General features: G+C 41.2%; 8 protein-coding genes across 12 annotated transcripts; 2 read left to right on the forward strand and 6 right to left on the reverse strand.

Annotated features, from left to right (window-relative positions):
• Positions 1 to 20,387: 20,387 nt before the first annotated feature.
• On the reverse strand, positions 20,388 to 29,910 carry LOC146968983 (uncharacterized). The gene is made up of 12 exons (XM_085759334.1): positions 29,800 to 29,910; positions 26,216 to 26,231; positions 23,611 to 24,605; positions 23,138 to 23,329; positions 22,899 to 22,994; positions 22,507 to 22,639; positions 22,197 to 22,375; positions 21,733 to 21,924; positions 21,503 to 21,598; positions 21,140 to 21,260; positions 20,859 to 21,017; positions 20,388 to 20,509 (listed from the first exon to the last, which is right to left on the reverse strand). Exons 1-12 carry the CDS (start codon positions 29,908 to 29,910, stop codon positions 20,466 to 20,468), a joined length of 2,334 nt encoding a protein of 777 aa, XP_085615460.1. The 3' UTR covers positions 20,388 to 20,465.
• A 4,519-nt stretch (positions 29,911 to 34,429) lies between these two features.
• Positions 34,430 to 42,876, reverse strand: apold1b (apolipoprotein L domain containing 1b). Of its 2 annotated transcripts, none has more exons than XM_085759653.1 (21): positions 42,752 to 42,876; positions 42,602 to 42,667; positions 42,253 to 42,309; positions 42,105 to 42,170; positions 41,898 to 41,957; positions 41,736 to 41,795; positions 41,356 to 41,415; positions 41,076 to 41,147; positions 40,889 to 40,951; positions 40,720 to 40,797; positions 39,918 to 39,977; positions 39,677 to 39,724; positions 39,304 to 39,375; positions 38,748 to 38,825; positions 38,497 to 38,550; positions 38,362 to 38,397; positions 36,661 to 36,735; positions 36,515 to 36,554; positions 36,383 to 36,428; positions 35,864 to 36,278; positions 34,430 to 34,924 (listed from the first exon to the last, which is right to left on the reverse strand). In XM_085759653.1, exons 1-21 carry the CDS (start codon positions 42,821 to 42,823, stop codon positions 34,445 to 34,447), a joined length of 2,058 nt encoding a protein of 685 aa, XP_085615779.1. In that variant the 5' UTR covers positions 42,824 to 42,876; the 3' UTR covers positions 34,430 to 34,444. The 2 variants fall into 2 exon arrangements, with proteins under 2 accessions (XP_085615779.1, XP_085615778.1); XM_085759652.1 differs by having other exon boundaries at positions 36,661 to 36,738.
• Positions 42,877 to 45,104: 2,228 nt separating this feature from the next.
• LOC146968985 (uncharacterized) lies at positions 45,105 to 57,085 on the reverse strand. The gene is made up of 34 exons (XM_085759650.1): positions 56,912 to 57,085; positions 56,673 to 56,747; positions 55,975 to 56,040; positions 55,814 to 55,876; positions 55,387 to 55,461; positions 54,344 to 54,397; positions 53,123 to 54,253; positions 52,845 to 52,946; positions 52,658 to 52,750; positions 52,425 to 52,487; positions 51,718 to 51,777; positions 51,521 to 51,556; positions 51,358 to 51,420; positions 51,220 to 51,270; positions 51,061 to 51,120; positions 50,893 to 50,964; positions 50,656 to 50,763; positions 49,999 to 50,061; positions 49,803 to 49,871; positions 49,514 to 49,585; positions 49,374 to 49,427; positions 49,009 to 49,062; positions 48,768 to 48,866; positions 48,623 to 48,673; positions 48,418 to 48,519; positions 48,260 to 48,331; positions 48,086 to 48,172; positions 47,950 to 47,994; positions 47,769 to 47,843; positions 46,739 to 46,807; positions 46,612 to 46,651; positions 46,448 to 46,505; positions 45,762 to 46,107; positions 45,105 to 45,652 (listed from the first exon to the last, which is right to left on the reverse strand). Exons 1-34 carry the CDS (start codon positions 56,930 to 56,932, stop codon positions 45,248 to 45,250), a joined length of 3,954 nt encoding a protein of 1,317 aa, XP_085615776.1. The 5' UTR covers positions 56,933 to 57,085; the 3' UTR covers positions 45,105 to 45,247.
• Positions 57,086 to 59,046: 1,961 nt separating this feature from the next.
• LOC146968986 (uncharacterized) lies at positions 59,047 to 62,907 on the forward strand. Its single transcript, XM_085759651.1, has 2 exons — positions 59,047 to 59,109; positions 59,283 to 62,907. The coding sequence occupies exon 2, from the start codon at positions 59,300 to 59,302 to the stop codon at positions 62,882 to 62,884; it is 3,585 nt and encodes a 1,194-aa protein (XP_085615777.1). The 5' UTR covers positions 59,047 to 59,109; positions 59,283 to 59,299; the 3' UTR covers positions 62,885 to 62,907.
• A 2,483-nt stretch (positions 62,908 to 65,390) lies between these two features.
• On the reverse strand, positions 65,391 to 96,507 carry ndrg2 (NDRG family member 2). Its single transcript, XM_085759659.1, has 16 exons — positions 95,958 to 96,507; positions 76,599 to 76,684; positions 74,419 to 74,460; positions 73,837 to 73,942; positions 73,616 to 73,736; positions 73,053 to 73,115; positions 72,448 to 72,508; positions 72,168 to 72,254; positions 71,408 to 71,464; positions 71,164 to 71,267; positions 71,027 to 71,065; positions 70,869 to 70,920; positions 70,732 to 70,779; positions 70,614 to 70,649; positions 68,993 to 69,044; positions 65,391 to 68,406 (listed from the first exon to the last, which is right to left on the reverse strand). Exons 2-16 carry the CDS (start codon positions 76,671 to 76,673, stop codon positions 68,243 to 68,245), a joined length of 1,107 nt encoding a protein of 368 aa, XP_085615785.1. The 5' UTR covers positions 76,674 to 76,684; positions 95,958 to 96,507; the 3' UTR covers positions 65,391 to 68,242.
• Positions 96,508 to 113,693: 17,186 nt separating this feature from the next.
• hnrnpcb (heterogeneous nuclear ribonucleoprotein C b) lies at positions 113,694 to 120,704 on the reverse strand. 3 transcript variants are annotated; one of them, XM_085759658.1, is made up of 9 exons: positions 120,670 to 120,704; positions 117,733 to 117,782; positions 116,845 to 117,113; positions 116,038 to 116,110; positions 115,903 to 115,950; positions 115,516 to 115,679; positions 115,291 to 115,404; positions 114,766 to 114,917; positions 113,694 to 114,657 (listed from the first exon to the last, which is right to left on the reverse strand). In XM_085759658.1, the coding sequence occupies exons 2-9, from the start codon at positions 117,735 to 117,737 to the stop codon at positions 114,562 to 114,564; spliced, it is 921 nt and encodes a 306-aa protein (XP_085615784.1). In that variant the 5' UTR covers positions 117,738 to 117,782; positions 120,670 to 120,704; the 3' UTR covers positions 113,694 to 114,561. The 3 variants fall into 3 exon arrangements, with proteins under 3 accessions (XP_085615784.1, XP_085615783.1, XP_085615782.1); XM_085759657.1 differs by lacking the exon at positions 120,670 to 120,704 and having other exon boundaries at positions 117,733 to 117,805; XM_085759656.1 differs by lacking the exons at positions 117,733 to 117,782; positions 120,670 to 120,704 and having other exon boundaries at positions 115,903 to 116,110; positions 116,845 to 117,107.
• Positions 120,705 to 120,945: 241 nt separating this feature from the next.
• On the reverse strand, positions 120,946 to 128,692 carry LOC146968989 (FH1/FH2 domain-containing protein 1). Of its 2 annotated transcripts, XR_015034252.1 has the most exons (10): positions 127,151 to 128,692; positions 126,804 to 126,944; positions 126,479 to 126,661; positions 125,101 to 125,220; positions 124,853 to 125,014; positions 124,518 to 124,762; positions 124,183 to 124,405; positions 123,979 to 124,096; positions 122,665 to 123,882; positions 120,946 to 122,158 (listed from the first exon to the last, which is right to left on the reverse strand). XR_015034252.1 is itself a non-coding variant. In XM_085759655.1 (9 exons), the coding sequence occupies exons 1-9, from the start codon at positions 127,619 to 127,621 to the stop codon at positions 123,854 to 123,856; spliced, it is 1,692 nt and encodes a 563-aa protein (XP_085615781.1). In that variant the 5' UTR covers positions 127,622 to 128,692; the 3' UTR covers positions 122,241 to 123,853. The 2 variants fall into 2 exon arrangements, 1 of the variants encoding a protein (XP_085615781.1); XM_085759655.1 differs by lacking the exon at positions 120,946 to 122,158 and having other exon boundaries at positions 122,241 to 123,882.
• Positions 128,693 to 131,204: 2,512 nt separating this feature from the next.
• LOC146968990 (uncharacterized) lies at positions 131,205 to 137,262 on the forward strand. The gene is made up of 7 exons (XM_085759649.1): positions 131,205 to 131,505; positions 132,539 to 132,641; positions 133,148 to 133,237; positions 133,406 to 133,480; positions 134,524 to 134,594; positions 134,702 to 134,873; positions 135,665 to 137,262. Exons 2-7 carry the CDS (start codon positions 132,573 to 132,575, stop codon positions 135,872 to 135,874), a joined length of 687 nt encoding a protein of 228 aa, XP_085615775.1. The 5' UTR covers positions 131,205 to 131,505; positions 132,539 to 132,572; the 3' UTR covers positions 135,875 to 137,262.
• Positions 137,263 to 142,394: the final 5,132 nt, after the last annotated feature.

Genomic DNA, 142,394 nt, shown 5'->3' on the forward strand with positions numbered 1-142,394 from the left:
TTGGTCGTTGTTGGCGCTGCAGTAGTTGTGGTTGCCGTGTTGGTCGTTGTTGGCGCTGCAGTCGTTGTGGTGGCCGTGTTTGTCGTTGTTGGCGCTGCGGTCGTTGTGGTGGCCGTGTTTGTCGTTGTTGGCGCTGCGGTCGTTGTGGTGGCCGTGTTTGTCGTTGTTGGCGCTGCGGTCGTTGTGGTGGCCGTGTTGGTCGTTGTTGGCGCTGCAGTAGTTGTGGTTGCCGTGTTGGTCGTTGTTGGCGCTGCGGTCGTTGTGGTGGCCGTGTTTGTCGTTGTTGGCGCTGCGGTCGTTGTGGTTGCTGTGTTTGTCGTGGTTGGCGCTGCAGTAGTGGTGGTGGCCGTGTTGGTCGTTGTTGGCGCTGCGGTCGTTGTGGTGGCCGTGTTGGTCGTTGTTGGCGCTGCAGTAGTTGTGGTTGCCGTGTTGGTCGTTGTTGGCGCTGCGGTCGTTGTGGTTGCCGTGTTGGTCGTTGTTGGCGCTGCGGTCGTTGTGGTGGCCGTGTTTGTGGTGGTTGGCGCTGCGGTAGTTGTGGTGGCATTGTTGGTCGTGGTTGGCGCTGCAGTCGTGGTGGTGGCCGAGTTGGTCGTGGTTGGCGCTGCGGTCGTTGTGGTGGCATTGTTGGTCGTGGTTGGCGCTGCGGTCGTTGTGGTGGCATTGTTGGTCGTGGTTGGCGCTGCGGTCGTTGTGGTGGCATTGTTGGTCGTGGTTGGCGCTGCGGTCGTTGTGGTGGCATTGTTGGTCGTGGTTGGCGCTGTAGTCGTGGTGGTGGCATTGTTGGTCGTGGTTGGCGCTGTTGTCGTGGTGGTGGCATTGTTGGTCGTGGTTGGCGCTGCGGTCGTTGTGGTGGCATTGTTGGTCGTGGTTGGCGCTGCAGTCGTGGTGGTGGCATTGTTGGTCGTGGTTGGCGCTGTAGTCGTGGTGGTGGCATTGTTGGTCGTGGTTGGCGCTGTAGTCGTTGTGGTGGCATTGTTGGTCGTGGTTGGCGCTGCAGTCGTGGTGGTGGCATTGTTGGTCGTGGTTGGCGCTGTAGTCGTGGTGGTGGCATTGTTGGTCGTGGTTGGCGCTGTAGTCGTTGTGGTGGCATTGTTGGTCGTGGTTGGCGCTGCGGTCGTTGTGGTGGCATTGTTGGTCGTGGTTGGCGCTGCAGTCGTGGTGGTGGCCGAGTTGGTCGTGGTTGACGCTGCAGTCGTTGTGTTGGTTTGAGCACAGGTTTTCATAAACATGCAGCACATCATCACAAACAGACCGGCAAGGAGCAGTCTCTTGTCCATGTCTAGAGTAGATAGAGTAAGTTCAACAATATTATGAGACATTTTAGCTGCAGTTAGTTACAGGGTAACAGAGAGTGAAGTCAGAACAGAGAAGCAGTTTTAATTTTAGGTGCAGGGACAATATTTCAAAGAATAACCATATTTATTGTCACACCTTAAACTAAAGTTGCTTAAGATATACCATAGTATACCATTTGGAACTTTAGATACACTTTCATGTTATTATCCAGGGATAGGCAGTATTCTTGATTTGTCACTGTGTCACACAATTTGGTTTTAGCACTCAAGGGAAAGCTACCTCTTACACAACCAAATTACCTACCAATGCCATCACTATTGCCGTTCATAATAGGCATCCCGAAATTCAATCAAGGCACATCTATCGACTTCCAGCACTTTTTTTTATGTGCTACTAACTCTGAGAATGAATCAAATTACATTTAATAATTACCCTTCATTATTACCCTTAAGTATTTTTTTCTGCCTGAGGATGTAAGAAAAGAGGCAGGGTTGTGTTTTTATTCCATGATATCTAATTATGTAATTGTTGTCTTTGTGTCATACAATTTACCTACTACCTCTTAAAGCTACCTCTTAAACAACCAAATAAACTACTATGCCACACCCATAGGCGGCCTTACCTATGTTTCAACCGTTTCAATTGAAACGGGCCCCAGCCACCAGGGGGGCCCCCAGCTGCCAGCCACCAAGTAAAAGACAGTACAATAATTCATAGGTTTCACCAGTATTATTCCTTTTCTCTTAGTGTTTGTTTTTCCTGCTTTCCTCCTGACGTGCGCCCAGTTGCGTAACCTGATGATTGACGTCTGTCAATCACTTTCCTCCTCTTTCCTTTTTTTCCTCGGGTTAAAATGCCTCCAAACAGGCGATCTATGAGTACGTCCTAACTTAACAGAGAAATAAAACACAGCGAGAGCACAACTAAAATGTGACATTATTGGCAGCCCTGATAGTGATTGTAACACTTAATGTGTTGTGCGTACCTGTGATGCATGGATAGTGCGTTTACTGCGTCCTTTCAGGGTTTAAAGCATCAGCGACACATGGGCACATAGCTGGCAAATAATTTTATGTTTAACAGGGTAGGGCCTCATATGAAATATTGAAACGGGCCCCCAGATGTCTAAGGCCGCCACTGGCCACACCCACTATTGCCGGTCATAATAGGCATCCTGCAATTGAATCAAGGGCTTATCGATCGATTTCCAGCATGTCCCCAAGAATGAATCATATTAAATATACTAATTACCCTTCATTATTACCCTTCACTACCCCTTTTTTCTGCCTGAAGATGTAAGAAAAGAGGTAGGGTTGTGTTGTTAAAATGTTCAACATGTAAACCAATAATTTAACAAATCAGGAATACAATTCCATTTACACATAAAGCACATGATAGCTTACTGTGTTTTCTGTGCATCCCATTCATTGAAAAAGATTGAAATTATGATTTAGGATATAAGATATATTATAAATATAAAATCATAATAACCATAATTTACGTAATGTTCTGAAAATAAATACATCCTTAGTTATTGCTTGCTTTTAATAATGATTTCAAATAACATTTAATATTTAATGACTCTTTGCAATGAATAGAGAAAAACACAAGAACAAATATTTATAAATGGATATTAATAAACCTAAATGGGATTAAAAAACAACAACAATCCATTTATTATTGTCAACCATGTGGAGTTCCTATAGAAGGAAGGCAATACATATAATACAGCTATTCCTACCTGTAGATCTCCTTGTCTTCAGTTCAAAAGAAGAAGAAGGCAGTTATGTGTATCTTTATCCTCAGGTGTGGTTACGCTGTGATGTTCTCAGGAAGTGGTGGAGGTTGAGATAAGACACCTGTTCACTGTGTTTCACTATTTAAACTCAAAGGGTGGGGAGAGTCAAGGTGTGATGGGTGCTGAAGCACCTGCCCCTTTGCTCCTTGATGCCCAAAGAGCCCTTTTGTCTGTGCGATTCTTTTTTTTTTTTTTTTTTTGCGTGTGTGTTTGTGTGAAGGCCTGTCAGTAACCCTTCAAGAATAACATTTAACAAATAATAGCCTAATAATAATTTATGTAGCCTAAATGAAATGACCTGGCTCCCATTGGTAACAACATCCACCAAGACGTGCCCCAACGTGCCGCAGCGAGAGACGGGCTCGGCCCAAAATCCGACAGATCACACGTTATAGCAACAATATTGCATTTGTAATTTGTAATTTGTAATTTATTTATTTAGAAGTCAGGACAATGCACATTAATAAAACATGTACCGTAGTACCTGTAAATGTGCCAGATTGTAGCCCGTGGGCTAATTTCCATCTGGAGTCCTCTAGGCAGGTACGCTATGAAACGGGAGTAGTGATGTGGGCAAATACCACAACGGTCGGACAGAGGTGACTGCGACCGCTGCGTGAAGATGCAGTCCTGCTGATGTGATCAAGATAAAAGTCGGTTGGGGCCAGCTGTTTTATCGCTGGCCAACTCTTGAAGAGGTAGACACATTATAGCATTATGACTGATGTATAGCTCATCTGGTAGAGCAGCCCCCTCAGTAAGTAGAATCATCCTCTTCTATGGGCTCGAATCTCAGCATATATAGGTATTACTTTTAGTTAATGTGCTTTCTTTTCTCATCATCATTATGATCACTGCTATATACTATAGCCTATATAGCAGATCTGGTATTATATCAAACATCATGAAGGAAAGAAACTAAAAACATAGTCCTTTTTAAAAAAAAATCTAAGTAGATAATGCTAATTGTGGTAATGCTGGTAATTCTGGTAAGGAAAGGAGATTAACCTTAAATTTTCAATTGTTTTTTCTGCCACAGGTGTTTTCTGTGAGCCCCAGTATTGATTTGTCTTGAACATATGATGTTACTGTTGCATTTGATTACCATTGTCAGTAGTTGGCAAGGTACGCTTGAGTTTTAATTAATTCCATATCTCTCAAACTAAATGCCTGAGTTTTATGGATTTTTGTTGTGTTTTTACAACATCTGAGGAAGAATTTAATTTTCCTGTTAGGATACGGCTTAATCTCCTGTCCTTTGGAAAAGCTCAGTGCTGTATGTGCTTTTTGAATGATTTAGCTATTTGTCAGGTGATTAAGGCTGATTTGGTTAAGGTAGAAATTTGTGCTGCCCACAGTCAGAGAGAGTGGATGGCTGAGGGTTTTTCCAGTTTTAAGAACATATGAGGGAAAAACAGATGACCTGTTGTTATTTCTATATTTAGCGATTTCCAAAACATAAAACATAAATTTTGTTTGTTTTTTTAAAGAGCACATATTTTTGAATTTATCTTATGTTTCATCTCACTCACTCACTCGGCATCGTAACACATGGCGTAGAGGTGTTTGTTTCCGTGGTGACTAATAGGTCAATGACCTGGCTGCTGGGAAGAGATTGTTCTCAGATAGTTTTTCTGTGAAAGTATTGTTCATATCATCAGTTGCCTGTATTTTTCTCATCAGCTCATTAGCTTTACTGCACTTTAGCTCAGAATTCACTCACTTTCTACACATTTCAAGCACTGTCTGTAGTCCCATTTCTTCTGTTCCACTGATCCATTTTTTAATCAGTAATGAAATTGATTATACTAATAATCCACAAACAGGCAATGTGCACATAGAGGACGTTCAGTGCAGATTCTTAGTTTTTCCATAAACCCTGGGAGGGAGACTAGGTAGATTGTAGCACTTTATCAACACTGACTTGACAAAGACATTAAGAGAGCTGTCTGTTTACAATGCACTTACTAGAATCCATAAGTCTAAGATACATGCAACAAATAACTTATACCTAATATTTGCCTTCACCAAACAGTGCTTCTGCAGTCTATGACGAATGGTTGTTCATCAGTCACAGTCCTTCATGGTAAAGACTCAGTAAGAACTCTGTGAGGGTTGCCTGCACTCATGCAACTATCAAGTTAGCTATGGACATGGCAGCGTTGCATTACAAAAAATCATGCAGATACAGATCAGGAGCTTCAGTTTGTGCTCTCATCAGTAACTAAGATATTTTATAACTGCAGTGTATAGAAAAATACAGCACATCCAAACTTGAGGCAGTGTGAAGATGAGAGATCAATCTGTTAACTCCCTAGAAGTAGAAAGCTTCAGCACATCTGACTAGCAGAGTTAAGTTCTGTTAGCTGCCAAACTCAATGGAGACTGGTTTGCTGCTTCTTCTTCAGCCTAACAGTAATGGGCACAAGGTATTAAAACAGTTTTAATTGCTACCTTTGTACTGCCAAGTTACAGTAGGTGGAAAATAAGAGTGTTTACATGGTTGTCATTGTCATTTTTTTTTTTTTACATTCATTCAATTCATACATTCAAAAGATGCGCAATGTTCAGCTGTCAGAAATTAAAAGTGTTGCTTTTGGCTGTGATCACTTTTTTGTATTTCACAGGAAAAAGGAATGTCTGCACACCAGCAACAGCTCCAGAATAATTTGTTACCCTTCCTCAGACAAGGGTTTCTGACCCGAAAGTCATGCTGCCATCTATGTTTACAGGACACATTTGCATCGTGGATGCCATCACTAAAAAAAGGGAGTGTAACGTTTCGGGTCAGAAACCCTTCCTTCAAGTCTGAGGAAGGGTTTCTGACCTGAAACGTTACACTCCCTTTTTTTTCCCTTCTAGGAACAAGACCTTCCTCAATATGATTTAGGAAGGTTGGGATGTAATGCTGCACATTGTCATCATCTCACAGATCATCACTGATTACTGTATGTAACCAATGTACCTTACTTTCTTCACCACCACCATGACTTGTGCATACTTTTTGAGCAGTATCTGCAAACCAGAAGTTGGAGGATACAGCATGACTCTATTATCAGTGTGCATGCTTAATGAAAGTATATGGTAATATAAAACTTGTGCAGCTATAACAGGATTAAAGCAAGCTGAATTTGTGCTACACCAACGTGTGTAAGTTAATTAATAGTTCCTCCAAACATTGTGACAGGTTGCTTTTCACCACAACTCATCCAGGAACATGTTGGCAACTGTTTTTTGTTTGCTCAAGGCTGTTTTTAGGTACATGAGACTCAACACAAAAATCCAGATCTGCAACTTTTTGTGATTGACAGGTTTACAACACATCAAAAGATAGACTTCTGGCATCTTCTGTAGTGTTTATCTTCGATCTTGTCTTGCTCCATCCAGTTTCTCCTCCCCTTTAGAAGTTCTGTCAACATCTTTAATGTCTAACCACATTTCAACCTGAGAGTCACTCATTGACATCAACAAGTATGAAATAGTTGGCAGGTTTATATGAACAATTATAAATCATCCTTCATGAAGGTTGTAATGTTGAGTTTTATTGAAAACATTTTTGGAGGATGTAGTTTGTACTGTTGTTTAACTGAATCACATTATACAGTGTGTCTGTTGTTTAGCCAACATTCATTGATATAAATGCAATGGACACAAATAATTCACTTTATATTGCATTACTTCAGGATCCATGCAAACATAGTGGTCTTTTTCATCCAAGCCTTCTGTGAGACCTAATTGTAGGGCAAAGTAAGGATAATACAGAAGCAACTGAGGATCAGTGATTGTAAACCACACCATGGCCATAAAGCATAATTTAAGTAAGAAATGATACATAAAATACAAAACCAAAAATAATAACAACAAAAAAGTCAGTTTTCTGCATGGTCCTCAGATCCCTTTATAAAAAAATACATAGGCTACAAGAGAACAAAAACATTAATAACATTATACAAATGATGGATGCAAGGATGTGACGTACACAATTATGAAATACTTGTCTGCACCATGTGCATTTCAACAACAACATTTCAACTGCCTCTATGATCTACTGTTTATGGTAAAATTATATGGTAAATAGACGGCATGCATTTTAGTTCTCAACTACAACTATTGCAACTAATACTTGGACAACATTTTGAACACAGTTTCAAAAAATATATAGTGATAACTATAAAATACACAAATCACAGTAAATTAGAGGGGGGAAATAGCAATTAAAACCTGGGTTTCTCAATGAGTAAAAACTCCCCAAAAGGAGGAAATAATCAGGTGGCAAACAGGGTTGATGACACAAATTCTTACCATGTCATTTGTTTTATTTGTTTTGCTGGCCATCCGTTTACCATCTCCTGTAAAGTAGGGGGAGAAAAATCTTGATGGTGTTGTAGCATTACCCCAGTTAAGGAAGTATGATTAGTGACGTAGACTCACATTTTTTTTTAGATTGTGTAGATTATGGACATGCACAAACTGTGAAACCCCCAAATGTTATTTTCTTAAATGTGTGTAGAAGATGCCCATAGATGATAACATTATTCTCACTGTTAAGTAGCCTACTGTATGTAGCAGATTTAAAACATAACAAAGCACAACAATGAATATAAATGGCACTGGGTCAAATGAGTCAGTGTAATACAGGAGAATAGTTTTTTTTTATTGAATGTTTGTCATCTCTATGTCTATTGATTGCATTTGCATTAATAAATCATGCCTCTTTTTTCAAACTGCATAAGAAAAAGTGATTAAAGCAATACGTTTATGGAATTAATATACCAGTAGTGTGTTTTACTGTGGTCCAGTAGGGTGCATCATACTTTGTCTCATCTATTACTGTTACTAAACACTTTCTTTCAGTTCCAAGAAGAACAGAAGAACATGCATGATGTTAAAGCAAAAAGTTCAGGTGGAAGTGAAGACGTGTCGGCGGTGATCCCTTCTTTTCATCAACACATCAATATAGCACAATAACCATTTAAATCATTTTACAACTAATTTGGACTGGTAAAAACAAAAACACCTTATAAATATTAAATATGAGGGGATTTCTATACTTTTATTTAAAGCAGAAGTAAGCGGAATGTTTGTGTTAATATAAGTCTTAAATAGTTATATCTTCCGACAGCAATCACTTACATAGAGTGTTTGGTCCGAAACACGGGTCTGTCAGTCACTCTGCTCTGCTGTATGCCGAGGAGAAAACGTCTTGTATACTTCCTCATCCAATGAGGAGAGAGAACGGCATGAAGGGCTGTGTGTGCAGCCAAGGGATGCGCGTGAAAGTGGTGACTAGGGGTTGCATGACTTCAGATTTTTTAAAGTCGACTTTAATGTTATGAAAGTCGAGTCGACGTCGACTAGTCGCTGATGACGTCATTCATATTTTTCCCATCATAACTACAATCACAGGAGGAGGGAAATGCTTTGCAACAATCTGTATTCACTGACAGACAGCTCACGCACAGAAATTAGTCCACAGAACAGCAGCTTTATAAACAACAAACTGTAAATCAGTTTGTTTTTGTAATAGGCCTATACACTCCTATACAAGTGCAAAAGATAGTACTGTAGCTACCCACATAGCAGTGACATTTGGCCCAGATCTGGCATGAAGCTGGCACAGGTGGCATTCAGTCGGCAATGGCATAAGGCATATGAACCGAACATGGCCCAGGTGTGGCAAAGGTGGCACTGTCTTGACTCTGGCAGACAAGATATGGGCCAGTTGTTGAGTGTAGTAGGCTATCTGGCCCATTGTCCGTTAAACAATTAGGGAGGAAAACGACTACAGGCCTCATCAACATCACAGTCCTGCTCAGTCACAGTTTAACTCACAGTTTTTGTTTTTCCTGGTTGGTTGTTGCTGTTATTGGTTGTTATTGTGTGCAACGTAAAGCTGTCGCAGCTTCTCCTGCTCTCTCCGCGCCGGTCAAACATCGACCCGTCTGTAGGCTACTCGGTTTTCCACACACACAGGTCTGTATGTATGGATGTGTGTCTTGTGTGCAGATGCAACTGACAAATATTTATAGATGGACAAGCAAACTTAATCATAATTTATTTTATTTTGACCGGATTCTCTCACCTTTTCTGTCCCCGACTTCCTGTCTGGTACGATCTCGTTCTATTCAGCTTGACGGCGCTCGTATTTTTTTCGTTCAGCGCACTCAGCTGTTGTTTCAAGCCGCTCTTCTCTCGTACTGTCACATGTTCAGCGACTAGTCGACGTCAAGCTCAAAACGTCATTGTGGAGCAGTAAAGTCAACTAGTCTGTGCAACCCCTAGTGGTGACGTAGGGACGAGGACCAATAGATTCATGACGAGGGCGGGGGCTGCTACTACATCGGCTGACAAGAAGATAGCCAAAACGACTGGATCGCTAACTTCTGCTTTAATTTAAGAGCATGCTTTTTCTCATCTTAAATTTAATTCACTGTATAAACTGTACATATTTCCTGCAATTATAGATAATTCCTTATAATTATATGTTTCAAATTTCTTTATTAGGATTAACCCCTTGAGGTGTATCCCCTCGTTTTCGAGTATGTAGGGTCATTTTCCGGTTATTTATTTCCTGATTACATAATAATAATAATAATAATAATAATAATAATTCTTTATTTATATAGCACTTTTCGCAGCACAAAGTCACAAAGTGCTTCACAAAACATAATAAAACAACACAACAAGAGCAGCAGAGTCCTTCATGAAACATAATAAGACAATGCAGTATATACATAGATGAAGAGCAACAAAGAATAAAGCAACAACAGTAATTAAGTGCCATGCAGTTCAAAAGCCTGTCGAAACAGGTACGTTTTTAACTGCGCCTTGAAGGCTTCAATCGACGCAGAGGCTCTTAAGTGTGGGGGAAGAGCGTTCCAGAGTCTGGGGGCCACCGAACGAAAGGCTCGGCCCCCTTTTGTTTTGAGGTTGGTCCGGGGAAGAGCGAGGAGCCCCTGGTCGGAGGACCTTAGGGGCCGACTAGTGGAGTAGGGCTGGAGGAGGTCGGAGATGTAGGCCGGGGCAGACCCATGTAGGGCATTGAAGGTGGTGACCAGTATTTTAAATTGAAGTCTAAAAGCTATGGGGAGCCAATGAAGGGCGCGGAGGATAGGTGTGATATGGCAAGACTTCTGTGAGCGAGTTAGTAACCTGGCGGCAGCGTTCTGTATTAGTTGTAGACGGTCCAGAGATGATTTATTGAGGCAGGTAAACAGTGAGTTACAGTAATCTAGTCTTGATGAGATGAAAGCGTGGACGGCCAGTTAGAGTTCTGAGTGTGATACCATGGTTCTGAGTTTAGCAATATTTCTGAGGTGGAAGAAGCAGGTGCGGGATAGGGTTTTGATGTGTTTGTCTAGGAGCATGTTTTGATCAAATAAAACGCCGAGGTTTCTCAGGCTGGAGCGGATGTTGCAGCTTAAAGGGATAGTTCACCCTAGAATGATATTTTGCTCATTATCTACTCACCCTCATGTGGACTAAGGGCTGGAAGAAGTTTCAGAGTCCTCCGTCCCTTCTCTGAGTTACAGGGGGTCTTGGTGTAGCAGTGCATGTCCATATAACGGTTGTAAAGGGACACCAGAGCTCTTCCTAAAAAAACACACGCAAAAAAACATCCAAATACCTCCATGCTGCTCGTATGTAATGTCCGTCTTGTGCTGAAGCCCCAAATTGCGTAATTGTCCCGAAAAAATTAAATAAGTCTATATTTTAAGCTTGTTTGTAGCGGAAGCTTCTCAAAGCTCCTCTTCCTGGTCCGTCCAAATCTCGCGTGATTTGCGCCGGCGTCAGTGCGGTTACTGCGAATCACGCGAGATTTGGACGGACCAGGAAGAGGAGCTTTGAGAAGCTTCCGCTACAAACAAGCTTAAAATATAGACTTTTTTTTTTTTTTCGGGACAATTACGCAATTTGGGGCTTCAGCACAAGACGGACATTACATACGAGCATCATGGAGGTATTTGGATGTTTTTTTGTGTGTGTTTTTTTACGAAGAGCTCTGGTGTCCCTTTACAACCGTTATATGGACATGCACTGCTACACCAAGACCCCCTGTAACTCAGAGAAGGGACGGTGGACTCTGAAACTTCTTCCAGCCCTTAGTCCACATGAGGGTGAGTAGATAATGAGCGAAATATCATTCTAGGGTGAACTATCCCTTTAAGGCCCCCATGTGGGCAGTCACCTTGGCTACGATGGGGTCAGCAGCAACAATGAGAACCTCAGTTTTATCTGGGTTTAGCTGGAGGGAGTTGCCTGCCATCCAGTTCTTAATAGCAGCTAGGCATTCTAAGAGAACATTTATTTTTTCTAAGTTATCTGGTTTAAAAGATAGGTATAGCTGGATATCGTCCGCGTAGCAATGATAGGAAATACATTTGAAACTATTGATTAGAGGGCCTAAGGGGAGCAGGTAGAGAGCCCAAAGGATTGGAGCCAACACAGAGCCTTGGGGCAGGCCACAGTGTAATGCTGCGGGAACAGATGTGTGAGGGCCGGCAGCAACAGTAAAGCTTCTCTCAGATAGGTATGAGACAAACCATTTCAGGGCGTTCCCGGGGACACCTACCCAGTCTTTAAGCCTGTCTAACATGATATGGTGGTCCACGGTGTCAAAGGCTGAGCTCAGATCCAGCAATACCAAAATGGAGCATTCCCCAGCATCGGATGCCATCATGATGTCGTTGGAGACTCTGAGGAGGGCTGTCTCAGTGGAGTGCTTCTGACGGAAACCGGATTGAAATTTATCTAGGATGTCATGATTGGCCAGGAAGGAGGAGAGTTGGTTGGCAACAGCTTTTTCAAGAATTTTGGAGATGAATGGCAATTTGGAGATGGGCCTGTAGTTTTTGGGCAGTGATGGGTCTAGGTTGGGTTTTTTGAGAAGTGGGTTGACGACAGCTTGTTTGAAGGAGGAGGGAACACAACCTGATTGCAGTGAGGTGTTGATGATAGAGACCAGGCTGGGGCCAACAGAGCCGATGACCTCCTTCAGCAGGGAGGTGGGGATGGGGTCTAGGGGGCTGGAGGAGGATTTCATTGAGCTGACTAACTTGATGAGGTTTTGCAGAGTAATGCAGGCAAAGTTGTTGAGAGAAACCTGCCTAGCAGGGCAGGAGAGGCGGGGGACTGTAGAGGCGGTGATACTGGCCCTCACATCAGAGACTTTATTTACAAAAAATGCGAGGAAATCATTGCAGTCCTGGTTGGATGCAATTGGGACTACAGGGAGAGGGGGGCTGACAATTGTACTTATGGTTTGGAAAAGGACCCTTGGGTTTCGCCTACTAGATTTGATAAGGGTTGCAAAGTAGGCGGCCCTTGCCTTCTTTACGCTATTGTTGAGTTCCCTTAATAGCTCCTGTAGAAACAAACGGTGCACCTGCAGGTTCGTGGACTTCCACCGTCGCTCAGATTGGCGGCATTTGCGTCTGAGGCAGCGTATCTCATCTGTTAGCCAGGGGATGGGTTTTACAGATGGGAGGTTACGCGTTGTAAGGGGGGCAATATCATCTAGAATAGCAGAGCAGTGCGAGTTGAAAGCATGGACCATGCAGTCAATACTTTTGTGGGGGGGTTGCAGGGATTGCAGAGAGGATACATTGCTGTTAAAAGCGGCTGTAAAATTTTCAGCTGAGAGACTATTTAAAATTCGCAAGGTTTTTACCTGCCGCACTGGAGCAGGGTCAGCCTCAAAAGAGAGATTGAATAAGACACACGAGTGATCAGTTACAGAGGGTTGTTCAATGGTGACAGACTCGACATTTAAAGCCAGAGTGAAAACAAGGTCTAACGTGTTTCCCTTTGCATGGGTTGGACCAGAAATGTGTTGAATCAGGTTAAAAGCTTCGGTAACATTTAGAAAGTTGGAGGCAAGGCAATTACTGCTGTCATTTACATGGATATTAAAATCCCCGGCTAAGAGGATCTTCTCATGGTGGATAATAGACGCTAAGAAATCACTAAAGTCAGACAGAAAAACACTATTTACTCCTGGGGAGCGATAGACTAAGGCACAATGAAAAGGGTTCGAACGACCGACTTTACACAGCAATACTTCAAAGGAGGCAAGAGAGCTGAGGCTTACTCTGCGAATTTTGAGGCAGTCTTTATGCACAATTGCAAGACCCCCACCCCTGCCTATGGTCCGGGGTGCACAGATAAAAGAGCAGTCAGGGGGGCAGAGTTCATTTAGAGAGACAGTGGCGGCAGTGGCTCGGGTGGTAGAGCGGGTTGTCCAATGATCAGAGGGTTGGCGGTTCGAATCCCGCTCTATCCTGGTTGCTGCCGTAGTGTCCTTGGGCAAGACACCTTACCCACCTTGCTCCTGATGGGTCGTGGTTCGCGCCTTGCATGGCAGCTTCCGCCGTCAGTGTGTGAATGTGTGTGTGAATGGGTGAATGTGATGTACTGTAAAGCGCTTTGGGTATCGTTCAGGTATAGTAAAAGCGCTATATAAATACAGACCTTTTACCATTTACATAATCATCACCTTTTTGCCAGGTCTCTGTCAAGAGGAGGAGATCCAGGCCTTTAGAGGTAAATAAGTCATTTAGGATAAAGGCTTTATTGTTAATTGAACGGGCGTTTAACAGGGCTATCTTGAGGGGGCGGGAGGGGCCACTGCTGTCAGCTGCCAAGACCTGTGGGAGGGAGCGCAGGTAACGGGGGTCAGGTCCCCTGTGCCTCTTCCGTTTCACTAGTGAGGGTCTAGCACTGGAAACAGCATTGTTGATGGAAGCAGGCCTTGTGGAGATGAGGACAGGAATGACAGGTGGGAGGATAGGTTGAGAACTAGGGGGGGGGGGGGGGGTTGTCAAAGCAGGCTGATTTGAGCTGCTTGCAAATTCGTTCGTGTTTATGTTAACAACATGTGAGGCTGGAGGAGAGACTGCAGAAAAACTTTTCCTGTAGTTGTTAGGAGCAGGAGGAATTGCAGATGCTGCGGCAGCAGGGGCTGTGCTGTCTGGGGGGGAGATGTGTAGTAGCGGCAGGGGCCTGTAGGGGGAGTGGTTGCGGGAGGCAGTGCACACATGAGTCTCAGAGGGCGCCATAGAGGAAGAGTAAGAGGGAAGCACTGCCGAGGGGGTGTGGCACGTAAATAGTCAACACGTGTGGGCCAGGACGTGAACGGTGTGCTGGATGTTTATCCATACATAATATGGATAATATCCATACAGTCCTCTTAAAACTTCACCTTTTGACTTTGCTCTCTTGGCAGGAAGTCTGTAGCAGTCAGTAGGTATCATTCAGTCAAAACACAAGAATAATACCCAACCAGCTGTTCTTGCTGGACAAAATTCTTCCATCTTAATAAACTCATTATTAGTCATAGTTCAAGGAACATGAAGGCCATGAAATCTCTCTGCTGTATAGATGAGGTAGTGGATGGACAAGGTAGAAAACTTGATCTTCTCAATGACAAGGCCATGTGACTCAAATACCCCTTTTCCACTGGCCAAAAAACCCGTTTAAACCCGCTAACAATCGGCTTTTGGTGGCAGTGGGAAAGGCGCACCGACCTGCGTCAAACGACTCGGCAAGCGACACGGGTTAAAATCGGCTTCAATCGGCTCAGCTCCGATCGGCTTGCAGTAGGAACGCCAGACGTGGGTCAACCCGCTAATTTACGTGATGACGCTGAGCGTTACGTGACGCCACGTCATCGCGCCGGTCGCATCTCATATCACGTACCAAAACAAAGCTCTGCTCTCATTCGAGACTGGGATGAAAAGATCAAAGAACACTGACCAAAAACTATTGAAAAAAAGAAGCGACAGTCTGTTTAACTGACGTGTTGTGCCTCGGACGTCCGTCATACAGCCATGGCAGATTCACTGTCCTCCGCGGTCCTGGTGCTCCGCAGTCTGCCTCGGCCGATGGACCTCACACTCCGCGGCGGCGGCTGTTGCATGACACGGTGTTTCTCGCATCGCGACTGGTTTATGCTCTGTCTGATCCCCCATAGTCCACAGTAGAGATAGACAGGAAAGGGGGAGGCAGAGGGAGGGGTAATGACATGCAGGAAAGGGCTGCCCGACGCGGGATTTGAACCAGGGCCACCTGCGGTGAGGATTTTAGCCTCTACATGGGGCGCGGCCGCTCTACCCACTGCGCCACGGGGGACGACCCCCATTCTGCAGGACCGCCATTCCGACGGTCCTGCAGAATGACGGTGCCAGTCCAAAAATTCCTTCTGAGGGGCTGCTGTTACGAATGTGTTTTATTTTGAAAATTGACCGGATTCTCTCGTGGTTTGACTTGATCGCGCCGCGGGGACAGCCCCCCCCCCCAAAGTTTCACCCAGATCTGATGCAGCCATGGCACTCCTGCTGAAAAATAAATGTCCTTGCTCTGTGCTTTGGTTGAGTTTAGGCAATGTAGAAAGGAGTTGGTTAAGTTTAGTAAAAAAAATTAGGTGGAAGCCAAGAAAGTCTCTGATAATATGGAGCTCCTCCAGGAGTTGAACCCTAATCTCCCACACAGGAGGCGGATGCTCTAACCACTGTGCTACCAAAGCATTCACTGTAATGTGTGTACCCAGTGCCTTAAACCTTTTAATGGTGGACTTTTTTCATGTTCGGAAAAGCATCCCTTTTCCATAATTAAGTAAACGTTCGAAATGGCGGCCCTTCAGAATGGCACCCTGGAACCCTGCGCCACGCACCGCCCCAACCCGCTAATTTTAGTGAGAAAACGGCTAAAGTGAAGCATGACACAGCAGTACAAAATAGTCACCATTGTCTCAGAGGAGCCATTTGTGTTCTAGCAAGTAATGTTTGTCAATCCAACAAGTAATGCATAACAAGGTACAGATAAGAACCAACAGCCTTCTTTAGAAACACCTCTACGTGTTGATGATGACAAACCTAAAAAACAAACTCATCCCGTAGCTATTGTAACACATTGCTTCAGCCATCCAGTTATGTGCATGACTAATTCATTTGAAAAGCCTGAGTGACGTGACTGAATGCTATCAAGGGAAGACATGAGTAAACTGGTGTTGTAATGGAACATGATATATTTTTTTAAAGAAAGAATAATAAACTATATTTTCTCACTTTTGGTCAATTTGAATTAAAGTGTCTGCCAGATGACTAAATGTAAATACTTTAACGCCACTTTGTGTACAGTAGTTAATTTAAGGCCACCATCATGTCATGTGGTGTATTTTCTGTATTGTGGCCAGCAACTTGAGTTTAACTCTTTTGAAGACTACGTATATCTCTGAATCAGTACCTCTCTAACTTTCCTCCTTTTTTTTTAAAAGGACTTGAAAGAGCAGTAATATTTTTCAATCATTCAAAGTCACACCTGTGTTTCTCTCACTTGATTCCAGTGAAGGTGGGATCTGTGTGACGTGCATTAGTCACCAGAATGTCATTGTGTTTTGTCAGTCAGGTTTGTTTTTGTTTTTTTTAAATAGTACTAATAGGGGGTTGTTTATTGTTGGACAGCGGTCACGGCTTCTATTTTAATAATGTGCGATAATGTTCATCTGAAATGGTTGAGGACAAAGACTGGGTTCACAGGAATTCATGCAATGGAACTTTGAAACCCAGATAAGATCGTGTAGCCAACTCGGGAAGTGATAAATGAAACATTGTTGAAAGACAACCTGTCAATGATCAAATGTCTTTAACCTCTGTTGTTGAGTATTTTCTCAACTTTCTTCTTAAGTTTCTTCTTAAGAAAAAACTCAAGAACAAATGGTATTCTTGAAATCAAAGTTCTCAAATTTGTTCTTTACTTTTTTCTTAACTTTAAGACAACCTTGACCTGTCTTAAAATTCCTACGGTGAATAGGTAAGCCTCTAAAATCACCCTTTTCAACAAATTTTAGACAAGTTTAGACTAGTAGGCTAGGTCATAGATTTGTGCCCAAAAATAAATGTTAGACTTATACAAATGAAATCAGTCTTAATCATCACCTATATGAGCTTCTAGTCCTGTGTGGTGGTTGCTTTGTTTTGTTGTGCACGTGGATGTTTCTGGGTGGAGAGCGAGAGAGTTGATGACGGAGCTCAGGTGAAGCTACGTGCAGCAAAGTAGGAGACACAGACCTGACGATATACTCGTAGGCTCAGGGCTGCTAGCCACTACAGTAGCTGTCTCTGATGCTGCTGAGTGCTATCACGTCTCTCTCTCTCAGCAGCAGCAGTCAGGGCTGCAAAGAAAAAGACATACAGTCTGAGTGAAGCGCTGGAGCCGCGGACCGATTCCCCACCGTCACCGACAACTAAATGTAGTGAACCCAAGAATGTGTCACCACATTATTTTGAATTTAATGGAAATTAATCCTTCTGTTAATTTTTGCCGATCGGAGGTGATTCTCTGGTAATATCTGCTATACACACATTTTATTTTTCATGTACATTGTGGAGTAAAAGAGAAAATTATTAAGTGGAACCTTTGAGGCCGGAACTGTTGCCATTCGGGTGGTCTCAGGTGTGGACTTCCGCCCACTCTCCAGGTGCAACTTGGACGGCACATGCACCACTCGTGTCTCGTGTCTTCATTGCTCTTCCACTCTGTCTGTTTCCACAGGTCAGTACTTGACAAAGGTTGATAATTTTAAGTTGTTTATGTTTTTGGGTGTGCATACATATACTAAGAGTGAGTTTTATGGTCATTTGCGTATGTTTATTGTTGTTAAAGGTGTACAGAAAAGAAAACTGAATTTGAGCCCACTCTGGATCATAAAATTCATGTGATAACTCGTCTATCAGACGATGTAGGCCAAACTTTGTGCAAAATTCTATTTTTGAGTAAATCCGGAATGAAAGTGTGTATTTTTTTTTCGCATTGGATAATGCAGGCGCACGGATTATACGTCAGCCTGTACACGATTCATCAGCCACTGATATTGGATCCATCATCCGTCATTCAAACGTCTGAGACACACACACACACACACACACACACACACACACACACACACGGAGCTCGGTCTCGCCCCAAGCTTTGAATATCCCGCCCGCTCGATAACGACCAATCAAATTCGTTTTCCTTACTCGGGTAAACTCCTTCTCAGCCTTCTCAAAATATTTGGTCCACTTCTGGTGCACTTGCAGGCCACTGAACTCCTCATCATGGTTGCACCTTTTTGTGAATTTCCTCAGATTGGTGACCTGGTCAAAACACTTGACATCATCAACAGGCACCCCCTTCTCTCCTAGGTACATGATGCAGGCCTCCACATCATTCCAGTTTGGTGTTTATTTTCATAATGGTTAATTGCTATGTTTGATTATTTTTAATAAGCTGTACTCAGTTAACCTAAACACCTTAACTTACAGGGCCTATAAAAGACTGACTCAAGGTTAGTCAGGCAATTATGTGTAACTGTATCACACTTGCTGTTTAACTGCTAACCTGATTACTTTTAATGAAGTGAACATTGCTGCTGATTATTGTTCAGTTGTGCATTTCACATCTTCAGGTTCAGGGTCATTTCGCACATTACAGAGCAAGCTAAATATGAAGTCTTTAAACAGTAATGTATGTATTTCATATGAAATTACCAAATGAAGAACATATAATATTGAGGGATACATAAAGCACCACAGGTCCATACTTTTGCACTGCAGGAATAAAAAAAATACGAATAAGAATTTATACATTTTAAGACGAGTCAAAATCAAGACGAAGAAACTAGTGTGGTTAAGGTCTTGCGTTTAAATCACTTGTGAGAGTAGATAAACGTATAGTACCACAACAGAAATGCAAAATCCATATTTTGAGCTAATATGTTAAGTTGTGCTTGAATGATATACTGGACCTGTAGGCTACCACCTGATCATGCAACATCTCCAAAAAATAGTGTCAATCCTGGCCAGTGCACAATCCCAGCCAGGCTCGTTGTGCTCCTCAAAGGCTAGAAGCAGATCCTGGAGGTGATATAACAGAGCAGGGCATTGCCACTTACTAGCACTAGGAGGAGGTAAAAACAATTTTGTCAGTTTTCCTGTTGGCCTCATTTACACTCAGTGAAATGGACAAAACATATTTCTGAAACGGGCTCCCCTGAAACATAAGTTGTCAGGGGAGTTTTTTTTTCTAAAGTGAAAACAAAACAATTATTTGTTGGCACCTGTACACCCGATACAGCTAATGTGTCTCTGGAATCTACAAACATCTAATTAAGACATACCTTAATATGGTATGTGTTGCTTTTAGTGCATGTAGTTGCACATAACAAGTGTTTCAGAGTTCCTTTCTGGAAAATGGGTGCCAGTGTATCATTGAGTGATGAGTTGCCACAACTGAGGAAGACATCATGTGGAAATGGAACTGTTTTGTTATATCAATAAGAATTTGGACACCTCCTTGTTGTAAACAGATCTTGACTCTGTTTTGTACAACAGTGCTATCTTCAAGACATTTGTATTTTGTATTAAAACAATGAATACAGGATTTATTGCAGGACTGTGTCATTCCTTGTAAATTGCCAACTGAATGTATGAAAATGGGAAAAAAATTGAAACTGTGCAGTGTTTTTTCTGTCCATCAACAACAACAACAACAACAACAACAACAACAACAATAACAGTACAACTGGATAATAAGTTAAAGTAAAATCTTTATTTTAAACATTTTAATAAAAACTAAACTGTTACATAATGCAATGTGCAAAATAAGTTTGTCTGTATGAGAAGATCAGCCAGGGAAGGCTTCATTTTAAAAGCTTTTCTGAATAATCAACACTACATAAACATCAAAGAGTAAAACACAATGATAAAATATTAAAAAATTATAATAACGTAAGTACACATCTGACATTTGCAGGCATCGTTATGAGAGACATTGTTGTTTTACTTGTGCTGGTTGGTTGTCATAAGAAAAGTAACAAAATAATTTTATGGCTTCATCTGTTATCAAGTTCGAACTTTTTTCTTTTACTGCTTTTGACAGTAGTGACGTGTGCCTATCAGGTAACCAGACCCCAAACTCCAAATTTGTATAAAGCATGACGCCTGTTGTTAAAAAGCCACTTGTTAACTTGATTTGGGTGTTTAATTTAAAGTTAATTTAAAGTTCTAACTAACTAACAAGTCCAATTTTAATGGTACTTAACATGCAATTAAATAACGAATAGGGCAGAAATCCAGCAGTCCTACTCTTATAAAAGAAACATTCAGTTAAAATCTTAAAAATTGTTTGTTTCAGATTTTTAACAGACATGAACAGAGACAGAGTGTAGTAGAAGAGTGATCCCCCTTCCCGGTACTGTAACATCCTCTGCATTCATGTCCAGTGAGTTGATACAAAAATTCTTATTATTATGTATAGTGTCGTGAGATGCTGGTATTGAATAGCACACACGTGGATAGAAAAGATATGAGTTTCTTGTCTTGACTCATTTCTCTCATGGCATGGCCAGGCTCAGCACACCCACAGTGATCAGCAGAACTGTAGGGGAAGACAGGAGAACAGAAAAACAATTAATACTGTATGAACTTCCAAAGAAGTCACTAGTGTTTCAGATATCCATTTATAAAGATTAGACCAAAATCTGGCTGGACAGTGTCTGAGGTCAACAAAGTTTTGAATCCATTTGCTTTTCTCCTATCATCTGTGTTCACATACAGTATTTTAATTCAGCTCATTTCCCACTAGAGCCGTTTTCATCTATCCTATTTCTGTTGCTGGCTACTGATGTAGCTTGATCTTTCAGTCAGTCAGCGACATTTGCACTCCACAATGGGCTATCCCCCACTGTGGTGGTCCAGCCAAAAAACATCTTTTCTATTACACGTACCCTGGGTTATCGATTGCTGGAATGTGATGCCATGAGCAGTAGTGGGGGCAGCGGTGGTGGCGCCAGTGGCAAGTTGATTGGTGACAGTTTGGTTAGGATTTGTCAGATCTACAACAGCAGTCCTCAACTGGCGCATTGGGGTTCCCAGAGCACTAGATGCTGTAAGAACAAGCACAAGACAGAAAAATGGCTGATGAGTTTTTATCCCTTGATAAAATATCGATACATTCTCTGTGAAAAGAGTGCGGTGAGAATGTTTATCTTTTAATATGATGACTTACTGCTGGTGAAAGTTCCAGTGATGATGGCGAGTGCAAAATTTGTTTGTTGTACAGTTGCAGAAAATGTGCACTGGATTGTTGCCCCATCGACCCTACCCCTCACATTGTTCACATTCAGTTGCTGAGAAAAGACACATAATGAGAAGGTAGTCAGTATTACTGTAAGATTAATATACCACACAAAAGGTGATGTTGAATTAATGTGTACCTCGATATTCCATGAGTAGCAGTTTTAATGTGTTCAGTTTGTGGTCAGTATTTGGCTTGAGGAATCAAAGAACTACTGCATGTCATCTCTATTTTGTACACAGGTTTGGACATTATACTTAAATATTTATGACTTTAGGTGACTGTAGAACTCACCTCGGTTGTAGTCAGGACATTATTGTCAAGGAGAGCGCCAAAGAAGCTGATAGCACTATTGTTGTTTGCACAGACGTAGGTTGTGTCATTGCCCCCCTATGGAGCAAAAATATACACAGTGCAGTTCAGACAAGAAGTTTAGACAAATGCGATTGGCAAGTCCAACCATGAGCCTATGGTTATACTTGCTGGTACTTTTATATCTGAGATAGTGCAGGAAATTCACATACCAGTGTGGTATCACGTGACAGGGTGACAGCAATGTAACCCTCTGACTGTCCTGAGAGGCTGAAGTCAAAGTTTGTAGTTCTTTGCTGTCTGGCAGCGATAAGGAAACATGAACTGTTTGTGGAGGGGTCGCAGTCGGAGGGCTCAGATGCACAGAGCTGTAGGGATCCACACCCATCTCTAGAAACTGGCGTCTACAAGGAAGAAGGGAGACATTTAAGAGGGAAAAGGTGTAATTTGGCACAGACAATACAATATACAGTAAGATAGGCTTATCTGAGCACTGCTGTGGTGTTAAATATGTCATATTTTTCTGATTATATTGGTAACAGTGCATGTTTCCACCAAAGTGTGGCTGCATGGACCACTGTTCAGGTACTGTTTTTACAGCTGATGTAGTCCTCCACTTCTGTTCCCTTATATTCACTTTAATTATGCTCTGTTTTTGTTTTATTTCATCACTCACTGCAAGAGGTTCCACTGTAGTATTAGAAGGCAGGGGAGCAGCTGTGTTGCCTGCAGTGGTTGTGTTTGGTGCTGCAGTTGTGGTGTTGGCAAGTTCATTGGTGACAGTCTGGTTAGCTACTGCCAGATCTACAACAGGGGTCCTCAATTGGGACTCTGGGGCTCCCAGAGCACCAGATGCTGTGAGAACAAGCACAAGGCAGAAAAATCATCAATACGTTAAAATGTTGATACATTATCTGTGATAGTGTCTGTGAAAAAGATGACTGAAACAGCAGTGTGAATGTTGATCTTTTAATATGTTAACTTACAGCTGTTGAAATCTCCAGTGGCGACGGAGAGTGAGAAACCTGTTGTTCTGGTTCTTGGGCTCGGTACAGTTGCAGAAAAAGTGCACTGGATTGTTGCCTCACTGACCCTGCCCCTCACAGAGTTCACATTCAGCTACAGAGAAGACACATGACACATGATGAGAAGGCAGTGAGTATTCAGGTGTATTACTGTAGATTTATATACTACACAAAAGGGGACGTTGAATTAATGAGCACCTTGATATTCCATGAGTAGCAGTTTTAATGTGTTCAGTTTGTGATTAGTATTTGACTTGAGGAATCAAAGAACTACTGCATGTCATCTCTATTTTGTATGCAGATTTGGACATTATACTTAAATATTCATGACTTTAGGTGACTGTAGAACTCACCTCGGTTGTAGTCAGGACACCATTGTCAAGGAGTGCGCTGAAGAACCTGACAACACCATTGTCGTTTGCACAGATGTAGGTTGTGTCATTGCCCCCCTATGGTGCGAAACCAGAAACAGTGAAAGGTTTAGACAAATGGCGTCAAACAAACTCAGCGATTGCCAAGTCCAACCATGACCCTATGGTTACACTTGATGGTACTTTTATATCTGAGAAACAAGTGCAGGAATTTGACGTACCGCTGTTGTATCCTCTGACAGGGTGGCAGCAATGTAACCCCCTGACTGTCCTGAGAGGTTGAACTCAAAGTTTGAACCACCTTGTGATCTGGCACCAACAAAAAAACATGAACTGTCTGTGGAGGGGTCGCAGTCAGAGGGCTCAGCTCCACAGAGCTGTTCGGATCCACACCCATCTCTAGAAACTGTCTCCTACAAGGAAGAAGGGAGAGATTTAAGAGGGTGGAATAATGTGTAAGTTGGCACAGACAATACAATATTTTAGACAGTAAGATAGGCTTATCTTAGTACTGCTGTGGTGTTAAATATGTACTATTTTTCTGATTATATTGGTAACAGTGCATGTGTCCACCAAAGTGTGGCTGCATGGACCACTGTTCAGGGACTGTTTTTACAGCTGATGTAGTCCTCCACTTCTGTTCCCTTATATTCACTTGAATTAAGCTCTGTTTTTGTTTTATTTCATCACTCACATTAAGAGGTACCACTGTATCGTTAAAAACCAGTGGGGGTGGGGCAGCTGGGGCAGCTGCAGTCGTTGTGTTGGCCGTGTTGGTCGTTGTTGGCGCTGCGGTCATTGTGGTTGCCGTGTTTGTGGTGGTTGGCGCTGCAGTAGTGGTGGTGGCCGTGTTGGTCGTTGTTGGCGCTGCGGTCGTTGTGGTGGCCGTGTTGGTCGTTGTTGGCGCTGCAGTAGTTGTGGTGGCCGTGTTGGTCGTTGTTGGCGCTGCGGTCATTGTGGTGGCCGTGTTGGTCGTTGTTGGCGCTGCGGTCGTTGTGGTTGCCGTGTTTGTGGTGGTTGGCGCTGCAGTAGTTGTGGTGGCCGTGTTGGTCGTTGTTGGCGCTGCAGTAGTTGTGGTGGCCGTGTTGGTCGTTGTTGGCGCTGCGGTCGTTGTGGTGGCCGTGTTGGTCGTTGTTGGCGATGCGGTCGTTGTGGTTGCCGTGTTTGTGGTGGTTGGCGCTGCAGTAGTTGTGGTGGCCGTGTTGGTCGTTGTTGGCGCTGCGGTCGTTGTGGTGGCCGTGTTGGTCGTTGTTGGCGCTGCGGTCGTTGTGGTGGCCGTGTTGGTCGTTGTTGGCGCTGCGGTCGTTGTGGTGGCCGTGTTTGTCGTGGTTGGCGCTGCAGTAGTTGTGGTGGCCGTGTTGGTCGTTGTTGGCGCTGCAGTCGTTGTTGCCGTGTTGGTCGTTGTTGGCGCTGCGGTCGTTGTGGTGGCCGTGTTTGTGGTGGTTGGCGCTGCAGTAGTTGTGGTTGCCGTGTTAGTCGTTGTTGGCGCTGCGGTCGTTGTGGTGGCCGTGTTGGTCGTTGTTGGCGCTGCGGTCATTGTGGTGGCCGTGTTTGTGGTGGTTGGCGCTGCAGTCGTTGTTGCCATGTTTGTCGTGGTTGGCGCTACAGTCGTTGATTGAGCACACGTTTTCATAAACATGCAGGACATCGTCACAAATAGGACGGCAAGGAGCAGTCTCTTGTCCATGCCTAGAGTAGGTAGAGTAAGATCAACAAAATTATGAGACATTTTAGCTGCAGTTATAGTTACAGGGTAACAGAGAGTGAAGTGAGAGATTTTTCTGAACGGAGAAACAGCTGTTTTAATTTTAGGTGCAGGGACAATATATCAAAGAAGAACCATATTTATTGTCACATCTTAACCTAAAGTTGCCTATGGTATGCCATAGTATACCATTTGGAACTTAAGATACACTTTCATGAAATTATGTGTCATTATCCAGGGATAGGCAGTATTCTTGTTTTGTCACTGTGTCACACAATTTGGTTTTAGCACTCAAGGGAAAACTACCTCTTACACAACCAAATTACCTACTATGCCACACCCACTATTGCCATTCATAATAGGCATCCCGGAATTGAATCAAGGCACATCTATCGACTTCCAGCACTTTTACTTTACTTTTACTACTAACTCTGAGAATGAATCAAATTACATTTAATAATTACCCTTCATTATTACCCTTCAGTATTTTTTTTTTGCCTGAAGATGCAAGAAAATAGGTAGGGTTGTGTTTTTATTCTATGATATCTAATAATGTAATATTTCAGTTCTAATGAAATAACAAACACAAATGCTTATAGATCACATCACCCATACCTATTGATAAAAATTAAGATGAAGAATTAATAAAATGTTTAACATTTTATTACAAGATTAACCTAATGTTGCTTTAGATCGTATACCATTTGGTACTTTAGATACACTTTCATGAAATTACGAATCATTATCTAGGGATAGACAGTATTCTTGTTTTGTCACTGTGTCACACAATTTGGTTTTAGCCCTCAAGGGAAAGCTACCTCTTAAACAACCAAATAAACTATTATGCCACACCCACTATTGCCGTTCATATTAGGCATCCCGCAATTGAATCTAGGGCTTATCTATCGATTTCCAGCATGTCCCCAAGAATGAATGACATTACATATACTAATCACCCTTCATTATTACCCTTCAGTCATTTTTTCTGCCTGAAGGTGTAAGAAAATAGGTAGGGTTGTGTTTTTATTCTATGATATCTAATAATGTAATATTTCAGTTATAATGAAATAACAAACACAAAAATACTTTTCTAAATTTTAGATCACATCACCCATACCTATTGATAAAAAAATAAGATGAAGATTTAATAAAATGTTCAACATGTAAACCAGTACTAATTTAACAATAATTATCAGGAATTCCATTTACACATAAAGCACATGATAGTTTACTGTGTTTTCTGTGTATCCCATTCATTGAAAAAGATTGAAATTATGATTTAGGATATAAAATAGGCCTATAAATATAAAATCATAATAACCATAATTTACGTAATGTTCCGAAAATAAATACATTCTTAGTTATTGCTTGCTTCTAATAATGATTTAAAATAAAATTTTAGATTTAATAAAATTATTGACTCTTTGCAATGAATAGAGAAAAACACAAGAACAAGAGCAAATATTTATAAATGGATATTAATAAACCTAAGTGGGATTTGAAAAAAACATGTAATCCATTTATTATTGTCAACCATATGGTATTCCTATAGAAGGAATGTAATATTACATATTAATAATAAAGCTGTTCCTACCTGTAGATCTCCTTGTCTTCAGTTCAAAAGAAGAAAGCAGTTATGTGTATCTTTATCCTCAGTTGTGGTTTACAGGTAGACCACTGTGATGTTCTTAGGAAGTGGTGGAGGTTGAGATGTGACACCTGTTCACTCTGTTTCACTATTTAAGCTCAAAGGGTGGGGAGAGTCAAGGTGTGATGGCCAAAAACACTGACATCATGGATGATGTTTCCAGGGGGTGGGGTCAAGGAACAGGTGCTGAGGGGCATGTGTGACGGAGACCACACACATGTCTTTTGCTGTGTCACTGTACATTGGATTTTTTTTTTTCCCGAAGAACTTTACTTCCTTGAGGCCACACAATGCCTGTAACCGATCTCTTTCACATGATGAGGAAACACTGTGTTTAAAATCTTTCTGAATGGTTGTCTTATCTCATGTAGAAATAATAATAATAATAATAAAACATAATTTCTATAGCACGTATTGAGATTAAAATTAAGGTGCTTTACATATAAAACACATAATTATTTAAAATAAGAACAAACTATAACAATAACAAAAAACTATAACAAAAGTAAAAAAACCCAGACTGACTAACTGTTTAGATTTTTGTTGTAATATAGATGTACAATTTCTGATGTGAAGTCTGCGATTCATAACTTTAATTGTTGAACTGTATGAAACACCTTCACAACCTCTGCACCAGCCTCCACTAGTTCACTAGCCTTGTAAAGATGCCTCTGTTGTTGTGAGGGGTAACAAACCTGAAGGCTGGACAACATACAATCGTGTGAGAGTGTGTATGTGTAAAGTGGGCACAGGTCATGAGACCGTTTAACACAATGGCAAGAACTGGTTTGAAAGTGGCAGTACAAGATTTTCTGTTTGCTTCTATGTCCCCATTGTGTTCAGTGGTTTCTTATGAACACTGACCCTCCCTAATTAATAAAGGCAAGTCCGGGCAACTCGGAAATATTAGTCCATAATTTGAGCAGTAGTTATTCACGTAGGAGTGATTGCTATGATCACAGCAGAAGATCTGGTATTATATCAAACATCATGAAGGAAAGAAACTAAAAACTTTTTGCTTTTTTATCTAAGTACATAATGCTAATTGTGGTAATTCTGGTAATTGTGTGTAAACAGTAAAAACATGATAATAAAAGGTGATTAACCTTAAATTTTCAATTGGTTTCTGCCACAGGTGTTTTCTGTGAGCCCCAGTATTGATTTCCCTTGAACATATGAAGTTACTGTTGCATTGTCAGTAGTTGGCAAGGTACGCTTGAGTTTTAATTAATTCCATATCTCTCAAACTAAATGCCTTGAGTTTTATGGATTTTTGTTGTGTTTTTACAACATCTGAGGAAGAATTTAATTTTCCTGTTAGGATACGGCTTAACCTCCTGTCCTTTGGAAAACCTGAATAAATGGTAAACACTGGGATATATATGTGCTACTTGAAATAACATAACATAAATAACATAAATAGAAATAACATAAACAGTGACAAAATTAGATTTCAAGGCTTAACGCTAATGAATAGTGAACTTTCACTGACCAGAGGAATAACAAGAAAGAGGATTCATGAATAAACAATGGTGTGGACTGGGAGTCACATTGTGGCATGAAAGTCTCGGCCGTGGCGTTTCCGTGTTAAACCTGTTTTGTTGTCATGGGACCAGATGATTTCTGTGCATATCAAACCAGTCTTGGGATGTGTTATAGCACGTATTCATGGGGTGTATCAGAGAAGCGACTCAGCGCTGTATGTGCTTTTTGAGTGATTCATTTGTCAGGTGATTAAGGCTGATTTGATTAAGGTAGAAATTTGTGCTGCCCACAGTCAGTGAGTGGATGGCTGAGGGTTTTTCCAGCTTTAAGAATGAGGGAAAACAGATCACTTGTTATTTCTATATTTAGGGATTTCCAAAACATAAAACATAGATCTTTTTTTTTAAGAGCACATATTTTTGAATTTATCTTATGTTCCTTCTCACTCACTCATAACGCATGCCGTAGAGGTGTTTCCGTGGTGACGAGTAGGTCAATGACCTGGCTGCTGGGAAGAGATTGTTCTCAGATAGTTTTTCTGTGAATGTATTGTTCATATCATCAGTTGCCTGTATTTTTCTCATCAGCTCAATAGGCTGGCTTTACTGCACTTTAGCTCAGAATTCACTCACTTTCTACACATTTCAAGCACTGTCTGTAGTCCTATTTCTTCTGTTCATTCCTGCGCTACTGCTCCATTTTATAATCAGTAATAATCCACAACCGGGCAATGCGCACATGGAGGAAGTTCAGTGCAGATTTTGTTAGTTTTCCCATAAACCCCAGGACATGCACTTACTAGAATCCATAAGTCTAAGTTACATGCAACAAATAACTTATACCTAATATTTGCCTTCACCAAACAGTGCTTCTGCAGTCTATGACGAAGGGTTGTTAATCAGTCAAAGTCCTTCATGGTAAAGACTCAGTAAGAACTCTGTGAGGGTTGCCTGCACTCATGCAACTATCCAGTTAGCTATGGACATGGCAGCGTTGCATTACTAAAATTCATGCAGATACAGATCAGGAGCTTCAGTTTGTGCTCTCATAAGATATTTTATAGTGTATAGAAAAATACAGCACATCCAAACTTGAGGCAGTTTGAAGATGAGAGATCAATCAGACAACTCCCTAGAAGTAGAAAGCTTCAGCACATCTGACTAGCAGAGTTAAGTTCTGTTAGCTGCCAAACTCAATGGAGACTGGTTTGCAGTAATGGGAACAAGGTATTAAAATATGTTTAATTGCTACCTTACCTTTGTACTGCCAAGTAACAGTAGTTTAATTACATGCAATGGTTGTCATTGTCATTTTTTACATTCGTTCATACATTCAAAAGATGCACAATGTTCAGAAATTAAAAACAAGCCGTCCTCTCTTGCTATATTTGCAGCAACAGTGCTGCTTTTGGCTTCTTTTGTATTTCATAGGAAAAAGGAATGTCTGCACACCAGCAACAGCTCCAGAGCAATATTTTTTTAATAACAAAAAAAGGGAGTGTAACGTTTCAGGTCACAAACGCTTCCTCAGACTTGAAGGAAGGGTTTCTGACCTGAAACGTTACACTCCCTTTTTTTGGTGATAGCATCCACGATGCAAACGTGTCCCGTAAACACAGATGGCAGTTGCATGATTTGGCAGTTGGACTGACAGACAGGCCATCCAACCAGTTTTCTGAGACTAATTTGATTGGTAGGCCAACTTTTGGCCACTTCTCCTTACACAGATGACCAAATTTCATCATTAACATGTCAAATCACTTATGTCATCGATTACTGTGTTAATACTTACCAGATATACTGATTTTTTTTTATAATTTTGCCAAAATGTTGCCAAAAATGAGCCACCTTGGGTGGTACCTTTAATTTTACACTCACATCGGTGCATATCATGCAACATTAATTAGATAAAACAAGAACAAAAACAAAATCAGTGCATATATTCCTTCCAGGAATAAGACCTTCCTCAATATGATTGAGGAAGGTTGATAATGCTGCACATTGTCATCATCTCACATATCATCACTGATTATGTAACCAATTTACCTTACTTTCTTCAGTCCGTTCCACCACCACGATGACTTGTGCATACTTTTTGAGCAGTATCTGCAAGCCAGAAGTTGGAGGACACAGCATGACTAGATGATCAGCGTGCATGCTTAATGAAAGTATATGCCTAATATAAAACTGTTCATATCGGAGATGAGTTATGTATGAACATAACTTGTGCAGCTTTAACAGGATTGAATTGTTTTAGAGGAAGCTGAATTTGTGCTACACCGACATGTGTAAGATAATTAATAGTTCCTCCAAACATTGTGACAGATTGCTTTTCACCACAACTATTCCAGGAACATGTTGGCAATGGTTTTTTGTTTGCTCAAGGCTGTTTTTAGGTAAATGAGACTCAACACAAAAATCCAGATCTGCAACTTTTTGTCATCGACAGGTTTCTAGAAACTACAACAAATCAAAAGATAGACTTCTGGCATCTTCTGTAGTGTTTATCTTCGATCTTGTCTCACTCCGTCCATGTTTCTCCTCCCCTTTAGAAGTTCTGTCAACATCTTTAATGTCTAACCACATTTCAACCTGAGAGTCACTCATTGACGTCAACAAGTATGAAATAGTTGGCAGGTTTATATAAACAATTATTAATCATCCTTCATGAAGGTTGTAATGTTGAGTTTTATTGAAAACATTTTAGAGAGTTGTTCATTCAGCGGCCATTCGCTTTGGAGGATGTAGTTTGTACTGTTGTTTAACTGAATCACATTATACAGAAAAGTGTGTCTGTTGTTTAGCCAACATTCATTGATATAAATGCAATGGACACAAATAATTCACTTTATATTGCATTACTTCAGGATCCATGCAAACATAGTGGTCTTTTTCATCCAAGCCTACTGTGAGACCTAATTGTAGGGCAAAGTAAGGATAATACAGAAGCAACTGAGGATCAGTGATGTAAACCACACCATGGCCATAAAGCATAATTTAAATAAGAAATGATACATAAAATACAAAACCAAAAATAACAACAACAAAAAAGTCAGTTTTCTGCATGGTCCTCAGATCCTCAGATCCCTTTATAAAAAAATACATACAAGAGAACAAAAACATTAATTATACAAATGATGGATGCAAGGATGTGACGTACACAATTGTTTGCACCATGTGCATTTCAACAGCACCACAAGTTGCATCAACACTCAAACTTATAATCTTCATGAAGTCGTAAAAGACCTGCATGATACTTATTAACCTGCCTGCTGAGTGCAGTGCTAAACATTAGCTCATCCATGCAGACACTTTTTTATTCTCCTTAAGCACATATCACACCACAGTTGTTGACTTTTGTGAAGAGTAAATAAATTATTTCAGCACATCCGTGTTGTCAAGGACCAGGGAGGTGTTTACTAATGTCCAGTGAGGCATGAGAGAAGTCACCATCAAATGTGAGGACAAAAGACAGGGCGAAATCTCATGGTGGTTATAACTGAAAGAACAGAACTGACAGAGCTTTTGTTTCCTAAAATGACTTCATCAAAGCACTTTCGACCCATTTGATAAGTGAAAACATGTGTTGACTTTTTGATTTTTGTTTTTTGAATGGTAAGTTCATGCTGCACACAGCTTTTGTGCTTAAAATAAATCCACACTTATCTATGAACAGTGCTCAATGCATTACTTCTAAATAGATAGGCAGAAACAATTTATATGTTTTTTTTTTGTTTTTTTTACCAATCCAGACTAATATTCAAATAGATTAATATTAGATTAGATACATTTTCCCCATTACACCAAAGCTCATCCATGAAATGCAAAAGTTACGGCAGTTTGTCCTGAACTCACAGTTTGTCCTTAGGGTTTCTGTCTTTGAGTCAGGTTTTGTCACCTGTGCTGAGAAATAGTTCTGCTCTGCTCTTTTCTGGTCTTGTTTATCATATGGTAAATAGACAGCATGAAATTTAGTCCTCAACTACAACTATTGCAACTAATACTTGGACAACATTTTGAACACAGTTTCAAAACATATAAACTGACAACTATAAAATACACAAATTACAGTAAATTAGAAAAAAAAAGCAATTAAAACAAGGGGTTTCTCAATGAGTAAATGCTCCCCAAAAGGAGGAAATAATCAGGTGGCAAACGGGTTTGATGACACAAATTCTTACCATGTCATTCGTTTTGCTGGCCATCTGTTTACCATCTCCTAAAAATCTAGAGAAACTGGTGTTGTAGCATTACCCCAGTTAAGGAAGTATGGTTAGTGACGTAGACTTACATTAGAGATTAGATTGCGTAGATTATGGACATGCACAAACTGCAAAACTCACAAATGTTATTTTCTTAAATTTGTGTAGAAGATGCCCATAGAAGATAACATTATTCTCACTGTTTACAGTAGCCTATGTAGCAGATTGTTTAGACTAAGTATTTAAAACATAACAAAGCACAACAATGAATATAAATAGCACTGGGTCAAATGAGTCAGTGTAATACAGGAGAATAGTTTTTTTTTGTCATCTCTATGTCTATTGATTGCATTTGCATTAATAAATCTTGCCTCTTTTTTCAAACTGCATAAGAAAAAGTGATTAATGCAATACGTTTATGGCATTAATATACCAGTACTGTACTGTGGTCCAGTTATAGTTCATAACCATTTAAATTATTTTACTAAACTAACTAATTCGGACTGGTAAAAACAAAAAAACACCTTATAAATATTAAATATAGGGGAATTTTTATACTTTTATTTAATTTAAGCATGCCTTTTCTCATCTTAAATTCCATTCACTGTATAAACTGTACATATTTCCTGCAATTATAGATAATTCCTTGTAATTATATGTAAGGTGATTTTCCAGTTGTTTATTTCCTGATTATAATATCCATACAGTCCTCTTAAAACTTCACCTTTTGACTTTGCTCTCTTGGCAGGAAGCCTATAGCAGTCAGTCATTTATACAAGATTAATACCCAACCAGCTGTTCTTGTTGGACAAAATTCTTCCATCTTAATAAACTCATCATTAGTTCAAGGAACATGAAGGCCATGAAGTCGTAGGTAGGTAGGTAGTGGATGGACACGGTAGAAAACTTGATCATCTCAATGACAAGGCCATGTGACTCAAAGTAAAACATGACACAGTGGTACAAAATAGTCACCATTGTCTCAGAGGAGCCATTTGTGTTCTAGCAAGTATTGTTTGTCAATCCAACAAGTAATGCATAACAAGGTACAGATAAGAAACAACAGCCTTCTTTAGAAACACCTCTACGTGTTGATGATGACAAACCTAAAAAAACAAACTCATCCCGTAGCTATTGTAACACATGCTTCAGCCATTCATCCATGTGCATGACTAATTCATTTAAAAAGCCTGAATGACGTGACTGAATGCTATCAAGGGAAGACATGAGTAAACTGGTGTTGTAATGGACATGATATATTTTTTCAAAAGATTAATGAAAGAATAATAAACTATATTTTCTCACTTTTGGTCAATTTGAATTTAAGTATCTGCCAGATGACTAAATGTAAATACTTTAATGCCACTTTGTGTACAGTAGTTAATTTAAGGCCACCATCATGTCATGTGGTGTATTTTTTGTATTGTGGCCAGCAGCTTGAGTTTGACTCTTCTCAAGACTACGTATATCTCTGAATCAGTGCCTCTCTAACTTTCTTCTTTTCTTTTTAAAAAGGACTTGAAAGATATTATGAAAGTTCATTATGTCCGTATGAAATAATTTGTTTTCTTTTTTTCTTTTCCAAGACAAGAAACACCAGCTGATAAAGCACGTAACCATCTGACATCACGGTGACAGTTCTGAGGACGGAAGAAAACGCCCAAAACGCCCAAACCAAAACAAAAAGGTGTGAGAAAATTTCTTGTCTTGGAAAAGAAAACTAAGGACTTGAAAGAGTTGCAGCTTTCAGTCCCTTTAAATAGCAGTGATATTTTCAATCATTCAAAGCCACACCTGTGTCTCTCTCACTTGATTCCAGTAAAGGTTGTGTGACGTGCATTAGATAGAAGAAACAGTCACCAGAAAGTCATTGTTGTTTTGTGTTATTGGACAGCGGTCACAGCTTCTAATTTTAATAATGTGCAATAATGTTCATCTGACATGGTTGAGGACAGACTGGATTCACAGGAATTCATGCAATGGAACTTTGAAACCCAGATAAGGTCGTGCATTCGGGAAGTGATAAATGAAACAATGTTGAAAGACAACCTGTCAATGATCAGATGTCTTCAACCTCTGAAAAATAAAGTGTTTTCTTCCTCCTCATCTACATATTGTATGTTTCACAACAAAGAGTGTAATACAGAATGGACAAATAAAATGAGAGAGAAATACGTTTATTGCAAAGAAAGTAACAATCCCAAAGACAATACAACAAATTTTAATTTAACACATAATTAAAATTACTACTTTAAATAATATAAATATGTAAAATATATTACTACAAAACAGATGAAAGTACAGTTGCAACAAAGGAGTTATGGTCCAGGACTTCTACTACTGTAACTACCAAAACTACCTCATCCGCTAAAAATATCATTTTAAGTGGACACAAACCGTTTGCCTGTTCACAGCATGTGGTCTCTTGGTTTTAGTGGTGTTAGGATTAAGTCAGTGTGGCTTTGGTTTGAGTGTTGACCACTGTTTCTTCATTCTTCAAGCTCAACAAGTTTCTTCAGGTCAGACTTCCAATGTTCTTCATTTTCTCCCTCCTCTACCTCCACCTCTATCCCATCCATGGTTTTCTGCAGCTCTTCCTTGATGCGGTTCAGCTCCAGCAGCCCATCCTGCAGGTCCTTGCACACTTCTCGGATTTTAGCAGCAAACTCTGTCTTTGCACCCTTCCTCAGCTCCATGGAGTCTTTCGCCAGAAAAAAGACATCGAGAGCCAGGAACAGACCAGACATGACTCCAGTGGTGACGGACATCACCTGGGCGGCTTTAGCTGCTCCACCCGCGACACTGAGGACCTGGACGGTGTTAATCAGGCTCTCTGTGTTGATCAGTAAAGCCTTGCCCGCCCGCCCGCCCTCCTTCATTACATGTTTGACATTCTGGTTTAGGTGCTTCTTTGAGATGCTTTCAGCATACTCCTCAAAGTTCCACTCCTCAAGTGTCTCCATCCCTTGCTGTTAGGTAGAAGATACAGGACAGGAGATTTTACATCAAGGGTTGAAATCCAATTTCCTTAAAGGTTATAGCTACAACTTTTTCATCAAAATCACTGCGTTGTCTGTAGGTGAGTCAGTGTGAAATGATTCAGATGTGTTTCCAGTCCGCTGTCAACACCGGAGCTGCTATTCGTTAAATACAGTTAGCGTTAGCTTAGCCTTAGCTACTAGCTGCTCCCTATAGGCGTACCTGGCAACCAGTACAATTGAAGGTTGGAGCGAGAGTGGGTATGAGTATGAATGCGACACCTATTGGCCGGACGGAATTAAACTTGTAGCTAACACCTTTAATTTAAACTGAAGATTCTCTACTAAAGCTGTTTGAGTATGTAGAATATATTTTTTTATATTTAAGTATATTTTTTTGGCTTTTTTGCCTTTACTTGACGGCACATAGTAGAGAGAGAGAGAGAGAGAGAGAGAGAAAAAACTTTATTGATCCCAATGGGCAATTCAGTTTGCAGTTGCACCTAGCCATAGTGAATAAATAGACAAGAAAGGGGGAGGCAGAGAGAGGGGGAATGACATGCAGGAAAGGGCTGCCCGATGCGGCATTCGAACCAGGGCCGCCTGCGGTGAGGACTGTAGCCTCTACATGGGGCGGCCGCTTTAACCACTGCGCCACGCACCACCCCGAGTATGCAGAATATTAACTCAAATTTCTACTCAACACAACTCCGCCCACACCAGTACATCTTTCCCAGAATGAGGGAATAAATTAGCTCCATAAAATGCTTCTTTATAGAAGAAAAATAGATATTTGTATAACCTGTAAAGCCCTTTGAGATAAACTGTTTAAAATAAAACTGCCTTGCCTTGTATGATTTCTAATCCTCTGAGATAAAACATGAGCATGAGGAAAAATGATTGCTCTGACAAACTGAAAAGAGATCTCACCTGCACAAACTCCAGGCATTCCTTGATGTCGTTCATCTCCTCCTGGTAGTCCTGGATCATCTTCTCCACCTTCTTGCGGTCCGTCTTTGAATGGACTGTGTCTGTGATGTTGGCTGAAGCAGACGCCACCCCACCCGCTGTTGCTACACCGATGCCTACAGCTGTGACGATGAGGGAGGTTCCTGCTGTGAAGGGTGCCAGAATGAGGCCGGTGATAGTGGTGACGGACCCAGCTACACTGGCCAGCCCGCCGCCAACACTGGCCGTGACCGTTTTCTTATGAAAGGTGTCGGCTGCATCGGCCAAAGCCAGGAGCTCCAGGATGCGCTGCTGGAGTGAGGCGCCACGCTGGTTAAAAAAGCGAACAAAAAGACGCGCCGCCATGAAGACACGATCAGCTGCTTGTTCCACCACTCTAAGGAAAAGAAACAAGACAAAGATGACAAAAGCAAAACATTTACACTTTAGTCTGGTATTCTCAACACTATGCTCAAGTCTAAAGGCCAGCTGATAACTTACTCTTCAGCTTCATCATTCTGTGTTGACTCATTCCACTCATCCCATCCTAATGCACACAAAACAATGACATGTTTCAACTGCAATTAAAAGCATCACCAATAAACCAACAAAACATGTCAATATCAAGCATACCCTCGACTGTTCTCCACCAGGTCATAAGGCCTTCCTCGTCCTGGAAGTGAACAATTGGAATAATTCAGTATGTGCAGTGCAGGTTAGTTAGATTACAAACCAAGCATCATGTGATCCTGTACTAGAAGTCATCAAAATGAGCATACGTCCAGAGGATCCGGGACTGTTCCTTCACTGGGCACTGGTACTTCGGCCATTTGGAGTGTCTGAACTTCAACAGTCTCCTACAGTACAACAAAGACGCACCACACTGTTCACATTTTGCTGGACTGAATTTCTAAAAAGCTGTTAAAAAGTTAAATGGTCCGACAATTTTTACCTTGCTGCAGCTTGTGTTCACAGTTAAAGATGCAACAATTTGTTTACTGTATACTACGAAAAATTAACAAAAAACAAACAAACTCCTAACTGGCTCAGAAGGAAATATGAAATGTTAATGTGCTGTCATCTGTATCACCAAATGGTGTAAGAAGTACTGGGGGAATGCATTCTTATTCTCAAAATGTTTTTTGAAATTCTATTTTTATTCTTGTACATGAAAGTAGTATTTTCAATTAGTGCTTATTTTGGAAATCTAAACCTGATGGATTAGTCATTCATTGGTAAATTCTTCCCATTTTGAATGTCTTTTCACATTTGAAAGAAGTAAAAGTAAATGCTTCTGTACTTCCTGTGAAATCTCTAATACTCAATACAATTGTGATAGTTAAGAGTAATGACTGTCTTAATATCAAAGAGATGAAAAAATATACCAACATGTGGCGCACACAACCTAGTTCCAGTATGAAGCTAGTCCAAAGATTCTGGCACAGGCCATAGGTGTATATCTAGAAAATACATCCCCGTAGCTGTTTCCACCTGAATCAGGGAGTAAGCCTTAATATTTTTTGATGTTTTAAGGATTTGTGCTCCATTTATACAAGGACAAATGTGTGGCCCATTTTCTTTAACTATTTTCCAAATAATACACCTACACTTTTGTGTTGCTCAAGTTGAAGGCGATAGTGGCAACTCGCTAGATTGTTATGGCGTATATTTAATTTTTCTTAATTTCATGATTTCCATTTGCTCTGGCAATCCCAGAGTTGTCATGTGATAGGAACACGCATGCACCAATAGCAAATGAAGACAGAAAAGAGGAAACTGGCAAGAGAATTCACAGGCTGTGCGTTATGTTTGCGTTAAGTTGTACTCTAAATATATTCCAATGAAATAACTGAAATTGTAGCTTTATGGGCACAGGCTATCCTCTAAACACACATTGTCAAAAATATCAACCCGTCAGCTTTAAGCAGCTGTATATCAAGTTTGGTTAGTTAGATAATACCACTTTGCAAACAGATTTGCATGTGATATCGCTTGTGCTGGATAAGCACACACAGAAATGAAAAATAAACACTTTCCGGAGATCACCTGACTACGGATAAATACAAAATAAAATTCTGCATGCAATGCGGAGGAAAGCTGTACTGAATCTATGCATCTTTCTCCGTGTCTTTGGTTCATTTTCTATACTATTTTCTTCATCAGATTTAGCTGTGTATCTGTGCACCCATACCTTAGTGTAAAGCACTTGACTTGGCTCTATGCACAGCTCCACTACTTCCTGAACTTAAGGCTGCTCTTTTATTTCCTGTCTTACATTATTGGACAAACTGATTAATCCAGGTGTGTCTGAGTAGTCACAATGGTCAGACACACCTGGATTAATCAGTTTGTCCAATAATGTAAAACAGGAAATAAAGGGGCTGCCTAAAGTTCAGGAAGTAGTGGAGCTGCGCATAGAGCCAATTGCTTGTATTCAAAGAGGTGCTGCATAAAAGCATCAATCAGCCCTTTATACCAACCTGAGGTAATTCCTCAGATGATGATGTTGTTGAGTCCTGTAGAGCCACACAAAAATGATAACATTGATAAAACACATAATGATGAAAATGTAATTTAATGTTTTAAAGTCACAGCAGTGCCATTTAGTCAAGTACCTTTGTTTCAGATCCAAACAGTGCACTGGGCAGAATCCTCTTTATTCTGAATGTCTGAATAAGTAAAAAACAAAACAAATGTTATTCTCTTTAGAGCTTCTTTCAGTCAGTCGATGAGCAGGTAGTGCTTGAATGAGAGAAAAAAAAAACACTCTACGCAGATGATTTTCAGTATCAGTTTTACTTAACTTATTAATTAACTACTTTGATTAAAGCTTTTGACTTCACTTCATCCTGTGTAACATACGTACCATAGTTTTTTTCTTTGGTGGCACTACTGGTTGATTTTTCACCTCAGAGCTGGCGTCACCATCAGTATACCAAACAGACTGGAAAGGGAGGGGGGTTAGTTCTCACCACACTTTGACATCAGGCTCACAGTTTAAAATGCTCAAACAAAGCATGCCATATTATGTGACGACAACATAGGTGTAGCTGTACCTTATTACTGGCCTTAGAGATTTATTACATTTGTGACTGTTGTATTTTCTGAATACAATGATCAACCAGTTATTGTGAGATGTTTGTGAGTTACGCACATTGTCACATGCTTTGCATTCTTTTGGTTAGACAGAATGTTTTTACCGTCAGTCTTCCTTTTGTGCAGCAGTGAAAGTGAAAACACAATGAATTAAGGGTCAGCCACTGCAAATAACTGTATAGCACTGTCTACTGTAGAGATCATATTTGGTTTATGTCATCAAGGGCAAAAACGTTTTATCTAGGTTCATTTATGAATTGGAAAAAATAAATGGAACTTGGAAAAACATCATTCCAGACAATTTGGAGATGGAGTGTGCATCTTACATATCTCTCTATGGTGGCGTCATCCAAGCTTTCAGAGCCGAAGGATTCCTCATGATGGATACCTTGTTTTTCCTGATGCAAAATAGTAAACAGGTGGAAGAAAAACTAAAGCTCAGTCTGAAAGTTTAAGTACAAACATCAATCAGTAGCAAAAGATAAAATTAACATACACGCAGATGCTATCATCTCTTAATGTTGCTGGTACACCTCATCGCCATGATGAAATGGGGACTGTACATATTAACACTAGATGAAAATCAGTGTGGTCAATGATAATGCACTAAACAGGATGCACCCGGCCTGGGTAAATCTCTGAAGGTGTTTTGTCATTAAAGACAGCACCATTCCTTCTAATAATCACTGTAACCTGTACCTCTGTCTTGGATGAGGAAGAGTCTGTCTGAGGTTCATCTCCTGGCATCTGTATAACAACAAAACAGTGGATGACACAGATTCACAGACAGAAATGAATCAGAAACATTAACCATTCAAAGAATCCATTTAAAATGTTTCACAAAGCTTGTTATCAAGACATCCTTTTCTAACTTCACACACAATTAGAAGCCTAAACTTAAATTGACAAAACATAATTTCTTAATTTTTTGGGGCAGTACCTGTGTGGAAGATTTAAAGGGGTTCACTTTCTGCATCATTCCTTTGAACATGCCTGGGTTCTAAAATAAAAGAAAGAAGAAAAAAAACCAGGAAAGAGGTCAAGCATATACTTGCATTCGTCATATTCTAAAAAATAAATTAGGTGAATAAACAGGAAACAATGTTTATGATGCCACAATTCAACATATTTTTAAATGTTAAAAATCACTGTGCTGTTCATGTCACAAAATCAAGAAAGGTCGATGTCTGAGATCTTTATTCACTATTAAGTAAACTACTGCCATCTGGTGGTAGCAGGGAGGATTTATGCAGTTTTACAAATACCAGACAAATTGAACAGCAGCACTTCAGGCAGGTCCCACGGTCTAAGATAATGCAATGTTCGGGATAGGTAAGGTAAGGTAAAGGTACTTTGTCACATATACAGCTAGTACAGTGAAATTCTTTCTCTGCATTTAACCCATCCCTGAGGAGCAGTGGGCAGCCACAGTGCAGCGCCCGGGGACCAACTCCAGATTATGAGCCAGTGCCTTTGGTCAGTGGCGCTGACTGGAGGATTAACCTAGCTGACATGTTTTTAGTGGATTCAAGACAGACCTGTGACCTTCCAAATCAGCATTGCAAAACATGACCACACCTTTTTAGGAGGTAAAGCTTCACCTGCATCAAAGCTGGACACTTATCATATCGTATAACGCGAGGATATTGTATTACGGCTTACTTTAGTGTTGCCCAACCCTTTAATGTTCTGTTCTGTTCTGCATCTTCTTCTTGACCAAGTACTTAATTGCACAGACCTACCTGCTTCTCCGGTAAGTTGTTATTGTCTGCCAAGCTTCCAGTGCTGGAGGAAAGGTCATTGTTTAGAGGCTGGTTATCCTGGGGAGACATTTGAGAAGTATGAAGATGTGCAGACTAGAGCAAGTGATCTGATCAATTCGAATCATGGGGTCCACATCCTAACAGGTACCTTTGGCTGTGAGGATTTGAATGGGTTCACTTTCTGCATCATTCCTGCGATCATCCCTGGATTCTAAATTAAAAACAAATACATCAATTGCACAATTTAAGTCTAAGCATTCAACCTAATCAAGCTGATCAACCAAAAGTGAGTGACTTTTAGATCAGTGAATTATGCAGAACAACACACAATGCACCTGTTTGGCCTGAAGTTCTTTTCCAGTGTCTTGTGGATCTGCACCATCATCTTGAGGATCAGTCTTTGGTACCTACACATGAGACAGAATAATCTTGAGAAGAAAAGTCCAAGATGCTTAAAAGTAAAACAACCCTTTTCTATCGCAGAATGATGTGACCTTTACTTCTTTAATTAATCAGTCTCCTTGATTGGTTTGTTCTAGTCACAAGATCAGCTCAACAGTCAAATCTTTTGGTCAATTTTCCTGAAATCTTCTGTGTCTTTTACAGAGGCAGTACCTGTGTGGAAGACTTGAAGGGGTTGACTTTCTGAATTACTCCTTTCAACATACCAGGGTTCTGAAACACAACAACACAATGTCACCCTGTGCACCACTGGGTAAAAATCTATTTTCATATCTGTGAAAGTCAACACATTTTTTAAACACTCCATCTTACTAGCTCTTTTCCCATGGCTGTTGTTTTTTTTTTAATTTGCATTTTCCTTTGACAGCTTAATTCTTATATGCCTAACAAAAGACATATTTGTGACAGTTTGCATTTCAAATTAGGAGTTTAATAATCTGGTTCAACTGAAGAGGGCCTTAAAACCTTTTAATCAGCCTGAATTTGTGACAATGACTAGATATTGCGGTATCACGTCATGATATTTAACCAACCTGATTAGAGTCTGAACCCTGTCCCTGTTCCAGCGACTCTGAAGATTGAGCTTTAGAGACCTGCGGAAAAAAAACAAAAACAAAATAAATGAATCTACCCTACTGTCTCACAATGAACATCTAATAATAACCATTGTAACATGCAGACAATGCTGTGGCTACCTGGGAGGTAGATTTGAATGGGTTGACCTTCTGCATGACCCCTTTCAGCATTCCAGGGTTCTGAAATACAAGTATGTATTGATCTTACTGTTTAAACCAGAGTTTACCACTTGGTGGGTAACAGCAGACAAGGAAACACCTCTTAAAAGATGTATTGCCATATCAATAAGGCAATTACTGCACCAGTTATAATTGAATTCCTCTCACCTGTGAGGAGTCTGTCCCTTGTTCTAGTGATTCTGAAGAGGGTGCTTTGCCGACTGTGGAGGAAACCTAAAGAAAGCACAGACATGGTAGGCTACCACATGATTTCATTAAACCCAAACTGGTACTGAAAATTAAAAATGGTTTTAACCTGATTGCTAGACTTGAATGGATTGACCTTCTGCATAACTCCCATTACACCAGTCCTCTGAGGATTACAACAAAATATCATTAAAAATAAACAAACAAAAAAACTGTGCAACAATAATTAAGTGTTTAAAATAGTTTTTGCAGACACAAACCAGAAAACAAAACAAAAAAAAGATATGGGTGAGCTCAAGGCCATCTTACAAAGTCGTGGCTTGTTCTCATTCTAGGCCTTTGGGTAAACTAATTTGTGACCTCACTGTCGTTTTCTCACAACAATTTACAGCCAAAAATGTGAAGAGAGTGACTTTTGACTGTATTTTGATTTATTGTATTTATGAGTGACCATTTACCTGTGGGGTTGCATTAACTCCTGCATCCTGTCTGTCGAGGCTGTGTGTGACTGGATTGTCCAACTCCTATCGATGTATAATGGCCTCAATTAATGGCACAATTTCACATAAAGAAAATATTCCGACAATACTGTGATTGTGTCTACATACCTCCTTTCTGGGTCTTGGGGGTACCAATGGAGTCTGGACTGAAGAGCCCTTGTCTTTTCTGAACATGTTCATGCTGAAATACTATAGGGCTTAAAAATATCAGGAGGAAAGGAGAAAAAACATGGCTCTTAATAAATATAAACTGACAATCAGGAGGCAATGACAAATTTTTCAGCATAATGGATATTTAAAGCAGTCAAAGTTCAACTTTTCTCATGACAGACCCACACACCAAACTCCGGCAAAAAACTTAACAATTTGTGGCACTACGTCAAATTATACACTTGAAAAACGAGTTGTTATGTTTGTTTGGTAATTTTGTGAAAACCTTTGCTTTCTGGAAAAAAAAACGGTTAACATCACATTCATCATGAGTAAAACGTTGGCTACACGTGTTTTTGTCGCATTGTCCATTCATTATGAAATGTGAATCACAGCTGGCTAATAACAGAAGTAGTTATAGTAAGTTCCCTTTGGTGAACAATGAACATGCACTAGAGGAATTGAAACCGGTGTTGAGGGTAACACGTTTTTAAGGTGCTGTCTGCGACGTGTAAATGCGCTGAGGGCATCAAACCTTAAACTGGGCAGACTTTTGAACACGGTTTGGCTGACAGTGTCGTTGTCACCTCAAAACAACGTCACAGTGCCGACCTGCGCTGGGCATTGTGTCCACCACTCCACAGGAATGTTTGGTAACACAAACGCGAGCAGCACACAATGAAATAAGCAGGGTGCCTACCTCAGAGTAGAGTCATAAATAGGACCTGACAGGAAAAAACACCGAGTTGCAAAGCAACGACGCGAGTATACGAGGTCTAAAAGTTGCAGGCTACGGGTCAGTCCTTCACGTCCCCTTCAAAACACGGATAAGTCAGACCGGTTTGACCAAAACCGAGGCGAGCCTTCCGAGAGTTGGATTACTGGGTGTTCCCGAGTATAGTGTGTCCCTTGTCTGCTCTGATTTCACGGAAAGTTTAAAAAGCAAAAAATGAGCGGATAGAGGGCGTCAAAGAGCGAGTATGCAAGCGCCTCACGGTCTTCTTCAAAGATACCTTTAAATAGTTCGGGGAAACCGCCCTGTCCTGGTTTACCTGTTTCACGTTACCTGAGGGCCTATGAGGGCGTGGCCTCGCTCTGCGGTTTGTTTTGTTCCGTGTGTTTGACAGTTTTACTTTTTATTTGTCTAGAATGTTGACTCTCCGTACTGTTCCTTTTCTAAATTGAATATTTGTTTTATTTGTGGTATGTTCACTGTCTTAATAAATGTCAAACATTAAATATAAAATAGCCCTATAGTTATTCTAATGAATGTTTGACATTTATTAAGATAATGAACACCTAATTGTCAGGTTTTTAATTTAATCTGAACAATCAAAACAGGAATGGGCACTGCATTTTAACAGATACAAATAGATCATTTCAATTAAAATATTTGTATTTTATTTTCAGTATTATGCCTTAAATAATAATTAAATTTCACAGTTGCCTACAAGATTCAAGATTGCAATTGTTACTTGCATCCACAAAATATATTTCAAAACAAATGTTTGCCAGTCTAAAGAAATATAAATATTTCTTAAGCTTTTCTTTGACATACAATGAAGGCATGATGGCACATACAGGTTACAAATAATTAAGGTATGAACATTTTAACAGTATGCACACATACAAACATATTTTAAAAGTGTCTCCAATTTTGTTAAAGATTATGTTGACTCTGCATTATGTGACACAAATTACCCTATAAACCAATATCCAAATGAAAGCCAGCATATTTCTGCAGTTATTTTAGATGGTGACATGTTGCACCGAATGGAAATAGCTGTGTTACTTTGGAAGCCTCGACTGATACTGCAAATTAATTTAGCACTGGCACAGTCAGTAAGATTGTAAGGAGCTTTACCAAACTGGTGCTGCGGGACAATGGGACTGTACAAAATATTTTTTATTTTGTCAAAATATTGCACGAAACATTAAAAATAATTAACTCTGACAAGAAATCCCATACAGTGATTTAGTACAAATAAATTACCTTATCTACAACATTAATTTTATTTTAAATAAATGAAACTATTACATTTAAAGAAGACTACTCATAATATATATACACAAGCCTGTAATAAACTGACCACAGTAATTTTCATTCCACAAATGAACTCAATCAAAATGCCAATAGCTACACATTTAAGTCATAAAACATCTTATTAAAATTAAACAATGCTCTGAATTACAGAGTAATTCACATAGTGCACACAAATATTAAAAAATAATACAAATACAACAACAATCTTCATATTACTGCAGTGGACTAGAATTATAAGAATATACTCTATTCTGTACATAACCAGGTTCTGCTGTTATCACTGATGTTAAGGAAATTCTGTTGGGATTATGAATTCTTCTGTATTGACAGTTCCCCTATTTAGCCAGGAGGGGGTGTTGGTGATCTTTGAGACATAACTATGTCCAAAGTGACATCATGCAGGGTTTTGCTCATACGTTTCCTGTAGATTCCTGTAGCTCCTCTCTGATGGCGTTGAGCTCCACAATTGCTTCATTCAGTCTATTTGCCAGCTCCTTTATTTTACTCACCATCTCTTTCTTGCAGCTTTTCTTCAGCTCCCGGGAATCTTTGATGAAGTACCGGTCCATGCCTTTGAAGAGTCCTTGTACTGACGCTACAGCTTCATCTGTTACCTCGGTTGCTCGCATCACAGGTGAGTCTACTAAGCTGATAGTCTGGACGGCCCTGCGGATCTCCCAGTCCTCCGAGTAGTGTTGGGTACCAGACCTAAGGAATGGATGGCCTCGTAGTTTGTATAAGCCCTGATTGATGAAGTGAAGGATCTTCCCAATGTGCAGCAGGTGAGCCTCATACTCCTTCAGTACCGTCTCCACCTAGCAAAGAAAGACAGTGATCTTGATTTAAACACTGAAAAAGCTAAGGTAAAACTTGTGGTGAGATGATGCTCTTGTGTCAAAGTCACATGGGACATCGTACACATACCTTTTTCTGGTCTTGTATGTTATTAACATTATCAGAAATGGCAGCAGAGGCTGAGGTAATTCCACCAGCTGTTGCCACTCCCACACCAACAGCTGTAACCAATAGAGAGGCGCCAAAGGTGAAGGGTGCCAGAGCCAGACCAGTGATGGCCGCCACACCACCCACAGCAGTCGTGGTGCCACCTGTAATGCCAGCGATTTTGGCTTTATGGTGGAAGTCACTGATGTCATCGGCAATGGCGTGGAGCGTAATGACGTACTGCCAGAGGACCTCTGCTCGCTCTGTGAAGACCTTGTTGAAAACACGAAGGCCGCGGTGAACTTTATCCGCCAAGATAGTGAATGACCTAGGATTTCATTGGGAGTCAAAACAATATTATGTTAAAAGAAGCCGTACCTTTAAATATGGTTCTCCATAATAAACGCCCAAAAAATCCTTTCATCTTGCAGTTAGATATTAATACAGAAAGATGATATTGCTTACAATTTCCATGTTTTTCTTTTTCTTAATTTATTATTTTTTGTCTATTTGTCTACTGTCTTTTTTGAAAAAGTATAGAAATCAGCCATAAATCCACATTTTCCACTGCCATAATTGTTCCATTGGTCTATTAAAGCAACACCAAAGCAAATCCCTTGGCGGCATAACAGAACCTCCACTACCCCAAAATTCATAAACAGACGTACTTGGACTCATCCTCTTTTATGACTGTACTCTCATCGTCTGATGGCACCTCATCCCATTCTGAAATACAATCAAGCAACAGGGGTTGGTGAAGTTTAAAAATACATTTGAGTGTTAGTTTGTTATCTGAATCTGGTACTTAAAGGTAAGTTTGACAGCGACTCACGTTCCACAGTGTTCCACCACTCCATCAAACTGTCAGTGTCCTGTGACCAAAACAACAAACATAATCATGATGGCCCATACGTGGTGATGGAGTGGACTATGTGAGTGTATCATTAAAGAAAACCAACCCCTTCTTCGTCTTCATCCTCCAAACCAGCCATAGCACGTTCATCCTGCTGAGCAGCCAGCCACTCCGCCTAAATTAGGGTTGAGGGGAAGGGAGTATGCAAAAACAAAACAAAAAAAAAAGAAAAGAAAACAAGCCATGACTACGTAGGTAGGTCTTTGCTGCATGTTCTTCTACAGCATATTCTCTCATCTCCCAGTCATCAAAACCTGGCATTACATGTTCAGTCTATGTTGCTGAACCAGCTTTGTCACGTGTCAAAAGGAATGTGTCCCATCAGGATACACAGAGACAAAGATAACCAAGCCAATAGTGGAAAACAACAACATGGTGTTTCTCAATCATCAGATTGAGCTTCTCTGCACAAGAACTGTTCAGACAAAAATTGTTTTCCCATTTAATCTACACCAATACCAATTCTATTGAATACTGCAATCTCAACACAGTACTGTAAATACGTTTATCAGCACATAATTGAATCATGGTTTTATCTGTATACTGTTAAGCACTCTGTGTACTCATACTATAAAGGGTGATATATAAATAAAAAATTACTTATTTAATCATGATACATTGCTTAAGTAGGTATCGACTTTTCCTAGGTGCATGTTAATACTTTAGGACATCAAGACACAAAACTTCCCCACTGAAAGTTCTACACTATCTCAAGAAGTACAATATATACAGGCATACTGTAGGTACTTGCAGTCAGTAAACACAGAACAGTATTATACTTTCAGTCTGATTGGAGAAGTGATTTTCCATAGCACTAGTCAGGTCTGAGCCAATGGAAAATTTTAGACAAAAACAAAATATGCTGTCAGAGTCGTGAGAATCAAGTTGATCAGCTTAATTATTGTTGTTGAGTTACAGCCACATGATGATCTAAGATAAGGAAGTATATCGGATAAATAGTGAAAAGTGGGTCATTTAAAAACTGGTTAGAGCCACGATGCCAAGGTTTGGCTAAGTAGGTCACATGGGAATTGCTAGTCGGTCGTTTTTTTTTTTTCCTGCTGGTGTGAACTAACCTTAGCTGCTTCTGACATGAAGTCACTACATGTAGCTCCTGGTAGGTTGTCACACTCTGCAGGCTTGACTTTGCCCTGGCCAGACAAGAAAAACATGAAAAGAAGAATGTCACTCTCTTATTTTTAAAGATCTGACGGACTAACAACCAAGCAAAAATAGATTTTGATTGCATGGACTAACCTTCAATTTGTATTTTTTGAAGCCTTTAAGCTTTGATGTCTTTTTCTGTTAAAAAGAGAACAAACAGTTTTGGCAATAACATTATAAACAACAAAGATGGAAGCAGCAAAGGCGAACACCAGGTTGACTGGAATACCGGTTTGCAGGTTTCCAGTTCATCTTCTTCATCATCATACATGTCTTCTGGACTTATGAATTCTTCTTCCTCAGCAAAGGCGTCGTACTGAAATGTATAACAGATATGAAGCCAAGACTACAGAAACTGAGACACATAATAATGTGCAATTCTTACATTCTACATGAAACATACGATGGATGTCGGTCGAGGCACATGGTGGCTGAATCCGATCAGAGCAGGATTAAGACCTTTATGTTTGGAATCCTTCAAAGGAAATAAACAAAATCATGATGTTACTAGTATAATTAGAATGTATAAGTTATAAAATACCAGTTTTAGTTGTAAGAAACCTGCATAGAGTCGTCCATCCCGTTCAGTTCTTCATCACTTAACTCCTCTGCTGAGAGGCTGCTCTTCTTTTTCTGAGGCTTGGTGTATTCCAGCATGTCCTCCTAATTTGAAATATTTGGACAAATTGGTAACATATAAACCCCCACTTAGCAAAACACATCTACAGTATCATCTTCCTCAGCAAGTCAAACGTTTGACATTTACCTTAGAGCTTCGTTGAACCGCATGCTGATTTTTTTTCTTCATTGGTTTCTTCTGTTGATGAAAGGCAAAAGCCAAAGTTAAATGAAAAGAAATTACGCAACAAAACGTTCAATGAAAATCTGAGAATTAATGGGAAAATGGTTACAGGTTTGCAGTCCTCAATTCCATAAGCATCCTCTACTACATTTAGTCCAGGAAAAAAATGGTCTGGTTTTTGTAAGTGATTGTCATCCAGGAAAGCAGCCTAAACACCACGTTCAAAACAACTGTTACTCATACTGTAGCAGACATATCAGGAACATTAATAAACCTCTTCTGCATAGATACATAACTACAAAATATCCACCATTTTAAAATCTACAACCACATTCAGACAAGTCTTATACCTTGCTTGAGGACTGATGATCTTTTATCTCTTCTGCATCTTCAAAAGCATCATCCTGAGAGAGAAATATTAAACTGTAATTTACATGTAGACAAACAATCAGTGTCAGAATTATAGTATATTTAAGACAGTAACTCCTGCTTATATTTCAGTAAGGGAGTGACCTTGTGATTATCTTGAGTGTACAGTATTTAGTAGCCGTTTATGCTGTGTGTAGCCATGTGCACCGTAAATTTAATCATATGATTTCTCCAGAAGGAAAAAAAAACACTGAGCACATAACATCCTCACACCACACACACACATCTTACGAGCAAACCATGCTCATACTGTATAAATCCACAATATCCATTTGTGTAGTCATACCTGTGAGCCCTTACGAGGTGTGTATCCATGAGCTCCCTTCAGTTCATCATCAGACTGGACAGAAAAGCAATATGCAGACATCACAGTTTTCATATGTACAATATAATGTGGATTGAATATATTGTAGAAACTGTACATACCTTTTTAGTGATGGCAAATCCTCTGTGTGGCACAAACTGAATTTTCACCTTGTTTTTTCTCCTTTGGAGAGACTAGAGTAGGTAAATGATAAATGAATAAGTATTAAGAGTGCTTTCTTTCATGCACACACTTCCCTCAGTCAAAAACAGAATGAAAGAATTTAAAGTATGTAACTCCACTTCTTTGGGTTCAAGTGTCATGCATTTTGCCAGGCTGTAAATCACCACTGTTGGCTCGGTTATCTAACATCAGCATAACAAAAGTATACAAATCGAGCGAGTGTGTTACCTCTCCATGATGGGCTTCATCCTCATCTTTCTCTTCACCTTTATCAGCACTATCATTATACATTGTATCCTGTTGAAAAAGACACTGCATTAAGAACTATTACATAACAACATACTGCTGTTTTTAAAGCTTTGGCGGCAGTATATGAATTGGATACATGTGCTTTCTACAGTTTGGCAGACTGCAGATGCTTTACCTCTGACCATCGCCGAATGAGTGAGCTCTTCTTGCGGCTGCTTTTCTTACTGGCCTCATCATCCTGTAGTGGAATTAAAGAGAGGACAGTAGTCATGTCTATGAAAAACTATAGAAACTGCATGCACATCCACAAAATCTAACAGATTTTGAATGAAATAATCAATTTTTGTTAATACACAGCATGAAAACTTACACATGGGGGATTTAAAGAGGAACTATGCAGGATTGTAGTTTAATATGCTTCATTTTTACGTTAATGTAACAGCTTCTGAGTAATTGTGATTAATAAATGGCTAACTTGTTACAGGGAGAATGGAGGCTCTCTGCCTTCCATGTGCCAACCTTGCATGATCGGGGCCGCTGGTGTCCTACCTGTCGTTTCTGCGCACTGCGAGACAAACCCGTAACCCGTAATCTCTTGTTTATGACAGATTAAACTACACAAATATACACGCTGTAACATTGTTTATGATATATAATGTTATCTACCGATCTATTGATTGATTTCTGGCCAGATAAGTTGTAAACAAATGCACATGGCCAGGAGGAGGGTTAGCAAAACAGCGGAAAAAGCCACCGGACTTACATAGTTCCTCTTTAAGTAGGAGATATTTAATATCCTTGAAGCCATGCATTTGTACATGACATACATTACCTTTGATTCTTCTGGTAAATGTTCTTTCATGTGCTTTCTCTCTAGTATGAAAGAAGATGTGGATGCTCTACGAAGTACCTGGCTCACTTTGGTCTTCAGAGGTTTCTTCTGGTTTCAAAAAAAGACCACCACAGGGTTACTAATCATATATATTATTATACATATAAAAAACACAACATAATCTTAAATACAGAAAGCACACTACTTAAAAAAAATAAAATAAAATCTACTACGTACTTTGTACTCTATCCCATTCTGCTCTGCATCTTTAATCTCTCCTGCACCCATGTGCAACTCTGAAAAATACTCCTGAAAAACAAATGCACTTTTAAAAACACTGATATGTATCATATCACATGTGTAGAAATGTGTTAAGACTTTGCTTGGTAATGATTTTTTTTATACCTGTGATGATTTACGAGGTAGTGTCCTGCTCTTCCCCTCCTTTGTTTCATCAGGAAACTTCTACATATTAAAAACCATTACCATTGTATTGCTAAATGTATGAAGACACAATCAAACAATCAAAGCAGATAAGGTGTCAGTTTGCAATATTTTGCTTACCTTTGATCCTCTTGTGGATACAAGTGACATTCTGAATTTCTTGTCCTTTTTCTGCAATAAATGTTTACCCAAAATGAAACAATTTTCTGGAAGAATAAATTAAATGGCATCCACGAAATGTCTATTAGGCAACTGTACCTTGCTCCGACATTCAGAGGGATCCTGATCATCAGCGCTTCCACCGTCAGAGTCTGTCTTCACCTGAGAGAATAAAGTGTTAATTTATTTCTTAGTTTATTTTTCTCTACTAACAATTAACAGTTAGATGAAGGAACAACTAGAAAATTGAACTGCCTTTTACCCTCAGTGACTCTCGCCGTAGTCTATATTTTCCAGACTTAAAGAAAGAAAGAAAAAACATTCATCAGTTGAAATGTCTTTGATTACTGCATAGAGAACATTGTTGAGAGTTTGACCAATGATGCCAACCTATTAGTGAGAAACTAATAAGTAATGAGAATGTGTTAAATAAATAATTTGTTTTAAATCTTTTCTTACTGGTTTGAAGTCAGGGTTAAGCTGAGGACTGTCTTCAGGCCAGTCTTCCACACACCTTTCCTGTTTTGGAATTTCAGTAATACAAAGTTATATACAGACAGTTGTATTGTATCATGTGATGTTTTTTTTTTCCTGTATTACCTAGACCAGGGGTGTCAAACATGCGGCCCGTGGGCCAGAACCGGCCCTGCAGAGGGTCCAATCTGGCCCTCAAGATGAATTTGTCAAGTGTGAAAATTTGAAATTGCACATATTTTTATCAATAAATTTCAGGTGGTTCATAATATGTTTTGTAAAAGGATAGTTCAGTAACTGTAAACATCTTATTAATGTACTAAAACAGAGGGAAATCTCAATTTTTAAAATATATTTAAAGGTTATTATGCTATTATTTTACTGGTCCGGCCCACTTGAGATTAAATTGTGCTGTTTGTGGCCCCTGAACTAAATTGAGTTTGACATCCCTGACCTAGACACTGTACATTCGTAGCTTTAATAGTAAGGAAATGATAGCAAAACTGCCTTTATGTTGTTTATTTCATCCAACATACCTGTATCGTTTAATTCAAGAAATGTTATTTGTCCTCAGGGCAATTTAAGTTTTGGTTGGACAAATAAGCATTGATGCCATAATATTTGAAAATTGATTTTCCCTCTTTATTAACTTTTGTTCATGGTTACTTTTTGCCCCCAATGTCAACTCAGACCTGTCCAGTAAGCAGGACGTCCTCAAAAACCATGTAGTTCTCAGTGTCCACCGGTTCACTTTCCTGTAAAAGAGATATATGCGAACTAAAATTACTTTTTGTCACAGTACATCTTGATAACTACTGTACACATACTCACCACCACACATGAATATTCATCAGTTTCTTAAAGTAATTGCAGTCATCTCTCTAAACATACTGTTGCACAGGTCAAACTTGAACAGCATACGTACTGGAGTTTTTGGTTTGTGGCGAATAGCTGGCTTTGGGAGTGATCTGAAAGCTGGTTTAGGAGGTACTTTTGGTACAGTTGATTCAGGTTCAATCTAAACACAACACAAGAATGAGTTAGAAACAGTGCATTGGAAAAAAAAAAGCAGGTAATTAATAAGATTATGTTAAACTGTGTTTGTTGCATACAGGTTTGACCGGAGTGGGAGGCTTTTCTGGTCTTGCTGGCTTTTCTGTCCTGGGTGGTCTAATTCGAGGAAGTGGCTTTGGTGGACGTTTGAAGGTTGGAACCTGCAAATTAGATTATGAAAAAAAAAGGTATAAAGTGCATGCTGTATTAATGGGAAAGTTCTGAAGCCATTTGTCATTCAGATGCATCTTACACTTCAGTTGAACCCTCCAAGGCAAACACATTAAAGTAAGATATTGCATAATATTGCATACATGGAATGTTAACTCTCACGTACATGAGTCATCTCAGCTGGTGACGGACTGGGTGACACTGGTAGATTGTTGGCCTGACTGAAGGGAGTTGGCTGAAGAATATCATGCTTGGTTCCCTGGGGAGTGGTCAACATGATGTCCCATGGCCTGTGGGAAGGTTTTGGTTTTACAGCTGGAGGAGATTTTAGTGGCTTTGCTTCAGAGAGATCTGGTGATGATAGCATATCCAGCTTCAGTTCTGGTGTACTGTTAAGAGATGGTGTTTTGGGAGTTATCTCAAATATATCCTTGTTGCTATTCTTCAAGGCAAAGGGTTGGAAGATGTCTATAGTCCCACTTGACCCATCTTGGAAAGGGTCATATGGTTTTGAGGGAGTTGTACCAAATGGGTCCTCTAAACTGGAGACGTCTTGGAATAAATCCCTTGAAATTGGGCTTGCGAATGGATCGACTTCGAATGGAGATGAAAGTAAATCTTGACTTTCCTGAAAAGACAAGCCAGAACGTCCATTCTCTTTTGTAGTGGGATCTTGTTCATTCTTCTTAACATGGAAGAGTTCCTCAGTATTGTTTGAAACAGCTTGAAACAAATCTGTTTCATTGGTGGAAGAAGTGTAAAATGGGTTCACTGCCGTAAACTGTGAAGGCTGGAACAGATCCTCCACCTTGTTTGAAGAAGATATGAATGGGTTCTCAAGACTGCTGGGAGTTTTATCAAAGGGGTTAGCATGTGCTGTGTGGGTAAAATCCTCTCCTTGGGCAGCCTGGAGAAGATCATCCACTTTACCTTCAAAGAGTTCAGAGTTTTTCGAGTGCAAGGAGAAGTTGGAGAGGCTCTGTGTTTGAGGGAGATTTTTCATAAATAAATCTGGCGGATTCAGAGTTTCATCATGAAAATGACCATTGGCAGATGTGTTTGTGGTCAAAGTCGATGTATGAAAGAGGTCCTGCACATGGTTGTGGGTGAAGCTCTGGAATAGGTCCTTCTGAGGCTCAGAAAACTTGTATCCATTTTCAAGAGTCTTAACTTCTGGCTGAACATCCAGAGGTGTACTCTGAAATTCAGGTGGTGGGGCAAGGATAGTGCAGAGATTGGCTCCTTCTGAAGATTCCACTCCTATGGCCTCCATTATGTAATCTTTGCCATTTGACTCCTGATAAAAAAGCAAAAGGTCATCAGGGACAACCTAATAAAAAAACAAAAAGTTATTGTTCGGATGAGGTGATGTTGTAAAATCCCTTACCAAATGATGCGCATAAAATGGGTTCACCCTGGCCGAACTGCCATTGACTCCATTCTGATAAAGAAAGAAAGGTAAATGGAAAGGAAGAAAGTGTTAGTTGCTGAGTGTCAGATTTCACTAAGACCATTGACAGATTTCTCAAACTCAGTTACTTGAGCATCTAAAAACATGTGAAGGCTTAAATGCAGTTGAGCCTGTTCTTCATTCTGAAGAATAGGACAGTGACACACAAGAAATGTTATACAATGGAGATCTTTGGAGAAGTGGCAACCGATTACATAGGGAAGTTTAAATCTAAGTTTTGTTCGCAAGGATGAGACCAGAATAATCATGTAGTTGTTTTTCATAACAATATAGTAAAACTGTTTCAAGAGAGCTTGACTATTTCATTTAATTTGTATTCACACATCCCTGTAGAAGACCTACAACTGTATTCATATCAAGTTTGAGCCAGCACCAAAAAAACAAAAGTTTTAGAACAAAGGCATTGAGATGGCCGTCGATGCCCTTTTTAATGCAATTTCCTATGCTGATAATAAATTAACTTTAATTAATCAATCGAAAAGTCTCACATGATGACTCATCAATTTCTGATTAAGTCATCTCTATAAACATGGATCTTTTGGTATGTGGCGAACCGGCTTTGGGAGTGAGCTGAAAACTGGTTTAGGAGGTACTTTTGGTACAGCTAATTCAGGTTCAATCTAAACGCAACACAAGAATGATTTCTCACTGATAATAAATTAACTTATTAATAGAAAAGTCTCCCCAGGCAATCTGCTTATACACAGACACTTACAAAGATGTCACGATAACATTCAGTGTGATTGATCAAAGAGCAAAATGAGAGGAAGGGTGTGGATTTAACCTGTGCTGTAGAATGAAGATTATCCTCTGTCTTAAATCCATTCTGAGGACAAAGAAGATCTGTGTTGATAAGACTTAACATATTTCGAGGCAATTCAGCTAAATCTTGGGTGCAACTTCTTTTAGCTATACCATTATGTAATTCATTTAAGTGCTGCACCAACCCTGAACCTCACCTGTCCCAAGTGTGACTGGTAGTTATCCGTCTTGTCTGTCGCAGCAGCTGAGAGATTACTGAGGAACTCAACATCCTGTGGAACAAAAGTCAGTGTTGTTAAAAACATATTTATGGAGTGAAGCGTGGGAAGTCACGCATCATGCTTTTCACGCATTGTTAGTCAGATATGAACGTCATGTGCGACTTGTTAAAAATAAACACAAATGTGAAAATGCTCCCAATTGTTGAAGCCTTAAAAAAAATGTTAAGACTTGCTGTTTGTTTGAGAGCCAACCAGAATGTACAAATTTGCTGTTACTACTGTGTTCAAAGAAGATGATTTTACTGGGAGTAATACGTAGGTGAAAGTTTAATTGTTATTCATCAAATTTCCAAAACGCATGCGTATACAGAATTTAAAGCGGTTGCCATCAGCGCTTTCTAACCTGTTTATTTTGAGACTCATTCACAGATAACCAACTGGAATCAGGGGGTGCTGAAACAAGAGTCTGAGGAAGAGAAAGATGGAAAAAATTGTTTATGTGTAATGTGTGTATGTTGCGTACTACATGCAAATGTGTACGTGTGTGTGTGTGTAGCCTCTCACCTTGTATTGATTATGGAAGGGACTCTGTGAAACCTTTTTCAGCATATTTTGTAGTTTTGTGATACTCTGAAGAAGACACATGGGAAATCATAAACTGTCAATGAGCCTTCCAAGTAGATATTGGTTGGCGTCTGATATTTTTCAGACATTTCTCTGAACGCTGTGATCAATAACTAAATGTAGCAGGTTATGGATCCATATTGAAAACATGCTGAATCTCCCCAACGTTACTAGAGGTAATTCAATATAGCATCTAAGGATGGAAATGTAAGGAAATCCATACGATGAAGTCAAACTGTTTTATGTGACGACACCAGATTCTTTCTGTTCTATACTTGTGCAAAGGACATCCATCAATCAATGGCATGACAGTGCAAACACATTCAGAACAGTTGACATCATGACACTTTGGTTCGACTGCCCAGCTCTCTTTGCCTTGACAAATTTGAAGCAAAGCATAGATGTCAATAATTAGTGTGCCAATAAACAGCACAGACAACACACTGTCCCACATGTCCTGCACTGATTAGATTGTTTACTAGATTGTATGGACAGCATGTAAAGTATGTAGTACGTAAAAGGGGAAGGAGGAATTTAGGCAGTGATTGCAGTGGCGTTAAGAATCAAATACAATACAAACAACCATTAAAACTTCATTATTCTCTTCCACTGACTCAATTTAAACGTAGCCTACTCACAGGTCGTCTTTCCTCAGATGCATTCTCTGCTGCTGCCGCACGCGATCCATGCTCGCCATCCTCCATACCATCCTCCTAATAAACATTGGTATCAGAAAAGAAAATAATAAATCATGTTTCAAACGCTGACACAAACAATTCAATTAAAAAAAAAAAAAAAAAAAAAAAAAACTTCCCTCTCTTCATCTGAACACCCTATATAGCCTAACATTAACATTCATAAACTTTCCAAGACTCACCGTAGTTGTATCTCCTCTCATAATGTTAAGTTGGTTTAAAAATCACTCATTCATCAAAAACAGCTTATCCTTGTCCTCGGGTGAGATTTATCCGGTAGAATATCACGTTTCTTTTGCACTGAAATGCACCGATTTGTCTTCGGGATCAACAGGTAATTATCTCCCAGCTTGACGCATCCTCGTTAAGTCTGCAGCGGTGATTGCTTGAACATCCGGAACGGCAGTTTTCAAAATAAAATCCAGTTTTGCGCATGCTCGGTTCGATCGGTCTGTCTTTGGCCTGAATGACTTAGGTGTGACTAGAATCAGTCACCGTGGAGTGTTACCTGGGATGTGTTGTAACCACATCATCAACATTCTTCCAAAATCCCTCCGAAATCGTTAAAAGTGATACATTTTCGCCGTTATTTTGAAAGCTTCACCACTTCCTGTCTTTCTTTAGTTTACCTTTCCCCCAACTACTACAACTATGTCAATGCGAACCGACCGGTTGTCCTCGCCCTCCCCGACCGGGTGGAGCGGTCCGGTGCGTCAACGTGAAGAAGCTCTGTGCTGACAGATGGAGAAACATGAATGAACTGTGATGCACGAAACCAAACAAATACATCAACATGAATTTGCTGAATCACTGTGCTATTCAGAAATCAGATGCCAAGGAAAAGAGAAGCACATTCTCACATGTCTCTTTTGCCCCCTCAACAGTTCCCTATTACACTTTATATATTAGGCTACCATGCTACTATGTCAAGTGTCAGAGCCACAACACAAAACACCCAGTTAAATGCTAAACAAATAACATTTAGGCTATTTACAAAATGAAGGGCAAAGTAAGAACACAAACAGAGTCTGGGATCTTGTGCCAGGGAGTTGAGAGAGAGACAGAGTGAGGAGCCACCTACAGTAGACCCAGGCAGCCCACAGCTTCATGCAGGTGCCCTCAGTCACTCATCAGTGAACTGAACTGCACTTTGAACACACATGCAAAACAATAACACAAGTGACAAGTAATGCAAGGACATTAGTTGGACTGTCAGTTAGTGAAACTCATATGATTTTTTTTTAAAGAGTTCTTGAAATAGTGGCCACAGGGACACATGGGTTTATTTTTAGCAGCAACTGTAGGTATATAGTTATTATCTTATAAGTTATTGTACATTTTATGCATACTAATAAATGAAAATGTCTTCTTTTTTCTTCACAGTTGGTGGCAAATACTGTAGTGCTGTAACATGATTGTCCAGGAGGTGGCAGAAGCTCCACAAAAGCTGCTCTGTACAAAACAAGCTTGAGCCACAATCATTTAAAATGATTTACATGTAAATATAATCTTACATGTAATATAATCTTTAATGTTTATGCACAGTGCGCAGATATATAATCAGAAAAAGAAAAAAACATATTTTATGATGTTATGATTTTTACAGTCTAAGTTAATACCACGGCACTTGTGTGATTCAACAAAGTGAAAGAAAAACCACAATGGAACCACTGGTGCATGTAGGGGATTTTTTTCGGTAAACAAAAAGCCAGAAATTTTCCAGGACATTGTGTGACTTTTGCCAAACATCCTGCCGCATGACATTTTTCAGTTATTGCTGCGTTGCACATATCACACAGATCAGTAAATACAGACAGAAATAGTGTTAAGGCTGTTTTTAGGCTGGCCCATACATATTTACACAAGGATATTATGTTAAACTTAAATTGTGTTGCCTTTTAGGTGGGTTATTATATTGTATAAAAATGATCTCTGTTGTGTTCACATAGTAATAATAATAATATTTATGATGAAATAAATAAAATAAAGTATACGTGTTTATTGTTTTAAGGTATAAATAAGTTTAGGCTGTATGCACGGATACCCCATACTAACTTGACCTGTTTAACAAATATTTTTTGTCACACCTGTGTAAATGTAGCAGAACTGAAGGACAAGTGTTTTGGGGAAAACATGGAATGAATGCCCTTTAGCTAGATGTTTTGCACTGCCTTTAGCGATTACTGTAAGTTAACTGGTTTATTGTAAGTCCAAATATGAATCGAAAGGAATGGAGAAAAATTCCATCAGGGCGGTGCTTGGGCAAGGTTGGTGAAAATGAAACAAAAACTATGCAAATAAAAGATAGAATCAAATGCTCAGGTGGCAGATCATTTCAGCACTCCTTAACACAGACATCGTTCATCGTTCAACTTAACAGGTGAGTACTAGACTACTATCACAATATACGTAATCAACAGTTGACATTTATAATGGGATGAATTCTCGTAAAAACCTGTATTTTATTTCCCACATCAACATCCTATATTTGTGTACATGTACATGTATTTTATATCATATTATATTAATACATAGTATATCTATTTTGGACAGTTTGTCTCTTTGAAGAAATGGATGAATCTGACACAGATCCCAGCGTTCATGAATGGTTTGACAGATTCACAAGTCACCTCACTGCTTGTGGGTTTTCTCAGAATGACAATGAAAACCACCTCTTAAACAAGCTGAAAGGACTGGTTGCAAATATCAAATGGAGCCCAGAAGATGCTGTTAAATTGTTCAGTGCCCTTATGAAACGTTTTGAGTCAACTTCAACAAATGACAGATCAAATTTCCTGTTGTGGATGTTGAAGATGTTGCACCATATAGAGATTAATTATATCACTCCTAGTTGGACTTCTCAAAAAGGAGAGACACTTGTTGAGCTTGTCCAAGACAAGAAAGTAACAGATGATGACCTAAAGAAACATTTAAATAATGACACAGAAAAGACACTGGACAAAATATTGGAGGAAATCCGTCAGCACAAATTAAACAAAATTGATGAAAAGCTTTTGGCTGATGTGAAAGACATTGTATCATCAGTTAACGAAGGTCTTACATCGGGCAATAATTCATCACTGAGGAGTGGCTTGAAGAAAGACTTGCTGATCATCTGTCAAGCAGCAAAAAAAGTTCGCTTCACACCACGGCTGACACAGATCGTGAGCTTGTGTCTTATGGCTCTGTCCGAAACAGGGCGATTACTTCAGGTTGGGACTGGAGAGGGAAAGTCATGTATTGTGGCAATGTTTGCAGCACTTCGAGCCATGAGAGGAGAAAAAGTAGACATCATGTCCAGCTCCCCAGTTCTGGCACAGAGAGATATGAAAGAATGGGCAAAATTTTATAAAGCTTTAAATATCAGTGTTGACTGCAACATCAACAAACTAGGCCAAGAAGAGTTAAAAAAGGTCTATCAGAGCCAAGTCGTGTATGGCACAGTGGAACAGTTTGCTGGAGACTGGCTCAGACACCACTTCCAAAGACAGGACATATTTGGGGAAAGGAAGTTCCAATGCGCAATTGTGGATGAAGTGGACTCGCTGATGCTGGATAAGGGTCATCATGTGGTCTATTTAAGTACTGATATGCCTGCTCTGCAGCATCTCAACCCACTCTTGGCATTCATATGGGCCACTGCTAATCAATACAGCAAGATTGACGAAGAGACAACTGTGGGACAAAAATACCCATTTCATCAAGTTGTGCTTGATAATATAGCAGAGGGCAAAGATATCAACAAGTTCACCATCCTTCAAATGGCTGAAGATGCTGGTATTCTGTCAAAAGGCTCAGCCAGGTCCCTCAGAGGGAATTTAAACCTTTCAACTGAGAAAACAGAAAGCATAACGGTCCACCAGCTGGTTGAGTTTTTTAAGACAGCAGAGAGGAGATTCCCAGCTTGCTGTTTTTCTCTGCACTGCAAAAACAATGATGGCACAATAGAGGAACTGAGCAAAGAGCAGCAAAGAGAAAGTGAGGAAAGCCAAAGAATACCATTGCTTTTACTCAATGGAGGCTTTTGTCAGTACATGTATTCTGATGATGAGAGTGTACTCAAAGCTGCAGAAAAAGAAATAAGACCTGCTCTGCTTTTTACACCACAAGAACTGGGCAAAGACAAAAGTGACATCTACATCCCAGGCTTCCTGTCACAACTGGTCAACTCTAATCTAAGGGTTTGGATTGAAAATGCATTCCATGCAAAATCAATGGAAAGTGATCATGAATATGTCATAGAGACCCATGGAATAGTCCCTGTAGATTACATCTGCACAGGTGTTGTTGAAAACTTCATGACATGGTCAGATGGACTACAGCAGTTCCTTGAAATGAAACATGGATCCAAACTAAGTGACATGACAGTGATCACAAACTATATGTCTAATGTTGGCCTGCTTCAGAAGTATAAAGATCAGATCTATGGAATCTCTGGGACTCTTGGCCAACAAGTAGAGACTGAGACTTTGCAGAAAATATATGAAGGTATAACAACCTGTCAGATACCTTCATTCAAACGCAGAAAACTGTTTGAGGTTGAAGGAATGATTGTTGATGATGAAGAAACATGGATTGAAAAAATCAGCAATGTTGTCATGAAACAAGCCAACCCAACACCATATAGGGAGGGAAGAGCTGTTTTGATCATCTGTGAGACCATCAATCGAGCCAAGGTTCTCCATGATGCACTTGCAGATAAAGTCTCCAACAAAAAGCTTTACATTAACAACAACATGGACAATACAGTGATTTTTAAAAACAAGCTTAAAGCAGGAGATGTTATTATAGCAACAAACCTTGCAGGTCGTGGAGCAGACCTTAAGGTTTCTGACCATGTGGATGCAGCTGGTGGTTTGTTTGTTGTGCAGACCTTCCTGCCCAAGAATGCTCGTGTGGAGGTGCAGGCATTTGGTCGCACTGCAAGACAAGGATCTCCTGGGTCTGCTCAGCTCATTGTCTGCTCCAGTCATCTGCCAGGACCACTTCAGTTACAGGTTTTGGTAAATAAATTGATATTGTTAATGGGAAATATAATAGATGTAACTTCACTATTTCAAGATCTTTTCAGAATGGAACTGAGATCATATCAAACATGCCCTAGTACCGAAAGATCCAAAGACATGTCAGTGCCCCTTTTGCACATTTTGCGTAAAAAATCCAAGTCAGGAATTAAGAGAGCTAAAGAAGTCAGAGACAACTTAGTTGCTCAACAACTGGCTAGCTACTTGGAGCATGACATTCCAATGATAAAGAAGAAGCAAGAACTCTTCTGTCAGTATATGGAGGTACTAGATGATGTGTACAAAAGCAGTCACAACAAGCCAGCAGATTCAGATTTGTCTGCACTAAATGAATTCTGGGGTATGTGGCTACTCACCAACCTTGATAAGAAAAGCTCTATCACAGACCTGAAAAACAGTCTGAGAACAGACCTGGATGGAGCAAGGCAAAAACTTAAACAACAAGAATCTCCCTTGTCAAACCTGCACCACTACACTGCCTTTGGCAATGAGCTTCAGAAAGCAGGACATCTTGCCAAGAGTATAGAGATGTACACTAAAGCCATACAGGAGGACCGCTGCTGGGCGGCAATTGCATTTTACAACCGTGCTTTTGCATCTTTAACCCTGCAAGGCAGGCGCCAGGATCCAAATTGTCTAGGTCAAGCTCTAGAGGATCTGCAAAATGCACTCAGATCAGTGGAACTCTACTGTGAACAAATTGAGATCACACTTCAATATGCCACACAACAAATTATTTCAGGCAATGATAGATTTAACAAACACATGATAGCCAGATACAAAGTACTACTGTTTCTAAAGGGAAACATCAATGAGGCCATTAAGAAGATAGACAGGGCCAGAGAGATTGGTGGGAATGTTAAAGTAGAGGAGAGCCTTGCCCTGTTCCTGATTCCACTGGAGCATCATCTGCCTTTGTTAGTCCTTTCGCCACAATCTCTTGAGCTAATTCACTCAAGAGATCCACTGGGGATCCAACAGCTCATCAGCCGTCCCTCCTTTGATATGATCTGTGAGGTCAGGTGTCTTGAATCTCTAGGCCTGTCTCATGTGTATACCTTAGACACACTATTCTCTCTGGGTGGCTTTTTTTCAAAGATACATAGAACCATACATCAAGCCTTTAATTAGATGGCAGGTGACTGGGATGTGAACAGAACTGCTTAGTGAGCAGTCAAACACTATGCTGCAGGAGAGAAAATTCACAGAAGTAAGCTGTACAGCTAGAGTGCAGGTTGCTACTGAGGTTAAGGTTGATTTCTCAAGTTTTGACATGCCTTCACTGCTGCATGAGTTCCTTATTATGTGTAAAACTATGTGATTATAAGTGAAGTAAGGGCTTTAAGGAAGAGGAAAGAAAAAAGTTGTTTGTCAGTGCAGGTTCCTTGTCCACTTTTACAGGACATATGATATTATGTTATTCATTTTTGCAGACTAAGTAAGGCTTAACAGAAAAGATATATTTTTGAACTTTTATCTTGTATATGTATTTTTGCACATGCATACACACACTGTGATCTTTTTATAATCTTTACTTTTTTTTAAAAGATACATTATCTGGATGTATTAACTTGTTAAAAAATGTTTTCAGGTCTATAGTAATGTGACGTTGAGATATTAACACCACACTGATGTATTAATGATGTGAAAGTTTATTATGTCTATTAACTTCAGATTTTTTTTGTTAGAGAAAAGGAAGTTGTCTTTACCTTGTTAACACTTTCAGCGTGAGTCTTCCGCCTTTGTCAGAACTGTCACCAGATGTTAGGTGTATTTGATATTTACTTTCTGTAACACAGAATAACACTGGGCAAAATGTATTTTGAATTTGAAATGTTGATTAATACTGCCAAAGAGCAGTTATTTTGTTTTTATTTTCTGAGTGCTTACATGTTTATTGTGTTCTATTAGTTAAAGCAGAAGTAAGCGGAATATTTGTGTCAATATAAGTCTTAAATAGTTGTATCTTCCGACAGCAATCACTTATATAGAGTGTTTGGTCTTAAACACGGGTCTATCAGTCACTCTGCTCTGCTGTAAGCCGAGGAGAAAACCTTCCTTGTATCCTACAACCTTTATCCAATGAGGAGAGAGAACGGTATAAAGGGGCGGTCCTCTCTGTGTGTGCAGCCAAGGGATGCGCGTGAATGTGGTGACGTAGGGACGAGGGCGGGGACTGCTAACTCCATCGGCTGACAAGAAGTTAGCCAAAATGACCGGATCGCTTACTTCTGCTTTAATTAAGGAAGAACTGTACAGTTTATTAGTGGCTTTCTGTGCCAAGTGAAAATTAATGACAAAAAAACACATATTACCATTGTTTTCATTTGTTTTATACTACACCAGCAATATGTTGTGTGACTGTTAAGAAATTTAAAGAAAAGGGGGCAGAAAAAGAGGCACTACTCTAGCTGAAACTGACTGGTCTGTTTGGGCTCTTAACTGTCTACTCGTAATAAAAAACACTTTCTTTAAGAATTGAGTGGTTGTGAGATCCCAATACACAATCATCACCCAAATATTGCTACATAAAGAGCTAGACCCTAAATACACACACACACACACTGCAGCTTAGATACAGTATATCCTTGCTGCTGTGTTGGGACCTCTAGTGGTTACTTTAGACAACACTATCTGGGAAGAACTGCAGTTTATATAACTGGTGTCAGTGTAAAATCATACATCAAACATTTTGAAAAAAGATATTTTTCAAACGTGTACCTGTGCTGTAAGGAGATTTATCAAAGAGGTCCACCTCCTTACCATGTGCTGTGTGAAGTAAATCCTTTCATTGAGGACAAGATCATCCACCACCTATAAAGAAGAGTTTTTTGACTGCAGGGAGAGCTTGGAAAGGCTGTGTTTGAGAAAGAGTTGTTTAAATAGGTCTGATGCATCCCTGGATCTATAGCTATTCTATTCTTATAAGGTACATTTTATGTTTACCAAAAATTAAGACTAAAAAGGAATTATTGACTGAGAACCAATCGTGTTTCTGAATCAGTGACACATTTGTTGTTTACTTTAAAATGTATTCTGTGACTATTGTTCCTACCCGTAGATTGCCTCAGTTCAAAAGAACAAAGAGACTGGATGACTCAAACCAAGGAAGGGCTGTTCTGTGTATTCCATCCTCAGGTGTGGTTTTCAGGTTGACCGCTAGAATCTGTTCTGGTTGATGTGATGAGGATCAGAGGATTCCAGGTTAAGGTGTGACACCTGTTTACCCTGTGTCAGTATTTAAACTGAAGGGTGTGTGGAGGGTCAAAGCATCAGGACCAAAAGTAAAGATCCTGAAAAACAAACAAACACATTAAATGCTGATGAATTTACATGGGAGCATTCATTTTATTTTTTAAATTTTATACATATTACATACAGAACAATGGAGGAAACTCAGCCTGGACACATGGCGAGTCAGCACCAATCTTACCTTCCTTCTCTCTTTTAGTCACTGAATACAGCAGAAGCGACATGTATTTAACACATTAAAATGAAAAGACTGGAGACAGGATATTTTTCTTGAGCTTTTAATAATATTTAAGTTTGCTTTTAAGGATGTTCATTGTGTTACACAGAGAAATTAGCCACACAAGTAAATTTGATTGTATTCTTTTTATCTTTATTATCATTATTATTATTGTTAATTATATTATTCTCCCTTATCAGCACTAATGCTAAAAAAGTTACACAAGAACTATCACACAGTTAACTAACTTGTGAGCACATCGGGACGGTAAACTAACACTTCACAGAGATAAAACCAAAAAAAAAAAAAAAAAAGCTCTCAAAATGCAGAGGGGAAAAAATATAATTGTAGTAAAAATCAATAGACTAACAAAGACAAGATGGACAAGCATTTACAATCACACAGCCCTGCTCAACTCTCCATAAAGTAGTACCTCCTTTTTCCTTATTTGGCAGTTTTGTTTCCTAGGCTCCACCTCTTTCTCCATTATTTGGTAGAGGTTCCCAAGGCCGATTGTTTTTGTTTTAATATCAGTCTGGGAGGAGCCAAACATTTACATTCTTCACTCCAGTCCTCTGGACAGCACTTTAAACATGGTGGCATCTCGCCTCCGACACCACATCCTTGGCAACCATGATTAATATCTACCGAATACCAGTCTAGTCAAAGCTCAAACCTAAGACCTTCCTATGACTTCATCGTCACATGTCATCAAAATCACTGCTCCATCATTTCCCACTTCATTAAACAGGTTTGTGACAGGAGCACCGGACAGCATGTGAAAAAATCCAGACATCCTTCAAACTGACTCATAAAAAGTATGCTGCTTATTTAAAAAAAAACAAACACAAACGCCAAAGTTGCATCAGAGAACAAAATGTGTGCACAGGGGGGTGACACAGTTAAAAATGCACATGTGCTCCAAGGATGCTATCATTGGATTGGGTCCAAATATGGGTCTTTTAAAAATACAGTCAGTCCAATGGCTACACATCACAGGGCAGTGGTACGCTTTGTGTTCATGTGCTGTGGAAATGTTAACAATTCAGATTCAGTTATAGAGATGCAGATTCAATAAGGCGCAAATTTAGCTCACAGCACTTCTCCAGTATTTTTGGGGGCTCTTTGTTTTGGCAGTAGGATTTCTTACTGGAGTTTAAGACTGGTTGTAGATATTGGCTAAATCTTTTGCCTCTAATGACTGTGCTGCACCACAAAGGTGAAACCTCAGTGGCAACATTCCTGTAACTGTTCCTCTGTGGCAGTGACGAGGCTGGTTCATTGTCTTCAATAAGTCACACGTTTTTTTTTTGTTGTTGTTGGTCTCAAAATGTAGATTTTTTCTATGGGAACCCTGGCCTGTTTCTTTGCTGTGTTAATTGTGCTTACAGGACGCTTCCAAACACCCCACACTTTCTTGGACACACACACACACACACACACACTCACATACAGCAACAATCACACTTCTCTTGACCCCCATTAGTTGAATACAACTGGTTGTTGCTGGAAAGGAGAGTATTTGATGTTCGTTTGAACTCACACATGAACTCAAGTATGCTAGCTGGGTTTGTTAGGAGGTATCCATGCGCAGGCAAGGCTAAGAGATTTACCACCCAGATGATGAGCACAGTGATCCCTTTCTGGCTGCGCCTAACACTGAAATGCATTATCCACACTTAGCATGCTACTCAGCGATGTGATGCACCCTGGTGAGTAGCACATGAATGTAGATATCCGGACATGCAGTGGAAGACTGCCAGCAATGTTGGAAGCACGATTTTGTTTGCAACTACTGTTAGCAGCTAGCTAGCTAAAGCGCACAAACACCCTCAATCTCGCCTGCGCCTCCTTACCGACCATCATGTTCGCTAAACACTCCAAGCAAGTAACCCCACACGCACACGCACACACACACACACATGCAACTCATTAGCAGAATATAAAAGAAAAATATAATCCTGTCAGTATTCACATGGGCTGATAGCAGGCATGCAACTTCCAAAACAGTCCAGAGGAAGAAAAAACAAAGTGAAACAAAAGAAAAACAGTAAAAGCTTCTCATCCACCTCCTCAAATCCAATGGGGAAAACAAAACAGTCACTTATAGACAGGGCAAATGGAAGACATAAACAACCTGGCGATATTTACGAGGAAGTAGTCACTATAATAGCTCTCATTGGCTGTTACCACGTGACGGGTCAACCAACCAGTAGCTTCAGCCCCTCGCCGAGGCAGGTTACAGGTAAGAAAATAAAATCCGATTAAAGAAAGAAAAAAAAAAGAACACAATAAAAACTATCTTAAAAAGTAGTAGACACACATTGTTATAATTATTTCTGCTATAGTATTTTTTTTTTTTAACTATGTCATTTTTTTAACTCATTGCGTAATAAAGAGAAAGGTGTTAACTGTTTTTTTTTCTATTACATTATCATCATCATTAGCTTCAATATCATCAACAACATAATCATCAGCATCAACAACAATACCACTTTCAGAATTATTACTATTGGTTAATGCAAAGAGGTGTCGTCTCTATAGGCCACACCCCTTGTCTAAATTAAAGGGCTCTATTGGCTGACAGAGGCTCCAATAGAGGGAGGGAGAGAGGATTAGTTTCCATTATTTCCCGACCTCCCCCCCTTTAAAAAAAAAAAAACATTTCTTCTTGCCTGTACTTCTTTTATTCACTATAGGACAATAAATCAATCCACTCTGATTTGAACTGGGAGGCGGGGGGGATTGGGCTTCTATGAGGTGCAAAATGTGGAGGATAGGTTTCTGCTTTCTCCCTCCCTCCCTCACCCCTGTCTCTGTTCTTATTCTGCTCTTCTGGGGAATGATGGGAGTTGTTTAGTGACAAAATTTGTCTTGTTCCTGCATTATTGTCATGCTGCCACCCTTCCCTTCCCTTCCTTCTTTCCCTCCTTCCTTCTGCCTCCTGCCTCTTCTCTTTCTCACTCTCACTCACTCACACACACTCTCTCTCTCTCTCTCTCTCTGTTGCTTGCTCTCGTTCAGCAAGACACCTCCATCGTTTGGGAGGGGCTCGGCGGCATCTGGCCGCCCTGCGAGCCCTGGGACAGGGTGCGGGAGCGAGAGCGGGACCCATCCATGGAGTAGGAGGAGGAGAGCGAGGTGGTGCGGCTGCGGGACAGGCGAGTCATGCAAGACGAAGCCACTGCAGAGAGACAGGTAGAGAGAAGTGGACAAGAGTTAATAACAGGCAACATCAAGCTCAGAATGAAGCTGGGGTTACTAGTGTTTTCTACTTATTGTTGACAAATCCTGATTGAACACCAAAAACAACAACGCATTAGTTTATCAATCAGTACATTCCAGTACTTTCACTCCATTGTCACAGCTCGGCTAGAGCTAAGCACACCGAGAGGGACTATTTTCAGCTGTGGAAGAATACACATGCACAGTGAATGTTTTTGGCTGCAGGCCAGTTTATGTGGGATTGACTGAAAATAAACTACATCCTGTCATCCAGTGCAGTGAGATGCTTTGGTAACAGAGGGGAATACGGTGCATCAGGCATCGGGTACACAGAGTGTCATTCTTGGTAGCATCTATTCATTGTTGGGTTTGGTCTTTGTATGGGATTTGTTGACATTGAGAAAAACACAGAAAATCACCACCCCTTGCCTGTTCAGGTTGGTGATGCAAGCAAAAAAAAAACAAAAAAACTTTATGAACAAAGCTAATCTATTACTACCTTATGTATCACCACGGTATGTGTAAATTAAGAGAAAAGAACTTACTGTAGCCCATGCCTTGGATGAAATACTTGAAAGCCTCAGTCAGTTTAGCAGGCTGCAAACACAAAGAAAAGACACAGTGTTTTACCATTTCTTCTATTGTAACTTTTCTAGTTAGAATAAAAACCTGTCTTCGTTGCAGTTTTTTAACGACAGGCACTGGAAATATCTTTTTCATATATAAATACATCAGTTCAGTATGTTTTAATTGTTTATTTGGGTGCAAAAGTTTGAGCGAGAGATAATTTTTCTCTGTTGAGGCCCGACCTTGAGAGTGCTCAGTGAACCGCCGGTTGGTACAGGGGGAACTAAATTCAGGAGATTATCAGCAGATTAAAAAAAAGTTATTAAAAACTATTAGTAATTTTTAAGCACAGATGGCCAGCCCTGAAGCTTTTGGACTTAAAAACATCAAGTTTTTATTATTCATTTTCTCAGATATTACGTAAATTCACAAATAATAGCCGAGTCTCAAATAGACACTGTTCTCCTATACTGGTTTTAGCAAATAAAAGCTGGTCTTAAAGCAGATATCAGTGGAATGTTTTTGTTAATATAAGTCCTAAATAGTCCTATTTTCCGTCAGCAATCACTTACATGAAGTATTTCAGCCTAAACACGAGTCTCTCCGTCACTCTGCTCTGCTGTAACCCGAGGAGAAAATTTTCCTTGTGGGATACAAGTGTTATCCAATGAGGGGAGAGAACGGCATGAAGGGCTGTGTGTGCAGCCAAGGGATGCGCGTGAATGTGGTGACGTAGCACGAGGACCAATTGATGCCTGACAAGGGCGGGGGCTGCTAACTCATGGTGCGTTCAAGGAAACTCGTACTTTGTGTTTTTCCTTCCTGTGAAGTCATACCAGTTCGATCTGGTACGAGTTCACGGGTCGGAAGTTACGAGTGGCCGTTATAGGGAACTTTCACAGACAACAGGACGGTAAAAACACGAGCTACGGGTTACCTGGAACGCTACCAAGTCGTAGTTGTGACTTGAAGCTGTAACTTACGGTTTCAAAAGCCTGCCTTGAACACAGCATTAGCCGAAACGGCCGTGCCGCTGTTATCTGCTTTAATTAGAAGCTGGGTCTATTTTTATTTTCTGCAAGTTCTTGTGAATCTACAAAACCTCTCAAAGCCCATGATCTCCCATTTCTGCTTAACTCGTGCATGAGTTCTCAACGGACCTGAAAATTATAATGCAACCTGGTGATAATCGGTGCTTCTAAATGAATCAGTGCTCCAGATCCGGCTCTTTCCTTCTATTCTTACTCTTTTAAACAGTAAGAATAGATTGATTTGAAAGTATTTTCCCATCTTTGCTGAGCACAAGAGTTGTCCAAAATTAAATAAAAGCCTGTCCTATATTAGACATCTGTCTCAAATATAAGTAGGGTCAGTTCGGCATTTGAAGCAAATAAAGGCCCGGGCTGCTCTTTGAGAATTTATGGTAATAGTGCAATTCTAAGTTTTTGGTTTGGGGAACAAAGCCCCAAGGAAAATAACTGGAAAATGTATTTTTCAAAATGTACTCATGGATCAACTGAGCAAATAGTCAACAGTAGTCACCATAATTATTATTGATTTATTTAGAGTATGAGAAAGTGCTGGTCAGCATGTCGTTACCTGGGTCAGCTGTGGGAGACCACCAGCATCGGCCATCTGTGGAGGGACATGACAAGAGACATGAGTGAGAGTGACTGATGGAGACGGACACTGCACAGAGAGACAGGAGGTCTGTTACCTTTAAGAATGAGGTTGTCGTCGGGTCCATTTTGCTGTTGCACTCCACCTGGTGGTCACACAGGGAAACACGGTCAACCCCTAACAGTGTCAAACTGTCACAGACCTAATACAGTAAAGAGAGCAGCTCAAACTTACAGCAGCTTCCTCATACGGAGCCTGATCACCCACCACCAACATTACTGGACACCTGAGGTGGACACGCATAGAGATTAGAAGAAGGAAAAGTTTGTGTTTCCTGTTCTAAATCTGTAGAGAATTTGATGTGAAAATATTAAAGTTGAGAGGGTTTTTACTTGAAGGTGCTGTTGCGGTCAATGTTCAAGTCCCTGCGACTGGATGGGAGAGAAAAGACAAGATTAATTGGTTGTTGTTTAATATGGGACAATAAGTGTTAATATGTGTTTCTATTCCGATCTGTGAGTGTGTTTACCTGTTGTAAGTCTTCCACAGCAGCTCTATGTTAACCAGATTAGGAGCTTTGGCGATCCGGTCTCTGTGAGACTGCACCACATCTGTGTTTGCCGACAGCTCCTCCTACAACAGAAACAACCAACCACACACACAATGTCAAAATTTAGATTTCATTTAGATTCATTTTAGGTTTACACCGAGAATATCACTTCAATATCCATTTTCTAAACACATATAATTACTGTAACATGTTGTCATCTTACCTGACTGAAAAGGTGGGTCAGGATCTGCTCTGTAAGGGAGGATGTCACAGAGCTGAGCTGGAGAGGAAGAGGAAGAGAGAGCAATTAATAGAGCTCTTCATCGAAAGATAGAAGGAATGAAAGACAGAGAGAGGGCGAGAAATATGGAAAGAAAGAAAAAGAAAGAAAGAAAGAAAGACATAAAACAGAATAGAACATCTGATGAGAGAATGAAGGGAAGACAGAAAAGAAAAAAACAAAGAAGAAAAGGAAAGAAAGACAGATAGAGAGAATGAAGTATGGAAAGAAAGAAAAAAGTAAGAAAGAAAGGCTTAGAAAAAAGGACAGAAGAAAAAAAATGAGAATGAAGAGAAGACAGAAAAGAAAGAAAGAATGAAAGAAAAGAAAAGCGGAGGAGAGATAGAAGGAAAGACAAAGGAAGTAAGAAAGAGACAGAAAAAAGAAAGAAAGATAGAAGGAAATATAGGAATATAGAAATAAAGACAGAGAAAAGGAAAGAAGAGAGAAACTGAGGTGAGAAAGATGGGAAGACAGAGAGGAAGTAAGAAAGAACGATGAAAGAAAGAAAAGAAAGAACTATGAAAGTGAGGTAAGAGAAAAACAAAAGATACAAAGGAATGAAAGACAAAAAAGGAAAGAGAAAAACAGGAGAGAAAGAAAGGCAGAAAGGAAGTAAGTAAGAAGGAATGATGAAAGAAAGGAAAGAAAGACAGAAAAACAAAGAAAACAAATAAAGAAAGAAAAGACAGACATATTGTACCTTCTGAGCAGCCCAGTCCATCCATCCGCGGGCGTTGGTGTCAATGTTGACCAGAACCAGACCCTCCACTGAGTCTGGGTTTGCGATCTGAAGGAAGAAGAAGAAGAAGGATGTTTAAAATGAGTCAAACTATTTGAATTATTTCCACTCTCAGACTCTTTGTCGTCTTTTAGTTACTGTGACTTATAGGAAGAACTGATGCCTCGGCAGATGGATATTACCTGGCTACCACCTGTTGCTATAGCAACAGCCTTGATGGCAGAATACAAAAGACACTCACTGCGAACTTGGACAGGATGTAGGCTCCAGCTCCCACACCCACTCCAATTACAGTACGGAAGCTGAGGAGGGACACACCGACTTAATAACACACCCAATTCATTTTTTTGGCAGTTGGTAGAAATGTATATACTTTCGTTGGCTGACTGGATGTTAAACACTTCCTTTCTAAATAAGAACGTGTGTATAAATAGAAAAGCTCAATGCTTCTTCTACACTTTAATTAGTTTTCTTTTAGATTTGTGACACAGTCGAAGTTTAGAAAAGATGGTGCAGAGTTTGAACTCCAGTTCTTTAGCTGTAGGTGGCGTCTCCACTGTGCAGCCACAGCCACTGAGGCTCATTGGTACTGTAGTATTTAGGTGCTTCTGGTTATATTTTCTTAACTTATAATGGCTGTGCACAGTGGCATCAGTTTAACAACTTGTACTGTTTAAAGCTGAAAACGTAATATTATTATCATTATATCAATATATAATATAAAAATTACAATATTATATCCATTACAAAAGTGCAGCCATATTTAATATGAATGAAACAACAAAAAACATTAAGTGAAATCCTGTTGATTGAAATTTAAAGGAATGCAAGAGGAGATGAACTCACTTGAAAAACTGCAGTACGGCTGGGATCATCTCTGCTATGGTCTCCATGGGTGGATACTGGTAACTGCAGCAGCAAATCAATGAAAGCAAAAAAAAAAAACAATCAACAACAGTGTCCTGTTGTCAGAGCCAAACTGAATAATGCAATTGTACTGGACAAGATGACTATCAGCCAGGTTTTACTTATTAAACACACACAGTAGCTGAAATGTTTATCCACAGGGATCAGACAGAGACTGAGCCTCAGTTTCTAGAATCAACAAGAGGAGTTAAGTGGCTCTTCTCCAGGGAAGAGAGGTGATGGAGAAGCGCCGGGGAGAGAGACACAGAGTGGAGACAGACAGGGAGACAGAGAGAAATGGACGGATTTTCTTTAAACCTCTTGACACGAGTATATTAGAAACTAGAGATGTGAGCGATGGGAATATTAAGTATTTTTTGGAAGAGATTAGGTCTAAGCTTTGCACAGAAGACCGTTTCCATTTCTGAGAAGATTACTTAAAAAAAAAAGAAGGTTAGTGCAGGACAGGGAGGGAGCACGACAATACACTGAGCGTGTCGTACCCTGCGGGGTAGGCAGCAGCCCCCTCTTCTTGCCCCGGGGCATCAATATGAATCAGGGTGAAGTTCTTGACGATCTCCTGCATCTCCTCGAATTTGAACAGAGTGGAGAAGCAGCTCTTACCTGTCGGACAGAGAGAGAGAGAGAGAGAGAATCGTGAAGGAGTGGAGAGGCTGCGTGACTCAGAACTGACGCAGAGCTGAGAAACAAAGACGCCACTCACTGTCCAGACCCACGTCGTGGAAGGTGAGGATGGCCGGTCGACGGGTGGTCCGTGTGCCGTGGAGGGTCACGTGCAGAACACCGTGTGGGGTATCCACGCTGTGTTCCTGCAGACCAGACAAATAGGTTGAAGCCTGATACGTGATATTTTTGCGATGAATGTGTCTCTATCTACTAGTGAAATGAATGAAGGGAACAGGACATTTTATTCCTTTTATTCAATTTTATCCCCCTTTAGAAAATCCGAAACAGCTTTCTATGTTACCTTTATCTCCTTTTTTTTATTGAGGCTTGTATTTGAATTTAGTTTCCGGCTCTGGTTCTCAAGATAAAAACACACTAATGCATAAAATCTGTAAAGCTGCAATGTACAGAGTGAAAAGTCTTTTTTCCTTTAAAAAAAAAAAAAAAAAAACGGAGCCTGTAGTGTTGAGTATTAGAAACATCTCCAATCCCTCTCTAATGGATTTTCTATTCTACCTCCGCCCAGTGTCATAGTTTCTCCTAAACATAGACATATGCCATGCTACTGTTTTCAAACCAATAAATCTGAAATATGGATGTGAAAGATAAGTGAACTCACTTGTCCTTGGTCCAGGAGAATCCTTGCTGCCAGTTCAGCATCCTGTAACAGAGAAGTCAGATTTGAAGCATCTCATGTGACTTTTACTTTATATTTTCTTTTTTGTAGTCATTTCACTTCAGACTCTTGTGGTTTAGTCCCTGACAACAGATGTGACCATGTGGTAGTTTTGGATCACGGGTGGATGGAGATGTCTTTAGGACTTAATACATTGACTCCTCTCCCAAAATAAAATCACAATTTGGGATCGGAGACCATTCATGTTGCTTCTCAAAGACTGTGCAGTGAAACACTGAATGTGAAGAGAACAAATGAAAACAGAAATAGGATATAGAAGAGCTTTCTTTTTTCCTAATTAACACCCACGCTGGCAGGAGGGGCGGCTTTACACTCCTGATAACGCTGTAGAGAAGCTCTTCAGAGGAGCAGGTGGTTATTGGGTGTCGGAGATTATACGGAGGAAATCTGTCAGTGGGAGGCTTTAAATGGGGCTCTTCATTTGCAACCTTAGATCCATTTACCCCGCTAATGAATTACTAACATCACAAGCGCCTCGAAAAATTAGCAGTTTTGCAAGGTTGAAGTGGAGATGGGCGACACCGCTGAGGAGAAAATGGAGAGTCCTTCATGCTCAGTGATTGGTGAGACGCTCCGTGGCTGGATTATAAAGGTCACTAGTTCAATCCATAGAAATCATGTTTAAGCTCGATCACAGAGCGGAGCATGTGTTCACCGGCTCAGGATGGATGGTAACACACGTGGGTGGAGGCAGGAACACCGGAGGGTCGGATGTAACCTAGAATCTCCCAATCTTCATTAAATTTCCTTCCCAAAATGACTCTGCACGCCGTCATGAGTCACGCCGCACAACAGTCATCGATTTATCACAGTCGCAGCCCAGAGTGATTGTTCTCACCTCTTTCATTCTTAACTTACTTACTTCCAGCATCTTCACATTTTTAACTACGACTGAAGAACAACATGTGGCAGAAATTAGCAACTTTCCACCACAGGAGGATAAAGAACTGACTGTCATTCAAATGTTCTGCAAACATATATGCGTCTTTTCAGCGGGTTAATACGGCCCCCTGTCCTGTTGACTTTTCGACCAGATGCGCCGGTCTGGGCCGGGTTCGGGCTCAGAATAGGATACAAATGACGGTCCACAGGCTTCCTTTCTCTCTCTCTCTCTCTCTCTCTCTTTTTTTCATAAAACACATCCTCTCGCTGGTTGCACTGTATGAAATGACGCCATTTTTTTTCTTTACTTGGCCAGGTACAGGCGGCTTCTCTGCTCCACTTTGTGCTGTCTCTACTGTTGTGGAGCATGCGCACATGCGCTGTCCAGTTTCAGTCCGATTAAGGTGTATACATGCTGAAGAAAATCGATTTCCAATCGTATTATCTAGGTGTCTTAATCGGAGTTGGAGAACTCCGATATTAGTCGGACTAACGCGTTTACATGCACTTCAGTTGTCCAGTTATAGTCGGATAAATGCAATAATTACTTTTTTTCAAGTGTCATGTAAATGTACTGAGTCAAACACATTGAATCCTAATTCAGTTCCACCCTTTTTTGTAAAATGAGAGTGTTTTTCTCTCAGAGCTGTAGTTTCCTCTTCGGCCACCAGGTGTCAGTGTTGATAAAACAGATTCCTCTGTTCTGCACCGCTGCATCTGCACGGCAACATCAGCGCAGCAGAGCAGAGCTGCTCGCGCTCCCTCAGGGCTTTGACGTCAGCCCGGCTGATGTGAGCCAGCGCTGCAGCTGTGCACACACACAGACACACACACTCACATATGTACAGACGTGGATTTACAAGCACAGTTGTGCACACATGTGTTTGAAACACATGTTGTCACATGTAGGATTTGGTCAGACTCAAAAGCGCACACACTCACATTTTAATGCGCAACAACAAACACACACACACACACAAACCAGCCCTTGTTTTTCTGTCTCCTGGGACACAAGACACACTGACACACAGACACACACATCCTGTCATTTTTCTATGGCTTCAGATCATGTGCGTTACACATTGACAACCATGTAATTAATGTCCTGTTCTGTTCGCATGTCTCTTTCTCCATCCTTGACTTTCATGAAAATCAGCTGACATGTGTGTGCATGTGCGTGTGTGTGTGTGTGTGTGTGTGTGCGCAGCAGCGTCTCTGACCTTGGTGCTGTCGGCCTGACCCGTGAGTAAAGGCTTCTCCTCTGTGATGGCGATCTCCTGCATCTCTGTTGTCATGGTGTCACTTCCTGTGCAGGTGAAAGAAAACACAGCGTTAAAAAATCTGTTGGATGCAGATGTTTACAGCCGTTGCGTTTGTCTTATTTATGATACGACACACTTGACCCTGTGATGAGGGAACAGATGTGTCACACAAACACACACAGAGGCTGAACTGTGGATGTATGCGTGTACACACCCGGTGATTAAATACTGTATGTAGCTGTTTCCCCTCTGGGACTTTGTTTGAGCCGTGGGACCTTATGAAAGTTAATTAGTGATTAGTGGCAGCAGCGTTGAGCAGAAAAGGATTGTGGGACAGAGGAAGAAAGAGCTTGAAGAGCAGAGGAGGTATGGAGAAGTAGAGGCTGATATTTTTACTGGATGTACAGTAAAGAAAGGGGGCAGATGGGTAAAGACAATAGAGAAGGAGGAGGACCATGACAGGAAAATAAAAGATTAGCTTTATATAAGGACTGGTAGCCAGGCGTTCAATTTATTTTCCTTTCCACTTTCACACCTTTCTGGTGTTTTACCATGAGTCCACCGGAGCAGCTGCCAGTTAAATGCTGCGCCCCAGGGCACCACAAAGGTGGCTAAGTTTGTTTCATTTTCTTGCACTGATGTCTATCCAGGTCTGGGAAGTCAAACTGAAGGCTTGCAGAAGCACCAGTCTTTACATGTTCAAGTGCCTCCTAAAAATATCCTGCAGAAATAAAACAGCAGTCCGAGAATTTACACAGCACCAGCGTTATAGCATTGAAGTTACTCAGTGCAGCAGTCTGGAGAATCAGGTGTGTTGTGCTAGTAGCAGCAAATTTAGCTGCGGTAGTTCTTGTGCACTCAAATGTTATCTTTTTCCTAACCTTCTCTCTCTTAAAAATCTCTTACTCACAATTCCCATAATGCAACTTGACTGCTCTGTGTTATGAACTGTTTTCTTGTCTTTATACAACATCTGTTGCATGTCTGCCCATCCTGGGTGAGGGATCCCTCCTCTGTTGCTCACCCCAAGGTTTCTCCAACATTTTCCCTGCTAAGGGTTTTCCTGGGAGTTTTACCTCAGTTGATGTGAGGATCTAAGGGCAGAGGATGTTGTTATGATGCTATGTAAAGCCCTTTGAGACAAACTGTTTGTAAAAATGGGCTATACAAATAAAATTGCCCTGCCTGGCCTTGCTTCACAGTTCAATTTAGAGATTCAGGTGTGTTACGCTAGTAGCTAGTGTAGCTCTGCTCTGAGCCACTCGCTGGAAATCTCTGAAATCTACATTTCCCACAGACTGTGCAACGCTTCAGGTGTGGTCGAGTTAAATTCAGGTGCGTTCTGCTAGTAACTGCTAATTTTCACCGAGCACCCACTAAGATTACTGCCTTCAACCTTCAATGTTTTCTGGGGAAACACTCAGCCACCTGCTTCAGGTTTTACAATCCCTTTTGTCCAAAGGAAAAACAGAACCTGAGGTGAAAATATCTTACAGACAGCTCAACCTGAATTAACGCTCAACAGCAAACTAGTGGAGCTGGTAAGCTGGAACATGTAGAAACTGATCTAGGTTGCGGCTGCACAAAAAAGACAGCTTTGTATCACTATTGTCACTGATCTTCTTTGCTACTGTTTTGCACACAGCCTTCTGCTACTTTATCATCAAATCCTGTTTCTAAATGTTGCTTTTCTCTCTTACAGCGCTGTTATTTTGTATTTGGGTCATGTTTTCATTGTCTGCTCATGCAGGCTGTGCACAAAAATGAAACACCAGATTTGAATGCATCCAATCAAAGTGTTATTTTAAGAATCCCAGTTCTCACACAAAATTTGTATTAGTCTTAAGGCTAAAATGGAGAATTAAAAGAAAATGAGTGAACACAGAATTGTACAGTATCTGACAGCCATATGCTCCATCTGACAGTCAAACTGAAATATATGAGGCCGTTTGACATCACTTGTTGTTGCCTCCACGCCTGTGCACAATTCATGCTCCCATAAACCGATGACTGTATCCTATCTGCAGATTGCATCAGAGGGGGAAACTGTGTGTGTGTGAGTGAGTGAGTGTGTTCACTCATCAGAAAATGAAGTGCTGCCCTAGGGGGCCTCTGTCTCTCTGGGTCTCGAACGGAAATGATTAGTCACCAAAGCGACCCCCAACCCCCGCCAATGAACACATGAACACACACACACACAGCTTTCATCCATCTCTCCTGGCCTCTCTCTGTATACATCTATTCATTAGTCTTTTTTTCATTTCATTTTTCCTTGCCAGTGTCTCTCCCTCACTTTATTTCAATCAGAAAGCAATCAGTAGACATATAAAGCCTTCACTAACAATGATTTATTTCCGACCTTGTGAAAAGCTGCATCCTCTGTGACTCTATCTAGTGTTATTCTTGGGCTCAAAAACCAAACAAACAAACAATAACAAACTAGGATGAAGCTAATAGTCTACTGGCGGAAATCCTACAGCCAGACGGCAGCCAAAATGTAATATTCGGGATGATGATCTTTGCAACCAACAGAAATCAGTGCACCAAGATCCATACAAATCTAGTTTAGTGCATTTATTATTTCATTATCAGTTAATCTGTTGAATGGAGTCTGTCTTGGAAGCCTTTGCCTGGTGACATATTCCATACACCGTCCAACTGTGTACATCTACCCACTATACTACAGTATATTCACCTTATTTTTTGCCGGAACTAGGGTGCCACCATATTACATCTTTTTGTCATCTAACTTCCGTTTCAGAGCGGAAGTGCTGTTGTTGTGGGTGAAGCTGCAGAACCGGAGGCTGCAGAGAGTGAATAAAAGTTGGCCATTATATTAAAACGATCTCAGAGTGGGATTTCTTGGTTTCCCTCATCAAACTCATCAACTACACAATCCAACAACTCCAAAACGCTCTCAACTGAGTTGTTTTCGAGGTAAATTCATGGGAAACTGCTGATATGCGTTCCCGTCGGGGCGGTTTTTCAGCCAGCAGTCTCTGCATTTGCCTCAAAAACAACTCTGTCTCATAATGTGCTAACATTTTAACAGCATTTTGGGGGAAAAAACAAACAAAAAAAACTTATATAGCCAGTGGGTTTATTATATTTATATCATATCCACATTTGGTGCTCCCACAGTCCACAGCCCCACCCACCCACCAACCCTAACCTGCCACATGCTCCTTGACAGACTGACAGGGTACTGTGATGGCCTTGAGCATCGAACACATTCACATGCAGTGATGCAAATGCAGGGTGCAAGCACCAATGCACATGCAAGCAAGCACTTGCATGAAACATCCACACATCCAGTGCACACAGCTGCTTACAGTGTAATACATTCGGTTCACTGGGTATTACTAAAACCTCTGTGACTGAGCTGAAGTACATGAAGATGAGGAGTGGGTGTGTTCGTTTTAACTTAAGCGCCATCTGAAAGCTCCAGCTCATCATCCAGGTTGAGTAAAGTCTTAAAGATTCCGCACCAAACAAGCTGGAAGTGACTCAGCTCGTATTGTGTCTTGACAATCTGCTACGTTTGTTTATCCCACCTTGACAGGAATGCCAGGTCAATCTGAGGAGCTTCACCATCTTGCTCAGAGACACTTGACAGTCAGTCTCTCTGATACTGTTGATGCTCTGCCACAGCTCCACCCACATTTTTTTAAACATTTATATCTGGCATGTGATATGAATGCAGAGTAAATTTGTTTAGGCTATAAGCTCCTCACTGTTAATTAATAGCTGTGAGGTGTTACTTTCTGTGGAAGGTTTGGAGGGGAAAGTTCAAGAGGACCTCAGTAACAAAACATAATGAAATCCTTAAAAAAAACACAATTAAGGGGGGTGGTTTAGCTCAGTTGGTAGAGCAGGCGCCCCATGTGCAGAGGCTACAGTCCTCGCCGCAGCCGGCCCCGTATCGAATCCTGACTCAGGCGGCCCTTTGCTGCATGTCGTTCCCCCTCTCTTTGCCTCCTCATTTCCTGCCTCTCTCTGCTACTACACTATCGATTAAAGGCAAAAGCCCCAAAAATATACTTTAAAAAAACTAACAAAAACAAAACACGATTAATACATAAAATAGAAAGGAAAAAACCCCACATGACTAAATATAGCATCTGTCTATTTCCAATTAGCTAATTAATTAAAATGTCAGACAAATGAAAAATGCTGCATTAGCAGAGTGGGGGTGAGCTTTATTTGCTGATGAAGGCCATGACTTATTTAATGTACTCTCTCGCTCTTTTTCACATACAGCTTCCTGACACTTCAACGTTTTTAATCGGCCTAACTCCCTCCATCATCCGTCCTTCTCTTCCCCCCTCTCTCTCTCTCTCTCTCTCTCTCTCTCTCCTGACTCAGTGTGTTTTGGAGCGAGTAATAACTGTTAAACTGCACAGGAGGCACCGTCTGTCACCATGGAAAGAGAAACAGAGAGATGGGAGAGAAAAAGACAGATTTGCATGAAGAGCAAAGAAGGGAGTGAGACTGAAAGCCGGGCAGGGAGTTCGTCCTGCTAGCTGTGAAAACGAGAGAGAGAGAAATAAAGCAGGCTTTGCTTCTTGTTTGCCTATACGCTACTTCCACATTTCAGCTGTCAGACAACAGTTGCTCTGTTCATCTGTTGCACCGAACAGGTTTCGTGTCTCAGATATCGGGCCGCGGAGCATAATTGCTCCAACTAAATTAATCCACGCCTGTTTTCTTCACATTCATAATCGTGCACAGCAGAGCAGTGTCTCTCTGGGCCTCTGTTAGCGGGCCACCTCATTCCAATATGTCGCAATCTGTTTTTGTCAATCCTTTCTGTCAACCTCCCCCCCACTCTCGACCCCCACCCCCACATGCTCCGTCACTCTGACTCCCTCTCTTTATCCTTTGATGCAACGCGATGTCACCATACAGTAACTCTGCGTTCAGGCTGCCAACGGCCACACTCGACTCTCCAGAAGCTGATTAGAGCTGCGTAAGACCACGAGCTGCAGGTCGGCCGATGTTTGATGCTGGGATTGACTGCTGCTGGGGGATAATGCTCAAATCTGACTTGGTATGATGTTTCTGTGTTGATAAACATAAAAACTTGTGATCGTGCTTGCATCGTAAAGATGAGAGCGAGCGATTGTTGAAGAAGTAGATGCCCCTTTCTAAATAAAGTGGCACAATTCATCAAATTCCTAGATCTGAAAAACCCCTGACCCTTTCAAACGCCTAAAACCTTACCCGAGTTCCAACTTAAACCCATCCTGTTGTTTTTTCTATTACAAATTTTCATCTGTTATTCTTTGGGGCATAAAAGAACAAACTACGTTGGAGTTATTAACCCAAAAGAAAAATAATTCAACCCATTAATGACAAATTAATCTGTTGCCAGAGCTTTTACATCAATAGATGTGAGATCAGTCCCCTAACCCTAACCTTTGCCTGGTGATGTTAGGAAAATACATAAAAAGAATTACTCAATCTGCTTCTTTAACCAGATCAATGCCAAAATATAATGGGTTTAGTCGATCAAGTTTGGTGCAAATTGGTTCAGTACTTTTTTTGTAATCCTACCGACACACAAACATGACAATGGCAGAGGAAATGAAAGAATCTCTACATGGGTAACCCTTGGTATTGCTTCCAGGGAAAAGCCACAGCCTTAACTGGCCTCTCTGGTCTAGTTGGCCTCTGTTATTTTTGGGTGATATGGCAACAATCAAAGACACCATAATGAATTTGCAAAAGATACGTCAAGGGTTAGGCTACTTGTTGGTTTTGAATGATTTATGGTCACATAATGAATTAATTTGCTTACACAATAAACAAAGTCAAAGATGAATTTGACTGATGAAATGTTGTTATTATTCACCAGATGTTCTATAGATGTCGTCATTGAAAATTCTCTTAACCAGGATAACTGTGTGGTGAAAATCTGATACGTCCTAATCACAATAAATATCAACAATGGACTGTTTAAAATATAAATTTGTACAAAAAGTACCAACCCTCAAAAGACCTTTTCTTATGTCTCCAGTGATGTGCTTTTTTTCAGCACATTTCATCATCTTGCTGCTTTTGAAATGATCAGACTGGAGAATCGAGGCCGAGACCTTTCGGAGTGGACTCAGTAAAAGCACCACAGTGTTAACTGAGGCTGCTGTTTGGTCCGATGTCAGGTCAGGTCGCTTCTGCTGTTTTACATTTAGATTGCTTGATGCTATGTTGTTACCGGAGCTGATAGGCAAACAAAACAAATCAAAACCGAAATATCAGCGTTCAAAGTGTTGCTACAAGAAACCTCAGCAGGAGCAGCAGGCTGCAAGACAAGAAAAGTAAGTTTAACTTTTGGCTACAGACTCTGTTGCCCACAGGACTTGTAATTTTGCCATCAGAAGACGTTATCTATTGAAACATTCTTGCATTATGAAAAACAACTATCGTGAAATTGTAATTGTAAATTGTGAGGAATGCTAATCAGGGACAGGAATGAAAACGGTTCAACTTCAAATTGAACCTGTAATTTTCTTTAATCAGCCACAAGACTGCTGTTGGCAGAGCTGATACAACGAGCTTCTGTCAAACAAGGCTTTCTCACAGTCTATCCACCCTGCAACTATTTATTTTAATCTCTCTCTCCCTTTCTGTCTCTCTCTCTCTCTCTCAGCTCTGCACTCCTTCCCGTCCCCCTCCATCCATCTTTTGTCCAGCTGCTGACTTTTCAATCGTGTCTTTCTCGATTTTCTGCCAGTCACCGCTCCTCTTTCTCTGTCTCACTGCAGGTCTTTGTCTCATTTTTGCCATCCTCTCTCTGCTACCCCCCTCCCCTCCGTCTTTCTTTTCCTCCACCTAACAACAAGTGAAAAGGAGAAATGGGCAAACAGTTCAGCTGGCAGACTATGCTGCCACCGGCCCAGAACAAAGAGACGTGGCCCAGACACTCAGATACACACAGGCAGACAAATAAACAGTGCTAAAGTAGGGCACTGAGCATTAAGGTCACCTATATTGAGAATGTAGGCTGAAGGCTGAAACGCCGAAAGGTTAAACCTGTGGTATTTGGGGGACATGCGCGGCTGCTTCGACATCCAAAGGCGTTGTCGAGGTGTTTAAAGCTGCGAAACATGAGAGGGTGGCAGAAAACCAGGGGAGGTGGGAGCACTACATCACTCCTTCTTTTTTAAATCTTACACTTGTGTCAATCATCAAGACACAGGTCACATTCTGGGTTTAAGGCCTCATCCAGTACTTTCTAACAGAGACAATCCATATTCAGTGAGCGATTCAGCTCCGTATCAGAAACAATCTGTGCCCAGACTTACACCAGCGTTGCAAAAATGCTGAAGTTAACAAAGACGACACATTCAGTAAGACTTTAATTTCATTATTTGCATTGTTTTCAAGCAGTCGACATGGATAAGACCCAATCAGAGAGTGACGTCAGATGACGGTTTATTTACACAACCAGCAAACACAGAACCAAATGTGCATACATTTGCACTTTAGCTGCTAAACGTTTCTCTCATTAGGATGTCGCTAACTCTGCCTGGCTTAATCCTGGATTTATCATGGCTTTATTTCTTATTTTTAATCTGAATTTCTGTTGTCTTGACACTCTTCTGCAAAGTTCATGAAGCTCACAAAAACAAACCTCCCAAAAACCTCATTGATCAAAGCCACACACGCTCTATATCTCATTACAGTTATTCTCAAATGGTGACATTTTAAATGCTTTTTATTGATCATTTCTAATCAGATTTCATGCTTTAGTGTCCTACGCTGCAACAAGCTATCTCCATGCAGAGATCAATGAGGAGTCATCTCCATCTTATCTTATAAGATAGTAGAGCTGATCAATACCTCAGGGTGATGCTATCTGTGGCTTTAAGGGAAGAGAAGACCAGTTTTAGCTCAAACCACATCAACAACAGCTCCTGTACATTTCCAAGCACAGCCATGTGGTGTTTTTCTCTTTTGGAGGGGGGGGGGGCTTGTTGCTAGGTCTGCTGGAGAAAACACAGAGGTCCCAGAGCAGAAAGTGAGAGAGAAAAATGAGCGACAAGCGTGTTGAGAGAGAACGAGAACAACAGCAGCCGCCATGGAGACCCAGAGAGGAGCCAAAGCTCCCCTTGCCTCCTCAAACTCGCGGCGCTCACCCCCCGCCCCGTCACACACACTTTAAATCTCCCGTGCTGCTTCCCACGGTGTTGGATGGGCACATGTTGATCACCTTGGCTCTCCAAATGACACACACACACACACACACGGACAAATAAAAGAGCAGCTTAGAAAAGCCTGTTTTCTCTCTCCGTCTCTCAGTGCATCACTTTGGGCATCACTCAACAGCTCAGCTCAGCTCTTTCCTTTCATTTTCAGGAAGGCTATTATTCCCTCCATCATGAGCTCACCTCCACTCAGACACCCAGTCTCTCTCTCTCTCCCCGTCTGTCTGTTTGTCTGTCTAGAAAGGTGAGAGCCCTCTGTGACAAAGGTTATTGACTTGAAGAGCAGATAATCCACTGTATTTTCCTCTGATCAGATCACTCCTAGTCCACTTAAACGTTTCATAATTATAATCACTACCACTACGTAACAAGTGGCATGTGGGGTTGTTAAAAAAGGAAAAAGCACATGTTATATCAGCTTTGAAAACAGTTTTTGGACAGACCCAAAAAACTGGTTTATTCTAGGGCTGAACAATACACCTGTATGACATCCAAATCACAGTTTTATTGATTAGGTATCTATAAATATGTGGTGCTACAGACGCTGTTCACATGTTCTGGTCTGGTAAAAGCCTCAACAACAAAAAGAAAAAGAAAAAAACACCATCATCTCCCATATTTTCTTCAGTAAGAATGAAACATAAAAATGATGTGGCAATCACAATACGCACTTTGAAGTACAGAGGTGTCAAGAAGAAAATAATGTGAGGACTGAAAAAATATCAGTTTGATTTAGAGCAAGAACAAAAAAACAATATCCAAGATCAAGGTTTGAAAAGTTTCTGTTTTAAATCATCAATAACTAAATATCTTGAAGACTAAACTGTTGGTTGCCGCTGTTGCAGACAAAACAATACTGTAGGAAAACATCAGCTTTTTTATTCTTGTTTATAAGACTTCTACAGACTTGAAACTGTCAGATCCAGTGAAATTTGTAGTTCTCTTTTATGAAACTCAACTATCTCTTACTTCATACTTAATCCAGTGGCAACCGTGTGCAGCACAAACATGAACTTCCAACAAGTCCAACGCACAGAGGGGAATAACAAATGGTGTGGATGATAAAGAACAGCATGTGTTTGCTTTCTGCTCTGGTCTCTGTTTATCTGTGAAATTCACATTCTCTCCCCTTTAGCGACATTGGCACATTAAACGTCCGTTTGTTCGCTCGGCAGCAGTGAGGATGTTTGTGAGCGGAGCCTGACGTGAACATGCGAAATGACCTTTCATCTGAAATGTGTGAACGTGGATCACTTTGTTCGGGTCTGAACTGTGAGCTCCATTAAAAACACAGAAACAAAGCCACGCTCAGCCGGCTAAATCAATTGTTTCAATTCAGGTTATAGGCCAACAGACGAGCACATGATCACAGACACACATAGTCCTATGCTGCTGCACACACACACTAATTGACCTTCAAGCTAGGGTACATTGATATGTTGGAGCTGATAGAGATAAATGTTCTGGTTGCTGCTAAATCAAACAGAGAACAGCTCTGTTTTTTCCTATACTGTATGACATGATAGTTATGTATCATTTCTAGTGTATATTTAGAGTAAAAGTTACATTCAGAGAACCGTATCTGTGCTTCTGTATAATCTTATTAAGGCATGGTTTACACTCTTATCAGCTGCTCCTCCTACTTGTGGCCACAGTGGAGCAGCTGGGTGCAGATTAAGTGCCTTGCTCAAGGGCTCATTCAATTGTGTTTGCTTGACTTGTGTGTAAATATGGCATTGTGTCATTTTTGTGAACTTGTTTAGTTTATAAAAATGGCAGAAAATGTGAATAAAGTGCTAAATGCTGTATTAGGTTGAGGTCAAGTTCATCTAAAAACTGCTCCAAGTGTCTGTAGCTGATAATAACTGATGGTCATGAGAGGAAATATATCACTGCGCTTTATAAAAACATTAGTAGAACAGTTACTTCGTTACTGCAGAAACATCACTAACAGCTGCTGTTATGAACATTTGATGAGGGGGATTATCATGTTGGTGGATGATTATGCAGATAAATTAAATATGTATGAATGAAATACGAATTGGGGTGTCCACACTCGGCCACTAAACGTCTCCTCTATGGTACAATGTTTAACCGTCTCTGAGCTCAGAGCAGACACACTGCAGAATACTTTCATGGAAATTAGTCAACGTCTCTTCTCCTTTGAGAAACATTCTCCCTTAAGAGTTCCACTTAAACACATTTAGACTTAAATGTTATATTTTGAGAATTTAGTACTATTTAGGGCTGCGGCATTAATTGTATTTTCATTGTCATCACGATGCCAACGTGCACAATAAACACATCACAAAAGGTCGCCTGAAATGCGATAGAGTACTGTATGTTTTAGGGACGCACATTTTAATTTTTTCCCCTGACTGTGAAGCAACACTCGAATATTCACAATATATATATTTTTTTTTTCTATGAAACACAAACACACAGCGCTCAGATGGAGGTTAGATCTCCACATTTTTATACAAACTGCAGCCAAACACTGAGCTGAAGAGAGAGGAACAGCAGAGCTCCTCTCACAGCTTGGCTGCAGGTGACAATTGGTACAATACACTTGAGGCGGCACCATAGACATACTATATGAGCCCCAGTCCAAAGATTTTATTAGGTGTATACACACCTGAAGACTTGCTTATTTATCGGAAGTCATATCATCATCGCGCTACTGAACAGTGTGATCGCACATCGCACATCTGCTGATATCGTGCAGGCCTAGTACTATTTGTTTTATTTTGAAATGTTTTTCTTTTCTGATCCATTCAAACCGTGTGGCATTCATTGATCTGTCCAACTCAAGCCTAGGACATCTGCTGTTTTCTTGATGAACTGATTAATTAGTTGGTTTCTAAACAGTTAGAAACTAGGGTAAAACACCTGTAAGAATATAATGCAACAGGTCAACAACATCAGAACTCTCCACAGTCAAAATGTCATTTTTAGGCTAGAACCAGAGAATTATGATCCACATTTTGGTATATTAAAGCAGAAGTAAGTGGTCCGGTCGTTTTGGCTAATGCTGCGTTCCAGGCAGGCTTTTGAAACCGTAAATTACAGCTTCAAGTCACGACTTACGACTTTGCAGCGTTCCAGGCAACCCACTCGTGTTTTTCCGACCTGTTTTACCTGTGAAAGTCACTATAATGGCCACTCGTAACTTCCGACCCGTGAACTCGTACCAGATCGAACTGGTACGACTTCACAGGTCGGAAAAACACGAGTTACGGGTTGCCTTGAACGCACCATAACGTCTTGTCAGCCGATGGAGTTAGCAGCCCCCGCCCTCGTCCCTACATCACCACATTCAGGCGCATCACTTGGCTGCACACACAGAGAGGACCGCCCCTTTATGCCGTTCTCTCTCCTCATTGGATAAAACTTGTAGGATACGAGAAAAGTTTTCTCCTCGGCTCAGAGCAGATCAGAGTGACTGAGAGACCCGTGTTTCAGACCAAACACTCTATGTAAGTGATTGCTGTCGGAAGATATAACTATTTAAGACTTATATTAACACAAAAATATTGCTTACTTCTGCTTTAATAATCATTAGTATTGTATTAGTATGGCATTTGACATCTAACAGTTTTTTAATTATCTGATCACTGCCTTCTCTACTCAGGTCACTGTCGTTCTATTGCCACATATTTATCGTATCCTGTCCTGCAGTCATTCGTCAAGTGGACGTCCACAATGGCATCCTGGCGCCTGTTGCTAGGGGATCTGCCACACAACTACCGACTATCTACTCCATATGAACACACTTCACATGGAGATTGTGCTCAGCAGCAGCAGCAGCAGCAGCAGCAGGAGGAGCAGCAGCAGCAGGAGGAGCATCCCATCTGCTAAACATGGTTTTTGCCATTTATTTTCTGACACTGCTCATCCTCTTCCTCCGCCTGTGGATCTATTGACAAACACTCCTGATTATGTAACCGTGTGCTGTGGAATGCTAACCACACACACACACATTGTGAACAATCACTACTGACAACACCAGACTGGATGAACATTTGGACACATTTAGATCACTTCTGTTCAAAAATCACAGAGATACTGTGTCAGTTTTGCAACACACAAGATGAGCAGAAAAAAAAAAAAAGGTACATCCACCCACTCCACTCTGCACATCCAACCTGAGAAATGTGAATGGAGTTTGGGCAGAGCGTTTGTCTATAAATAGGGTGTTGTGGAGGGCTGTTTGGACTCGTGGGAACAGACAGGGCATTGTGCAGCCTGGCCTATCTGTACCTGGCCTCTATCCATCAGGCAAAGGACTGAGCAGTCCCCCCAACATACACACAATCACACACACACTTCAACACACTGGCCTAGATGCCAGCATATGAAGACTGCTGTTATCTCATACACCTACACAGCATAAAATCCATACGCACTGACCCAGATGCTCACTAACACCTACACAGGATACAAAAAATAAAAAAATCCATATCCTTACACAAACCTAGACTAATATGCACTAGACACATGCACTGGCCCAGACTCTGATGCTAGCAATTCAGATGAGAAACGCACAAAAAGCTGCGCGCACATGGTCAGAATTTGTTCAGACCAGACTGATCTCAAACACCCACGCAGTGAGCGTTGTTCCACAGTCTCAGTCAGCAGCTAATGTACTCCTCTTCACTATACAGACTGTAAAAATACATCTGAGCTCATGTTACAAAAAGCCTGTGATGGTGTGTTCTACTGTTTAACAGAAACATGAGGTTTAGTATCGAAATAAATTACCTATCTACAGTTAAATATGAAGTGGTTTTATATCCTCATAACTAATTTCTAGGTATCGATATAAGACAGAGAAAACAAAAAAAAAAGAGAAATGGTAAAACATTTCCACAATGTTTGGTGTGCTACGGTTTCTGTCCAAAACGATTCAACCTTAGTGGTCCCCGCGAGCACAAATCTCAGTGTTTGTTTTGCATTTTCAAAGCTCTCTTGTGTCGTGTTGGCCGGGCTTTTTAACACACTGAGCTGAATCTACTGTCAACAGAGAAGAATCGATGTGTCTGTTGGTTTCAGCAGGCAAGTGCAACATTAGACAACGTTAGTTACAGTAGCTGCACTCAGATGGGCCATACACCGTGGAACTGGAGCGAGGGAATAAAGGGCAAGAGGGATTTTTCTTCACGGATACAACTCATCAAACCATGTTAATATGCCTAGATTACAAACTATAATGAATGCAAGCCTCAACTCACAACTGTTTTCAGCCAATTATCTCCTCCATTAATCCTTTTGTTGATGAAATACTGCAGCTAAAGAGTTCAATTATGTCCAGTACTCTAAGATATATTATTTATGATCATATGTGCTGCTGTCACTTTTTTTTGGCAGCAAACAAGCTGAAAGCACAACATCTGGCATACATATAGCGTTTGTGTTCACCTCATTAACTTAAGTCCAATATTCCCACTTGTTTGAGTTCTGTTTTTGGTCTCCACCATCACCTGAGGAAAGTATCTGGCTCTTAAGCAGCTCAATGCTCACCATTGTTCACGTGCTAATGGTTAGCCATGTTGTCTGTTGCTATAGACACAAGGTAATTGAGAGTGGAGAAGCAGGTCAAAAAATCAAAACAATGAACTAAAAGCCACTAAACAGCTGTGCATCTCCTCAGGACTTTTTGCTTAGGAGCAATACTCATAATATACTGTACTGACAAGTGATAATTGCTACACAGTTAATACAAAAATATTATTATGTGCAGATTTAATAATTTCGCCTCTATCTCATGTCTGTGTCAATGTCCCAGTGGTGAACAAATTAAAGTGGTCATCAGCCCTTGATTAGCTCTGCTATGAATAAGCAGTGCTTCTCCAACTGAGCGGTAAACAAAGCTCAACCTACAAAGAGGCCACTACAGCCACAGACATGAACATCAGCTCCATAGCACCATCAGCCCTGAAGCATAATCAAACACTAACACAACCCACTTACTACAGCAATACTTCACATTTAATCAGCGGCTTGGCACCACAGCAACACAATGATGCAGTGCCTGTAATGTGACACTCACAGGGCTACACACCCAGCAGCTGGCATGTCTTCACCACCTCCATAAGGACTAAGACTGTTTACGAGGAGTCGAGATGATGGCAGAATTTACTTCATCAGATATTCTGGGACCTGAATCCACCTCTGAAGCAATACATGGGGTCCAATTATAGCTGTTTACTGGCCTAGTTTGCTGCAGTCATCTACCTTTCAACACTATTACCAGTGTCTCCTATTTCATGGCAGCTATCAACCCTTAGTGTCCTGCAAAATAAATGAACACAACTCACTGAATATATGACAGTTTAGAATTGTAGCTCGTCAAACGTCACAAATCCAACACGAACATTCAGTCATTTTTAATAATAAACGTCCTTATTGTGAAAATGTTTATGGATTTATGAATAACGATAAATAATGATGTGCATAGTTTTAAATCCGTAATCATTAGGTAAGGAGTGTCAGTTTTGGAATGAAACATCCAGATGTGAATCTACAGAACTCAAGGTAGGAAATAAACTGTAATTTGACTGTAAATGCCTCGCCACTGTACAACCATGACCACTTTAACAGGTCAAACACATCGTCTTTCCACTGCAGTCGACGCTGATGGATTAGCAAACACGGCGGGAGTAAATGTTAATATTGGTAGAGTCAACAGGCAAGGTGACAGTCTGAATGTGTTCATGTCAGTCTCCCTCTAATACCAACAGCCAAGCAAGTATGTTTGTGCTTTGATATTTGGAGCAAATATGCAGTTTTGCATGTTATATTTTAATGCTCTGCAACATGTCTGCTATAAATTATAATAATTTACATCACCTAACAGTTGGCATATTCTCTCTTTACATTGGTTTCACCCTCACACTTTCCTAAGTTTGTAAATGTGTGTCGTGCCAATGTAAAGCATATTTTCCCCCTGTGATAAAATTGCTTAGAAAATATTAAACTTTATTTATTGGGCACCTGTCGCATATGAAATACAGCTGGACATGCTTTATAAAACACCAAAGATGAAAGCTGAAAATGTATGTAATTTCACCCTGGTTAAATGGAAGTTACACTACAGTTTGCTAGCTTAAACGCTCTGAGCTAATGTCATACCAGACCAACTAAGGGTGTTGCAGTTTAACATTTGTCCTCACCAAGAGAGTTGATCAAATTTAGCAAACAAAATCAAAACTGTTCTAAGTGGTGCCATGTGTCAGAGAAAAAAAAGGTGTTAGGAACCCTGTGTTCGTTTGAGTTTACTCTGCATGGAGTGCAGAAGGTCAACCTGTCACTGACAATCCAATGAACACAGGACACACTCAGTGATGGTACAACTAGTCTATAATGAGGTCAGGTTGGTCAATAGCCACCATAGCAACAAGTTCAGTGGTGCAGACAATGTGAAACATGGCTGCTTGGTTTGACAATCATGCTAACAATTTACTGTTTTTACAGCAAAAGGAGCGAGATTGCAGGACAGAATTACAAAAATGTAGCTTTCAGGTCGTTTATGGGTGTTTTGTCAGGGTTCAGAAGTGTCTGCAAGCCCCATCAGAGAGGACTGAACCAAACTGTTCCCATCCGCCATGGTTTAGTGATGTCAACAAGTTGATCTCTTTGGATTATTAGTCTGGCCAGGACACAAACAATCGGGGATGCAGCATCAGACCGGAGTGCGACTGTTCCAGTAGAAGAGTTTATTTTTGGCCCTGACAGACGCGTATGACACGACTCCAGATAAACCCCACAAATCAACGCTGTGGCACGTCAACGGCCCGGCTCATTCAACATTAACACTGTCTTCACTACAGGCTTGGTTAAGTTAGAAGGTACACATAGTGAGCCTCCTGTTGACACTGACATGTTGGATGTTTTATTAAAACTTAAAATGCAATTTCCTTGAGTTGATGGAAAGAAATGTGGTAGGAAAGGGAAGTAATTTTGCAATTTTACTTCCAAATGTGTGGCAGTCTAATTGTACAAACCTACCTCACCGATCGACATTTTACTGCATTTAAAAATATTCTATTGTTGTCTCACTGACTTGACTGACTTGACTAATCTATTTAATATTTCATATTTGTTAAACAGTTTGATTCCTTTGATCAACAAAACTAGAAGACAAGAATTACAAATCTGTCTTCTTACAGGTTCAATAGTGATGTGTCCTCAGTGTGAGATTGGTATCAAATTTGGGGGAAGATTGGAGGATTTACGTTTCAAATACAGCAACTTCCTGTTTCATGGCAAAATATCAAAATTTGCTGTGCAGGTCCTCCAATGAAATTCCAAACACTTCATAATTTCACACGTGAATATCTTTAGATGAGATTGACCAAACTGCAAAGCAAATTTTGAAATGGCTGACTTCCTGTTCAGTTTAGACTATGGCTTTTTATGTAGATCTTGCCATGTATCATGTGCCCTCCAATTTTCATACACGTCGGTGAAACCCTGGGGATAGGACAGGCCTTCTATTGCTTGGGGGCACTGTGAGCATTTTGAGCATGTTTAGATCCTCAAAGAAGCAAAGAGATACATTAACAGTTTCCTTATTGTCTTCACACCAGGTCGCAGCTCAGGCACCACTTTAAAGGAGTTTTATATTATAATTTTGTATTTCTGGACACAACATCACTAAGTCAACATGAAGAATATGCTTTAGTGGTGAATCAGTCTTACATTGGCTTAGATTGGCTCTGTGGCTCAACATCTGCATAACCTAATCAAATTAAAATCTGCAGCGGAAGAATTTGTTCTTGTGACCACTATAAATACCTCATAATTTATAATTTCTCACGGTGGAGCAGATTAGAGGAACAGACAGCCTTTCAAGTCCACAGATGTATCTCCTCACTAACAGTCAGACAACAGAAGGTGTAGCTATGTTTGGCCTGTTCTAGAGATGTACTGTAGATGGGAATGAGCAGATTAGGGACGCTTTTACAGTGATATGCCTTATTCCCTCAGAGATGTGTTCCTGAAATCTCTACAACAGAAAGAGCTAGTGAGCATCACTCACGGCCAGAATGGCGACAATTATGAATATACCAGAGTTTCCCTTTGAGGCCCTCTTCAATAAGAGAGCCTGTACTTGGACACAGTGCTGTAGCCCTGCACACTGTCGAGCTTTTATCTGCTGAGGTTTTGAGATATCCGTCTGCTTGCTCCAATACAATGGAGGCCACTGCAGTTTTGTTTGTGCAAAAAATGACATTGTGAGATTAGAGAATAGTCCTCCCAAGAAACTGTCCCACAGGAAACAGTCCACAGCGAGCAAACGTGACACTTTGAGGTAAGATACTGTGCTTGTGAAATTTCCAAATATCACTTTTCATTGCTTTGAGCAGCAGCTACACTGTATTGGGGGTGGGAGGTAAATGTGTAAATCTCAGGGGCAGATATCTGAAAACCTCAGCTGATAAAACCAAAACCATGTGCACGCAAGAAGACTGGATGAAGTGACCCTTTAAAAGCCACAAACACAAATACTTCTTTGTGTTGTCAGTTATTGCTATAATGCTTAAAATATATCTAAAATAAACATCCAAAATAAATATAGATGCAGGACTTACACCACTCCCACAATTCAAGAAGGACAAACAATACACTGTGTGTGTGTGCGTGCGGGTGCCTACATTTCTACAGTCTACCATCTGTAATTTAGCCCGTGTGCGCGCATGTATTCGTAGCTACTTCTCAATGCACGATTGAGTCTGCTCGTGCGTGTTTGTGCGCGCAAGTTATCAGCGGGGGGTCCACTTCAATCAAAGAGCAGCGAGGCCACGAGTCTCCAAATGCGGTATGACTCACTGAATCTGCGCGCGAGCTTGCTGGATGGAGTGCATGAGTGTGTGCTTGCATGCATGCGTGCAGCTTGCAGCAGTAGTGAAAACCTCTCTGTGGAGCTGTGTGTGTAGAGTGGGGAGGTGTGTGTGTGTGTGTCCTTGGTCTGGCACGACACACTGAAGCAAAACATTCCCCTTGCGCGCCAGGCTACAAGCTATTCCGTTTTGGAAGTAAGTGTTATAGGGAAGTGTCTTTTCATGGTACTGCTGCTGTTTTATTCGAGTCAGCACAGGGTCAGTGAATACACACACACACACACACACACACTGGGGGGACACACCTCCATTTGACATTGACAAACACTGTCTACCCTCCTCTGGCGCGCCGAGAGCCAAACTACCCCCCAACACCACCTCTACCTCCCCCCACCCAACAGCCTAAATCTAACTCTGTCTTCCATTCAGGAAGAGACTAAATAAAAACATGCAAAATCCTAAAATAAAATGAAAAATAAAACCATGATTAAGCCTCCTGAACAGTTTTAAACAGCACAAAGGAAGAGCAAAGATGCGCCTCTCCTCTCTGAGACGAGACACGGATGGGGGGAGGAGGAGGGAGGTCAGGTTCGTACAGCCTGGTTCAGGTCCATGCAGCACGGGTTTGGGGGGGGGGGGGGCGGATGTCAATACTGGCCTACATTCTGTCTGCGGGAGATCTGAGCCGTGCCATTGAGCTGTCATGCCTGGGTCGCAAGGGAGGAGGAGGAGTGGGGGAGGAAGAGGGGGGAGGGAGCGGAACAAAGACCCGTTGGCGATGCCACATGTGCGCGTCAATAACAACGCACTCCCCCTCAAATCACACACACACACACACACACACACACACACAGTCTCTCGCTCTCTAAACAGGCACACGTGCACGCCAAAAATAAAAAAATAAAAACTATTTTGCAAGCATATCTAAATACAAATACCTCGATCACTATTGTCATTAGGCCTACTGTATTATGGATTTTTTTTTAATCATCTATTCCTTGTGGACAGTAGTGGAGCGTCACTGATTACTTTGACACTGGTTTTCTATTATGCATTATTTAAGAGGAGGGGTCCACCTTACATCCCTGCACATGCACAACTCCACCGAGAAAAACACGTTCACGACTGTTGTTGAATGAGCAATGACAAAATACACAGACACGCCGCTTGAGACTTTCTCCAGCACACACAGCGTTATAACAGTCACAGTAACACACGACCGGGTCAGTTGTGCCTGTTCTGAGATGATAACAGCGATGCAAACTCACCTTTTTCAGTCTGAAGAATCAGACACACAAAAAAAATCTTCACACAAAAAAACAGGGACCTCTACAAATACACAAGTCTGGGTCTCCACTTGCGCAACGTCTCCTCAGTCTGTCCCTCCAGTCTTCCCGCTAATCTCCTGTTATTTCACTTTTTCCTCCACCGCCTTTATTTTCCGTTGCTCCTTCTTCCCTTCTTCTTCTTCTTCTTGTCTCTCCCTCTCTCTCTCTCTCTCTGTCGCTCTCTCTTTCCTGAGTTGTTTTTTCTCCTTTCTCCAGCAGGAGGAAAATTCAGCACAGTGAGGAAGAACACGGAGCGGTCAATCAAAAAGGCGAGATGGAGCGATGGAGTTTGTAGGGGTAATTAAAAAAACAAAATAAAAGTTAGCGACCAACGAACGGTCAAAAAAATGGTAACACAAATATTTTAATCCAGACAGGTGACAGGTTGTCTGGGACTCACCTTGTCACACAGCCAATGTTTCAACCAGACTAAATCCTGACGCCAAATCGGGAGAAAGTAGCGCGTTTCTCGCTCTTGTTCCAGCTCCCGCCCCCGCCCCCATAACCAGCTCACGGTGGTACAGTCCACACGGGTTGCGCTTGCAGAGCTGAGCCGAACGCGCGAGCTTTTCCCGCCTGGGCTCGAGCCAGCAGGTAAATAAACATACCTGGAGTTGAGGAAGAAGGCTGGTGGAGGCTGGTGGAGCTGGACACCGCCACCTCCGCACGAGTTTGACTTCACCTCCACTAACTTCATCACACAGTGCACGTGAAACAGCTCTTCTTGTTAGATGAGTTAGGTCTACATGAAGGAAACAGGTGCAACATTAAATAAGACATTGAAATTGCCTACTTTGAATAAAAAGACAATGTGAATTATGAATCCACTTTTTTTTTGGTATACATCTTTGGGGCATTTTTTTTTTTTTTTGCCTTTAGTTACAGCTGAGAGAGACAGGGATTAGGGAGGTAGGGAGAGGGGGAATGACATGCAGTAAATGTGGGATTCGAACTGGGGCCAACTGCAGGGAGAACTGTAGCCTCTGCATACAGTATGGGGCGCCTGCTCTACCCACACAACGCCCCATGAATCCACATTTTTAACATAAACATAGTACAGTATGCAAAATAATAAATTAGCATATATTTAGTAGGGCTGTGACCTGTGAAGATGCCATGGGATGTAGAAAAAAAACCTCCACTCAATGTGCCACAGCAATGTTCACTGTCTCCTATAGACCCCCTTTAAGTTCAGCATTAATAGCAGACCACCGATGCCTATGGCAGCCCTCATCTTAGACCAGTCAACATAATGGTATTTTGATGTGTTTAATACACATTGAGAAATCTATAGTTAAGCTTGTTGATATATTTTCCTTGCTCCTCTATTTTAAAGTTAAAAGAAGCTTGAGTATGATTTAGACTTTCCTTAAGTATTAACGTTTACTTTTACAGACTTCGAGGAATGTTAATGTTACGTTAAACTTAATGCATAAGGTTAAGAATTAATAGACAGAGCTTGGATGACACGCTTTCTTCCACATCAACCATGAAAGCACAAGGAACTTGCATAAGTTTGTTTCCTGTGCTGGAATACATAATGAGCTCTTTCATACAAGAGCAAAAGGGGAAACACAAACACAACACATATAATCCAAGCTGAAACTGTAAAGCAATGTCCCACCAAACCCAGCTGAGAACCAGAAGATCACTCATCAGCTCTGTGGTTATGTAAGTCAGGTCATAGTTTCCCCAAGTGACACGCATATAGCCTACGCATACTGTACATCTGTACTGCAAATTGAATGACCACACATTTTCCTGTATGTGCTTCCCAGCTTCATGTAGAATGGGAAAAGACAAAAATATGATTGAAATATTGCTTTAGGGATTTATAAAGAATCTGTGGTTCCAAACTGTGATTACTGCAGCCTTATTTTTAGACTGCAAATGCTCTTTTTTGTTGTTGTTAAGGATTTCTTGCTTTTAGCTTTTGTGGCTGCATTAATTTTTTTTCTAATCCTACCAGAAAATATCATGCTGTTTCCACATTTGCAATATGAGGATTTTGTTGTCAAGTTGTCTAAATGCTACAAATCACAACGGCTTTCCAAATTTTCAGAGCCAGCAAACTATTTCCTGTGGAAAAGGCTCCATTTTTTCCTTTCTTTCTTTTTTTGTGTGTGTGCAGTGGCTGGATTTGGAATAAAAACGCGCTCAATATGTTATCTTCATCATAGCTGGCGGTTTAACATCTCTCTGCGGCTCTAAATTAACCACCTTACATAATGATCCTCCAGACCGTGCTCCCGTCATGCTGTGGTGAGCCAGATATCTCCTCCACTAGAGCACACTGACGCACATTTTCAAACAAGTTACCGTGTCACTGTGAATCCAGTCTAAATAAACACAGTCAGTGCGAATGCCATCAAACCCCACTGGATTAAAACATATGTTGAAAGCCCATCTCTCTGGTCTTTCTGTTCAGCTGCCTCCATTCAAAGTGATTTCTTACATTATCCGCACCATTAAAAGGGTGAAACCAGTGTGTGCGGCGACTGTGAGAGTTGTTGACATGCTCTGCGGCCACTGTCACAGTGGCTACATTTATATATCAGTGGTCACCGCTTATCTCGGCCCACCAGCTGTGCAGCCTGGCTGGATTAAAGGGCTTTCAGGTGACGTAACGCACCCTCTGGCGGCCATGCTGGAAAATCAGATTGCTGCTGTGGACACCACGATTCAGCATCCTCAGCTGATTTTGTTGTCACTTTGCTAAACGGAGGTATTCGAACGTGTTGCATTGTTATCTATATCTACAGAAACTGGTTGGGACTGTTGAGCCTATGGTGATTTGTAATGACGCTGATGTCGCCTCTAGTGCATGTCTGTTAGTGTTAGCTACATTTCTCAAAACCACAACAGGCTGCGCCATCATCACCTGACATGATATAGGAGTATGGGAAAGTTTACCCCCGTTTGTCCTGACATCTGCGTGATATTTGGATTTTAAACATGTCCTGGGCCAAGTTCACTATGTGTGTGATCACGTTTACACAGCAAGAGGCTGTGATGGAGCTCCACCGCTCTACCAAACAATATGTCTGTCGGTGAGGTCATGGCATTTTGAATGGTTGATGAAAACTTTTCTGCCGCAATCTATCACATTTATCAGTTTTGGGTCGGCTATGGGGTCAACAGTGTGTAAACATGTCAGTTAGTGGAGCACAGAGCTTTGTTTTGTTCTGCTGCCAGTAAAAAGGTTATGGGGAGGAAGAAATGATGCCAATCTACTGTAGTTCCATATAAAAACAAACTGTGTGACGTGCAGTAAATCACATGACACCCAGCGAACAATCAACCTGGAAATGCTTTGGTTTGTTTTCTGATCAAATTCTGGCAGCAGAGCTACAAAAACAAGCCAACAAGTCAAACAGGACATAACTTTACTGGGGTTTTATATATTATAATATTTAAAGTAATAGAGGGTGACTTCCCCCATTTTGAAACAGTTTCCTCATCATTCAGACTGTTAGTGTGCTGGGTGCTGCTTTCACTCACCCTTCCATTATAATCAACTTCACCCACTGTGTCAATCAAATACTCGCCTGCGTGGTGCAATTCACTATAGTGCCGTTAAGATGATGAAATTTAAGCTTAATCATAATTGCATGTCAGGAGGGACAGAGCCGTGGGAGGTTCAGGTAGCCAGCCACGTAATCAGTCACAAGGCAGGGAAGAGTATCTGTCACATGTTTAGTTTCAGCAACACATCCAGCAGTGGGTCTAGACATTTACTGCTCAGTCTGTCTCATCCAGCAATCCATCCACATGCTGTAAGACAATTCGACCAAAAAGAAAACTTAACGCTTCACTTTTTTATACCCTATGTATTAATACAACCCATTGTACCAGTGTTTGGCCACTTGGGGGCAGCAGAAACAATCAGTTAACATAGCATCGCTGAATTTACCCAACAAAGGCAACATTAGCATTAATTTGGAATCATATTCACTTCCCTTTCAACTCAGTTTTAAATCTCTATCAAGTCTAGAGGGAGTGATCTGCCTCTGTAGCTGCTAAATGCTCTACTCTGTCTATGCTCACATTTTTTTTTGTTCATTGGGCTATGAGCTGGTAGTGCACAATGCAGCTTTTGCTAAAAATGGCTACATCCAAAAACACAGCACTAAAAAAATCACTGGAAATGGATCAAAACTGAAAAGCTGAACACCAGAAAATCAAAACAAATTAAAAACACTAATGATGTGCTTAGAGCACATTTTTACACGTAACTATTCGAACTATTGTTAGCATAAAAACACTGACGATAGCAGCTTGAATAGTAGAAGAAAACAGTAGAATGTTATGTGCACCCATGGTAAGCACAACGTTCCCGAGAGTATGATCTCTCTATTGAAACAACCATGTGTCCTTTATGTCCATCTTCATCAAACAACAGCTGTTAAAAAGATGTTTCTTCCTTGGTGCTTAGACAGATTGATTTTGATTAACCCTGCATGTGCACTCCCAGGACATCATCACCCAAAAAACTGAAGCACAGGCATTTCCAAATGTGGAGCTGTATCGTTATTTAAAAGGAACACGCTCTGTTGTATTTTGTCCCAAGATGCCACAACGACACATGCAACAATTTCTTAGTCTTCACATGATAACCGCAAACTCAAAATCTGTGAACTCAGTGTTCCTGCTCCACACCACGATCAGCAGTACCCTCAGCCTGAGGGTAACGATCATCTTCATCAAGAATGCTTACATATTTCTTTTTGGGAGCGTTAAGAGAAATCGCCCAGTCAAACGTCTGTATCATGAGGTCACAAAATGTAGCCAGATGTGGGAAGGTCTCCCCTCCATATTGTCCATTGTGAAGAACTTGAACCACACCAAACTTCCCATCTCCTCCATTTTAGCTCCTCTTGGGCAGTGTTCTCTTGCTTTTGTCCTCCATCCGCCCTTGTTTGATGAAAAAGCTCTTTGTAAGTAGTTGCTTTGATTCAGCCTTCTCTTCCTCCGTCTCTCGAGGAGTTCAATACAGACTGGATAACAGCTCCGGTTGGTCACTGTGTGGTCCTCATCGGCTAAACCAGGCTCCTTTTAATCACTCCAGTTGACCCTATGACCCAATGCCCTTTATATGCACATGTACAATCACACACCCAGGTCCCCCCTCCCCTCTTTTTGCTGACCCCCTGCTGGCAGCAGTCTACTAGGGTTAATGCTGATGGCTGAGAAGAAATAGTGGAAGAAAAATCTCAATAATTATGGTCCAAAGCAATTCTGGCTGTGATGATAAATCAAGTATTGATATTTCTGGAAAAGCTTCCTTTACATTCATTTATGTTTTTTTATTGTCTCATGTATGCTCATTTTCTCCATCAATGACACTGTCCAATAGAGACTTTCCTGCCCAATAACCTTTGCTTTTCAGGGGCTGAGCTGACACACTTATCCACAGTGATTACCAGTGTCCACATTTACAGACCCACATTTAAGCAAGCCCACACTCAGCACACTCTGATTATATTGGTGAGATTATGCTCTTAGCCAGAGAGTGGGTAATTCCAGCGGCATATTATCACTATCTGATGAAAAACTTGTAACTCTCTTCTCTGTCTATCTCTGGCATTGCTGCTAAAAAAGAAATGGCCCACTGTTCAGAGGTGCAAAACTGCTTAAAAAGCACCAGAGAAAACACATTCACAACAGTTGAGTAAAAAAGGCAGAACTATAAGTTTTTAACATCTATAATGTAAAGATAATTTCATGACATCCCATTTACCTTCAAACCATTCTTTATGGTTTCCTTTAAGAAGAACTCCAGAAAAAAATACTCTAGTTTCTTCTTTTCTCTATTTGTTAAACAGTTTGGAAACCAGGATCTGACACAACACCAGCAGGAGAAGCAGGTCCGTGGAGCTGTGCACCGTTAGATGTGTTTTTTTTTGCACAGGCATGCAAAAAAAAGCGCATTGAACCGAATGTGCGCTTCTTTGGGTTGTGAACGTGCATACCACATGGAAAGAAATGGGTTTGTGCATGCAAAAGACGCTACATCTGAATGGCCCCCCATACACACACACATCCCAGTCACTATTGCGCAACTCCCAGCAGAGACTGAAAGGAGCTACATTCAGTTCAGTGTCAGGGTATGAAAAACATAACCAACTAATTGACCATTGAACTAATTGGCTAATCGACTCGACTAATTTCGTTAGCAAATTTTTGTCAAGTGCGTCGATTAATCGTTGCATCCCTAGTAGACATGTCTCTGTTCTTCATTGCTTCATTATCCTCAATTGTTCATGTACATGTTGCATCAAAGATATCATTAGGATTGCTTTATGTGTCATTGCTATAGTAACAATATTGCTGTGGAGGGGCGCCGTATGGCTCAGTGGGTTGAGCAGGCGCCCCAAATGCAGAGGCTACAGCCCTTGCTGGTGTCCCATTGCTGCATGTCATTCCCACTCTCTCTGCCTCCTCATTTCCTGTCTCTTTCAACTGTCCTATAAATTGAAGGCAAAAGGGACCCCAAAAATATACAAAAAAATACATTATAATGTATGTATTGGAATCGGTGAAGAAGAAAACAAGTACCTGGTAGAATCCACTAATGTCGGGACCCTGTGGTAAAAAAAACACACACTTTTACATTTGCTAAAGTAGCATTAGAATGCATGACCTTTTGGGGTCTTTCAGTGAAATTGAAGATATATGTTCCTCTTTCACCATTGTGGTGTGTACTAGGTTTATAAGTGAGCCAGAAATAGACAGAGAAGCAGCCACTGAGATGGGAGATAATCATTGTGTTCCTGAAGGACACTTTGACTTGGCACGTCCTCCGCTGATGGACACCTTGTTCCGTCCTCTGATTGATCCTGTTACTTGATATTGACACGGTGAACTGTTCATGCCAACAACACTGGGTAAAGGTTAAATAGAGAAGGAAGTATCAGAAAGGCACATGTAGACATAAAACATAATGGTGTTAACATGATTAGCAATAAATACCAGGAAACCACAAATGTTTTAACTGCATTCTTGTGAAACAGTAAGTATGTGCAAAGAATTACTCACGTGACCTTATCATTATGAGCTGTGGTTTTCTGTTTTCTGTTTGTGGTTTACACACCTTGTTTTCACCTACAAAAATATGTACACACATTTTAGACAGCACAGTCTCTTACATCATAGCATGTAGTTTAGTTTACACCCCCCTAGTTTACACCATTTGATTTCACTGACAGGTGCCTCATCTAATTTGTCATGTCAGCAAACTATTAAAATAGTTTTACAACCTCAATGATTCTTTTACAACTTGCTGTAAAGTGTATTTGATAATCTGCATCTGGTCTTCATCAGCTTTTCCCCCCAGCTCTTCAACTTGTCGACATCACCGGAAACCAGAAACATTACCTCTCCGCTCTCCTCCGTGTGTTTTCTATCACTCTCTTTTTTCTGGAAAAACTAAATTAGTCCAAGTTTTGCAAATCAGTTTGCCAAGTTAAATATCCCATACTGTAACAAGAACTAAGAGCATGCTCTTTGAGACTGGAAACAAGGGGGTTTGTTTAGAATGTGGTTTTCATTTTCACACAGTTCATTTTCATAAACACTGTCACATTTATTTACATTTCTTCTTCCAAGACCGTGCAATTAATTTCACAGTGGCTCTCTGATTGTCCCACCTTTATGTTTTGGTTCATTATTCTCATTAATTATCATTGTGAATGCTTGAGGTGAAAATGTGAGGATGCCTAGTTTTCAGTCGTTTACCAAGAACACTGCATTTGGAGTGATAACCAAGTTCACAGTTATGTCTCCGCCTTCTCATCGTTTCCTCTGTCATCTGAGAGGATGTGTTCGTGCTGATCGGACCTCAGGTGGAACTAACTGTCGTCTGGTTCGTGTAATTTTTATGTTTCATAGAGTTATTGTCACATAAAGCGTCTGCACTGACAAGGTTTCTATTCTGGCACATCATTCTCATGTTACAACCCCCTCGCCTCAGCCTCAGGGTGTGTATAAATCTGCCTTCCACTGGCTGAAACACACACATACACACACACACACACGCACGCACAGACACTATCTTACACACAAACCCAGACTTGAATGCACCGCTATGAAGTCTTGATGAAGGACAAGTGGATTTGTTTGATGCTCCAAAATCAAAAGAAGATCAGAAATATCTCCAGCGTAGCACATACAGCACAGACTTTCCTCTTTAGCGGCGTGTGAGCGAGTAAAGAGGCTTTGGTGAGAGTTGATTGAGAGGAGGAGAGGAGGAAGGGGGGGGGGGGGGCACAGAGAGGAGAGAGAAGGAGAGAAACCAGTAAAAGTTACTGCATCTCCTCTGGGATTATAGTACACCACTGTTGACTGTCAATCCCAGTGATTACAGCAGTGTGTGTGATGCTGATGGCTGGGTGGGTGCATGTACTGTATACGTGTGTTGGGGGGGGGGGGGGGTGAGACAGCTGCAGAGAGGGAGGGGTTGGTGGGGGAGGGGGTGCAGTTTGTTTTCCTGTGGCGGTGGAAAAAAGGGGGCGTGTCCCTGCATGCGATTGGCCTGGTGGGCCGATTCCAGTGTAAGTGACATCACAACTTCGTGCCTGACCTACTTAAAGTGGCCGTGACGTCACAGCTGTCTCTTTGGCTCCGTCTCCCTTGTCTCTCTGCCCCCTCTTCTTATACAACTCCTTTCTCCCCGTCTCTTTCCATCTTGGTTTTTTACTCCCTTCTTTCCAATCTCCCCACCCCCGTTGTTTTTTTTTTTTAACATTCATCATCTCATTTTCCCCCCTCGGCCAACACATAGGAATAGAGTCAAACAGGCGAGTGAGAGAGAGAATGAGAGAAAGTTAGGAGGCAGAATCTACCATCGCCAATAACCCAATTTCTAGAGATTAAAGCAATATTGATGAATATTAATGTGTTGGAAAGCAGCTCTGGCCCTGATGACATGACAAAATGCGACAACAGCCTTCCACCATATGGACACAAAAGCTCTGTGGGACCAGGGAACTGGAGGATTTAGTGCTGATCTGATGTTATTGTTATTTTCTGTTATTTTTAGCACAAGTTATATTTGCAGATGCGCATTAGTGATTGTGAGTCTATCTGATGAACTGACAATACATGTGCAGCATCTATATGATTAAATAGCGGGTATAGGCGACAGACTGTACATTTAAGACATAATCGAACACAACTAGCAGAAAGTGACTGTAGTATATTCTAGTGTTGTGTCTAATGAGTTTACATAATAAATGCATGATGCATAGTTGTACTTCCGCTGTTGATTGTATAAAAGAGGATTTTAGATCTTTTCTTCAGGCCTGAAAATATGACTAGCGGGACAAAAGTCAATGTTAAAACTAGGGATGGGCATGATTAATAGATGATTGATTATTGATCGTTAAGATTTTATCGATCACGTTAAATTTTTATCGATTTATTATAAGGGATCATGTAGAGGGCAGAGGTTGTTATGGAGAAATAAACCCCAGTTTTATTTTTTGTAGGGTCCCTACAAGTGAAGCACAAGCACACAGACATCCGTGTACGCCTTCACAGGGACTGCCCTGGATTACTGGCACACGCCATATGCCGCACGCATTCTGTTTTTAAATATGAATATGAATATTAACGATTAATCGATAATTGATCGTTAATTTTCCCGATTGTCGATCAAAAATGCCCATCCCTAGTTAAAACTTTGCTAACAGATAGGTAACTCTAAACCTCACCAGCTGATCAACAAAACACAAATGCCCTTGCTGTAAACAAACAACATGTTGGTCTTTTAAATGCTTTTCAAACAATATTTATATTTAGAAACTAGATTCTTATCTTCTTTAGGTAATCAACGTGTCTGAGAGAGAGTCAGAAGACATAAACAATCACTGTACAGTCAAGTTAGTCTTGCAAATCAGCAGACAGACAGACAGCAAACGATCGGGGAAATTGAGCTAATTAAAACAATTACAAGTCATTAAAAACGTTAAATAATGAGGCTTTAACATCTGTAATCCTGACTCTGAAGCTTTAACCTGGAGAACGAGTTATTGACCTGTAAATCAACACATTGACTGACATTCAAAGGTGGCTGAGCTCTTCTGATCCTGTTACAGTAAGTAAATATGATATAAAAGCATCATATCTGCATAATGAGTACCATCTCATCTCTCTCTAAGAATGAAGTCTTTCCCCAAAATATGCTATGTTTGTATTTGTGTGTGTGTGTGTGTGTGGGTTCTCAGACAGCAGTGTCACGTACATGTGTTTCGGTGAAAAACATTTACACTTTCCTGAACACAAGCAGATTATCTGTGGAGAAACAGTGACGCCGAGGACTGATCACCGCAGGGTCGCTTTAACCGCATCAGACAACAATCCCACTGCAGCGAGAGAAAAAGATGAAGGGATGGAGGGAAAAGAGAGGAATAGTGTTTAATGATTAAGACGGGAGACAGGAGAGGACAGAGATGGAAAAAGATAAGAGCGATGCAATTAAAAGTGGGGGGAAATGCAATGATGGTGGGACACAAGGAGGGAGGGTAGAGAAGGATGGAGGGATGGAGGGCAGGCAGGAGCATGAAAAGGAGAGGGATAGTAGTAAATAGAGAGGAGATGTTCAAAGGTAGGACAGATTAAGAAGATAAAAGAAAACAGAGAGAGGGATGAAGTGAAAGAGAAAAGAGAGGGAGGGAGATTATCCAACTTTTACTGCTGAACAGGAGCAAAGGCAGAAAGAGAAACAGCAGGAAAAACCCTCAAGTAATATTTCCTCTATTCCTCCACTTCTTCTTTTCCCTCTTTATGGGCAGTGGAAAACCCTCTGTCTGTCTCATTTATATTCACACCAGCTATGGGGCTAGTCACAGGGCAACCGCTGCACAATACTATTCAAAACACACACACACACACACACACACACACACACACACACACACTGGTACAGTCGGCCTCCTCTTTGTGAGGCCAAATTAAGTGCAGCCAAGTGCAGCCACAGCTACAGCTGAACCCAGAGAAGAAGGACTTTCTATTGTCTCTGTCAGGTCTGTGTTAAAGCTGTGAGGGGCCGGTTCTGTTGTGTGTTCAGCTTCCAGAGTTATTCAGTGACTAGACGGCTGATCAACAAGAAAAATGTATTAATTTAATCATTATTTTCCTCATTTTCAATATATACTGGAAAACTTTTCTAGTTTTGTTTTTCATTGCTGTAAATTACCAACCACCACTCAACTAGTTGCAGGTAACGTCCCTGTTTATCCAGAATCATATAAAACACTATTTTTGTAAAAGTTTTGTGAGTGTTTCGACCTTTGACCATCATCAACCTAATCATCTTATCCTCGAGTCCAGTTGAGGCCAGGTTCAGACTACACAATTTGTTTTGTCTTTTACGATGGTCACCATGTCAGATTAAACAATCACAGTGGCATACATTCTTGCCGTGTCTTAGTCGGGACTCGGGAGACTGGCAAGTGGCAACACTACAAATATCACCCCGACCAACCATCGATCACGACCCTGTGCGGGGAGGCGTCACAACAAACTGTCAATCATCGTTATTAAAGCGCTGTGAGTGATAGTGGTCTTTTGCTCAGACACGAAAAATAAAAAGGAAGAAAAAACAATCATGGAGCCTTTCCTGGGTCTGTCGAAGAGGACAGTATGAACTCTCTGTTCTTCAGTACCAAATTTCACAAGGTCAGAACCGTGTTTTGTAATCCTCACCTTTGACCACCAAAAATCTAATCAGCTCATTCTTGAATCCAATTTAGGGTTTCTCAAGGCGTTACAGTGATATTGGCTTTGGCATGGCTAGAAATGCATTTTGTGAGGTTACCATGATCTTGACCTTTGACCTATGACCATGAAATTCTATTTATTCTAATTAATTCATCCTTGAATCCAGGTCAACATTGGTACCAAATTTGAAGACAGTTCCCGCAAGGCACGACTTTGGACATTGCACGGAGAGAGACAACTTGAAAACACACTGCCTCCGGCCTCGACTGGCTGACACGTGTGGTTGTTGAATCTGCCAAACCACAGCTGACCACAATCAGCTGGAGCTCTGCTGCCTACAGAGACCAGCTCTGTCCCAAAGCTACTGTAGCTCAAGTGCAGCGAACCGCTGCTGAATTTCAAGTGTGCATCACCAAACCAAATCCAGCACCACTGTCACGCATGTGGTCTGTGCCAACATTTAGCCACAACCACCCCAACTACGCTTGGAAACTGGCCAGTAAATCAACAGGTGTGACCTAAACAGTATTTTGTGTTAACGTAATAATTTGATGCTTACTTATCTGTTTTTTTAAATTCATAGTTCACTTCACAAGACCTGCAACCAAACTATTAACTGTTAACATGGTCAACGGTGTTCTCCAGAAGAGAAGCAGGTCAGTTTGTGGGTGTTTTTCTTTGTTTAAAATACTGTGAAAAGAAGCTCCTCAAAACCAGAACAAGCCTGTTACTATAGGATCCAAAGCTTGACAGTGCAGCCCCTCCATGACATGGTGTCAGCAGACAGTGCTTCAGTCATTACTGTAGTTAACGGACAGGGGAATTAAGTGTAAATTGACATAAGAGTTCTTGCTTTTGCTGCTTGTTGCTTGTCTCTCTCACACACACACACACACACACACACACACACACGCACACACACACGGGGCCTCCACGTACACACTCGTACACTTTGTTTGAAACACATCTGCAGGCAGCCAACTTTCCGCTTCCTATGTTTAACTCTTATTTCACTCTGTGTTTACCCAACTCTCTCTTTCCCTCTCTTTGTTTCACATGCACACACATTTATACACACACAGACTCACACATAGGCTCAGCTCCTTCCATAGGTCTCTTTTATCATGTCTTTGTTTCACAGTCTCTCTCTCTCTCTCTTGCTCACACACACACACACACACACACATTTACACAATGAGCTCCCAGTGGCACTGATCACCCCCGAGGCTTACAGCTCCATCCCTCTATCTCTCCTCGTCACCTCTCCCCTCCTCTCGACCTCCTCGCAGCCCTGCTATACTCCTTTGCTTTCATCTCCCTCCTCCCCTCTCTCTCATCCCTCGCTCTTTTCTTCCTCTCTCAGATTATCGCGGTGCTTTTATTCCCCCACCACCTTCACCTCAGGCTTCACCCACCTCCAAGGCTGCATGGTTCATCTGTTCATCATCATCTGTTTTAAGTATTTCTTATTTTTACATCTGATGTTTGGGCTGTTGCAGAAACCAACATTCTCCATCCATCCATTTATGTTAAGTATATTTTTAGTTCAAAATAACATTGTTATAAAACGCTTAAGACCTTTGATACAGAGCTTGAACTTTGAAAAGCAGACTAACTGTATATAAACTCCCTTGTCATCTCAGCATTGTTTTTTGCTTATACTTTATTATTTACTGTGATTAGGTCATGTTTCATGTTGAAATTTGGTTTTCTTACAGCTGTGAGTATATCCCTGGTACTGTATTTTATTTAGGCTATGCTAGTATCTACCAGCTGCACAGACAATGACTCACAGCTAGAAAGTGAATAAACATATGTATTTTTAACTCTGTTTTAGTCATAATGCTTTGGATAAATCAGATATGTGTAACATTTGCTATTCCACATATTCAGGGTCAGCATAAGTACCTATTTAACTCAACAATCATTCAAAGAGCTTCAACCATCAGATGTAATAAAACGTCCTTTGAGCTGTGTTACTTCTTCAGAGCGGACGGAACACTATGGTGACTTGATATTAGACAATGATAAGACAGTCCAAAAGCCATAATAATGATAACATTGGTGATATAACAATAGCAAAACTGATACCAACAGCTGCTGTTGTAAGTTTTGAGCAAGGCCATGGTGAGGGCTAATTGGTCCCTTATGAGCCTGTTACGTTAAGACTTCTCATGCACAATGTACTATACAGCCTTATATATCAAATAATTTCAGGGTAACAAAGAGATGCTAAAGTGATGAGTCATTTTTTGTTTTTTTTAACATGGCACATGCTTTACATTAGTAAAAAAGAAAAGCTGTGTGGAGCCATAAATATTTTACTTTATTATTACAAACTACTCTCGCATTAAGAACTTTCACAACAGCAATCCATCGCCAACCTTTGTTAATGTTATCAGCCACTCAGGTGTAATTAATAACATTATTAATGGCATAATTGGACACACTTACTTGCGCCAGCTGAGCCAGCACGGCACACAGTGGGCTCAGCTGGCGCACTTAAATGGGCTGCAGCCATTGTTGATGTTATTAAAAACCTTTTCCTGCTGTAATAAGACAAATGACCAACCGGGGCAAGGACCACTTGTTGTTTTGTTTGCTTCTGAGCAGTTAGCTGTTAAGTGGTTGAATATACGATTGCTAACATGAGACCATGTCAGATGGGTTCAGTGCAATGACCTCTCTAACTTACTCCTGACCGAGTCATGAGGGTTCATGCTTCAACTAAAGCTTTTAATTGATCTGAAGTCGGTGCATATACACTAATGCATTACACAACTATGTGAGCGAATAGTTAACATTCAAAGACACTTATATGATCAATGTCATAGATGAAAAAGCGACTCATTGTCCCGACTTCCGCAGGGAGTTTTCAGGCTCCCTTGAAAATGCTGTCATTCATTGCAAAGAATAAGAGCGTCAGTGTTTCTGGCCCATCGTGGAATGTGCCTCGATGATATAATCTCTTCAATTGATAATCAAAAACTATGCCTATCCACATCCTATCCACAGTTTATCGAGTGCACGGTCTCATTTGAAATCCATCAAATCTTGTCTAATGTGATGCTAATATTTCCAGTGTTTTCTAGGAAGGCAATAAAACATGTTCTTCAAGTGACCCGTTGCATAAGAGCCACCGGCGCTCATACAGTGTTGTAACCAAAGGTACGGTGCTGCAATCACTCACTTTAACTGCTACACATTCTTCATCCCCTCCAGTGCACTCCACAAAATCTTTTCCGCTCTTCCTGTCCTCTCTCCATCTGTCAGCTTTCCTTCCATCTGTCTCCAGTCTTTTGCGGCCTGTTCAGCCATCCATCCATGCTCTCATTATCATCCAGGCCCCTTCTGCCTGTCTGTCGTCCCCCTCCTTAATCACAGTTCACCATGAAGGCCACCGGTTATTGATTAGTTATCCCTCTTTCCTCTTTGCATTCCTCTTTATTCCTGCCAACTCTCTGTTCTTGCACTCATTACTGAGCTCCCAGGCCTCAGCAGACCTCTGCATGGATAATGTATATTAATAAGGAAGCTGTGTATTGATGTCGTTTGGTCACTGGTAATGAAATTGTGATCTAATAAGCTAGTTCCCTGCAATAGATTTGTGTTGTCATTCTTCCTTTCCATTGTATTGATTGCAGTCTGAGTCCCAAACTTTTCAAGAATGCAGTGCTGATTATGTTTAAGAAGTCACTCTACTCAGGTGTTTAGCTATGCAGATAAATGCAGTATTTGCCTATGTTTTGATTGGTTTGAAATGATGAGGAGATTGAACAGGGTGGAAAGGTGTGCAGCATACTGAAACTTTGAAGATTCAAACACTACAGAAACACTTTATAAACACTTCAAAAATGTGACTCACCCTTTATGAGACTATCAATAAATCCGATGTCCATTGTGAATAAACGTCCATAAATCCACGTAGAAATCACAGAAAAAAAGGCTCTCCGTCTTCCTCAATGACTTGCCAGATGATTGTCAAGTTTAAAACTGTGGAACACCGGTGGCTGACGCCACGCAATTCCGGCATTCGGTGGTCGAAATCGAAGCAAGGAAATAAATTAATACATTTTGTACAGGAAACCCCGAAACAGTTAATAGGTTACTACATTCACAAATATCAATGGTAGGCTACTTAAGACCAAGGATTCAGGAATTTAAAGCAGAAGTAAGCGATATTTTTGTGTTAATATAAGTCTTAAATAGTTATATCTTCCGACAGCAATCACTTACATAGAGTGTTTGGACCGAAACACGGGTCTGTCAGTCACTCTGCTCTGCTCTGAGCCGAGGAGAAAACTTTTCTCGTATCCTACAAGTTTTATCCAATGAGGAGAGAGAACGGCATGAAGGGCTGTGTGTGCAGCCAAGGGATGCACGTGAATGTGATGACGTAGGGACGAGGACCAATAGATCCATGACGAGGGCAGGAGCTGCTAACTCCATCGGCTGACAAGACGTTATGGTGCTGCGTTCAAGGCAGCCCGTAACTCGTGTTTTTCCGACCTGTGAAGTCGTACCAGTTCGATCTGGTACGAGTTCACGGGTCGGAAGTTACGAGTGGCCGTTATAGTGCACTTTCACAGGTAAAACAGGTCGGAGAAACACGAGTGGGTTGCCTGGAACGCTACAAAGTCGTAAGTCGTGACTTGAAGCTGTAGCCTAACTTACGGTTTCAAAAGCCTGCCTGGAACGCAGCATTAGCCAAAAAGACCGGATCGCTTACTTCTGCTTTAAAATAGAAATCTGCCACTACATTCAAACACTATGTGGTAGCCTATGAAAGTCGGAAAAGCTATAAAAACGTTAGACATTTACAAATCACTAAAAACCTCTGTATGATTATTTCAAAAGATAACCCCTATTTTCAATTCAATTGTGCAAATAGATATATTTTGTTTGGTTTTTGGTTTTGTTTGTTCTTTTTTGGTTTCTTTGGGTGTGTGTAGTAGCCTATAAAATTAAAAAGTAAAAAAGAAAGGAAGAAATCGAAACACTGCTAATGGTAGAAAGAGTGTGCTTTTCAAAAGAAGGCGAAGAGGTTAGCTAACTCAGTTCTCCGCCGGGTCCAAAAAAGACCACTGAGGTGAACCATAGAAAAACCGTGGTTAATTAAAGCATGCACGGACTAGTTTACATACAAGTTAGCACAACAATTAGCCTACTTACCCTATAGCCTACTGCCTGTAGCTAATGCTGCTAACATTATGCTAACTTGTGAATAAATTAGTGACACTTACCCTTCCAAGAGGACAGCCCTGCCTTTACACGGTAGACTCCATATTTATCCCGAAGCCAGACTGACTGTGTCCACTTGTATCCCTCCATGCTCTAGTCTTTCAGACTCTCCTGAGTAGGACACGAGAAAGTTTATCAAGTAGCCTAGCTAGTTGTCGTCGGGACCAGTCTGTAGGACTTATTTGCAAAGTACTGCGATATCCCGCTCAATTTCCTCAGTGAACTCGGCTTGACGGCTGGAAACCAGCACTGGCGCCATTCGTTTTTTGCTCGAGTTTTTCCTGTCAACATGGCGGTGTAAATATACTGTAGATACGAGGTGTAAATAGTGTAAACAAACCGACCGAGCCCAGTGCATTATGGGAACTTTTAAAAAAGGTTACCCCAAAAGAAAATTGAAATTAATAAATAGCATTGAGATGTTTGACCTTTTTAGACAGAAGGGGGAAACTACTATTAATTCCACAAAAATGAGCTATTATAGATGTTTGTAAACCTGGGGAAATGTAATTATGTTCACTGCTTGGAGTTTTTTTAAAAGGCAATAAACATATTCACACTCCAGCCTGATCCTGTCTGCTCTGCATTTAAAAGCTTCACAGACTAAAATACATCTTCATTCGCACTCTGATCCTTTCTCAGTTCATCCACCTTTCTCTCTCCATCTGAACAACACCTGCATCTATGAGAGATGCGCCACAACCATATTCAAGATTCAACTTGGAAAATATCTTTATTCACTTTCACCAGTGCAGTTGAATGACAAACAGAACATCAACAGAAACAGACAAACATGGAGTTGCACTGCATTACACAAGTCAAGGTCGATTAAGGTCAAAACCCCTCTGCAACAAATCTGTTGTCGGAGTGATGAGGGTTTTTTGTCTGAGCATTATGAGAATATCAGACATGACATTTTGAACATGCCTGTGTTATATGACAAGCACAAGGTGAAGATTTTCTGCAATGCACAGAAATAAGTTATTCTGGTCTTTTGTTTTGGGAGTTGTAATGACACACTGCCCTCTGCTGGCTAGGAGGCAGCTGTACAGCAGCTGGATCAGGGATATAAATTACTTTTTTTTTCTCAGTGAGCTTTGATCACACTGTCGCACCTGAGCTTTTTCCAGTTTTTATATCAATGTCAGTTTTTGCAAACATCAGTAAACAATATGGAGTTGTCTGACCATTATTTTAGTACTTGAAAGAAAGGACATTTTGTCTCAGCTTTAATCATCAGAGCTTGTTTTTATCCAGTGTCAGAAAATGTCTGTTAAAATTCAATAAGAAATAATAATAATAATAATAATAATATTAATAATAATAATAATAATAATAATAATAAAACATAGGAAAAGAGTAAAGAAGGTCAAAATTTCAAATCCAGAAACAAATACTTGACATATTCATGAATTTGTGTGTCTGTGTGACAGAGAGAAATGTCTGCAATACACTGTGTACAGTATAAATGTCCAGTCAGTTCAGCAGATGTGAGCACATGACCACTGTATACAAGTCTGATGTGAAAACACAACCATGCACAACACGTTTGTGCATGTGTGTCTGTCTGCCTGTGTCGTGTTTAGGACTCGTCTCCGTTGGCGCTATCGCCGTCGTCCTCCCCTTCCTCCTGCTCGCCTTCCTCCTCCTCCTCATCCTCTCTCCCTCTGCTTTTCATCTGCACACGGGAAAAGGTGGAAAAGCATCAAACACAGGTCACTGACTTCTTAGCTCTCGCTTTGCTTCCCTCCCTCCCTCCCTCTCTCTCATCATCCTCAATCCTCACCTCATCTTCATCCTCCAGCAGATCTCCCTCTTCATCCGAGTCGTTCAGCTCCTGGCTCTCTCTGTCCCGTTTCAGGCTGTCCTCCTTTTTGCTGGAGGTCGATGAGTGGAGGGGAGACACCTCACCGGGCTCTGGTTTGGAGCTCTTCATCTCTGAGTGGATGAAGACAACAAACAGAGGAAGAAACTCAATACTTCTCCTATCTAAAATTACTATACATTTTATTGAATAACATTCATATACTTGGAATTTGCATATGCCACCTCATGACTCATCCCAGTGCAATGTGAGTCACAGAGAAGATCTTGCGAAGAGGGTGAGAAAAAGAACCAAAAATGAAACTTCTGTTTTACATTTGGCATTTGTCATGATTTTGCTTCTTTAGATAAAAAGGTAACCACGAAGTTTCTTCACAGATGGTTTTCCTGATTTATCTCCTCTCTGCACTTGATATAAATTCCAAAAATGGTTGTTTTTATATTATTTTCTGGTATAAACTTTGTGTCACTATGATCTCATGCTCACCAGACTTCTTGCTGTGGTCCTTCTCCATGCGCTCTAAGCTCTCCAGCAGGTAGTCCACCTTGTGTTTGATCTGTGTGAGCTCTCTCTTAATGGTCTGCAGATCATCAACCTTCACTGTGGACACAGGAACAGAGGAAAAGCCATGATAACGCTCGAAGAGAACTCAATATGGACAGTTGGAGATAGATATTCTTTACATTACATACAGGACAATAAGGGACTTACTTGTACGTGAGGTCCTCTGGCTGGTCTTTGAGGAGGAGGAGAAGCTGGTCTTGGTTCGTCGGCTCCCTCCTCCACTCAGACTGACCCTGGGACGCTTTGAGGGGATGACAGCGCGGGACAGGGGTGGAGGGGGAGGAGGCACCCGGGACTGGTAGGAGTACATCCTAAGGTAGAACCACAAAGTCATTTTTGGATTGATAACATGTTAATTCAAACCTTGAGACCTCAAACTTTATTGTATTAACCAATTTATCTGGTTTCAACTTGTATATTCTTTTAGCGTTACATTTGTGGGAACCAAACTGTGAAGTGAACTTTATAACAGTAAGCCGATAGGTAATAGAGACACTGATTAAAACATGAGCAGCCATTCTGAAGATGCCTTACCTATCATAGTAATCTCTTTGAAAGTCATAGTCCAGATCAAAAGATGAACTGTGGAGAGAGCATGAGTGGGGACAGATTAACTTCAGCAAAACACACTTCAATCTGTCACAAACCTGTACACGTCTGCACACACACCTGTACATGTCTCCTGCTGAACGCTTCACCGTCTTCGATCTGTGAGGCTTTGGTTCGCCTGCCAGGTTGATGTCTGCGGGAGGAAGGAGTCAGAGCTGTCAGGGAGTGGGAGAACGAGCCTGAAACATGTTATGGATAGGAAGTGTGAAATCTCAAATTAACACATTCTGTCACTCCACCCCCACCGCCTGATGGTATGTTATTTTGGAGGACGACAGACATTGCAAATAAATGCTCATGTTTATTTTCAATCTGCTCAGAGCATTAAACATATTTAGATTCAGAAACAGCTGTTTGTTTTCTGAAATGTTTTTTTTAAATGTCACCAGGCATTCAAAATGTTCCCATCAATGCTGTTGTTAAGTTCTTGTTTTTAGCACTAGAGGGCAGTACATTATAAACCTAACCCCAACCTTTTTCACTGCTTTCAGTTTTTTTTAATGTACAGACATTGGAGTGCCCTCAATTTTCAGAAAGTTCAGGTGAGCAGAGAAAACCTGTGGTGATGCCAAGCACTTCTAATGTTCACTAATTAACATTTTTGTTTAATAAATAAACAAAATAAATGAATTGTTGTAGTTTTTATATGTGGTTCTGAACAGGACTATTTCTTGACTATATGGATCAGCCTTGATTGCCATGACATCGCCATGTAGGGCAGAAACAATGTTTCATGTAAGAGGTAGAGCAGGTCGTTCACTTATCAGATGGTCGGTGGTGGTTTGATTCCCGGCAAGATACACCAAAATTGTCCCCCATGCAAAAATATGCATGTATGGTAGAAAAGCAGTGTGTAAGTCAGCTCACCTAGGACTTGTCCCACAATTATGCGTCCATCCTCACTGGCCACGGCAGCCCGGGCGTTCCTTTCATTGGCGTACTGGACAAAGGCGTAGCCCTTGTGCACAGAGCAGCCAACGATCTTGCCGTACTTGGAGAAGATGGCCTCCACATCAGCCTTGGTGACCAGCAGGGTGTTGAGGTTGCCGATGAAAACTCGGGAATTGAGGGAACGGGGGTCGGTCTTGTTGGTCACGTTGCTGGCCATCAGGCTGGAGGAGGAGGAGGACGACCAACTAAACAGGTGGGAGAAGGGGAAGGTGTAGAGAGGCGGGTAGGAGACAATGGAAGAAGAAAGAGGAGAAGATAGACATGACATTGGGCACAAAAGGATGGAGGATATTCATGTTTAGGAGACAAGAAGTGGCAGAAATAAAACAAGGAGATTATAAACATATAGGGATATCTAAATTCTTGCTTCTTGCATTGCATGTAAGGGCTTCTTGTGCACTTTTTGCAAAGATAAATAAATCCTTTTCCTCGCCAAATACTATGAGTATGAGTGTAATAGCCCTAAGATTTGACGGTGTATCCAAGAGAAGATGGCTGCAAATAATGTCAATTTGCAGCCCAAAATATGGATGTCAAGAAAAGGGCAGTAAATCTCCCATTGAAATAACTGGAACCAGTAAATACTGGGTCCTTTTACTTGAAATTATTAATTGATCAATTACTGATTAATCAACTAAATAAATACTATTGATGTGCACAAAGGTAGAGTAACTCATTGATTCTGGGGTGCTACACACACTACGTGTGGGTTTCTATGTCTAAAGGGTGACAGGAACCTCTAAGAGTAGATATGAGACAGCAGAATAGACAGTGTGATCGGGTCGTGAAGCTGCCAGCACTCACTCCATTGTGTCTGTGCTCAGGTCGGTGGAGGTCTGCCTGCCTGTCTGACTCTGTTGGAGAGAAGAGGGTCGTCGAGGAACTATGAGAGATGGAGTCAGTGACTGTGGGGAAGACATCTACTACACCTCCAAAAGTGTGTTCTTTCTTTTTCCCCCCACCCTTTTGGGGTTTCTGGAGAACCCAAGAGATGCTTAAAAGCTGGGGGGAGTGGCGGCTGGTCAGGAGGTGGTGGATAAAATGTTTAAAAAACTGGAGGTGGCCATTAAAAAAAAGAAAGAAAAACCTGTGGAATAAATTGTGGATTGTTATGACAAAACAAATAATGCATTTAGACTTTGTTTTATTTTAAATGATTCACCAATGAGCATTTGTAAATGTGATAATTAAAACAGTAAAAACCAACAACGTCCTAGTTGGAGCACCACTTGGATGAAGCCTATAATATTGGGTTTTGTTTTGTTGTAAATATTAAGATTTACTTTGTAAAATCAAAAGGTGCTGATATCATTACACACCTGGAGATCTGTCTGGAACTTGAGCTCAAGTCTTTCTAGATTGTTTCTGTTGGATCTTATGCAAGTATCTAATGCAAGTTTTAGTTTTGTAAAATTATCATCTCATGTTTTTGTCTTCCCTGTCGCTCTTCATCAGCTCTGAGTGACACAACAGCAAAACCAGGCAGCACTCGAATGTTGTAAAACACAATCACAAAGGCAGCATATTAGTGTGGCACACAGTTAGCATTATAAAATGTGTCAGTTTTTAGAGAGCACATGGGGGCCAGACTGTTGCTGAATTGCTGTTGTGTCAAGTCTCAATGCTGCAAAGTTATGTAACGTTGAGTGGCATTTGCCAAACACAGGGGACCTTTGTCCGGGTCATAAACTAATCAAACTTAATTCAGCCAATAACTATGGCAATAAAAATAAATTAGGCTACTGTACTCTCAATTTGAAACTATGATTGTGACAGTTTCCTTTAGGGTCCTCTTGTTGGAAGTCTCTGTGTGGATTGGAAGTGTAAGGAAACATAAAGTAAACCCCGCCACAGGTAAACACTGGCTTTTCTCGTTGACCTTTTGTGTGTCTACCTCGTGTGTTGTCACTAATTCCCTCTCAGTCATTACGAAGCCACGTCTCGGCTGCCAAAAAATCGCAACATAAACTGTAGCCCGGCAGCAGCCTGTCCCTCTCTGGCCAGTAACAACTAGCAGGGGATTACATGGCTTGTAGCAGAATGCCTGGCCAAAAGCTTAATACTCGGCTCTCCTCTACATGATTTTGGCCGGGATGTTTCTGTTGCTTGGCAGGCTGACAGGGTGTCTACAACGCTGAGTGTGCTCAGGAGGGTGGTGGGGTGGTGGGGTGGTGGCGGGGGAGGCTCACAGGCAGCTTAGCAAAATGTTTCTAACTCTTTATGGAAAGTGGGGGAACATCCAAAGTTTATACACATGTAGGCTACTGTAATGTGTAGTTGTGGGCAAGCTTATGATGTTTGTATTTTGTATAGTGGTGGTAACTGAACTCAGTGATCATGTTAGTGTTGTTCAGTTAACACTATGTTAGCCCTTAACAAGTGCTTATCATGAACTTGTAAACACTAGTCCTGTTTAGCTAATGTCACGTTTCTGTGTTTGACACGTACCATCCACTTTTCTATTCAATTTAACATGATTTTGCACAGATAGACACAATGAAGTTTAAGTAGCACTTTGACTACTATACATTACCTTCAGTAAGAGTTTGCTATGCTTCACAGAGGTGGTGTTTATTGTGGTAGTATTGCTTAGGATAAATTTGAACTGTAAGTCCAGGTATTCATATTAAAAATATCCATTTCCACTGTGGTGAGAAATTGATATTTACATTTTAAACCAGTGATAACCTATATTTTGCCTCATCTGGGCCTTATCATCCTTTTAATGTTGTTGGTTTAATGTCTGTGATTGAACTGTGAGAAAGACACTGCCACTGCAGCTTCATGCTTGAAGACAGACAAGATAAAATGACTGTAAGAGTGGTTTTGCAGTGGGAACAGATGTGGCACATGTATGCAGCTGTTTGCAGGTTGCGATTTTTCACTTCTATACATACATAGAGAGAGGGATTTTATGAGTAAATATTAAGAGACAGGTGCAAATAGGAATATGATCTTAACCTCAGAGGTTTGATGTGGTTCATAAAATAAATGAGCCCAGTGTAACTAAAGATGGATGAAAAGCAAAAGCAAAAAAAAAAAAAACACTTCTTACTATTGACAATATCGGCATGTGATAAAAGGGTAAACAAGTCATTGGTCAAAATCATAGATTTTATATTAGTGATCACTAAACAAGTTAGTAATGAATGGTAGACATGCTGATTTAATGGGCACAAACTTACTATAGGTTTTAATAATGGTGACATCACAGTTGAGAGCAATGCCTCTTCAAGAGGAGGTAACTTTGTTTTCATGTAAGTAATGGACCAGATCTGACTCCATCAAAAGACATGCACACTCACAAAAAAAAAAAAAAACATTGCAAAGGCAGGAAAAAAAATAAAAATCCAAGCTCATTCTGCCTTTGCCGGTGCATAATAGAGTCTTATTCAACAATTAGCTTCAAATCAGGCCTCTAATAATCAATACTGTTATCAATTAGAAACTGGGAACAATTTGGAAATTCATATAAGAGGCCACTAGTGTCAAATACTATGAAATGAAGTTGATTTTCTAGTTTCATAGCACAATCAATAAATGAATAAAAATGTGAAAAACAACACAAAAAAATAAAAAAAAACACTACATGCTACTTGCTCTATGAAATCCAAAGGGGGAGAAATGGGCTAAAATCACAAAGGGGTGAAAACAGAGGTGGACTATTAAAAAAAAGAAAAAAAAAAAAAGATGCAAAAGTTGAGGTGAAAAATAAACCAAAAAAGGTTGAGACCAACTTACGATTTGCCGCTGTTCAAAAAAGTGGCTTCAAAAACTAAACAGGGAAAAACAAAAAGGTAATATTAGAAAATAAGCCCTTCTAAAATGAACTAGGACTGTTATTACAACAAGATGGGGAAGAACTGAGAAGGAAACATATGGAATCTAATTATTATATCATTATTATTATAATGGCATTTACACCCCCCCCCCCCTTAGCACACTCCCATTATGTATGTCTTGCTTTCCAAGAAGTCACTATATGGATCAAAGTTCGGATCTTATTTTGGTGGGATCTACTGTTTTTCCACATTCACTAAAATGTTTATTCATTTTGATACCACAACTCAAACAGTAGAAGAATAGAAAGACATTTCAAATCACTTTCACAATTTGCTAAACACATAGTTTTTTGGTTGCGTGCAACTCTGATTAATTATTGATTGAATTATGAATGGGGGGCAATTTAGATTGTGTCTTAGTATTGTACTCGATTGTTTTTAGTCTAAAGCTAAAACTGCTCCATATAGTTGTTTATATTCAAAGTACAAATTTGATATTGCTTTTACTAATTAAAACCACTAATGTGTGTCTTTGTCCAGTTTAGTATTGTATAATACTCGGCCTAAATTCAATTCAAACAGTTCAGCAGAAAGAAAAAATTTAAAGTTCCAATTATTATTGTGTTTTGTTAGGAAACTACTGAATAAATCATGACTTCAAGAGAAATATGCAAACTGACATGACACGGTATGAGCAGGACAGTATCAGACATTGATGTCAGCTTCACTGCACAGCAGAGCATCGCCAGTATGGGGGGGACATAGGTGGGTGCCCCATTCTTTCCTCCTGCCTGCCCTCCTCATGACAGGCCAGAGTAAAGGGTCAGCTGCAGAACAGCGCCCCTGGAGCCCGGAGGGACTCCTGCTCAAGGACACTTCCACACTTCCAGAGGACGGTGTAGGGTTTACCACACCAAGGGACGGGATGAGGTACAGTAGGGGGTAAAACAGGGAACTTACAGTTTTGGGGGGGGACCAGCATCAACTGGAACTCTACACTGCCTTTCCCACTGAAAAGACTTTGTTGCTGGTGTTTCTTTTTTCTGCAGAGATGTATACAACTGATTGCTCATAAAGCTCTAAAATTCAAGAAAGGGTCAGAGCATTTCAGAGATGTTGGCCTGACTACAGCTCATTGCAGGCCCCTTTGTAGGCCTCCTCCGGGGTCTAAGCAGCTCCATAGCTCAGAATAAACTGCGACTGAATGAATGGGCTACTCAATATGCAAATAAACTTTAATTATTACACCAGAATGACTAAAGACACAAAATATGTCGCACCAACGCTACAGAAATCCCAGGTACATGACTGCACAGTACATCAAAACACTGTGTGTGTTTTTTGTTCCATAAAAAAAACGCACCCACTTCTCCTTGGGAAAAAACATCTTGCCTGAAAAATTACATCATTCCTCAGAGATTTGCTGCAGAAAACATACTGTCTCAGCACTGCCAAAATTACAGAGAAAACAGGAAAAACACGTCTTAAGAGTCAATGTCAACCACTGCAAATCAAGTTACAGGTGGGGGCAAAACACAGGAAGGGAATAAAAAGCCTTTTAAAAACATATTTCCACAAAAAGGGTGACCCGTTTTGAACACTGTCCAGAAAAGACTGGAATAGTCTTCCATCTTTCTTCCCGGGAAAATACGACAACAATCAGATAAACAATAATGTAACACAGCAACCCTGAAAAATGGAGGTTTTTAAAATGTCAATACGAAAAATAAAAGCAAAAATCTTGCTGTGGAAGCTACTTAAAACTAGTTTCTGCGCAGCTCATCCTGCTCATACCACAAAATGTACGCCACTAAAACCAACACAGTCTCAGGAATACCAGCAGGGAAAAATGCATTAAAAATAAAAACAAAAAGTCCCAAAGACGGTTGAAAGTCTGGAAAAAAATGTAAAAAGAAAAAAAATAAGAAAAAATCTCTCGGTTAAAAATACTCACCAGGAGCTTAATACTAAAAATGAGTAAAAGTCAACGCTGTTTTTACTTGAGAGGGTAACGATCCGCTTACGGCTCTGCAGGCTGATTGTATCACCTTGAAACCAGTGGACATGAAATGGCGTCGACTCCATACACAGCGGAAGGGAAACGCCCACTGTTGCTTCCCGGTTTCTGATTGGACATTGAAACCGCCCCCGTGTGGAAGCCCACTTCACTGATTGGTCAATGCGCTTGCCAGTTGGGCTCGTGAATGACGACAGCCGTACAGTACACACGCCTGATTTCAATCACACTTAATCAATAGCTGAACTCCAAGAATACCAATATCAGGGCACGAGACCCATGCGCTCACGCTGCACTATTCATCACCTTATAGAATTATTTCTTTATTTAATCTAGATTGATAGATATTACCCATAAACACACCCAGCTGTTTGTCATGTCAGCGCGCGAGATGTCCATGCCTGTGACTGAGCGCGTGCTTTGGGGTGCGCGCGAGCGAGAAACAGCTGTTGGAGAATGGAGGCGCAGCGAGTGATGTCACAGACCTGCCCGCCCCCCCCCCCCCCTCTACTACAATAGCGGGCATTCCATTACAAAAAGAAATAGAACGTGGAATGTGATACAAAGTACCATAATGTAACAATGTAGAACACACTATATAATGTGATCGAATAGATTTCAGAATTCTTAGCAGATAGAACGACGATGTAGCGAGTGATGTCACGGACCTTCTACAGTAGTGAACATCCATCACACAAAGTGACGTGTAGAAGATACAAAGTAACATGAAACTGTAATGTAGAATATACACAGTGTAACTTAATGTAATAAAATTCTGAAGAGGACACCAGCATCATATAATTTTGCCAAAATGTTTTTTTTTTTTAAATCCTTAATAATTTCTCAAACAGGAATGAGAGAGGGAGCATGTTGCTTTTTATTTTTATTACACATCTTAATGTTCATTTTGTTGTCTTTTATTAAAGCAGAGACACACAAATGCACACTAAACACTAAACACTAAACAAAAGCATAATAATTACAAACTGAATGGCACATGATATGTTCGGCATCTGACTATTTCCACATCACTCAACAACACTATGAGCTGCATAGATCACCAGTGTCACAGTTTCTTTCTAATGTACCGGTGGACCCGCAGGCTTCTGGATGGATACCCGCTGAGTCACCACTTCAATTTCCGAGAGAATGAAGCTGAGAAGTAAACAAATATGGTTTCAGTGTGAGAATTAGGTGAATTAAGGGACAAAAGAACATAAATCAAAAGAATGCGTTGATCACATAACGCACCCTGGATGTCTGTCATCCTCCTGCGGTTCCGAGGCAACGTGGCATCCAGCCTCGAGGTGGACTCAGGTGTTCTCAGCACCTCCTCCAGCTTACACTGCTCCTCACTCTTCTCGCTTTCCTGGTGAATCAGCAGGTATTTGGTTAGAATATGAGTGTTCATTTTCTGTAGCTACTTAATTGTAAAAGCATTTTCAATATGGAAACCTGCGCAGGAGTTTGCAGACGTTTCCTCCTGCCTATGGGGGTGTTGGGGTCCGGGGTTTCTGTTCCACTTTTCTGTCGTTCCCGTTCTCTCTGCTGCAGGATGCCTTGCTGTATGGTCCTATACTCCAGAGAAAAGTTACTGATGGTTTTACAGAAGTCCTCTGCTTTGGTGTCTCTCACCATAGCACGGGAGTAACCTAGAAACAAGAGGAACGAGTGGAACCTGAAGACAAAAATAGAGAGAGAACCAGGCAGTTTAACAAATGTGCCAATGTCCATTAAAGGACCAGTTTATAATTCAGAAAATAGTTTGGGGTTTTGGTTTGTTCAATAACCTGTTGATAACCCGTCGATGGACGGCTCTCAGGACCTTCAGCCTTTCCTCAAACTCTTTCAAAATCTTCGGCAGCCGGTGACGAAGCGGACCGTCAGAAGACTCATCTCCCCCTCCCCTCTTCTTCTCCCCCTTTCCACCTTTCCTCTTCTCCTCAGCCTTATCCAGTGCCTTCAGCTGCTCCCATGATGCTTTGCACAGGGCCTCTAGCTGAGAAAGGTTGGACTGGACTTGGGAGTAATCGCACTGCAAGGATGAATAAAACAAGATTGCCTATCTTGAAGTGGATTCATGGTGGGTTATTGCAAAATTGCATGCATGGATACAACCACACACCTTTCCGGCTTTAGTGACAGCGCTGATGTCAGAGTAGAGATCAGAGGATTGTGGGTAGAGCTGCAGCAGGAGCACACAGACATGATGCAGCAGGGGCTGGCGGGAGTGTGTGTCCCTGACCTGGGACAGTTTGCCCAGGTAACTCAGCTCAAAACCACGGGCCTTGGAATATTGAAAGGTGAAAGAGAAGAGAAACTCACTGACAACTGTCTTGAGGATGGAAATGTTACAGATGGCACTGCACTCACCTTACATCCATTTAGGAAGTTACCGATTGCTAGTACTGTTGCCAGGATACATCTAAAGGTCTGGCTGGCGGATAGCTGCTCCATGGCCAGCTTCAGGTGGAAGAGAGGCTCTGCAATTTCCTGGTAAGTGGAGGGACAAAATTAGAGGACAATATAGTGGCACGCTATGTTTACTTACGTTTTTAGCTAGGATGTTACTGTTGTGGTGTTTTTCTACCCCAAACCAAGCCAACACTAAGTGATGATAGATTTATTTGATGATCGTTACACTTTGGTAATCAAGCCACCAGCAAACATGCCCATTTGGGAGCCATGTTGGGCCCTCATAGGGCAAAGTGAAATGGGGCCTTGTGTGGACAATGGGATCCACCATGGGATTGATGTGGATTTTGCCCTGCTCACACTACCCCACAGTGATTACACAATTACCCAGTATGTGCTGTGTACCTGGATGTGTTTAAGGAGATTTCCGGTCGACCATAGGAAAAAATCAGAGAAACATGTGCAGACCGGACCTCGAAGTACTGTAATGGTGAAGTAAAAGTTTTTATCACGTACCTCTGTTTACTCTAGCTTCCTGGGTAGACCTTACTAGTCGACTGTCGAGCTTGGAACTGTTTCCATATCAAGAAAAAAACGAGAAATACTATCCATGTTTTTCTTGCGTTTTTGTCTTTGTTGATATTGAAACAGTCCCGAGCTCGACCGTCGACTAGTCATGTCTACCCTGGAAGCTAGAGTAAACAGGTACATAATAAAAACACACTTTAAAGCAGAAGTAAGCGATCCGGTGGTTTTGGCTAACTTCCTGTCAGCCGATGGAGTTAGCAATCCCCGCCCTCGTCCCTACGTCACCACATTCACGCGCATCCCTTGGCTGCACACACAGAGAGGACCGCCCCTTTATGCCATTCTCTCTCCTCATTGGATAAAGGTTGTAGGATACAAGGAAAGTTTTCTCCTCGGCTTACAGCAGAGCAGAGTGACTGACAGACCCGTGTTTCGGACCAAACACTAAGTGATTGCTGTCGGAAGATAGAACTATTTAAGACTTATATTAACACAAACATTCCACTTACTTCTGCTTTAACACTGCTCTTATGTGCTGTTATGCACACTCAGTGTTGTGTGGTAAGGAACTGGTGGATGTTGTTCAGGATTTCTAGTGATATTTTGAGTATTATATAGAGGCCAAAGTCGCGGTTAGAAGAACTGCCCCTATTGTTTAACTGCAGTGTAGCGCAGCTAGCAGGAGGAGAGCTAGGTCCGGTCTGCACATATTTTCTTGGATTTTTTCCTATGGTCGCACTTGGGGACCTAGAGCTGCAGAGCGTTACTGAGAAAATGACCAGAATTATCCTTTAAGGTTTTCACTTACCCTCTCTAAGGAGTCATAGTCCAGAGCGAAGGCCCACAGCTGAAGCCTGGAGCTCAGGTGAGAGATTTCCCCTAAAGTGAGGAGGCAGAGCTCGGCCTGGGCCAGGTGACTGTGGGGGTTCTGGGACTTGGTGTCCTTGATCAGACAAAGTTCCTCCTCTGTTGGGATTAACGCCTGAAGCCGCTGTTTCAGGAGGGGATGTGAAAAGAGATTAACTCGAATAGGTCTCCCTGCTCACGCTGCCTTCGGCCAACAAAAGCAAACTTTAGAAGGTTAATTTGATGCTGAAGCTCAAATTTTGTATGGTGAGTGACCTCTACCGTACCTGAACGTCCTCTCTGTCCAGCACGCTGCTGTCCATACTGTAGATTGCAGGGGGGAGGAGGCGTGGAGGTGGGAGGCTGCTCAGCGCAATGGTTATGATGTTACTTCGCTTCATCCCCAACACTGAGACTGACGGCTGCTTCTGTGTTGAGACAGAGACAAACATGAAACTGTTGCAGTTATATTCACAATCTGGGCTTTTTCTTGCACCAGCAGATAAATCTATATAAAAACGCCTCATGAAAGAGACCTCATATGGTTAAAAACATTTTTCACATAAAGAAAAACTAATGATAACTCATGAAGAATCTCACAATTTGACAGAATGTTATAAAACCAGTTGCCTACCTGCCGTGCAGAAGCTACATTAAAGCAGGTGCTGCTGCCCTTAGACTCAAACAGGTACTCCAGTCGGTTTGTATCCAAATGGACAGGTTCAAGCCTGGCCCAAATAGTCTGAGTCCCGAAACGGGTCATCCGAGGAAGGGGGCTCAAACTCTGCAGTTCCCTCCAGTGGAGCTTCAAGGTGTGACATTTGTTGTTAGTACCTTTAAGGGATGCTGTGGGCGAAGCTGAGGCAAGAGGAGGAGGAGGAGGAGGAGGGGGAGGAAGTGGGGGAGGTGGTGGAGGAGCTTGGAGACATGAGGATTCATTGCTCGAGCTGGTTCCTTCATCCTCCGTGCTGTCTTCCTCGTCCCAGAGGTCCGAGAAGTCCAAGGTGTTGAGGCAAAGGCGTGCAGCAGGCTGGAGGATCGAACCCCAGGGCTGGTCAAAGTCCCACGTCAGGGGGTTATCCTTGTTTTGATCTGACTCCTTCATCACTTCCTTCAGAGTTGTCTGTCACTCAGAAAAAAATGTTGTGTTGATATATAGTAGCATCACTAAGGCAAACAAGGTTATCCAAAAAAGTGCACCTCTTCTTCATAGTACAAAAAAAAAGCCTTTCAGATCAGATGAAGCTCGAGTCTTTTCCCGTATCCTCTTCTTCCCGAGCCGTCAGCACACACCTCGCAGACTGTGTAAATCTCTCTGAGTGTCTGTGGATGCTCTGCCTCTCCTCCACCACCACCACAGAAGCACATAACTCACGCAACCAAATCACAATCCCCGATCCACCTCAGGGTGCTCTCGCTTCGCCGTAACCTGCAATTGCCTCGGGTGCAGTGTTTTGTCGCGTTTGATCCAAGAGTTGACAGTTTTCTTTCCCCCTGCGACCTCAGTCAAAGAGAAAACACTGCATGTGCCTTTTGAAGAGTTATAGTTTAGTCCTGCATCCAATTCTGATGAAAGAAAACAATGAAGCAAGGAACGCTTTTCTGCAGAGCTTCCAGAGTATCCAAATGACGTGCCTCTGCAGCTATCCCTTGACTTTCATCTCCCTCCCTCCCTCTCTCTCTCCCTCTCTCTCCCTGTAAATGACAGTCGGTCAGTTTCTGAGACCAAACGGGAGACGGAGAGAGGTGCATTGGTCCGTTGGTACATCAGTTTTGGTTTATTTGAGTTGCACCCTTTCCCTTAATTTCCTTATCAAGCCTGCATCTCCTGTTTGTATTGCTACTTGTGTATACACAAACCTCTCTATCTGCCTCTGAAGATCTGTTACTTCCCTCCTCTGCTGCCTCCCCTTCTCCCATGTGAGCGCATTAAAGAGCATGATTGACCAAATTCTGCCCTGCATCCTTTTTTTTTTGCTTTTCACTACTCACAATGGAAGAAGGTTAGACGCCATACCAATGTGTAATGACTGCAATCACCAAAGTTACCTTGATTAGAAATGGTATAATGATTCATTCTGCGTGTTTGTGAATTTTCTGAATCCACAAAACTCATTACACGGCACCGAGAAAGATTTTGGACGGCAGTGCAGAATAACATCTTAAAAAGGAAGAAGTATTCTCTGATTAAACATCAGCACGAGCACAAAAACATTGCAGCGTAACTGAGCAAAATGAATTATAATCAAAAACATTGTGAGAAGTTATACAGTATATCAGTCATGGAGGGTGTATAAGGCTAAGGCCACATTACTCAGGGTACAGTGCTCTACATGTTCATAGGGGTCATTTGCATGGTCGACATGCAGCCATAATGAGGATCCCTCCCTCTGCCATTAGGTCTTCTGTAATTACCTTTTATCTCGTTCAGTGGTCCTGCTGTTTAGACATGGCAGTGGGGCTCATGGGACATTTAAGCCAAAATGAGCTCCACTTGGAAAGCTCAGCCTCTTTAACGGTTATTTATCAACAGAGTTTTCCAGCCTGCTATGAAGGTGCTCTTTTTCAGCATCCACTTTCTGCTTTCTACTACTTCAATTTCAACTCAGGTCACAACAGGACATTTAATCTATGAACTAATGAGACTCAATATGTGTTTACTTTAAATACACGCTTATTAGGACTGAATTGGATTTGACCAAGATCCACTTGCTAATCACCATCTAAGCTGCCCTGGTTGTGCAATATTTTGGTGATGGTGAGGAGGTGCAGATCATGTGAAACAGACATTTCCCCCCCATGGGAACAAACAATTTTCCTTTGATGAAACTGCACTGGACCTGCCAAGTTTCTCTTTCTGTGTGTGTGTGTGTGTGTGTGTGTGGTTCTATATACAAATGTGTGCATCTTTTCTCCAAGTTTCTGTTTGTGTGTGTCTGTGTGTGGTTGTTTAAACAAATGTGTGCATGTCCCTTCATCTGTTCCTCTGTGTGTCCCACCACGACTACCGAATGTATTTCAACTCTCTCAGGCCCTCGACAAACACAAGATTAGGATCAGGGAAAACATTATGTATAATTGCCCCCTGTTTGCTCGGACAATATTAACGGCTTCAAGTTATCAGAGCCAGAGCTTGGCTTTTGTCCTGTAACGGTCATTTTGAACTTGCACCATCATAATCCAATTAACAAAAGGGATCATGTGAGCTAAGGCATAATAAATAGACTACTTTTTTTTTTTTTTTTAGCATATTCAGTGATGCTAATACAAATAAAGACGTAACATGAAATAGTTTTGCTTTTAGACCAAGAAAGTCTTGAATAAGCTTTAAAAGAAGAGTGCAACTGGGCCATTGTTTAGCGAAGTTGGTAGAGCAGGTGCCCCATATACAGAAGCTATAGTCCTCACTGCAGCAGTCGGTCCTGTATTGAATCCTGAATTGGGACACTCTTCACTACGCTATTGATTAAAGGCAAAAAGCCCAAAAATATACTCAAAAAAAGAAAAAAGATGAGCGCAACTGTTCTTTGACCAAAATTTCAAATTCCTTTTAAAGTGCCTTTGAATGTGCAGAACTTTTCTCTAGGCAACTAAACATCTAATTTCCTGAAAGACAATAACATACCAGTGTACCACACTGCCACACATTCATGCAACAAATCACTGGCAGCCATACTTTGCTATTGTCTGAATGTGGGACTCACGTAAGTTCACAAAACCACTTAGGGATCATAATCCAGGAAACAATAAGATTAAAAAAAAACAAACACTTAAAATCAAAATAAAAGGGGTTTGAAGGACTCCAGGGCTCCTGATGGCTCCAGGTCAGTCGTTTGTCAACTGAAAATGACATTTTTTGCATCCATTATTCAAACTATCGTTTTCACATCATGCAGTTAAAAGGATAGTTCAACATTTTGGCAAATTCGCCCATAATCCATATTCATAAGTTCATTACCTTTAATTATCAGTGCATGTTGTGTTGAGATCCACGGGGCAGAGACGTGAGCTGGTCAGCGAATACAATGGAGGTGAGCGGTGCAAGTCCGCTGTTCCTCGTCAAACTCATCAAATATACAGTCTAACAACTCCAAAATGCTCTCGTAGAGAAGTTGTGACCTGCACATTCATCATGCTATGAAATAATCATGTATAATTATGTAACATTATGACACGTGAAGCAAATACCAGGAACTACTCAAAATCACTCAGCCCAGCAGCCATATCTGGAAATGTAGTTCAAGCTAAGCATTTGCCTCTAAAACAACCATCTCGAAATGTTATTATTTCATAGCGTGGTGAATGTGCAGGTCACAACTTGTCCATGAGAGTGTTTTGGAGTTGTTGGATTGTGTATTTGATGAGGGACAGGGGACCTGTACCATTCACCTCCATTGTGTTTGCTGAGCAGCTTGCTTCTCTGCCCTGCGAATCTAAAAACAAAATGCACCAATAATTAAAGGTAAACCTACTGCTACTGTACCTATAGGGATTATGGCAACAGGCGAATTTGCCAAAAATATTGAACTATCCCTTTAAGTTTTTGAAACGTATTTCTTTTTTCTATCGTGTTTTACTGTTTTGGCGTTACAAGCCTCAAAATCCACTTGTACGTTTACTTACACTCCCCTGGCCTGTACTGCTTTTATTTAGAAAGTCTTGAGCGGAAGTCCCTCCTGCCGCTTTCCGCGCTCCCGTGTTGTTTTGGGAACATTCGGTTTTCTCGGTGAGCGCGCGCTTCCCGGACTGTAGCTGCCTGTCATCGTCGGTGCTGACATCACACAGAGGAGTCGCTACAATGTCAAACATCCAGCAGCAGCAGCAGCAGCAGCAGAAGCGCGAGCTCATGGCTTCCCCGCGCCACAATGAGAAACACCGCCGCGTGCTCCTGCTCATCCTCTAAAAACACACAAGAAGTCCATTCACCTTTTTTTTTTTTTTGTATGGCTTTATTATTATTCAACGTCCCCCGGACAAGATGCGTTTGAGGTAAGACGGGTCACTCCGCTCTTTATTTATCATCACAAATACAGAAGTCTCGTTTTCCTAAAGCTGTATGAAGACAATTTTCTGCGTTTCACCACCGCACTCTCTTTTAACCGCCCTCTCATCTTTATGTGAAAAGTTGTCCGGCACTAACATTGACTGTCGTAGGCTATTACGTAATGGGAGTGCGGAGACACTGCTGAGCAGATGTTACAGTGAGGTGCTGTAATGACAAATCCCTGAAAGCACGACCTCTCTTCTCTGCTCTCCACAGCTTCTGCTACTTTATTTTCATTTGACAACACATTACTTGTCAGATTAACTGTATAAACATAAATAAAATACTTATTATTGGCCCGGCTCTGACTGACTGAGTATGAAGCCTATATATAGGCTACAGAAAGATATTATCAATGAAACATAGGCTATGACTCTGAAATCCCATAGATTATCTCAGCCATTTTACAATCATTACAATCTATATTCAGTTTTAAATTAGTCGTGGCTTTAAGAATGAGAAGCAACAAAACATACAGTATTTTATTTAACATTGTAACAACACTAACAAGTATGTACTGACTGTCAATAGGGCTACAATATGTATAAAAATCTATATTATTGTATTAATGAGATTATTTTTAGCCATTTATTCAAGGGGGCATATTTGCAAAGGGGTTAATATAATGGTTTTGTTATTGTAAACATTTATCAACATCATCAACAAGTTCTAGTTTATATGTTGTTAATATTACTGTATATTGCAATGTATAGACAATGCAGTAAAATGCATTCTTAAAATCTGAATGAAGTTCTGATTTACATCTTAAATCTAAAACAAATTCCTCTTCTTTAAAAAAAACAAGCAATATACAGGTATATATTGGTTTGAAATTACAACTTGCTCAGCGTCATTAATTTGGACTAAAGCATCATCAAATCACTGTGACAATATACAACTGGAGATCAATAAACTCTGATTCCTCTTACACTTAAATTATTCTGAGTGGCTTTGTGCGCTGTGCTTGTGTCCTCACAGGTCTATGTGAGTGTGTGAGCTCAGGTCAGAGGTCATGCTGCGGAGGGAATCCGACTCCCACGGCCTCTTTTCCTCCGGAGAGACGTCTGACAATGACTGTGGGGTGAGGCTCTTTTTTTTTGTGCCACCTGTTACATTACGCCCGCACACACACACACAGACATTAAACCCCAGCATGGGTGTCGCATTTTGTGGCCTGTAATTGACGCAAACTTGGATGGGCACAATAACTGCGGACGGTGATGAAATGAAACCACATCTCCAACTGACTAATGAATAATGTGGTTGATGTAACACACGAGCTGTGATGTTGTTTACTTCTTTGTCTGAATCACATGGATTCATCAGCGCTCCTGCCAGTTGAGTCGACCCGTCCTCCGCTCTTAGAGCCGGTTAAAATGTGAGTAGGTGGAAAAAGGTTAACATCCAGAAATCTCATCTCACAGAGGAGCACAGAGGATTCAGGATATCAGACCATAAGCTGATGATATTTAACAGTAACTACTGTACCGTTGAACACGTTGTCTAAGCTGGTTTACACTAAATCACCAGTGCCAGTACTAGTTGTTAATGTTTACCCTCTCTCTCTCTTTGTCTCCTCTGTCTCAGATGGGGGCGAGTTGTGTAGAGGTAGATGGAGTGTGTCTGTGCGAGGCCGGTCCCTGTACACTTTATTCAGAAGCACACACGCCTACGCCGGTGAGTGCTCAGCCTTCCCACTTAAGTGTCTGTGGCCATCGCTCAACAACCCGCTCGGATCACAAAGTGTTTCTTCGTCTATAATTGTGCCCCCCCCCCCTCACCTCCCCATATTTCTACTGTATATTTTAAAGTCTGTTTCTTTCTCTCTCTCTCTCTTGTTCTCAGGACACACTGCTGTGTGAACACTGTGGAAAAAACAGAGTAATGATAACCAGGTACTCTGAGGGATATGGCACAGAGGTATAGTGTGATTTAGTCCACCCTATAATGGCTTTTGATATGTATGCAGCTTTTATTTTGGCGGGTAGCTAGCAGTTGTGCGTATTTAAGTCTAACTAACAAAATTATACTTTATTTTTGGTGGGCGGGGGGTAGATTTCGGAGGTAAAAATCTTAAATTTCATGGTTAAAGTTGCAAATTTGTGGGAAAAACTCTGGGCAAGTACTGTATTTCCTTATTGCTAAATCCATCTGAGAGTTTGATCAGATCTTCCGCTGCAGAACACCAAACAAACCACATCTGTCCATCCTCACAGAGTATAGATATATGTCCCTCTGTGATAGAAAAAAACTTTCAAGTTTATTTGTTGCAAATTTGTGACTAAAATCTGAGATTTGTTCTTGTGAATTTGTATTTAAACTTGAAAATTCAAAGTTTTAAACTCGGACGTTTTCCTCCCCTCTCTCTTCCAGCTTTTTTTTTTTTTTTTTAACCTGTAATGACCCTTATATGTTGTTGTAGTATTTTAAGGAATATAACCATTTTCTTCCCTTTCCCAGTCATGTAAATTGTCCAAATTATGAGCAACTTTGAACTAAAACCAGGATGTAGGGAGCAACCGCCAGATTAAAAGACTCTGAGCTCATTAGTCATGTGCAAATGTGTTATCTGATTCACGCATAATAATAATGATTATAATAATAATGAAAGTGAAGATTGTGGTGGTGGCAATAAAAAGTGACGCATGAAGAGCGGACTCACAGACAAATGCCATCGTCAAGTGTTGTTTTTGGTTCACAAATAGTGGCGGTCGCTGATGATTCACCGAGGCTGTTTAGTGTTTCAGCCAACAACTGCAAAATAAAATCTCTTCTAGAATGGATGCGGAGGCTGCACTGAAAAAGGCTTTCATTTGTTGTTCTTTTTTCAAAAGGAAAATATTTGTCTTAAAGTATGAGCTTCAAATAATATTATCTGTATTTGTCTTTTTTCATTTTGGTATTTATGAGCGCATGTTTTCTGTTTTTAACTGCACATGTGTCTATGTGTTGTTCCTCTACAGGAAGAGTGTGTATTATCAGACCCTCAGGGAGAGAGTGATGCTGATGCTGATATAGAGGATACAGACTGCAGGTTGTGGTTTAATGTACACACACAAACACAAACACTCCCATTCACTCACACAAACAGTGTACCTAGTGTAAGTGTCTGATCTTGTGCCGTTTACCTGATTGGTCCAGACTCCAGGAGCCGGGGTCCCTCCAGCGAATCAGCTCGCGGAGACGCAAGCGTCCACGGGTAGCGCGGCAAGACACCACGGAGAGCGAAGACGACGGTGGGAGGAGCCACAGATCCCATCGCTGGAACCTCAGGCTCAGTCCTGACAGAGCACACAGCAGAACCATACTGGAGGTAAAAACATAGTGATGAAAGGCCTGATTAACTATGGCGTACCAACATTAGAACAAAACAAAGGCTCGGCAAAAGGCTTGTTTTAAACTGCATTGAAATTCTTGTGTTGACATCGTGTGTTCATCTGTCTTAACACTATAATTAAGTTCAGTGAGAAAGGCATTAAGCAGGGACAGATGGTGGTATATCATCACTTCCATTCAAGTCTGACTTGTATTTAAACTACTATGTGTATTTTGTGTTAAGCTTATATAATTGCTAACCATATTTCTAGCAATAATACTTTTTATATATACGCTCACAATCATATTTTCATCTGAATCAGACAGGAAATATAAGGGCAGGGGTCCCGTGTTGGATTATTAGAAGCAATTAAAAAGGTGTGGTTTTCTTCCTTACCACTAGGAGTGCTATAGAGCAGTGTTTTTTTTCAATGAGTGGGTCACCCTTTTTTATTTTTAGCCTGTTAAGAGATGCTGCTCACAGACCTGCTGCTGTTTCACTCAGATCAACAGCAGACGGCAGTAATGTGCCAAGACGTGTAAGCGATGCAAACGTTTGATAAGAAAAGGAAAACTAAATTCATTTCAATGTGTTTTTTGTCAAATCTCAGTTATGGTTAGGGTAAGCACGACTCATTTTAATGAGTTAAAATATTAAATGCTGGACGCCAATATAAACCAAATGCAACATATACATAAGCCATAGAGGTTTCTTATTATGTGCATGAAAGAAAAACCAAAGATATGTTTATACAAAGACCCACATGTCTCTGTCTGCCTGTCTTTCAGGAGAGCATATCACAGGTCAGGCCACTGATCATCTGCCGACCGAACGTGGAGAATCAGAAGAGTCCGGTCGAACTGCCCCGAGGCTCCAAGCTGATGTCTCTATGGCCGTCCTCCCTCTCCCTCCCTCTCATCCTTCTCCTGTCCCTCCCCCTGTCCCTCTCTCTTGTCATCGTTATCGTGTCTTTCCTCCTCCCGTGGGCCAGCGCTTGACCCTGTATGCGCATAGTTTCATTGCAAAAAGCTCCACCAACTCTTGAAATGTAGTGGATAATGCAAAAAAAAAAAAAAAAAGAGGGTTGGATTAGATGAAGATGTTGGCCCTTTAGATATATTTAATCCTAATGAAGGATTTTAAAGATCGTATTTTCTTAAGGGGTGGGGCAAAAAGGTGCAGGTTCAAATATTCTTTCATGCTGCACCTGTTAAATCCCCTCTGCGTGCCGAGTCTTTTCACAAGGAAAAAACAACACAGACTTGGTGCGTGATTCCGCCTCGCACAATCGCACCTTCCGTCTCATTTCCTCACCCCCTCGTTTGTAAAAATAGACCTCTCATCTCGCTCCTTATTCCTTATAATGAGCCATAGGAGCGATATGTGGAGGGGAGGAGGAGGGTGGGGTGGGGGGGGGGGCGGGGGGGGGTGATCAGGGCTGCACAGGTACATTTAAAAAAGGAAAAAAAAAAAACTCTACTAATAACACAGGCTCAGTAGGAAGACATGTAAAAGACGATGCTGCTGAACTATGCAATACCTCTGCTCCTATACCGCGGCATCTCGACTGCTGGAGAAGAACGTCGACTACTACATTCTTGGCACTGTCGTCACCTTCTTGGCCCCTTTTTCTCTCTGATGAATATCATATACTTTATGAATGCAGGGAATTATGGTTCTAAAATAGAGCGTGACCCAATTTAAAAAGCAATAGCAGGAGAGATCTGATCCTACTCCCATTACTTGTGATCTGCAGTACATCTGCTATTTTAATGAAAGAATTACATGTATTATTTGACTTGTTGCAGACTGATTTAAAACAGGTGGATTCCTCTTCTTCTACTTCTTCTTTTCCTCCTCCTGGCTACACTTGTATGTTTTTAGTAAAATAAGCTGACCTCAAAATAAAACAAGCTTTAGTGAAACTTAATCATGTTAAAGCAATTTAAACACTTTAAAACCCATTTCACAATCTTATGGTTGAAACATTACTATTGTATTTGGTAACTTTTATGTCATGTCTATGTTCATGAGTTATTATTTGAAGATGAAAAGTGAGCTTGACAATCAGTCACGCTGCTTATTTCAAGCTGAAATAACTGGAAAAAGCCATTTTGCCGTGGCTTCTTTGTACTGTATGTTTCATGTTACATTGTTTCTGAATGTTTTGGAAGCCGTGATTCTTTTTTTTTTCCACACCTGCTTGCATCCCAGTAGAGAAATGTTTGTTTCTAAATTAAGATCAAATTGTTCTGTGTGAGCTAGTTTTCCTCTCCCAGACAGTTCTATTGCACATTTTTACATGTTAAATTATATTTCCATGTGTATGTTGACCTCTCTGTCATTGAGCCATAGAAGTTCAATAAAACTAGATTGTATTTTGACAAAAAAAACAAAAAAACAACCGTGTTTTTTAAACTGTGGATAAGCTCTTTTCACATTGAAATGTTTATGAGTGAGCTTGTGCATTCTCAAAATGCTGAACTTCTCCTTCATGTCTTTCATTTTAGATCAAGTCCTCCCACAGGTTTAACAGATTAGGAGCGAATATTTGGCTAAGTGGAGACAATGATACCTATTCTTGCACATCTTCTACTTCTGCTGCTGATTTTAAGAAGATGAGGAAGAGTTTCAGCCTTATGTCCCAGCAGTGTTTGCTGCACTTGAACAAAGGGCCTGAGGGGGAGGGTCCCATAACGAGGTTATAGCGCTCCTCAGTCCTCCTCCTCTCGCTGCGTGCGTTGTCATGGTAACAATCAGGGCTGCAGAGGAAACAGACTTTTCATAAGTCAACTGTGAGCTAATGCCCACTGCCAAACACTCACTGTAGGTGATAATGTGAACAGGGCAACATCTGCACAACAGTTGTTACACGATCTTTTAAACTTGCAGGTGAAAATCTGCTGTCCTACACAGCAGCATTTACAGCATTATATAATTTATTTGGGGCTTAATAGAGGGCAGATATGCTTCACGACAGTCATCTTCGGATAAGTGCATGGGCTGAAAGCAGCTGGCAGATATTTGATTGCTTAAACACAACATACATTCACTCTGGAGATAAATGCTTTACCTCAGAGTGTTTCAAAAATGCAAAATTTTCACCTCATTTAAATGCATTCAACTTTCCTTCTTGCGTAGGTTTGAGTACCAGCCTGAGTCACTAGTCTGCTTGTTTAAACCTCCCTGCGTGTATATGCACAGTAGATATATGTGTGTTCCATCACACGTGAATGGCTGTGAAAGACCAGAGTTATTGTGTCCTCAGGTAGGAGTGTGTTTTCAAAGTGAGATGTTGCCCACCAGTTTCATTTCCAGCACACCCACTCAGAGTGCTTCAACTTGAAAGCATCTCAGTCAAAAGGATTGCAGTAGGAATTCAGTCTGTGGTGATGTGGTAACAATCTTAGAAGATTTGTGAGGCGAGATTGCCCTGACATTCAGGAGAAAATACCTTTAGTCAGGGTTACTGGGTTTGTTTTTCCACACGAGGAAATGACAGCCCTGCTCTAGTGTTTCTCTGATTCCAGTCCTCTTAACTCCAGTTGATAATGGGGACAGTATTTTATCATGTAGCTAGTTAGGTAGCCCACTTACTGTAGCTAGAAACAGGACAAAACAAAGCTACAGTACCCCTCCTTTCCAAACAGGCTGGCTAACTTGTCCTTAAGCACAAACTAGTCATGGGAGCACTAAGTCATTAGGCCTACTAACTAGACTTTCCAAATAGGCTAGGGGAGAGTGGGGTAAAGTGAGACACTTTTTACATTTGCTCCCCTCTAAGCGAGCTAAAATGATTTATCAGTAAAATTTACACATTTCCCATTAATTCAGGATGTTTCCTAGCAATGGAAATTATCAGAATGTATTCAGGATGAAAGACAGTGACAATATTGTTGTGCTTAGACTTCGTGGTGTTCTCCGTGCGTGGGTGGAAAGTAACACAACAAGGGATCTTCGTTTGCAGCCTTTACTGAACAGTCGGTAAGTAGTACAGAATGCGAGCATCAATGGAAATAACTTTGTGTTGGGTTGTGGCCCCTGGCTCGGGCACAGACAGCGAGCTAGCGTGTCCGTGCAGTTAAGCCGTGGGTACCGTTCAACATCCAACTCTAGACTAAAACATAAACAACAGGGGAATCTGGTCACGTACTCATCCCCGCCCACGTGACTTCCCACACCCAATCACTCACTACGCTCAGCAGCACGTAACAGAACAGTATCACCTAATCTCAACTACTGTGATCTGCCTTACACTATCCCCCTCCAGGAGTACTGAGTCCCTTCAGTACAGGTGACTCAAATGAACATGTTAGAAATGAAAGTGAAAGCACAGTTAGGTTAAATCTCTGACTTAACAACCCCAAACCAGTCACAGTTCAATAACATTAGACAGCCTCAACTAATGCCTAATAAATCAACTGATAACTTAACTGTCTCTTTAATAACTACTTGTATCTCTCTGGTTTATGAACCACTCTTCCACTGGAGGTTCTCACAACACTCTCTGGAGTGTCTCTGTTTGCTGGTCCGTTTTCTTGCTGACACCTCGGAACTCCATGCTGAGGGGCTTCCCCTCCATCCTGTGACTTCAGAGGGTCCCCATCATCTGCCGGGTCCTCAGATGTGTCCTCTGGCCGTGGCGGTTCCAACACTGTCGAGGAATCCACTTCAGGTGGTGGTATAATGGCGTTCTGGCACAACTGCAGCACTTGGCTCCGTAGTCGCTGGACCCAAACAGGTACCACATCACTGTTGTATGGCTTGAGCCGATCATGATGCATTATTTTGCTGCGTTTCCTTCCTTGGATCTCATAGAGAACAGGACCTCGGCATGCAGAAACAATCAGGGGGCCCAACCAAGGAGCTTGGAGCTTGGGGCTTTGTCCCTTCTTCTTGGTGTCATCTTTTACGTAAACCAAATCTCCAACACTGTAGGAACGTTCTCCTGCCCGAACATCATATGTCTTCTTCTGACGTTCTTGTGCCACGCGCAGATGCTCCCTCGCTGTGTTCTGTGCCTCTTTGAGTCCCTCTGTTAGGTTATAGAGGAAATCTGGTGCCTCAACCCGGTCAGATTTCAGCTCTGCGGTCCCGGACCAGATATCCTGTGGTTGATGAACCTCTCTTCCAAGCATCAGCCTGTTAGGCGTGAACCCAGTGACTGCGTGCTGTGAGCTGCGATAGGCGGAGGTGAGAAGTGGCAGATGCTCGTCCCAGTTCTTTTGGTTCTGGTCCACGTAGCATCGAATCATCTGCAGCAGGGTTCTATTGAACCTCTCCACCTGTCCGTTGGAGGCGGGATGGTACGGGGTGGTCCGCGTCTTTGTGACCTGCAGGAGCTTGCACACACTCTTGAACAAGGAGCTCTCAAAATTCCGACCCTGGTCGGTGTGCAACTCGAGGGGGGCTCCAAACCGGGAAATAAAGTCATACACAAGCCTCCTGGCTGTTGTCTCCGCCCCTTGATCCGGAACAGGGAAGGCTTCAACCCACCTGGTGAACTGGTCAATGATGACGAGAATGTACTTGTTACCTCTGCTGGATACTGGAAAGGGGCCAAGGATGTCCAGGTGGAGGCGGTCCAGAGGTGCTCCAGCTTGATAACCTTGCAGCTTGGCCCGTTTAACTGGTCCCTTAGCCTTGCATGCATTACAGTGCTGACATCTTTTTATAAACAGGTGGATATCCTCACCCATTCCATGCCAGTGGTAGCTCTGACGTAGGCGCTCGAGGGTCTTTTTCTCCCCCAGATGACCAGAGTGAGGGGGATCATGGCCAGCCTGCAGAACCTCTTGTTGCATGGACGCCGGGACTAGCAGCAGCAGGGCTGGGTGTTGTGCAACTCTCTCCCAGGAATAGTATAGCACTCCTCGTTGCAGCACGACCTGGGGCCAGCAGAGCCAGAATTTCCTTACTGCAGGACTTTCAACCGCCACCTGATCTTTAGTAGGAAGTATCCCAGATGTTTTCCACATGTGGAGAATGGAGAGGACAGGGTCAGCTTTCTGGAGTTCGGCCAGCTCTTCTGAACTGGCTGACTGCAGCCAGTTAACCACAGGGGTCCCCAGCGCGGTTGCAGGTGACTGACCTGTTTCCATAGGCTGAGCTTCAACACCGTCTGTCTGGATACATCTCACTGCTAGCGGCACCACATCATCAACGTCATCCTCAAACCTCACCCACTGTTCTTGAAGTCTTTTGCAATGCTTGCAGCCTTGACATGGCAAGTCAGACAGGTTTTTTCCAGCTTGGTAGCAGTCACATTCACTTGAATTGTCTTTAGTTTGCCTAGACATGGCGTCTGCATTTGAGTGTTGGCGGCCTGCTCGATGCTCAATGCTGAAGTCGTATTGGCTCAACTCTTCCAGCCAGCGGGCTAGTTGACCCTCCGGGCACTTGAACCGAAACAGCCAGGTGAGGCTGCCATGGTCAGTTCTCAGCAGGAATTTCTTGCCCAGCAGGTAATGACGGAATTGTCGGGTGAAACGCACAACAGCAAGCAACTCACGTCTGGTGACGCAGTACCTCTGCTGAGCTGGTGTGAGGTGGCTGCTAGCATATGTGAGAACTCGCTCTTCCCCCCACTGCAGTTGTGACAAAACAGCTCCAACACTGTGATTCGAGGCGTCAGTGTCCAGAATGTACTTGCCTTCAACAGTGGGGTACCCCAGCACTGGTGCAGTTGTTAGTCTTTCCTTCAGCTGCGTAAAAGCGTCCTGGTGCTCATCCGTCCACAGGAATGTGGCGCCCTTCTTTAGAAGATGGTGGAGTGGGCTTGCCAGCTCTGCAAACGCTGGGACAAACTTGCGATAGTAATTACACAGCCCAAGGAAAGATTGCAGCTCTTGTACGTTGTTAGGGGGCTTCCAGAGCTGTACATCCCTGACCAGAGCTGGGTTTGGCCGAATCCCATCTCCCCCCACAACGTGGCCCAGGAAGAGGACTTCCTCTTGAAGTAAGTGACACTTAGAGGGTTTTAACTTCAGCCCGTAGCCATGGAGACAGCTGAAGACCTGTGCGAGCCGATCCAAGCTTTCATCCACTCCTCTGCCCAGGACAATGACATCGTCCAGATAGATAAGCAACGTTTCCCACTGGAGTCCCCTCAGGACGAGCTCCATCGCCCTCTGAAACGTGCTTGGGGCATTACATAGTCCGAAAGGCATACGAGTGTACTCGTAGAGGCCCCATTTGGTGATGAATGCAGTTTTATGGCGGTCTTTGTCATCCACTGCTATCTGCCAATAGCCAGACTGGAGGTCGAGTGTCGAAAACATAGTGGCTCCTCCGAGAACATCGAGGCACTCCTCAATCTTGGGCAGAGGATATGCATCCTTGATTGTCAGGCTGTTTAAGCAACGGTAATCCACACACCACCGCACTCCTCCGTCTTTTTTCCGCACTAACACAACTGGAGCGGCCCACTCTGATGCGGATGGGGTGATAACCCCTGCCTCGAGCATAGCATGAAGATGCTTTTCCTCTTCACCTTGGAACCCAAGTGGTGTCCTTCTC

This window comes from Trachurus japonicus, chromosome 18 (genome assembly GCF_045865225.1).
Source record: "Trachurus japonicus isolate A0001 chromosome 18, Traja_1.0".
NCBI lineage: Eukaryota > Metazoa > Chordata > Actinopteri > Carangiformes > Carangidae > Trachurus > Trachurus japonicus.

Excerpts from the sequence above, each read along its gene's own strand:
- hnrnpcb (XM_085759656.1), bottom strand. The coding sequence starts at position 117,085 with ATGGCCAGCAACGTGACCAACAAGACCGACCCCCGTTCCCTCAATTCC. Across the intron at positions 116,111-116,844 it reads AATTGTGGGACAAGTCCTAG|ACATCAACCTGGCAGGCGAA; the intron begins GTGAGCTGACTT and ends TTCCTCCCGCAG. Across the intron at positions 115,405-115,515 it reads CCAGAGGACCTCACGTACAA|TGAAGGTTGATGATCTGCAG; the intron begins GTAAGTCCCTTA and ends CTGTGTCCACAG.
- apold1b (XM_085759652.1), bottom strand. The coding sequence starts at position 42,823 with ATGAACATGTTCAGAAAAGACAAGGGCTCTTCAGTCCAGACTCCATTG. Across the intron at positions 42,171-42,252 it reads CATTCAAGTCTAGCAATCAG|GTTTCCTCCACAGTCGGCAA; the intron begins GTTAAAACCATT and ends TGCTTTCTTTAG. Across the intron at positions 41,796-41,897 it reads CATTCAAATCTACCTCCCAG|GTCTCTAAAGCTCAATCTTC; the intron begins GTAGCCACAGCA and ends TTTTTTCCGCAG.
- LOC146968986 (XM_085759651.1), top strand. The coding sequence starts at position 59,300 with ATGGATGAATCTGACACAGATCCCAGCGTTCATGAATGGTTTGACAGA.
- ndrg2 (XM_085759659.1), bottom strand. The coding sequence starts at position 76,673 with ATGACAACAGAGATGCAGGAGATCGCCATCACAGAGGAGAAGCCTTTA. Across the intron at positions 72,509-73,052 it reads GCCGTACTGCAGTTTTTCAA|CTTCCGTACTGTAATTGGAG; the intron begins GTGAGTTCATCT and ends GTCCCTCCTCAG. Across the intron at positions 70,650-70,731 it reads CGACAACCTCATTCTTAAAG|ATGGCCGATGCTGGTGGTCT; the intron begins GTAACAGACCTC and ends GTCCCTCCACAG.
- LOC146968990 (XM_085759649.1), top strand. The coding sequence starts at position 132,573 with ATGCTGCGGAGGGAATCCGACTCCCACGGCCTCTTTTCCTCCGGAGAG. Across the intron at positions 133,481-134,523 it reads CTGAGGGATATGGCACAGAG|GAAGAGTGTGTATTATCAGA; the intron begins GTATAGTGTGAT and ends GTTCCTCTACAG. Across the intron at positions 134,595-134,701 it reads ATAGAGGATACAGACTGCAG|ACTCCAGGAGCCGGGGTCCC; the intron begins GTTGTGGTTTAA and ends TGATTGGTCCAG.
- LOC146968989 (XM_085759655.1), bottom strand. The coding sequence starts at position 127,621 with ATGAAGGAGTCAGATCAAAACAAGGATAACCCCCTGACGTGGGACTTT. Across the intron at positions 125,015-125,100 it reads ACTTCCTAAATGGATGTAAG|GCCCGTGGTTTTGAGCTGAG; the intron begins GTGAGTGCAGTG and ends CAATATTCCAAG. Across the intron at positions 124,097-124,182 it reads GTCTGCAAACTCCTGCGCAG|GAAAGCGAGAAGAGTGAGGA; the intron begins GTTTCCATATTG and ends CTGATTCACCAG.
- LOC146968985 (XM_085759650.1), bottom strand. The coding sequence starts at position 56,932 with ATGAGAGGAGATACAACTACG. Across the intron at positions 46,652-46,738 it reads AGGATGAAGACGAAGAAGGG|GACACTGACAGTTTGATGGA; the intron begins GTTGGTTTTCTT and ends TTTTGGTCACAG. Across the intron at positions 46,108-46,447 it reads ATAAAAGAGGATGAGTCCAA|GTCATTCACTATCTTGGCGG; the intron begins GTACGTCTGTTT and ends ATGAAATCCTAG.
- LOC146968983 (XM_085759334.1), bottom strand. The coding sequence starts at position 29,910 with ATGCACGCTGATCATCTAGTCATGCTGTGTCCTCCAACTTCTGGCTTG. Across the intron at positions 23,330-23,610 it reads ATACAGTGGTACCTCTTAAT|GAGACAGTTTCTAGAGATGG; the intron begins GTGAGTGATGAA and ends TCTTCCTTGTAG. Across the intron at positions 22,995-23,137 it reads TGTCAGAGGATACAACAGCG|GGGGGCAATGACACAACCTA; the intron begins GTACGTCAAATT and ends TTCGCACCATAG.